The sequence below is a fragment of the Giraffa tippelskirchi genome, chromosome 11 (assembly GCF_054371585.1).
Source record: "Giraffa tippelskirchi isolate mGirTip1 chromosome 11, T2T-mGirTip1v1.2.pri, whole genome shotgun sequence".
NCBI lineage: Eukaryota > Metazoa > Chordata > Mammalia > Artiodactyla > Giraffidae > Giraffa > Giraffa tippelskirchi.
The window spans coordinates 122,334,448-122,469,076 of NC_137285.1; the positions used below are offsets into that span (position 1 = coordinate 122,334,448).

Sequence of the window (134,629 nt, forward strand, 5' to 3'; positions counted from 1 at the left end):
GGCCTTCAGTAAAACTTTTGTGCAGTGAATCCAAACTTCCCTGTTCCCAAAGAGGATTGTTTTCTACCTAGACCTACTCAATACTTGATACCAACACAAGACATGCAAATCCTGGGGAAGCCCCACATGCGGGCTTGGACTCCTCAGTGACAGAACAGAGTGTTATCAGGAAACTGAAGGTGCAGTTCCCCTGTCAAATGTCCTTTTGAGGGATGAATATTATCCCTGCTCTGACCTGGATGATCTGTCTGGCCTTATGGAAGCTAAGTGTAAGACTGCTTAACATCAAAGTTTAATCCATCTCAGGAGCCATCACATAACCATTAATAGAAAGCTCCCAGGTGATCTGAGTAGGTCTTCAGGTGGAAGAACTACCATTCACGGGCTCACAGATCTTGTGATCACCACTGAACCATTAACCTTTAGTTCCTATGAGACAAAACATGTTCAAGGCAATACTGTCAGCAAACAGGGACTAAAAATCTGTCCACTGGAATTTAATGTTATGTCTAGATACCAGCTGTTGAAGATACACATTAGGATGAGCAGTAACTCCCGCTCCCTCAGCACTGCTGTATTCCTGAAAGGGAGTCCTTGAGGCTGCAAGCAGCTGTGTCACCTTACTGTAAGGAACATTCTCCTGCACCTGGAACATCTCAAAGTGTCCCTGCTCTCCTCTTTCCTGGTGTAAATTCCTTCCTTATCCTTTGATCCAAGCTTTGACTGTCTCCCCCCACGCAATATGATGGCTGCCACTTTCACCACACTAACTGGGATTGTTAGTGGGTGGCTGGTCTGTCCTATGTCATCTTTAGGTTAAAAATTCTGTCATAGTTGATAGAAACGGGATCCTAAGATAAATTCTGCTCCGTGTTCTGACGGCTCCTGATAGGAAAAAACACTCTACACAGATGAAGACAAGCTCACTCAAGGAAGCCAGCCACAGGTGAGGCTATTTAATCTGTTGGGTTAACAGTCTTGTTAGTAAGTGATGAACATCTGTGATCTTTTGAATTATGATAGTTCAGCTCCCAATCAGAGTAACTACTCACACACTAAGGGAAAACCTTCAAATCTCAGTTAAACAATAGGAAAGTAAATCCTACAGAAAGAGCCCTTAGATTTCACCTTTTAACATAGACTTGAGGCATTTCTGTTTCCTGTCAGGATTCTTTTGTCCTCTGAGGACAGAAGTAGTGTGAGGGGAGGAGGAAAGCCTCTAGGATCAGTGTCACAGCCCCATGTAATGCTCCAAATCCACCTTCCAGCCCATACACTTTATAGGGATCTTGTTGCTCAAGTCAATTATGATGTTAATAAGACTCAACTGCAAGCTGAGGAACATCAGCAAACCCTGCCAGAAGATAGGTTTAGAAAATAGATTCTTGAATTCAAAGATCTGTGGCTTGGACATGAAGTATGAAAAGAACACTTTGGGTCTGGGGTCCCATAAGAAAGCTGCTTCCATAGTGGCTCAGATGATAAAGAATCCACCTGCAATGCAGATCTGAATTCAAGAAGATACCCCTGTAGAAGGGAATGGCTATCCACTCCAGTATTCTTGCCTGGAAAATTTCATGGACAGAGGAGCCAGGCTGGCTATAAGTCCCTAGGGGTCACAAAGAGTCGGACACGACTGAGCGAATAACAAAAAAAGCTGCAAATTATTATTTCAGCAGTGCAGTTAGATTAACTCTAGTCTATAATTGTAGTGCCACAAAAGATACTATTTCAGCGGAAATTAAAGAATTTTGAAGACTAATAGCTAGGGGCGAAAGAACCACTTACTTCTGTGAAGACAAAAACAAAGACAAGAGTTCAAAAGGTAAAATAAGAGAGCTAAACAGCAGGCATGTGAGGATGTTATGCTAATACAGTCTCTCACCCAGAGTCATTCCTAGCCTTATTCCTAGCCTTGGGTCTTACCTCCCAAATTCCAGCCAAACAGAATCAGAATCTAAATGAACACCAGAGTATCTTCCCAGATTTCAAGTTCCCTTAATAAGAAGGCTAAGAGGAACAGAGAGGATCAGATAAGTTAAACTAATAGCCCTTGCCATCCTTAAGTCTTTGTTAAAAAGTCGCTCTCAGGGCAGATGTCCTAGAGACAAAGTAGACCAGACACTGAATCCTTCCTGAAAGTTTTGGGAGGTTTTGTAGCAGAAGGGAGCTATAAAGCCTAGTGGAAGCACCAGGAAAACAGTGGACTATATTCAGTTTCCTTCTGGTGTCATAGACAGGAGAGAAAGAAGCCCACTAGCTGCCTTTGTCAGGGATAGTAAGGTTAGTTTTAAGAGATTAAGCTAGAGTTAGAACCAAAGCTTGAGGCAACCAGAGAATGTCCTTCATTGCAGCCTTCCATTGTCAGGGACGTCAAATGGAGAATTAACAATGCCCCTTCCTAATGAAAGTAGACCTAGTGCTCAGAGCCTGGCCCTTTAGGTAGCACATCGTTTTTTTTTTTTTAATAGGTAGCACATCATTTTTGAGAGTTATTTCCAGTCCCAGGTTTTCCAAGAGCCCACGAAAAGCCAAGTAAAGGAAGCAGAAGTAGGAGGAAATAACTCCACCTGAAGAGATAGTTTTCAGTATTTGATCAGCCCAAAGCTTTTCTTCAGTTCAGTACCAAGTTTCACTTTTGCTAGTGAAAGAAAAACCCGTCTCGACTTCTTACAAGTATTTTGTGATTACAAGTAGAAAGGGGAGTAAAATCTAGATACATTATTCGTTTTTATTTGTCCCCGCCCCCACCTCCCCAAGCAGCAGGAAATTCACTCTCAAATGAGGTAGAAACAGAAAATCAGAGAGAAACAGACTTTGACAGAAAAGAGAAATTCAGTTTGAGAACTCCCCCACTCCCCACCAAGGAGCACTCATCTTCCACCCTGCCTTTGCTTCAGTCTGCTGCGGAAAAACCAACTACAGAATCGCACTTAAGTAGGAGGGGAGAGAACCTAATTGGTCAGAGTTGGAGGCTAGACTTGATTGGTCAGGCTGGAGCCAATGAGCTTCTTGAACCTATTAAACCAGAAGTGAAGTGGCATTTGAGGACTGGTGCTTCCTTTTGATTTTTTCTTGTTTGTTTGTTTCAATTAGGAGACTTTTGAGTATGTCCACCTGTAAGTTCTGTATGATAATTCACTCTCCAACAAGGGGGGGAAAAAGGTTGCAACTGTCAGAAATGAGCTAGAATTTTACATTTTTTTTAGAAAAAAAACTCAATAAACTGATTATTACATCCTTCCACGTGAAAATTAGTTCATTCCTTAATTATTATAGATGAAGATGCAAGTCATATCACCTGTGTGAGCAGAAACCATTGCTAACTCCCTTCTTTTTAGAGTCTCTTCTTATAGTCCCATGGTTTCCCAGGTGGCACTAGTGGTTAAAGAACCCTCTCTGCCAGTGCAGGAGACATAAGAGAGGTGGGTTCGATTCCTAGTTTGGAAAGATCCCCTGAAGGAAGGCATGGCAACCCACTCCAGTATTCTTGCCTGGAGAATCCCATGGGCAGAGGAGGCTGGCGGGCTACAGTCCATAGGGTCGTATAGAGTCGGACACGACTAAAGAGACTTAACACAGGCACAGGCACTTACAGTCCCAACCCGCTCCCTCTAGAAACATGTTTGAGCAAAACAAGACTGTGTAGCTAGTGGCCATTCCATCACTTCATGGTCTCACACTGTTCCTCTGGATGGTTGATAGCAAAACTCACTTTTCATGTCTGAGAGTTTTTCTCATTAATACATCCTAATCCTCATCTTTGAGCTTAGGAAAATTGGTGAAATCTCTAATAATGACAGCTAGAGTGAAGTTATTATTTTTACTCTGGCACTTAGAAGAATGTTTATGCTGCCAGGAGAATATTCATATGTTTATAAATCTTTTCTCCAGTAGCTGCACCAACAGTATTACCTGAGACATATTAGAAATGCAAATTCTTAATCATCTGAATTAGAAACTCTTGGAGTCTGACTCTGAGACTCCATGGACAGTAGCCTGCCAGGCTTCTCTGTCCATAGGATTCTCCAGGCAAGAATACTGGAGTGGGTTGCCACGCCCTCCTCTAGGGGATCTTCCCAACCCTGGGATTGAACCCGTGTCTCTTACATCTCCTGCATTGGCAGGCGGGTTCTTTACCATTAGTGCCACCTGGGAAGCCCTAATCTTCTGAATTGGAAACTCTTGGGATAGTGGTCAGCAGTCTGAGGGTTAGCAGGTGGTTTCAGGTGTTTCCAACGCACGCTGAAGTTGGAGAACCACTGTTCTATACCAGTTCAGTCAGAATCTGTGGGGGCGCTATTGCTTTTGCAAACACCCAGTGTAGCTTTTCAGAGTTCTCTGGGTGATTTCCATGTGCAGCTAAGGTTGTTAACCACTGCCTTTATTATTCCTAAATTGTTACCATCTTGGTGCAAACTGAAAGTTATTACCAATCCTTACCTCTGGTCCAGACCTCCCTCATTGTGTTCAGGCCAATATATCCAGCTGATCTTATAGAGAACTTATTATGTGTAGGGCCAAGTATTAAGGGATTTATTAATACAATTTACCACTTTATTTAATCCCTGTGAGGTAGCTATATTCAGAGATCTTTTACACTTGAAGAACTGAGGCTTTTAAATATCAAATATCCTACTCAAAAATAAACAAGTGTCCAAGTCCAGATTCAAGAAAATGACTTGTTTGATGATAACTACACTCTGTTGTTCTTCATTTAATATTTTGTTGAGGATTTTTGCATCTTTTCATGAGAGATCCTGGCTTATAATTTTCTATTGTTTTACTCTCTTTGGTTTTGGTATCTGGGTAATGGTGGCTTTGTAGAATAAATTAGGGAGTGTTCTGTCCACTTCAATTTTTTGGAATAGTTTGAGAAGCATAGGTATTAGCTTATATGTTTTGTAGCTATGTGATGCTGCCCATTCAGGACTTCTGTTTGCCAGTTTTTTCATTACTAATTCAATTTCACTACTAATGATTGGTGTCTTGCCGCTCACACTGTTCACTGAACCCAGGGTAGAAAAGGTGCGACCAGGGAAGCTGGAAGAAGACTCAAGGAGTTGTGGGGACTGCAGACATGTGTATTCTCTCCGAGCAGCAGCAGGGAGTCTTCAAAAATTATTGATATTCGAAGACAGACAAAAGTGGCCCATGACCAAGTGGGTACGCAGGCCCAGTGCTACCAAGGTCAACAGTATCGTTGTTTACAGAACATAAGGTATGAGGCAGTGAGAGAGTGGGGCAAGAGAGCCTGACTGACACCGTGTTGTCGGTTAATTTCTCCACAATTGGCTTGTTCCTTTTGTCTATTTCTTCCTGATTCAGTGGAAGACTATATGTTCTTAGAAATGTATCTATTTCCTCTAGGTTGTCCAACTTGTTGGCATATAACTATTCATAAGAGTCTTATAATTTTTTGTATATCTGTGATTTTGGCTGTTATTTCTCTTCTTTCATTTCTTATTTTATTCGATCCCTCTCTCTTCTCTTCTTGGGATTCCCTGGTAGCTCAGCTGGTAAAGAATCCACCTGCAATGCAGAAGACCCCAATTTGATTTCTGGGTCAGTAATATCCCCTGGAGAAGGGATAGGCTACCCACTCCAGTATCCTTGGGCTTCTCTGGTGACTCAGCTGGTAAAGAATCTGGGTGCAATGCAGGAGACCTGGGTTTGATCCCTGGGTTAAGAAGATCCCCTGAAGGAGGAAATGGCTACCCACTCCAGTGTTCTGGCCTGGAGAATTCCATGGGCTGTACAGTCCCTGGGATTGCAGAGAGTCAGACACGACTGAGCAAATTTCACTTCACTTTCTTCTCTACTTGGTGAGCCTGGCTAAAAGTTTATCAGCTTTATCTTTTCAAAAACTCAGCTCTTCCTTTCACTGATCTTTTCTGGATTTTTTTCATCTGTTTTATTTCCTCTCTAATCTTTATTATTTCCTTCCTTCTTCTTATTTTGGACTTTACTTCTTTTTCTAACTTTTTTAGGTGATGGGTTAGGCTGTTTGACAATTTTCTTGTTTTTTGAGATATAGCCCAGTGTCACCATGAACTTCCCACTTAGAACTGCTTTTGCTGCATCCCATGGATTGTGGAACTCAAGGTATCTTCCTCTTTGACTTCTTGGTTGACTTGTTGGTTTTTTAGAGCATGTTTGTTAGGCTCCTTATGTTTGTGTTCCTCCCACTTTTCTTCCTGTAATTCATTTCGAGTTTCACACCACTGCAACCAGAAATGTATACATGCTTTATATAGTTTTATTTATGTCTTAGTGTGAGTCTCTTTGGATCATCTTGTTTGGGATTCCCTGTTTCCTATACCTGGAAATCTGTTTCCTTCTTCAGGTTTAGGAAGTTTTCAGCCAAAATGTCATCAATATATTTTCTTCTCCTTTCTGTCTCTCTTCTGTTTATTTGATGCCTATAATGTAATTGTTGGACATCCCTGGTGGCTCAGTAGTAAAGAATCAGCCTGCCAAACAAGAGACACAGGTTCAACCCCCAGACGGGGAAGATCCTCTATAGAAGGAAACGGCAACCCACTCCAGTATTCTTGCCTGGGAAATCCCATAGACAGAGGAGCCTGGTGGGCTATAGTCCATGGGGTCACACAGAGTCAGACACAACTTAGCCACTAAACAACAACAAATGTGAGTGTAAGTATGTTTCTTATACCAGATTTCCCTTAAACTATTCTCATTTTTTAAATTCACTTTTCTTTCTACTATTCTGATTGAATGTTTCCCACTACCCTGTCTCCAGATTGCCAGCCCATTCTCCTGCATTCTCTCACTCTGTTATTTATTCCCTTTGGTGTATTTTTTATTTTACTTATTATATTCTTCAGTTTTTTTTTTTCTGTTTGTTGAAGTTCTGAGTTCATCCATTTTTCTCCCAATAATAAACATATTTATGTCTATTATTTGGAACTCTTTATCTGCTAAGTTGCTTATCTCCATTTTATTTAGTTCTTTTTCCAGTGTTTTGTCTTTCTCTTTCATTTGGAGTTTATTCTTTTGTCTCCTCATTTTGCATGACTCTATGGGTTTTTTTAATATATATTTATTAGATATATCAGTTACATTTCCCAGTCTTTAACAAGTGGCATTATGTAAGTGTCCTATGGGTCCAGTGGTGCAACTCATCTTCCAATATCAGAGCCAGGAGCTCCAAGGATATCTCCAAGTGGACTGTGTACACCTACTTTTAGTAGCTGGGTCATGATTGCTACAGACACACTGGCAGGCAGGACTGGTCTCTGGCCCAGCTGGCCTCAAAGGATTGAGACTGCTGCAGACACCCTGATGAGTGGAGCAAGTCCCTGTCCCAGTTACCTATGAGGGTTGGTCCCCAGGCCCCCAGCCTGGCTGTGTGAGGTCTGGCCACAGCGACCTCAGCAGGTGCACTGGTGGGTGGGGCTGGGCCCCCAGGGTGGGGACTGTTTGTAAGGGCAGCCATGAACTCTGGGGTGACCCACCAGGTGAGGCAGAAGCTACACTGGAAGGGTGTGAGAGAAAAGAGATTCAAACACAAGGCTTCTGAGTAGCAGGAAAAAAGGAATCGTGGGATTGCTGAGTAGCACTAGGTCCTATACTCAAGCACTGTCCTGCTGCTTCATGGATGATAAACAGCTCTGCACACCCATTTGGGATGTTGGCAAGTCCTAATTATTAGGTGACTGGGACTTCCCTGGTGGCTCAGATGGTAAAGCGTCTGCCTACAATGTGGGAGACCCAGGTTCAATCCCTGGGTTGGGAAGATCCTCTGGGGAAGGAAATGGCAACCCACTCCAGTACTTTTGCCTGAAAATCCCATGGACAGAGGAGCATGGTAGGCTACAGTCCATGGGGTCGCAAAGAGTTGGACACAACTGAGCGACTTCACTTTCACTTTCACTTTCTTTCAGACCCAGACCACTGCACCAGGTCTCTTTTTCCTAATCTCCTATTCCTTGTATGATAGTAAAATTTTACATGCCTATAGGCTGCTCGTATTTCTTGTTCATGCTTTGTTTGTATGAAAAATGAGTGAATACATAAGGTAACTTTCCTTTTGCTGTTTGTGACTAATGATGGTTGCTCATGTTAGAGATATTACTTGGCTTTGGGAACCTTATAATATTGGACTTGTACTGGAACCGAGGCCATTACTTCTTCATTGGTGAGGTATATGACCTACAGGCTGGTGAGATTTCTTGTGTAAGGTTAAGGATAAGCAGACTTCTGTTTTGGAAACAGCTTCTTTTTAAGGCATGCTATACTCTATATTTCTTTATATATTGTTAGTATTTACTGTTAGTTTTAGGCTTTCCACCCATCGCAACCATGCTCTTAAGAAACAAGCAAGAAGTTATGAACTAAAAGTGTAACATCATTTGTATGTGTGTATGTGTGTGTGTGTGTGTGTGTAAATGTCAGAGGGAATTATAGGAGCAGAGATGGGAAATGAGTGTAGGTCACTGCTCTCCAGCTACACCCTTCCCTCTGTGACTCCTTCCAACCATCTAACAAGAGCTTAGAGGTTCTCTTTCAAAGCTAGTAGTATGAATAGACAGGTATATATAAATAGATATAGAACTAGAGACAGGTAGAGATACATATAATTTCTAAACAGTCTGGGGAAACAAAGGAGTCATAAGATAAATGTAGAAAATGCATATGTGAAAGACTGTAAATAAAGGCTTGTGTGACCACACAAATGCTAGTTGTCCAGATTGATATTTGAGAATTCTATAGTATGTAAATTTGTATTGGATAGAGGAAAAGAGAGGGAAAAAAGAAAGCATAGGTCAATATCCCCATTTTCTATGGAAACATGAGAAATGACCCCAGATTAAATGTGTTTAAAATGGTCTTTAGGGTTTTCTTTGTTCCACATAAGTCACCTTAATAAAACATTTTTATGAAACACTTTGAAAAAACATTTCCATTTCCCATCTACTTTGCTTACCTATTTATTACTGGATACTGGGCCTTGTAGTGGGGAGTTCATAGAACACAACCTATTGCACTTGATATTTCCTTCTTTGTCTCAGGACATAGACATAAGTCTAGCATCCCTACCATAACAATCCATGCACAGCCCCTAGCATAGATTTAGCACTCAATAATATTTTGTGAATGGACTAGTAAATAAAAGAGGAATTCACATTCTTTGTAAAAACATAAAATACATCTGTGTGCAAATAATGAGTTGCATGATACACAGACAAATGGCAGAAAGACTTGTCTTACTGAAAGTTTTTAATGGGAGGGATTGCTCATGGGGACGTACAGGCCAAAAGAAGTCAAACAATAAGCCAGCTTATTTGAAGAAATAAATCTTAACAAGTAAAGCCGTCTATATTGGAGCCTATAATCCTGGAAGATCATGAGCTCCCAAAACTAGTAATATTTAGGCAAAGATGGGGCACAAACTGTCAGACTAAAGGGAAATTCCTGCCTCGGATGAAATATTGGTCCTTACCCAGATCTTGGCTGGATAATTTACAAAATCCACTTCATAAATAAATGCAAAAGCATCTTTGTGTTCTTAGTGATGTTGCCAACAGAAGAGTGGGTCCAACCTTTGCCTCTGATAAAAGAGTGGGCTCTCTGAGGAGACAGCAAAGTTAGCAGTTTGAGTCCAGAGGTTACCAGCCTACACAGAACCTTGAGCCCAGATCAGACTGGTGACTCTGAGTTGCAGGATACCAGTTAGCTATTTCAGTGTACCAGGAAAGAACTAAGGGTTTCCCAGGTGGTGCTAGTGGTAAAGAAACCACCTGCCAATGCAGGAGACATAAGAGACAAGGAGTTTGATCCCTGGGTTGAGAAGATCACCTGAAGAAGGGAAGGGCAACCCACTCTAGTATTCTTACCTGGAGAATCCCATGGTCAGAGGAACCTGGTAGGCTACAGTCCATAGGGTCACGAAGAGTCGGACATGACTAAAGTGACTTAGCATGCACACAAGAAAGAACTGATCATGGAGACTCTGGCAGCCCCCTACTACCTATCATTCCCTCACCCCCACTTCAGCATTCCACCAGTCTCACTCTATCTCCACCTACCCCTCAACTTCTATGCCTGTCTGATCCAGGCATCATTTATACATCCTTTCTCAGGAACAGTCTTAAGACTCGTTCACGAATCTGCTTGGTCTTGACCCCATAGATGATGGGATTGACCATGGGTGGGAAGAGCCGATAGAAATTGGCAAGAAGGATGTGCACATGTGGAGCAGTCTGGCGAGCTACCCAGTGCATGACTGAGGAGATGATGGCAGGTGTATAAAAGGCTAAAATAGCACCTATGTGGGACACACAGGTCCCAAAGGCTTTATAGTGGACCTCCTGAGAGGCAAGCTGTAGAATTGCCTAGAGGATGAAGATGTAAGACAGAATAACAAAAAGCAGATTGAACATCACTATGAACATGGCCACAGCAATGCCATAGATATTGTTGAAGTGAGTGTCCCCATAGGCCAGTCTTACTACAGCCATGCATTCACAGTAGCAGTGGACAATCACTGGACCTTGGTAGTAGTGGAAGAATCTGAGCAGAAAGGGGAGTGGAGTCATTAGTGTCACAGCCTGAGTCACAGCAGCCAAGCCAATCTTGGTGATAAGTGGCCCAGTGAGGATGGTGCTGTAGTGCAGTGGCTTGCAGATGGCCACATAGCGGTCAAAGGCCATGGCCAGCAGCACTGCTGACTCCATGATGGAGAAGGAGTGGAGAAAGAACATCTGGACCAGACAGGCATAGAAGTTGATCTCTCAATCCCTGAACCAGAAGATGGCCAGCATTTTGGGTACTGTTGAAGAGGAAAGGCCTGAATCAATGGCTACCAACAAGGCCAGGAAGAGGTACATGGGCTCATGCAGGGCTACATCAGCCTGAATGATGAAGAAGAGGGTGCAGTTGACAAGCAGGGCCAGTGTATAGGCTGAGCAGAAAGGAATAGAGATCCAGACATGTAGATGGTCCAGGTCTGGGATCCCCACCAACAGAAAGACTGCTGGATGAGTTGAGGTGACACTGGAGGCTGACATGACCAACAGAAATTCTCTTTCTCTGGTCTCCTTCCACAGGGCCCTTCTGGAGAGTGCAAAGTGTCAGCAGGATTACAGTGTTCAGGTTCAAACTCTGATCATTTACATGGAAGGCTTAGCCCTTGATCATACTTCTAGACCTTAAAAGAAATTAGATAATAATCCTAATATGAATTGTGGAACATTATATTTCACCTCTTCCGTCAAGATGCTCATAAAACTATTGAGTGGTCAGGACATTAAATAGCAATAGAGCTAGTAAGGCATCCTTCATAAAGGAATTAAGTGGATGAAGAGCTTTTGTGGTCTTTGTGTAGTCAAGTACAGTGCTATGAAGGACACAAATACTTATTTGATTCAAAATTTACCCCAGAACATTCATTGTCTTCCTTTCCCTCCCAACTCAACCTATGCTCCTAATTACAAAGGGGCATTTCTCTTCTGAAATGTAAAGCTTGAATACATAACAAACAATTAAGCCTGATTATTCACTTCTTATGATAATTCACTCCCCTCCAAGTTCTAGAAATTTTCTCTAAGAAAGGCTCTTAGAGAACCTCAATATGCCAGCAAATCTGTAAAACTCAGCAGTGGTCATAGGACTGGAAAAGGTCAATTTCATTCCAATCCCAAATAAAGGCAATGTCAAAGAATGCTCCAACTACCGCACAATTGCACTCTTCTCACACACTAGTAAAGTAACGCTCAAAATTCTCCAAGCCAGGCTTCAACAGTACATTACTGTGAACTTCCAGATGTTCAAGCTGGATTTAGAAAAGGCACAAGAACCAGAGATCAAATTGCCAACATCTGCTGGATCACTGAAAAAGCAAGAGAGTTCCAGAAAAACATCTACTTCTGCTTTATTGCCTATGCCAGAGCCTTTGACTGTGTGGATCACAACAAACTATGGAAAATTCTTAAAGATATGGGAATACCAGACCACCTCACCCTCCTCCTGAAAAACCTGTATGCAGGTCAAGAAGCAACAGTGAGAACCAGACATGGAACAATGGACTGGTTCCAAATTGAGAAAGGAGTATGTCAAGGCTGTACATTGTCACCCTGCTTATTTAACTCAATGCAGAGTACATTATGTGAAATACAAGGCTGGATGAAGCACAAACTGGAATCAAGACTGCCAGGAGAAATATCAATAACCTCAGATATGCAGATGACACCACCATTATGGCAGAAAGCAAAGAGGAACTAAAGGTCCTCTTGATAATGGTGAAATAAGAGGGTAAAAAAGCTGACTTAAAAGTCAACATTCAGAAAACTAAGATCATGACATCTAGTCCCATCACTTCATGGCAAATAGATGGGGAAACAATGGAAACAGTGAGAGACTTTATTTTGGGAGGCTCCAAAATCTTTGTGGAGGGTGACTCTAGTGATCAAATTAAGATGCTTGCTCCTTGGAAGAAAAGCTATGGCAAACTTAGACAACTTATTAAAAATTAGAGACATTACTTTGCCAACAAAGGTCTGTATAGTCGAAGCTATGGTTTTTCCAGTAGTCATGTATGGATGTGAGTGTTGAATCATAAAAAAAGCTGAGCACCGAAGAATTGATGCTTTTGAACTGTGGTGTTGGAGAAGACTCTTGAGAGTCCCTTGGACTGCAAGGAGATCAAACCAATCAATCCTAAAGGAAATCAATCCTGAATATTCATTGGAGGGACTGATGCTGAATATTGATGCTGAAGCTCCAATACTTTGACCAGCTGATGTGAAGAGCTGACACATTGGAAAAGACCTGATGCTGGGAAAGATTGAAGGTGGGAGGAGAAGGGGATGACAGAGGATGAGATGGTTGGATGGCATCACTGACTCAATGGATATGAGTTTGAGCAAACTCTGGGAGATGGCGGAGGACTGGGAAGACTGGAGTGCTGCAGTCCATGGAGTTGCAAAGAGTTGGACACAACTGAGCAACTGAACAACAACAAGGTAACACAAAAAAGATTTAAAGTAGACAGTATCACACAAGCAGCATTTGATAAGATATTGTGTGGACACTCATTGTGACTCTGAGGATCAGAGATGATTCACAAAAATAGAAACTTTGATTTGGGCTTCAGTGGTTTCCAAGAAATGCTCATTATACCTTATCTGTCATGTTTTACACATGCTGTCTTCTCTCCCTCAATGCCCCTTTCTCCAAGCCCACCTTGTACTTCTAAACCCGAAATCCTTGACCCTAATTCCCTGATAAATGAGCCTCTGTATCTTTTTTATGTCTATACATATCTTATTGAATTAATTAACTTTTATATGTCTACCCATTCTCCAAACCAGGATAAGACCTCCTTGAGTACAGTGGCATACTCTTTCAACTCTGTGCCCTAACATCTTGCATAGTTCTTTGCATATAATAGATTCTCAACCAGTGATCACAGAATTGGATAAAATAATAAAAACTCTTAGTTTTTATTGAGAGTTTGGCATAAACCAAGCAAAATGTTCAATGCCCTGAATATGTCATCTCATTTAATATTCATTGCCTCCTCATTTTATAAAGAAATGACATTCAGAGAAGTAGCTTGCTCCACTCCCCCCCCAAAAAAAAACACTGATAAACAAATTGGATTTGGAACAGATGGAACGGACCAGAAGGGAAAACAATATATATATATATATATCCTAAAATGCATTCCTGTGCCAAAGACCTTTAGGATTACTTGTGTTCAGGGGTCTCTCCACCTACCCCCCACCTACCCACACTGAACTTGCAGGGTAGATCTTCTTTGGTGCCCTATCCTTCCCTCCTACTCCATCAAAGCCTAAATTTCCTAACTTCAATTTTCTGGCTCTTTGCAGCATCCCAAAGGTCTTTTTAGTGCCTTCATCCCCAGGGAATTTTTCACTCTCAACTAAGGCCCTAATAACAAGATAAATACTCCAGCTCTTTTGCTCCCCACGTCCAAGCCCTGCAGGACCTGAGGCTCCATTACCACTGCCTACCCCAGACCCGGTAAGCCTGTGTGTTCATTCGTACAACAGGCACAGTACTCAGCAGATCAAAGACCAGACAGCTACTAAGATAATTTTCTCCTGAGGTATTCTCCACTTCAGACAAAAAGGGCTTCGAAATGCATCACACCTTTTGATCATCGTTCTGTGCCATGTTGTCTTATTGGTCTTCAGATACGTGTCTCCCAAAATGATTCCTCGTAGTAGTCCCTGACAGAGGAATCATCCCCTCCAGGTCACAGATGAGAAAGCAGGTGGAGAGAGATTAGGTGATGACTGAGATCACACAGCTTGGCAGGGAACTTCCAGGTGCTTATGAGCACCTCTAGTGACAGAGAACTTGCTCTTTTCCTTGTAAGACAGCCTTGTTCCTGATACTTTAGCTTCTATTCTTATATATTTTAAAGTAAAGGCTTCTCATCCCAAATATGAAGATAATTAGTAATAAAGAGAGGTGAGGGGCATTTTGTTGTTGTTGAGTCCGCATTTGCACTGATGGGGAAAATGAAGTTGGAATATTTTTTTGTTAAGCACAATAAATGCTCAGATTCCAGGAAAGAGATCAAGGTGAAGGTGAGGGCTTTGGGATCCTCACTTTCTGGCCCTCTCACTAATATTTGAGTTAGATCCCATGAAATCCAGGAGGGGAATATTGCAGGACATTGGGAAATGGTGCAAGGAAGGAGGTGGGTTACCATCACCAGCATTTAGAGGAGCTCTTGCTGCTTTAGCAAACAGTAAAAGTGGCACACTTTTGAGTGGCAGCTTAGGGACAAAGGAAATTTGATTCAGTTATTAAAAGACTGAGTGAGGCAAGGAAAAGATGGAAAGGAAAGAAAGCAAGATTGCTCCACTTATATCTGGATTATTCAGCTCTCAATTGCCTCCACACCAGAGAAAGGGCACTGAAGCAAGCAGACTCCAAAAACAAAGTCTTACCTAGCTATATGGACCTGTGTCTTCTGAATACAGCTTTGCACACGTGCATTGCACAGCAACATATACAGACACACACAATCACACACTCAGCCAAACACACAGTATTCCCATTCATAGCACGGAACAGTTTTACGTGTACCATTTCACAAAATCCCCCCACCCAGATATTTCTCTGTCCCTGACCCTTCAGCCACTACCCAAACTAAAATCCCTTCTAGATCTGCTTGGGCCCAGGATGGATGGTAGAAACTTGGGGAAGAAGATTGCACAGAAGAGAAAGTAGGGAATACATGGAGGAGAGGAGGAGGAGACAGAAGGAGACAGGGTGATTCATTCAACATCACAGTAACAGCCACAGCTGGCACGGATAGGGAAAATCAGGCATCCTGGTCCAGGGTTCCTTCCCCAAGTTCACACTGGAAGACCTTGCCTTTTCTCTTCTTGCCACTTTAGACAGCTGATGCAAGGGATTACAAGGAACACTGCCATTTAAGGTTAGGGATACACATGGGCTATCTCCTGAGGATCCAATCAGTTTCCTACTCTCTGTCCCAACTAGCAACCAGACATAGTCACATCCTGTTATCCTAGAAACCAGGGTATGACAGGTAGCTTTGTCTCTCTCCACTCTTTTCTACTCTCTCCTCTGTCCATTTCTGATTCTTATTCTCAGTCTTCTCTCCTTTTCATCCTTATCTCCTCTCCAACTAGTGTCCCCTTCTTGAATTTTTAAATTTAATCTCCCCTCTTTCTCAGATTCTCAATTACTGGCTGGCTAGTGGCTAAGAGAGAAATGAGAAGGCACATGTGAGAGAAGATCAGGGGATACAGAGAGCATGAGTAGTGGACGGGGATGGGGAGATGTGTAGGAGGTCAGTACTATCATTAGACAAACCTTGGTCTCTCTATTTGCTTATGGTGAATGAGTCTATTATTCTACTGATTAAAATTCACTTCTCGTCCCCTCTTTTTTTCCCATGTAATTTTGATTTTTATGAGAGACTATGTCTGCAATTGTCTCTCAGTAACTATATCAGATCACCCATTATGGCCAAATCGCCTGACATCTACCACTGACAAATTCTGCATGATTTCTAGCAGCATCCATACAGGACACCTAAGGCAAGCACAGGATCCCAGTACTAACATTACTCAGGCAGTGTTGTGGCTGTAACAGTCTACAAGAGACTCAGCCCCTCAACATGTGCTTCACTGTGCCTGATCTGAACCCATATTTTTTTTAATTTTTTAAAAAAATTTTTGGTTGTGCCACACAGCACATGGGATCTTAGTTCCCTGATCAGAGATCAAACCTGTACCTCCTACATTGGAAGCATGGAGTCTTAACCACTGGACTGCCAGGGAAGTCCCCTCAACCCAGATTTTGAGCCTTATCTGTGAATAATCATAGGCTCAATGGATGGAAAAATCCATCCAAGATTTCCTTGCTTTCCCTTCTCTTCCCTTCAGTCCTGATCTTCCCATCCTGAAAAGTAACCATATCTGATTGATTTGACCATGACATTACCCTTATACTGTCACTCAGGCAGATGACTCAGAGTAAAGTAGATGGATATAGGCAGAGTATAGGCAGAAGATGATTCATAGGCAGGAAAAGAAATAAAGCTGTAAGAGTTTCTAGCTGCTCATCTTCACCATGAAGAGGGTTCTGCACTCATGCCACTCACCCTTCACCCTCTAAGATAGACATTATCAAATCAGGCATAAGAGGAAAGGGCTCCTCTGAATGAATCCTGATCATGATAACTTCACCTCTTGCTTTGCATCATTTCCCAGCACTCTATAATCTTCTCACACTGGATATTTTTCATGGTATCTAACTCAAATGTTTCCTGCTGCCATTTCTGTTTCAGCCACAGCATAAGGATGCATCCCAAAGGCTTCATCTCTCAGCACTTCCTAGAGTTCAGATCAAGACTATAATTTCTCTACCCACCCTACCTTGACTTAGCCATGAAATTCACAAACCACAGCCAGCAGAATCCAACCTCCTTCCTGCTCATGGGAATTCCTGGCCTGGAGGCCTCCCACTTTTGGGTTGCATTTCCATTCTGCTCCATGTACACCCTGGCAGTACTCGGCAACACGGCAGTGCTGCTGGTGGTATACGCGGAGCCTGAGCTGCACCAGCCCATGTACCTGTTCCTATGCATGCTGTCTATCATCGATCTGGTGCTCTGCACCTCCACTGTGCCCAAGCTCCTTGCACTCTTTTGGGCAAACGCTGCTGAGATCACCTTTGGGGCCTGTGCCACCCAGATGTTCTTCATCCATGGCTTCTCAGCTGTAGAATCTGGCATCCTGCTAGCGATGGCCTTTGACCGCTACTTGGCCATCTGCCAGCCCCTGTATTATGGATCATTGCTGCCCCCAGAGGCTGTGGGCAAGTTGGGGGCTGCTGCTGTGTTTCGTGGTTTGGGACTCATGACCCCACTCACCTGCTTACTGGCGAGACTGAGCTACTGTGGCCGAGTGGTGGCCCACTCCTACTGTGAACACATGGCTGTGGTGAAGCTGGCATGTGGGGGCACACAGCCAAACAACATCTATGGCATCACTGCTGCCACATTGGTGGTGGGTACTGACTCCATCTGCATTGCTATATCCTATGCACTCATCCTCCGGGCTGTGCTAGGCCTCTCCTCCAAGGAGGCAAGGGCTAAGACCTTTGGCACTTGTGGCTCCCACCTGGGCGTCATCCTTCTGTTCTATACACCGGGACTCTTCTCGTTCTACACTCAGCGCTTTGGCCAGCATGTGCCCCGGCACATCCACATCCTCTTGGCTGACCTCTACCTTGTCATGCCGCCCATGCTCAATCCCCTCATCTACGGCATGAAGACCAAGCAGATCCGGGATGTGGCCCTCCGACTGCTGAAGCAGGGTGTTGTCCAGTCATAAAGTCTTCAACCCCACCTGGAGACCCTATCCTATTCTTCCTTTAGCCTTTGGGCAATGTCTAAGAGATCAGTGGCTCCCAGCATGATGGAGAGACAGAAACCCACATTCAAAGGTATCCTTCCTTTGATAAGGAGGCACAGCACAGGTGGGATGGGAGAATAACCATCAGGTGTTTCCCACTTGTGATGTGGATGTGGTTACAATGCCCTGGGAGCCTCTGTGCAATGGGAAACATGGTTACCAAGCAGAAGACTGCCTCCCAAGGAATCCCACTCTGCTGTTCTGACATGGTTCCTGCCTTCCAGGAGACCTTGATAGAGTGAGAAAGATATGACTAGAGGTCTGACAAGGGGAAATAAACTTCATCCACAGTCAGGTGTTCCTACTCCGATGGGGATACATGGATACCTCCCTCAGTGAGCGCTAAATCTGATGGGAGAAACACACAGAATTTAGAGGGGCAGAAATACACAGGCAGAGCAGTCAGCAGTGGGTCAAAGGGACAACAACAACAACAAATAAGAATCAAGGGCAAACCACCCACTGAACAGAGGACTAAGCAACAATATTACTGCCAATCTAGGAAGGTTCTCTGGAAGATAAGAGCTTTTATTTTTTCACTGAGCATGCTATGAGCCAAATATTTTGCTAAAATCTAGGGGTACGGCCTTTATTAGGTCAAAAGTCCTCTCACGATGACTGCTGTCTATTAGAGGAAACATACCTATGAGGAGAGAACAGCTAAACCAAATAACACTAATGTGATTATGATTATTACCCAGAGGGACTGTGGATACTAAGTAAGGACACCTAACTCAGGATAGGAAATGAGTTCTCTGGGCCCATTTCATCTCCGCATGGATAGGAAAGGCCCTGCCAGATGTAAGGTGTGGGAACAAAGTCTTGGGTTGGATAATGTCAAGTCTGAACATCCTTAGTCTTTCTTTCTGTTCCCTGGGAGTAGCCCCATGGAGCTGTCACTAAATCGCAAAGGTTTAAGGAGGAGATCACGCATCTTGTTTGGAGAGGCAATCCATTGGGACCTCCTGAGCAGGTTTACAAAAATGATAGTGATGGCTGCAACTAGATAGTGATGGCTGCAACTTTGAACCACCCCTTAGGGTCCAAAGTTCTCAGGGGCTCTGGTTCTGCCTCCCTGCTCAGAATCAGCAGGCAGATTGATAATATGCCCTGGTAAAGCATATTAATAAGCTAGGAAAGAATTTACACAGGAAAGCTTCTCTAGCAGGCTCAGGGTGACCTATGTCCCCAGAACTATATCCAGAAGCAGCAACAGATTAGCTCAACACTGCAGTGCACCAAGAGGATGTACATCAACTTACTGTAGTCTCAGAACCATCTGATGGGAACATATGATTAACTACACCCACTTTATGGAGACGGAGGTGGGAGGTTAGGAAGGCAGTAACTTGTCCAAGAAGCAAGTAAATATTAGAGCCAGAAATCAAACTCAGATCTTTCAAATTCCAAATCCCTTGCTCTTTACTCTTCACCAGGTGAGTTCTTATAAATCTAGGTCCAATGACCAAGAATCTAATAAGGCTTAATCTAGGAGTGAAGGGATAATTCTTTCTCTAAATCACTGACATTTCTGAGAACATGCAACATGCCAAACACTATTCCAGAGGCTTTGAGATGTAATAGTGATTCAGGAAGATAAAATCTCTGGCAACTTGATTATGAGACCTCAGCAAAATCCCCCTCTATACTCCCAGTGACTCTCATGTTATCATAATTCTTCCTTCACTCCAGGCTCAACACACATGAAATTGATAGTTTTGATTTGCCCACAGACAAGCCAGGTTGTCAGACAATCAGAGACCTCAAATTGACCAGTAAATTCTAATCTCCAGGATTTTTCATTCAAACTATGAGAAGAAGTCAGGAGAATCAGCTCCAACCTATTTGGGACTACTCTGGTTATGGTTAGATTTATTTTTCCCAAACCATTTTTTTTTTTGATGAGGTATAATTTACCTAAATGAAGTACACATATTAAGTGAATAGTTTGATGATTTCTGACAAATGTATGTATCAGGATAACCATCACCTTAATCGAGATACAGAATATTTTCATAACCCCAGAAAGTTCCCTTGTGCTCCTTCCAGGCCATACCCCTGCTCCCCCATTGAGACAACAACTGTTTGATTTCGATTACCTTGGATTAAACCAACACAGTATGTTATCTTGGCTCAGCATTATGTTTTTGAGATTCATTTGTGTTATTGTGAATTCCGTTTTACTGTTAAGAAATATTCTATTGTCTGAATACACCAAAGTTTAGCTATTTGTTTCTAGATATCAGGTTATATCCTGTTTTTGGCTATGATGAATAAAGCTGCTATGAATATTTCTTAACCTAGGAGAGGAAATTCTAGGTTATATGGGAGGGGCAAAATAAGAGTTTGGAAATAAGAGATTCAAACTATGATGTACAAAATAAATAAGCAACAAGGATATATTATACAGCACAAGGAGATATAGTGATTATTTTGTAATAGCTTCAAATGGAATATAGTCTATACAAATACTTAATTACTATGTTGTACACCTGAAGTTAACATAACCTACTATACTTCAATAAAAAATAAAGGTAGGTGTATGGTTAATAAAACCCACCAAATGGTTTTCCAAAGTAATTATAGCAACACTCTCACTAGTGATGTGTGACAGTTCCTAGTTGTTCACATCCTAGTCAACTCTTGATACTGTCATTCTTGATTTAATTTTAGCCATTCTAATACATGTATCGGAGAAGGCAATGGCACCCCACTCCAGTACTCTTGCCTGGAAAATCCCATGGACGGAGGAGCCTGGTAGGCTACAGTCCATGGGGCCGCTAAGAGTCGGACACGACTGAGCGACTTCACTTTCACTTTTCCCTTTCATGCACTGGAGAAGGAAATGGCGACCCACTCCAGTGTTCTTGCCTGGAGAATCCCAGGGACGGCAGAGCCTGGTGGGCTGCCGTCTATGGGGTCGCACAGAGTCGGACACGACCGAAGCGACTTAGCAGCAGCAGCAGCAGCAATACATGTATGGTAGAAATTTGTGGTTTTAATTTGCATTTCTCTGATGCCTAATGATGTTGAGCAACTTTTTGTATGTTTACTTTTCATGCATACACCTTCTGTGAAATGTTTGTTAAAATCTTTTGTCCATTTTAATCAAATATTTTGCTTTGTTGTTGATTTGTACTAGCTATTTATGTATTCTGAATATAAGTTGTCTTACATACACAGTGAAAATATTTTTTCCAATTTCGTGTCTTGCCATTTGATTTTCTTACTGGTCTGTTTTTTTTAAAAAAATTTTTAGTTGTGATAAAGTCAAAATAATCCATTTTTATTCTCTGTTTTATAGATTTAGCTTTTAATTAAGTCTGTCTTCTAACACAAATAATAATTGTGTATGATGTGAAGTAGAAATCAAGATTTATTTTTTCACATATGGATATCCAGCTGTTCCAGCATTATTGGCCTAAAAGGCATTCTTTTGAAAATTGAATTTCCTAGGCAACTTTATAAAAAATCAGGCAGCTCCTTTATCTGTGGATGTATTTCCAGATTTTCTTTTCTTTAATTATTTTTTAAGGCCCTGAAAAGAGCATTTGGGTTAAGTAGAAAGATATTTACTTGGAGCCAGTGCACTTGTTGATGGCCTTGGTGCCCTTGAACATGGTGTTCTTGGCCAGCTCCCCAGGCAACAGCGGGTGCATGGCCACCTGGATTTCCCTAGAAGTAATAATTGAACCCTTGTAATGAGCCAAGCGGAATGCCTCCCTGCAATACTGTCAAAGATATCAGTGACAAAAGAGTTCATGATGCTCATGGCTTCCAATGAGATACTGTTGTACGGATGACTTGCTTCAGCACTTTGTAGATATAAATCAAATAGCCCTCTTTCAGCATCTCTAGTGCTTTTTCCCTTCCTTTTTTAGAGTTTTAGTTACAGGCTTCTTGAACCCTTTTTTTTTTTTAGTACTATTTTTTATTATTTTAATTAAAGGCTAATTACTTGACAATATTGTAGTGGTTTTTGCCATACATTGACATGAATCAGCCATGGGTGTACATGTGTTCCCCATCCTGAATCTCCCTCCCACCTCCTTCCCCATCCTATCCCTCAGGGTCATCCCAGTGCACCAGCCCTGAGCACCCTGTCTCATTCATCAAACTTGGACTGGCAATCTGCTTCACATATAATAATATACATGTTTCAATGCTATTCTCTCAAATCATCCCACCCTCACCTCTCCCACATAGTCCAAAAGACTGTTCTTTACACCTGTGTCTTTACATCTCCCAGCAGTGGGATTGCTGGGTCGTATGGCAGTCATATTTCCAGTTTTTTAAGGAATCTCCATACTGTTCTCCATAGTGGCTGTACTAGTTTGCATTCCCACCAACAGTGTAAGAGGGTGCCCTTTTCTCTGCACCCTCCTTAGCACTGTTTGTAGACTTTTTGATAGCAGCCATTCTGACTGGGGTGAGATGGTACCTCATTGTGGTGTTGATTTGCATTTCTCTGGTAATGAGTGATGTTGAGCATCTCTTCATGTGTTTGTTAGCCATCTGTATGTCTTCTTTGGAGAACTGTCTGTTTAGTTCTTTGGCTCATTTTTTGATTGGGTCGTTTATTTTTCTGGAATTGAGCTGCAGGAGCTGCTTGTATTGAACCCTTTCTTGAAAGATAGTTCCAGCATGGTTAGCATTTGCTCTATAAAATTGCAACTCTAGAGTTACAGCTCTGGTAGCTCCAATCCACACCAAGTAAGCAAAGACCTCTGTAATTTTTTTCACAGAATCAAGTATATCAAGTATATCAATACTATGCTTTATTAATGATAACTTTATAATGAGTCTCAAAATGAAGTAGTGTAAGTCATCCAACACTGTACTTCTGCATTGGTTCTTGTTATTCTATGTCCTTTGCATTCCTATATTTTAGAATCTATGTTTTAATTTCTTTAAAGATTATTGCTATAGTTTTGATTATATGAATCTTATTTCTTTCTCTGATCTTAATATACTGATTAGGACCTCCAAAACAATGTTCAATAGAATTAGTAAGGCAAGCATCCTCGCCTTGTCTCTAATCTCAGGAAGCATTCAATCTTCCATCATTAAGTATCATGTTAACTATAGGTTTTTTATAGTGTACCCTTTACCAATTAATGAAAGTTTTTATCCAAATGGTATTGAATTTAGTAAATTAACTTTCTTTATATAATTAGGTAATCATTTAATTTTTCCCCTTCATTCTGTTAATGAGGTATACTATATCGACCTCTTTTTAAATGTCAAACTACCTTGCATTCCTGGAATACACCCCATTTAGTCATGATGTATTATCATACTTGTATATTACTAGAGCTAATATTTTGATAAGAATATTGTATCAATATTCATAATAGATATTTATCTTATAATTTTATTTTTTATAATTTTCTTATCAGGTTTTTATATCAGGGTTTTGCTTGCCTAATAAACATATTAGAAAGTACTCCTTACTGCTCTATTTTTGGAAAATGTCTGTAATATTTATTTTATTTATTCCTAAAATATTTGATAGAATTCCACAGGAAACATCTGAATCTGACATTTCTTTTTTTGTTTTGTTATTTTACATTCAATTTTTCATAATTATAGGTATATTCAGATTTTCTATTTTCACAAGCTCTCCAATTTCCCTAAATTACCAAAATAATATACTAATATATTACAAAATTGTTTATAACTTTCTCTTATTCTTTCAGTTCTGTAGGACCTGTCACTTCTTTTATTTCTGATATAAGTTATTTGTGTGAGTTTGCCCTGTTCTATCATGCCAGTGGGGGGGTGAGGAGGGAGAGAAATGTATCAATTTTATTAATTTTTAGAACCAATTTGTTGATTTTTCTTTATTGTTTGCTTTTTCTTTCATTGATTTTTGCTCTTTTTTATTTCCATTCTTCTGTTTACTCTGAGTTTAGTCTGCTCTTCTCTTTTTAGTGGCCAGGATCATTGCACTCTCTCCTTTCTTCTCATCCGGCTGATCCCTCATCACATGCACTGCTCTATTGTCTCATCTTCTTCTCAGGCCCACCACTTTCCCTCATTAGAGGGTCAGCTTTCTGGCCCTTTTGGTCCCTTTGTCTTTTCTGACATCCACTCTTTAAGCATTCTCCCAGCAATATTAGGAATGCAAGACTTTCTCACTACACCACTTTTCTCTATTTTGTAAATCCAATAGGCCAGAAGCTAACATTGTATCTTATTTAAATGAGTGATTCGACTGGCTTAAACAAGTGACTGACACTAATATATGCTTTGAAGCAAGGAATGACTGTAAGATGACTGCCTCAGCCATCTCATGTCAGAAGACAGATACTAGATATTTGGTGGCTGGAACCAGAAGAATGTCCTTATAAACTAGGTTGGAACAACTTCCATTGAGTTTTTCCAAGAATGAAGATGGCTTGCAAAGTCATAAGATTGGTATACAGAGCCTGAGCCACCCAGGGTACAAAGTCAGAAGAGGAAAAGACAGTAAAGAAAAGAAGAAATTGATGAAATAAAAGTTTGTATAGGAGAGACAGATGAAGGAGATGAATACAAGAACATAGAGCTTACCTTTTCCCGTAGATACGTCAAAATACATCTACACATGGAACAATTCTCACAGAATACCTACTGAACACCAGCAGATCTCATACAACTGAAGCTGTAGGAAGGATCACCACATAACCAAGCAGGACAAAAGAAAGAAAAAAAAAATGGGGTAGGGACCTCCACTCCTGGGAGGGAGCTGTGAAAGAGGAATGTCTCCTAGGAACCCCCTTCACTGGCCAGATCAGCTGGGATAAAGGGACTGCTTTGGAGATTCAGAGGAGAGTGCAGCAACTGGTTTGAGGCAGGCAGAACAGAGAGAGACCAGCACAGATGGTCATGGCCAGCTCACTGCACTCCCAACGCTGAGACACACATCTGCTGATGCACAAAGGGGCTGGGTACTGAAACTAGGACTTCAGCAGAGAGACCCAGGGATGTCCACTTCTGAAGTTGTGTGTGTCCGCACAGCTGTGTTGTTTGGCAGGTTTATACCACAGGGGCCTTTGTGAGCTCAGTGCCTAGGGGACATCCAAGCAGATCACTGAGGCTCCTGAGACTGGGGTGGGTCTGGCGTGAGCAGTTGCAGGCTTTACAGGCACGCACATGCAGAGACAGGGCTGGGTCTGGGCTGATTCTGTAGCTCCAGGTGCATGAATACATCAGGTCCCAATGCCTGACTTCAGCAGATGTGCACTGGTGGATATACACCAGTGGTTTGTGAGCACAGCTCCTGAGGGATGTCCAGGGTAACTGATTGTGCTGCAAGGTTGAGGCAGGGATGAGAGCAGTTCCAACAACAGTGTACTTGTGAGCCCACAAAACAGGTAACAGGTGACACCAAAGAGAGCACCTCCAGGTGGACAGCTCCTGTGAAGGGGTACTTAGGTGCTCCTCTCCCAGCAAAAGTATTCCAGTCCAGCCAGCATTACACTGCAGCTCAGAAATGGATCTGGGGACTTCTCCTCCAACAATGGGAGCAGACCCTGCCCCCAACAGGGCTGTTACAACCACAGAGCAAAGAGGAGGCCCCACTCAACTTCCAGAGCAGTCTCTTGTCACCACAACACCAATTGGAACCCCTATCAAGGGGATAATGATGACCAGCACACACTGAGGAAAGATGTGGCAGACAGCTGTATTAAAAACAGCCCTCATTACAAAAGTATCAGGCTCACGCAGGATACAAAGGGACACTCTCATATAAAAACAGCCCTTCAAGACCACAGTAGATAATTATTTCTCCCAATTTCATAGAGTCAGAGAAATAAAACTAAAATGAAGAAGAAGAACCACTCCCAACTAAAAGAATAAGTGACATTCCCCAAAAGAACAATGAAACAGATCTCTCCAATCTACCAGATTTCTGAGTTCAAAAAAGACATAATTAAAATACTGAAGGAATTAAGAAAGACTTTTGATAGAAATGCGGATCACTGTAACAAGGAACTAGGAACTAGTAACTATAAAGAGGAGCCAATTAGAAGGTCCATTTGCCAAGACAAAAGTCAAGTTAAAAGCAATAAATAGCAAACTAAATAATGCAGAAGAATGAGTAAGTGATCCGAAAGACAGAATATGGAAATCATCCAATAAGAAGAGCAGACAGGAAAGCAAATGAAAGCAATATATGAGCTCTATGGCACAATATAAACTGAGACAATATATGCATAATAGGAATCCCAAGAGAAGAAAGAGAAAAGGAGGACTGAAAATGTATCTGAAAAAATTATAGCTGAAAAGTTCCCCAAACTAAGGAAGGAAACAGATATATAAGTACAGGAAGGACAGAGGGTCCCAAATAAGATGAACCCAAACAAACCTATGCCAAGACATATTATAATTAAAATGGAAAAAGTGAAAGATAAAGAGAAGATTCTAAAGGCAGCAAGAGAAAAAGACTTAGTTCAACTAATTTCTTTACAGAAACACTGCAGGCCAGAAGGGAGTGAAAATATATTCAAGTCCTGAAAGGAAATAACCTGCAATCTAGGGTACTCTCACCAGCAAGATCATGCAATGAAGTGTCACCTCATACGGGTCAGAGTGGCTACCATCAAAAAGTCTACAAATGATAAATGCTGGAGAAGGTATGGAGAAAAGGGAACCCTCCTACACTGCTGGTGGCAATGTAAATTGATGCAGAGACAATAGAGAATGTTATGAATGTTTCTTTAAAAACTACAGATGGAGTTGCCATATGATCCAACAATCCCATCCATGGGCATATATCCAGAAAAAAAGTCTCATTCAAAAAGATACACGCACCATAATGTTTACTGCAGCACTATTTAAAATAACCAAGATATGGAAGCAACCTAAGTGTTCATCATCATATGAATAGATAAAGATGTGGTATACACACACACACACACATGAATACTTTTCAGCCATTAAAAGTAATGAAATAATGCCATTTGCAGCAGTAACATGAATGAACCTAGAGATTATCATACTAATGAAGTAATTCAGATGAATAAAAATAGCATATGATATAACTTATATGTTGAATGTAAAAATGTGATACAAATGAATTTATTTACAAAATAGAAAGAGACTCAAAGACATAGTAAACAAACATGGTTACCAAAGGGGGATGGGGTGGAGGGATAAATTAGGAGGATAAAGTATGAGTTTCAAACTAGATAAACAACAAGGTCCTACTATACAGCATACAGAACTATATTCAATATCTTGTAATAAATTCCACTGGAAAAGAACATGAAATAAAATGTATGTGTGTACAACCAAACCCAAAGAAGGGCAATGCCAAAGAATGTTCAAACTACCGCACAGTTGCACTCATTTCACATACTAGCAAAGTAATGCTCAAAATCCTTCAAGCTAGGCTTCAATAGTATGTGAACTGAGAACTTCAGATGTACAAGCTGGATTTAGAATAGGCAGAAGAACCAGAGATCAAATTGTCAACATCAGTTGGATCATAGATAAAGCAAGAGAATTCCAGAAAAAACATCTACTTCTGCTTCACTGACTATGCTAAACCCTTTGACTAATGGATCACACCACCCTTTATGGCAGAAAGTGAAGAAGAACTAAAGAGCTTTTTGATGAAAGTAAAAGAGGAGAGTGAAAAAGTTGGCTTAAAAACTGGTCAACCACTTGTAAAAGAATGAAACTAGAACACTTCCTAACACCGTACACAAAAATAAACTCAAAATGGATTAAAGATCTAAACGTAAGACCAGAAACTATAAAACTCCTAGAGGAAAACATAGGCAAAACACTCTCCGACATAAATCACAGCAGGATCCTCCATGTCCCACCTCCCAGAATATTGGAAATAAAAGCAAAAATAAACAAATGGGACCTAATTAAAATTAAAAGCTTTTGCACAACAAAGGAAACTATAAACAAGGTGAAAAGACAGCCTTCAGAATGGGAGAAAATAATAGCAAATGAAGCAACAGACAAACAATTAATCTCAAAAATATACAAGCAACTTCTGCAGCTGAATTCCAGAAAAATAAACGACCCAATCAAAAAATGGGCCAAAGAACTAAACAGACATTTCTCCAAAGAAGACATACAGATGGCTAACAAACACATGAAAACATGCTCAACATCACTCATTATTAGAGAAATGCAAATCAAAACCACAATGAGGTATCATTTCACACCAGTCAGAATGGCTGCTATCCAAAAGTCTACAAGCAATAAATGCTGGAGAGGGTGTGGAGAAAAGGGAACCCTCTTACACTGTTGGTGGGAATGCAAACTAGTACAGCCACTATGGAGAACAGTATGGAGATTCCTTAAAAAACTGGGACTAGAACTGCCATATGACCCAGCAATCCCACTGCTGGGCATATACACCGAGGAAACCAGAATTGAAAGAGACGCGTGTACCCCAATGTTCATCGCAGCACTGTTTACAATAGCCAGGACATGGAAGCAACCTAGATGTCCATCAGCAGACGAATGGATAGGGAAGCTGTGGTACATATACACAATGGAATATTACTCAGCCATTAAAAAAATACATTTGAATCGGTTCTACTGAGATGGATGAAACTGGAGCCCATTATACAGAGTGAAGTAAGCCAGAAAGAAAAACAACAATACAGTATACTAATGCATATATATATGGAATTTGAAAGATGGTAACGATAACCCTATATGCGAGACAGAATAAGAGACACAGATGCATGGAACAATTTTATGGGCTCTGAGGGAGAAGGTGAGGGTGGGACATTCTGGGAGAATAGCATTGAAACATGTATATTATCATATGTGAAACAGAACACCATTCCATGTTCGATGCATGAGACAAGGGCTCAGGGCCGGGGCAATGGGATGGCCCAGAGGGATGGGATGGGGAGGGAGGTGGGTGGGGGGTCCAGGAAGGGGAACACATGTAAACCCATGGCTGATTCATGTCAATGTATGGCAAAAACTATTACAATATTGTAAAGTAATTAGCCCCCAACTAAAATAAATAAATTTATAAAAAAAATAAATAAATAAAAATAAAAAATAACTCAATAAGAAAAAAAAAACAAAAACCCTCAACATTCAGAAAACTAAGATCATGTCATCCGGTCCCATTACTTCTTGGCAGATAGATGGGGAAACAATGGAAACAGTGAGAGACTTTATTTTGGGGGGCTCCAAAGTCACTGCAGATGGTGACTGCAGCCATGAAATTAAAAGATGCTTGCTCCTTGGAAGAAAAGCTATGACAAACCTAGACAGCATATTAAAAAGCAGAGACTTTACTTTGCTAACAAAGGTCCATCTAGTCAAAGCTATGATTTTTCCAGTAGCCATGTATGGATGTGAGAGTTGGACTATAAAGAAAGCTCAGCACTGAAGAATTGATGCCTTTGAACTGTGGTGTTGGAGAAGACTCCTGAGAGTTCCTTGGACTGCAAGGAGATCCAACCAGTCCATCCTAAAGGAAATCAACCTTGAATATTCATTGGAAGGACTGATGCTGAAGCTGAAATGCTAATACTTTCGCCACCTGATGCAAAGAACCATTTCATTTGAAAAGACCCCAATGCTGGGAAAGACTGAAGGCAGGAGGAGAAGGGGACAACAGAGGATGAGATGGTTAGATGGCATCACCAACCCAATGGACATGAGTCTGAGTAAACTCTGGGAGTTGGTGATGGACAGGGAGGCCTGGCGTGCTGCAGTCCATGGGGTTGCAGAGTCGGACACGACTGAGCGACTGAACTGAATGGATCACAACCAACTGTGGAAAATTCTTAAAGAGATGGGCATACCAGACCACCACCTGTCTTTTGAGAAACCTGTATGCAGGTCAAGAAGCAACAGTTAGAACAGGACATGGAACAACAGACTGGCTCAAAATTGGGAAAGGAGTATGTCAAGTCTGTATATTGTCACCCTGCTTATTTACTTACATGCAGAGTAATCATGCGAAATGCTGGGCTGGATGAAGCACAAGCTGGAATCAAGATTGCCAGAAGAAATATCAATAATCTCAGATATGCAGATGACACCACTGTAATGGCAAAAAGCAAAGAAGAATTAAAGAGCCTCTTGATGAAAGTGACACCCACAGGTGGCTCAGCTGGTAAAGAATCCACCTGCAATGCGGGAGACCTGGGTTCGATCCCTGGGTTGGGAAGATCCTCTAGAGAAGGGAAGGGCTACCCACTCCAGTATTCTGGCCTGGAGAATTCCATGGACTGTATAGTCCATGAGGTCACAAAGAGTCAGACACCACTGAGCGACTTTCATGAAAATGAAAGAGGAGAGTGAAAAAGCTGACTTAAAACTCAAGGGATTCTGGAGGGGGAAAACATGTACACCCATGGTGGATTCATGTCAATGTATGGCAAAACAAATACAATATTGTAAAGTTAAAAAATAGAAAATAAACTAATCAAAAAAAAACCTCAACATACAAAAAAATAAGAAAAAACTCAACATACAAAAAATGAAGATCATGGCATCTGATCCTATCATTTCATGGAAAATAGATGGGGAAACATGGGAAACAGTGACAGACTATATTCTTGGGCTCCAAAATCACCACAAGTAGTGACTGCAGCCATGAAATTAAAAGCCGTTTGCTCCTTGGAGCAAAGTTATGACAAACCTAGACAGCATGTGAAAAAGAAGAGACATTACTTTGCCAACAAAGGTCCATATAGTCAAAACTATGGTTTTTCCAGTAGTCATGTACAGATGTGAGAGCTGGACAATAAAAAAGGCTGTGTCAAAGAATTGATGCCTTCAAACTTTGGTGCTGGAGAAGACTCTTGAGAGTCCCTTGGACAGCAAGGAGATCAAACCAGTCAATCCTAAAGGAAATCAACCCTGAGTAGTCATTAGAAGGACTGATGCTAAAGCTCCAATACTTTGGGCACCTAATGCGAAGAGCTGACTCATTGGAAAAGATCCTGATGCTGGGAAAGATTGAAGACAGGAGGAGAAGGGGATGACAGAGGATGAGATGGTTGAATGGCGTCACTGACTAAATGAACATGAGTTTGAGCAAGCTCCGGGAGTGGGTGATAGACAGGGAAGCCTGGCGTGCTGCAGTCCATGGAGTCGCAGAGAGTCAGACATGACTGAGTGACTGAACAACAGCAAATAACTGAATCACTTTGCTGTACATCAGAAATTAACATAACATTGTAAATCAACTATACTTCAATTTAATAAAAAAATAAATAAAGGCAAATGGCTAAAGTGGGCGTTGCCACAAACCTACCCATGATACAAGTGTTCAATCAGACTGATAGGATTCACACATAAAAATATCAAGTAGAAGACACCAATAAAATTAAGGGCTCTGTGAAACTATCACCACAATCTAAGTATATGCATATCCATCACCTCCAAAAGTTTCCTCTTGCCTTCTTTATTTATTATCATTTTTATTTGCTAAGAACACAAGATCTACTTTCTTAGAAAATTTTTAAAATACAATATTGTTAACTATAGGCACTATGCTGTACAGCAGATCAGATCTCTTATCTCCAAACTCAAGTTGTATACACTAAATATGCACAATTTTTTATATGTCAATCATACCTCAATAAAGTGGGTTTTTAAAAAGTGAATCAATAAAAGAACTACCCTCAGGAAGGAAGAAAAAAAATAATTAAGACTTAAAAGATAGGCACTGTTAATGCTACAGGAATTCCTTTCATTGTCTCATACATGGTAATGGCTCACCTATCATACAGTTACCAAAAGTGACAACAGAATAAATGTGGAAATTAATATTTACATCCTTACAAATCATATCCAATAGGGTTGGCAGTTTTAGCAATATAGAGATTTTATAAATCCTGGATGAAATGTTTTCTTAAAAGTTAAAACCGTGGAATCTAGCACCAAATCTGGACTCTTCCCTCATGTGGGCTCTAATGCAAGCTCAGAAAGTGGATCTAACTATTATTTCAAATACTTAATCATAAAATCTAAACAGACAGTGAGCAGCCTTCTAGGGCTTGACAGTGCCAAACTTTCTCTCTAGCTCAAAGCAGAGACATACATGAAGAGAACCAAGAGAAAACTACCACTCCCTAAGGTTAAGTAGGTATAGATGGACTTAGCATGTACAGTTTATCCTATGCATTTCCTACCAACTACTCCCCTTTTCTGTTTCTTGGTATATGAGTTGGTTAATATTAAATGTGGGAGAAGAAGATCAGTATTCAGATGAATATAGTTTAGGCTTCCCTGCTGGCTCAGATGGTAAAGAATATACTTACACATAATATTCTTACTATGAACAATACAATAGGAATATAGCTTTTCCAAAGGTTTGAAATGAAATGGGGGGAGGGGAGGGTGGAATCTGGTGCAGAAAAGGATAGAAGTGCCTACAGATACGCATACACATCCTCTCGGTGGGTGTGGTTAAGTCCCCCAGGCCAGGAGATGTTGCAGTATACATGAGTCTGAAATACTTCAACTCTGATCAGAGTAACAAGAAGATTATCAAGATGATACTTCTATATGCTTTCCAATGATCTCAGTCCCCCAAAACTATAATTATAGAAGCTGATGGTACCCCAAAAAAGGCTCAGTGGTAAGATCTGAACCATCCAGAAACCTCAAAAATTAACTCCACCACTAATCCTTCCCCAAGATCCAGGTTGACCCACAGGGGTTGCATCCCATGAGATCCTTCTGCTGCTCTAAGGGACATCAACCCTTTTCTGCTGGAAGCGCTTGAAGAGGCCCTGACGGATCTGCTTAGACTTGACGCAGTAGACAATGGGGTTCATGAAGGGTGGCACCAAGAAGTGCAGGTTGGCCGTGAGCACTGCCAGGGCAGGGTAGCTGTGCTTTTCTACTTGGTGCAAAACTGACAGCCCCAGTTTGGGCAAGTAAAAGATAAGAACAGTGCTGAGATGTGAGACACATGTGTTGAGTGCCTTTAATTGTTCCCCAGGGGAGGCGATGCTCAGCACAGTCTGTAGGATCAGGGCGTAGGAGAGCATGATGAGAGAGGAGTCAAAGCCCAAAGAGAGGAGGATGGAGACCAGGCCAACCAGGCTGTTGACCTGAGTGTCTGAGCAGGCCAGTCCCACAAGGTCACAGTGCAGGCAGTAGCAGTGAGAGAGTACACTGACCTGGGGAAACAGCAGATGCCGCAGGAGGATGGGTCCTGGGAGATTGAGCAGGATGGCCCTCACCAGAATGGCAGCCCCCACTTTGGCCATGGCTGAGTGGGTAAGAATGGAGGCATAGTGCAGAGGGTCCCGGATAGCAACAAAGCGATCAAAGGCCATGGCCAGCAGCTCCCCAGATTCCACATAGGTGAAGGCATGGATGAAAAACTTCTGTGCTGCACAGAGATCGAAGGGCACCTCGCGAACACCCAGCCAGAAGAGCCGCACCATGGTGGGGAAGGTGGAGGCACAGAGGCCCAGATCAGAGGCTGCCAGCATGGACAGGAAGCTGTACATGGGTTCGTGTAAGGCTGGATCTGTGCCGATCAGGAAGAGGATGATACTGTTCCCCGGGATGGAAACCACACAGATGAGGTTGATGGGGATGGAAACCCAATTGTGAGAAGCTTCCAGACCTGGGAAGCCAGTGAGGAGGAAGGTAAAATGACCAGAAGTGCTGGTGTTGCAGGAGAACATAGCGATTCCAGGAGGCAGTGGTCCACCCTACAAGGAAGAAGCATTCATTCCTGTGATCATCACTTACAAAGTCCTTACCAAGAACTAAGGGCTAGAAAGGAAGAGTGGCCCTATCACTGTTTCTCAGGCCATGAGAGAAACCTCATTCCTCTGAGGAGCTCCATTCCCCTCTGTTTCTGGATCATTTAATCTTCTCCTTGAATAAAGTCATATTAAATAAATTTTATGAGCTAATCTCTGTGTATTGCTTTAGCCACTGGATATCTACCATCTCTTTGGCCTAAACACTCTCCTTTTTCACTTAAGCTATACTCCAAAGCTATTTCGAGTGTCTTCTCAGACTAAATAATATAAAAAGGAGAATAATTTTTCATTTGAATTTAGTATGCTGTTAGAAACAAGCAGTTTAGATTCCATTTCTATTCCTTAGAGGCAGGTTTTCCATAGTGTGACCTATCTGTCAACAAATATATCAAAAGGGACACATTCAAACCCATGACATATTTTCAAAACCATCCTCTGAGAAAGCTGTTTGTTTTTTCCTCTGATTCTATTCTGGAACCAGAATTTTCTGTGTTTCTTTTTTGGAAAAGACTTTGAGGTCCAAAGGTTCTTTCCAGTGTGCTCAGTGGTGACAAATTTCCCTCCTGTGAAGATGGGTTGACCTAGAAGTCAAGTGTTCTTTAAAGCTAAATCTGGTAAACAAGACGGGAAATGGAATGGATTCACTTTCATTAAACTCCTTCCCCAATCCTACTTCCACCTCATGGACTGCTTAAACTTGCACATTTTCTTCTGACCCTTGGAGACAGTCCTGTGGCCATGGGCTTAATTAGAAGGCATTTTCTCTTAAATATCTTTTTTTTAATCCCCTCTTACCATAAAAGCTGTTATGACAGCACCAAGTGCTTTGTTCTCCAGAGTTGGGCACTGAAGGGTGAACCTGACAGGTCTTGAGGGGCACCACCTACAGAGCCAGGCAGAGAAAGTTAATAACATTAAGCAAGGAGCCCAGAGTGTAGTGTGTAAGCCCATCTTTTCCCATTACTTCACATAACACTTTTGGGCTACAAAGCCTCCCGTTTCTTTCCTCTGCCACAGGACTGCATCTCCATTTGCCTAGTAAATATTTTCACACTGATATGCACTGTGAATTGAATGTCCTGCAGAACCACAAACTACAATTCCCCTTTCCACCCAGAGCTCACCTTCAAAAACCTCCCGCTCCTGTTATCCTCGAAATCTCCAGGGAAAAAAAAAAAAAACACCTCAGTATCTCTTTTCACTCTATAATATACTTCCCAAATCAACTATCTTTGAACTATCTCCTCCTTTCAGATCCCAAAAATAATCTATCCAAAATCATCATCATTTCCCCAGATATTATTACAGCCTCCTAACTATTCCACTTTCTTCAGTATTTCTGTATTCTGATCCACCTTCCAAATTTCCATTCAAATCATGATCAGAATACTGAAGAAAAGGAAAGGAAAGCATGGACATTTAAATGAGCATACACTTGGGGAGGAAATACAGTGATCAGATCTGTTTCAGGAAGAGATCTCCTACCATCACCTTGTTTAATGATCCTCACTTGTCCCTTATGCTGCAAGATCATGTCTAAGCAATATCTTTATACTGGGTCCAGAAGAGGAAGGACCCTGTTCTTCTGACATCTGTAGCCTACTCAGTCACTTCTCCCCTAAGCATTATAAACATCACTTGTAAGGTATCTTTCTACTCAGCAAATTGACCATATGTGATAATACTTAAAATATCTTTATATGTATACACATAACTGATTCATTTTGCTTCACAGTAGAAACTAATACAAAATTGTAAAGCAATTATATTTCAAGAGAAATTAATTTAAAAAAATTTCTTTTTAGTTGAAATATAAAATACACATAGAAAAGTTGATATCTCCTAATTCCATATGTATGCATTAGTATACTGTATTGGTGTTTTTCTTTCTGGCTTACTTCACTCTGTATAATGGGCTCCAGTTTCATCCATCTCAGTAGAACCGATTCAAATGTATTTTTTTAATGGCTGAGTAATATTCCATTGTGTATATGTACCACAGCTTCCCTATCCATTCGTCTGCTGATGGACATCTAGGTTGCTTCCATGTCCTGGCTATTGTAAACAGTGCTGCGATGAACATTGGGGTACACGCGTCTCTTTCAATTCTGGTTTCTTCGGTGTGTATGCCCAGCAGTGGGATTGCTGGGTCATATGGCAGTTCTATTCCCAGTTTTTTAAGGAATCTCCACACTGTTCTCCATAGTGGCTGTACTAGTTTGCATTCCCACCAACAGTGTAAGAGGGTTCCCTTTTCTCCACACCGTCTCCAGCATTTATTGCTTGTAGACTTTTGGATAGCAGCCATTCTGACTGGTATGAAATGATACCTCATTGTGGTTTTGATTTGCATTTCTCTAATAATGTGGTACATATACACAATGGAATATTACTCAGCCATTAAAAAAAATACATTTGAATTGGTTCTACTGAGATGGATGAAACTGGAGCCCATTATATAGAGTGAAGTAAGCCAGAAAGAAAAACACCAATACAGTATACTAATGCATACATATGGAATTTGAAAGATGGTAACGATAACCCTATATGCGAGACAGAATAAGAGACACAGATGCATAGAACAATTTTATGGACTCTGAGGGAGAAGGTGAGGGTGGGACGTTCTGGGAGAATAGCATTGAAACATGTATATTATCATATGTGAAACAGAACACCATTCCATGTTCGATGCATGAGACAAGGGCTCAGGGCCGGGGCAATGGGATGGCCCAGAGGGATGGGATGGGGAGGGAGGTGGGTGGGGGGTCCAGGAAGGGGAACACATGTAGACCCATGGCTGATTCATGACAATGTATGGCAAAAACTATTACAATATTGTAAACTAATTAGCCCCCAACTAAAATAAATAAATTTATTTAAAAAAAAAAAAAAAACTTGATGAATTTCCTCCAAGTGAACACAGCCATGTAACAAGCACCCAGATCAAGAAACAATATTGTCAGCCGCCCAGGAACCCCTTGTGACTCCTTCCAGTCACTCCATCCTCTCAGTGATAACCACTCTCCCAGCTTCTAATACCACAGATTAATTTCACCTGTAAGAATCATGCAGCATATACTCTTTTCTACCTGCCTCTCTTCATTCAAGGAGTGAACAGATGGTTTCATTTGTTTTACTCACTGTCTTACTAAACTGACTTTCCATTATGTGTCAGTGCTGCACTAAGAAACAGCATATAGCAATGAAAGCTCATGTAAGACAGGAGTCCCCTAAAGCAGTGGTCCCCAACCTTGTGGCAACAGAGACTAGTTTCATGGGAGACCATTTTTCTATGGACCAGTGAAGAAGGCATGATTCAAGCACATTACATGTATCGTGCACTTTATTTCTCTTATTACATCAGCTCCACCTCAGGTCATCAGGCATTAGATCCTGTAGGCTGGGGACCCCTGCCCTAAAATAATGTGCTTATTTGTTCCAATATGGGCCTGTGAGCTTCCATCAATCAGTTTCTGATGGTGATTACAATAGTAAGAGTGATTGCTATGATTTATTGACTATGTGTCACACACTGAGTAAGGATGTTCCTACCATCTTCTCAGGTTGTATAACTTGCTGTAAGCCAAAGTGAGTGATCCTGATCTCAGCTCAGCCCTGATACTCAAGCAGAAAGCTTATGAAATATTTCCCAAACTGTCAGGCATGACATGCATTATCTGATAGGACAGAGCCCAAGTAGAAAGACTCTTCTCCAGATACAACTTAGCCTATACACAAAACAGCTTGAGGCCCACCTGTGTGCAACGTTTTCGTGGACTATCATTCCATATGGCATCACGTAGTTTTGCATAAAGCTTCTGTCCACAGAGTAGTCAAATGACAACCATGTATCCACAATCCCATCTGAAAAAGAGAACAGCCTTCTCAAATATTTGGACCTTCTCAAGCAACTTGGACATCCCCCTTCTCTTTGGTCCCTAGAGATCCCTGTATCATCACTGTGCTGGAGTTACATCCACCTTGCCTTACCCTAATTTTTCCCCTTTTTGTCAGGTCCCTTGCTTTCTGACACTTCTTCAGGGTCCTAAGTTTATTTATTTATTTATTTCACTAAATAATAATAAGGGTCAGAAAATTACATTATTTGTCCTTTATAAACGCTCTCTACACATATGCTGAGGCTTCACTTGTGGTTCAGATGGTAAAGAATCTGCCTACAGTGCAAGAGTCTCAGGTTCAATCCCTGGGTCAGGAAGATTTCCCTGGAGGAGGGCGTGGCAACCCACTCTAGTGTTCTTGCCTGGAGAATCCCAAGCACAGAGGAGCCTGGAGGGCTACAGTCCATGAGGTCACAAAGAGACACCACTGAGTGATTAACATGCTTTCACTACACACATGCTTACTTAATCCTCGACCATATGAAATATTTTTTGATTTTCTGATGAAGAAATTGGGGCTCAGGGAGGCTAAGTAACTTTCCCAAGTTCATGATGTTAGATGATAGATCCAGGATTTAAATCTCAGCTGGCCTAAAGAGAAAGGCTATTCACTTAAGTGCTTCATATAAGAAAAGGCAACTCTGATACTTTGTGATTATTAGATTTTTTTTGTCCTCGGTTTAATTTAAAGGTCAGTTTTTCTGTACCCACCCCCTCCTCATCTCCCTTTAAAGCAGATGAGGACGTCTGAGACCAGAGTGAAATTACCTAAGAGAAGTAGTCTTCAAACTAGTCCAGCCAGGCCTTTCTGCTTCCATTGCTCCCAGATTTTCCCAGCCTTTCCACACAGGTTGTGGCTTATCATCTGGATGCAATGGCCAAATTACCATGCACAGCCTGCCTGCATCAAAGACCCAAGAATTCAGCAGTGTGTGATATCAGGAAGGCTGCATCCTCTTCCTTCCATTCTAATGCTGCAGGCATTACAAGAAGCTCACCAAAAGGCTGTACCCTTATCATGTTTAAAAAATGAACAATAACTCTGACTTCATAGAGTGGCTGTGAACATGGAAAAGTCTATAAACTTCTTGAGCACACTGTTGTTGTTTAGTCACTAAGTCATATCAGACTCTTTTTCAACCCCATGGACCAAAGCCCACCAGGCTCTTCTGTCCATGGGATTTCTCAGGCAAGAACAGTGGAGTGGGTAGCCATCCCCTTCTCTAAGGGATCTTTCCAACCCAAGGGGTCAAAGCCACGTCTCCTGCATTGGCGGGCAGATTCTTTACCACTGAGCCACCAGGGAAGCCCTGTTGAGCACAGAGCAGGCATTTATTAAAATGTAAAAATAAGCAGAAACACCTACTGTTTTCACACCCATTATCTCAGTAAGTCTCCTTCCTTCCAAAACCTGTAAGTGGTGCCATTCCCCTTCTGTAAATGAGGAACTAGAGCCTGAGAAGTGAGGAAACCTGTCAGTGATCCCAATAAGAGGAAGGAGAAGAGACTGGCTTCAAGCACAGTCCATCTGACTCCAAACCTCATGCATCTATCCATTTCTCAGCACTCTCATCTCTAAAATCTTTGAAAATAATGTGTCTCTTGAGATCAATATAGAGACTGAAATACATGTAAAGCACTTCAGATAGTGCCTTGCACATACTAAGCACTTAAAAATAATAATGCTTGATATGTATCAAGCAAGTATTTACTGCCTTATGATAGGAATAATTTTCATTCCCATTTTGCATATAGGAAAACTGGGCACTAAGTGGTCAAATAACTTGCCTAAGCTCATAAATTAAGAAAGTGGATGAGCAAGGGTTTAAATGTAAGCAGTCGGACTCCAGAGCCCACATTGTTTTTTTCCTCTAATTTTATTTTAATTTTTACTTTACGTTGGAGTATAGCTGTGTTAGTTTCAGGTGTACAGCAGGGTGATTCAGTTATACATATACATACATCTATTCTCTTTCGAATTCTTTTCCCATTTAGGTTATTATAGAATACTGAGTAGAACTCCCGGTGCTATACTCCAGAGTCCACACTCTAAAGCACTGTGTTATGTGGCCTCCGTCTGCTAGCTATAAAGGTTATTAATATTATGAAAGCTGCAAATTCTCATCCCAAAAGAAGATGAAATAGGATTTCAAATTTATGAGATCTCATTTACCACCCCTGCCTCCTCCCTGACTGCTTATATGCACCAATCCCTCAAGTTTTAAGATTATAAAGGGCCCACATGCTTATTGACAATTTTTGTATTGCACACTACCTGAGTTTAGTTATAGGCTCATGGCTTAGGAAGAAGAACTTTCTCCTCAAATAAGAACTCTCCTGGGAGAGCAAAAGAAAAACATGGAAAAACTATATGTGGAAAGAAAAACAATGAGAAAGAGATGGTGAGAGTAACAGAGAATAAATGCAGAGCACACCCTTTCAAGGATAAGTTAAAAAAAAAAAATTGAATTATGCTCTCTGCCCCTCTACCGTCTTATTCATCCAGGTTCCAGAAGGCCATGAATAGTACAAAAACTATATTTCTCTAACCAGAGAAGTCTGCCCCCAGTTTCTTTCAAGGCCAAACTGTGAGCCACCAAAAAGAAATGACCCAGCTTGGAGAAGATTGGTGAGCTTCTTCCCATAAGATGATCTCATGGCAACCAATGCCCAAGGGGATACAGGGCTTTAAGCCTCTGGACTTTCCAGCTGAGCCCTGGGACTGAAGAAGCCCAAGGCATGGGGCTAAAAGGGAGGTTATAGAAAAATAGACCCTGGCACTGCAGCTCTGGCTTAGCAAGGACTGTGGGGAGCTGGGAAGCCAAGTTTTCCCCAAGACCATGAAGCTGTTGTGCTTTAGCCAAGAACAGCTCTAATACTGCTCTGCTCAGAAATAAGCTTAGCATTAACCTATCTAGGCTGGGCACCTGTGACTGGGCAGCCACTACCTATCTGCAGGGGCTCTAGCTCCCCAAAAGCAACTCAGACCCCTCTACCTTCTGCTGCTTTCTAGCAGCTTGAAGCCTTATGTTCTAGGGATGAATAAGAGATGTTCAGCCCACACTGCATATAAACTGAAAGGCCACTGCTTTCATACAAGACTTAAATCCTGAAAGCTATCAGTGAAATGGGGCTTCCCCGGTGGCTCCGATGGTAAAGAATCTGCCTGTACTGCAGGAGATGCAAGTTCAATCATTGGGTTAGGAAGATCCCCTGGAGAAGGGAATGGCTACCCACTTCAGTATTCTTGCCTGGAGAATCCCATTGACAGAGGAGCCTGACGGGCTACAGTCCATGGGGTTGCAGGGTTGGACATGACTGAGCAACTAGGCACACACACCAATGAAACTGCAGTGAAATCTGAGTATAGGAAGAAAACTGTAATTCCTCTAAAGGCTTTAGTTTGTTTATAGATATGGGATCCATATAGAAAAAATCATTATTAAATAAATCTGATCCTATCAGTCATCTAAAAATGTTTTATCTCTTTCGATATTTTTAAACAGTAGATCCCTGTCAAATCTGACTACTGTATATGTGTTGTCTCATTTCAAAAGCTAGCAAACAAAATCCTTGATTAGATTTAACCAGTGAGGCCTGGTTATTTAGGAAGAGATCCTATGGTCTGGAATGAAACAAGAATGTCTCTAGTGTTGAATATTTAAGTTAAAATGATAAGTAGGTAGGTAGAATCAACCAGGCTTGTTTGTGTAAATCACTGGTACCTGTGAATATATTGTAACCCAGCCTTCTGTGGTCTCAAATGGTTTTGCTACTGCTAAGTCACCTCAGTCGTGTCCGACTCTGTGCGACCCCATAGATGGCAGCCCAGCAGGCTCCGCCGTCCCTGGGATTCTCCAGGAAAGAACACTGGAGTGGGTTGCCATTTCCTTCTCCAATGCATGAAAGTGAAAAGTGAAAGTGAAGTCGCTCAGTCGTGTCCAACTCTTAGCGACCCCATGGACTGTAGCCTACCAGGCTCCTCCATCCATGGGATTTTCCAGGCAAGAGTACTGGAGTGGGGTGCCATTGCCTTCTCCGCAAATGGTTTTAGCAGGTCTCATATGTCTGTAAATGTGATATCTCTTTAATTTCCTTGAAGGCCTTAAATACCATGAATAATGGTTGTTCTATTAAAATCATGAGTCTCCTTACATTAACATTTCAGAGGTTGGGATGTTCAGAGTTGGCGTCTTCCACATATATTATCCAGGCTAGGCAGCACAGAGTAGAAGTATGTGTTCCAGACCCAGATTGCCTAAGTTTAAATCCTGGCTCCACTACTGATTAACTATATGATCATGGGCAGATTTCTTAACATTATCTCCTAATGCTTTCACCTGTAAAAGGGAAATTTCTCCCTTGAGTTATGGTGAGGTTATCAAGAAATCATAATCCCTTAGTGAACAAATGTTAACTCTGATCAGCTGTTACATAGCTGTCAGCCTTCTTGACTTGAGTTAGCTGCTGCTGCTGCTGCTGCTGCTAAGTCGCTTCAGTCGTGTCCAACTCTGTGCAACCCCATAGACGGCAGCTCACCAGGCTCCCCCGTCCCTGGGATTCTCCAGGCAAGAGTACTGGAGTGGGTTGCCATTTCCTTCTCCAGGGCATGAAAGGGAAAAGTGAAAGTGAAGTCGCTCAGTCGTATCCGACTCTTAGCGACCCCATGGACTGTAGCCTACCAGGCTCCTCCATCCATGGGATTTTCCAGGCAAGAGTACTGGAGTGGGGTGCCATTGCCTTCTCCATTGAGTTAGCTAAGGGTTAGTAACTCCTCTATGCCTGCTCAAACTAGTCAGAATATACAGTCTAAGGGGAGGTTTGCTCATTCACTTTGACCCCAGATTAAGGTAGAATCCATCCTCTATGACTGTCTTTGTCCCATAATCAGAAGCCCCACAGTAGGATGCAGGAAAGCTGTCAGTTTCAGCCTGTGCAAAGAGCAGACCCTGTGGGAGGTATCTGGGGCTTGCTCTGTTGGTTTGGCTAGTTGGCTGAGGACTGAGAAGGAGCAGTGTTTCCTTTTATCATGAGGTCACCATGTTTCTCAACAAGGAACCATCAAGCTCAGAAAAGACACTAATGTGGTAAGAACTCATTCCTGATGCCCACCCAAGCCCAGTATGTTATAATAAGGAGGATCAGCAAAGGCCTTGAGGTAACTCTCACCTCTCAGGTTATGGAGAGACCTGAAGGGTAGTTGTCTGCCGTAAGCAGAGACCATTCAGTGCTGCCCAGATGCAGCACGTGTAGGGCTGAAACGCTGCTGGTGTAGGGCGGTGGTGCAAGACCTCCAGGCTCAGTCTCCTGGCCCCAGGCCCCGGCTCCGACCCCCCAGTCCCAGAACTCACCATGGCTCCAGAGCTGCGTCTCCTCTCATCTGAACCAGTGTTTGTGAGAAGCATTTTCTGCTGTCAGTGAAGACCAGTACTTTATAATTCTCCTGATGAAGTTAGGGAAATAACAGGTCTGCTGGGATCTGCATGCAAATCCAAGAGATTTTTGAAGTTGAACTTTCTGAACCCCTTGAGTGCCGGGCCAGGCAGCAGGGGGACTTGGAAGAAAGTATCAAGCAGTACATCCTGGGACTTCCTTAGTGGTCCAGTGGCTAAGACTCCACACTCCCAGTGCAGGGGGCCTGGGTTCAATCCCTGGTCAGGAAACTAGATTCCACATGCCACAACTAGAGAGCCCGGGTGCCACAGGGAAGGTCCTGCATGAGGCAACAAAGATCCCTTGTACCACAACTAGGACAGGGTGCAGCCAAATAAACATTTAAAGGAAAAAAAAAAAGCAGTCCATCCTGATGACTTTCCATAGGGGGTGCCAGAAGGAGGTTAAAGTGTGCCTGCTCCTTCCCAATGGCACCCCACTCCAGTACTCTTGCCTGGAAAATCCCATGGACGGAGGAGCCTGGCGGGCTGCAGTCCATGGGGTCACTGAGTCAGACACGACTGAGCGACTCCACTTGCACTTTTCCCTTTCATGCCCTGGAGAAGGAAATGGCAACCCACTCCAGTACTCTTGCCTGGAGAATCCCAGGGACGGGGGAGCCTGGTGAGCTGCCGTCTATGGGGTTGCACAGAGTCGGACACGACTGATGCGACTTAGCAGCAGCAGCAGCAGCTCCTTCCCAAAGAGCCAACTCCCCAAAAAGTCTGGCTATAAATGGAGGTAGATGGGGACTAAGAGGATGGTTATGAGAAGGCTGGGACCTGGGACCCTTTGCTGCAGTGTTGCAAAGTTTGCACTTGGACACACCTCTCCTGGAGCAACAAAATACAAAGAAACTGTATGGGACTAAAAATAACTGCATGCAGGCGCAGTTGGGGCAAATTCTGGCCCCAAAAGATACAAAAGAGACTTAAAAAAAAAAAGCCACTTTTGAAGAGCCTGGAGGAAAAACAGGGTGTTGGGAACAAAAGCAGGGTATTGCGCAAGCCCCCTTGCAGACATCACCTCAGAGGTGGGCAAAGCACCTAAGTCACCCCTCTGGCCCAACTAATAGGCACACCTCTACTACCCTCAAGCTTGTGCCCCTCAGGGAGCAAGCAAGGAAGGGAACATGTTGCTGATTGTCACTTAACCCCTTCTGTAGTAGGGCCGTAGTAAAGCCTTGCCTGAAGTTCTTGTCTGCCCTCTAGTCAATTAGTCAATTTCTATTGATTGAGGAAGGCCAAGCACCCTGGTTGGTAACAAAGTCTGAACCATAGTCTGTTCCTCTGGGGCAACAGAGGCTGCCAGGAATTTCCATTTCTAGAGAGAATGAGAAATCAGGCATGTAACCAAAGACACGTGCAAGAGTGCTTTAATCATGGAGAGTCTGTTGGAGACGAGAAAAGTTTTCTATCTAAATTTATGCCTGTACCTAGGGAATGAAGGTGGTTGAAAATAAAGTAGTAATGATGAAGCAACAGCTCTCACCTGTTGATACACTCAGGGATCAAGCATGATGTGTCAGAAAAGCGGTGATTTATTTCTGGATCTGTCACTCATCAGCTGTGATAATGAGCAAATGACTTTAACGCCTTGAACCTTTCATGCTTCACTTGTAAACTGGGAACATTTGCTATTTCGTGGGCTGGTTGTTAGAATCATATTAGAATGGGAGGGCACTCGGAAAGGAACATCATATAAGCTCCGTACATACTCCCTTTCCTTTCCAATAAGATATTGAGAACAGGCTTCAGTGATCTGCCTGGACTCCTCTGCATTGTCCACATGCCACACGTCCTCCACCACTCAGAGTCAGAGTTTGGCATCTTTTAAAATAAATATTTTTATTTTGAGATACATTTAGATTTACAGAAAAGTTGCAAAGATGGTGTAGAGAATTTCCATATACCCTTCACCCAGTTTCCTTAATGTTAACATAATACATAAACACGGTACATTTGTCAAAGCTACAAGACCAATATTGCTACATTACTATTAACGAAAGCTCACAGATTTTATTTGGATCTCACTAGTTTTCTCACTAGTGTCTGTTTTCTGTTTCAGGACTCAATGTAGGTACCATATTGCAATTAGTCATCATATCTCCTTAGTCTTTTCTGATCTGTGACAGTTTCTCAATTTTTCCTTGGTTTTCATGACCATGAGTCTTGAGAATGTTGGATAGTTATTTTGTAGAACTAACTTCAGCCATTCCCTCTTCCTTTCTCTCCAGCATGGAGAGAAGACAACGTAGAGGTGACAGACTACACTGCAGGATGCTCTCACTCCTTCTTCATTTAAATATTTTTTATTTTTTATACAATTTTTAAAGGTTAGTTTCCATTTACAGTTACTACAAAATATTATCTCTATTCCCCGTGTTGTACAATACATTCTTGAGGCTATCTTTACCCAACAGTTGTACTCCCCCATTCTCTTACTGAGTCCAAGCTTGCTCTGCATGCCACACAACAGGCCAATAAATCCAAGAGATAAAGTGTTGAGGCAAGGAATATGACTGACCCAGAAGATGGCACACTAACGTCTCAAAACAATCATATTATCTGGTTCTGGATGCCAGCTTCTTTAGTAGAACAGAGATGGGGGAAGGTGAGGAAATTTTTTTTTAAAAAGGCTATTTATCTTGCAAAGTTTCCCTAGAATGGCAAGCCTTGGGGAGAGGATGTATTAATTTATTCCTTCCTGCCATCCACAGGTGGACAGGGTCCTGAACAAAGGCACTTTGGGTTAATATTAAGACAGAGTGTCAGGTTTCCCCAAGGCAGGCCATTATGTATAAACAGTATCCTTGTGTGAAAAATAATAATGAGAAGCAAAGGTTAAAGAAACAGCAGATCCAACATGGGATCGATTCTTCCCTGTAATAATTCCCCACCCCTATATTGCCCCCATAATCACTAATTCTCTACATCGGTGAGTCCTGACTCCTCCTTATTCCACTCCAGGTTCCAGTGTTTCCTGCAGATCAGAGAACAGGATATTTCCAGATTCTGCCTGCTTGAGGCTGTTAGCAGTTCCTGGGGTTTTCCGGGTGATTCTTTCAACCATGACACCAGTCTCTGTCCTCAATTGTTGCAGCCCAGTATAAGCTTTCCCATACCTATCATCGGAGAAGGCAATGGCACCCCACTCCAGTACTCTTGCCTGGAAAATCCCATGGACGGAGGAGCCTGGTAGGCTGTAGTCCATGGGGTCGCTAAGGGTCAGACATGACTGAGCGACTTCACTTCACTTTTCCTGTTCATGCACTGGAGAAGGAAATGGCAACCCACTCCAGTATTCTTGCCTGGAGAATCCCAGGGATGGCGGAGCCTGGTGGGCTGCCGTCTATGGGGTCGCACAGAGTCGGACGACTGAAGCGACTTAGCAGCAGCAGCAGCAGCAGCAGCAGCATACCTATCATACACCCTTTTCCCATTCATTGAGATTTTTTTAATTTTGGGAGGTTCTTATCATATTTCAGTTTCTAGGAGTAAAGAGATCACTTTTTAATGGATTCTTAACTGTTTGTTGAAATATTGACATTTCTCTGATGAAATGCTTTCTTTATCTTTCCTAGCACTTAATTCTAAAATGTTATCTTTGCCTTAAAAGTAATAAATATGGCTAATGCCAGATCATCTCTCATATTGGGGATGGGATAGAAAATAATAAATGGAAGTAAGCAAGTGAAACTTCATTCTATATGCTTAGGAGAGATTGTTCCCCATTCAACTCATTCTAAAATCTAAATTATCCAAGAGTCTTTGAGGAAGGAGGCAGATGCTCCCCACACCGCCCCCAGAGTAAAGCAATTGGAGATTCATTCTCTGTTGACCAAAACTCCAAGACAAGAATAGCAGGACAGTTACGGGAGAAGGCTGGACCCTGCTCAGACCACATATTTCTCAATCCAAAGTCAAGAGACTTCCCCAATGACACATGCACAGAAAAGGCTCCTTGAAGGCCAAAGGGGTAGCAATGTCAAGGGATGCTCTAACAAGACGCCTCTTTGGAAGGATCCATCTTGGCTAAGAGATCCATGTGCACATGTGGAAGGACCCTGAGATACACCAAACATAGACTGTGAACCAGGCAAATTATAATGATTTGCCAAAGGAAAACCAAAAGAAATATCCCATAAAAGTAATTCAAACCGCCACGAGTGTACAACTTGGGGACTCTCCCTCTGAGTCTGCCCCCATGTGTCTATACACACGTACTATACTCTTTTTCCTCTTAATAAATACTTTACTTGCTTCACTACTTTCCATCTTTGTGGAAATTCTTTTCTACAAAGCCAAAGGGCCAGGGCTCTTGTCACTGACCACTGGTCTAGTGGCTAGGATCTGATGCTTTCACTGCCTTAACCAGGCCCCAATCTCTGACTGGGAATCCAAGCCCCGCTCCAAACCTTTGCAGGCCAAGGCCACCCAAAATCCTACCAGCTCACAAAATTGGGGTTCATTTACTCACTGTGTTTTATCCAGGGATTAATTAGGCACCAATCCTATCCTCTAGTAGTTTATGCCTCTAAAAAAGAGTGTATGCTCAAGTCATGCCTGGCTCTTTGCCACCCCGTGGACTGTAGCCTGCCAGACTCCTCTGTCCATGGGATTATCCTGGGAAGAATACTGGAGTGGGTTGCCATTTCCTCCTCGAAGGGATCTTACCGGCCCAGGGATTGAAACTGCATATCATGAGGCTCTTCCATTGGCAAGTGTATTCTTTAGTAAAAGTGCCTAAAAACTAATATCATTCTCTACTTTAGCGGACAAGGAGAAAGAGGAAACATTTTATATAAAAGAGGATGGTGTTTGAGTGGAGACTGTAAGGATAAGTTGGCCTTAAATATATATATATTTTTAAAAACCTGCCTGGATTATAGTTAAGATCACTGTATATGGAATCAAGCAGAACTTAGTTAAACTCCTTACTTTTAAACTAGGTACCTTGTGGCAGGTACCTGGACTCTAAATGCATCAGCAGACACTCTATAAAGTTGAAATGACAAGACTATCTAGAGAGGTATAAATGAGATGACATGTATAAAACACTAAGCCAGGCATTTGCTCTCAAATAGATCCCTTCTTCCACTTCATTGCAAGAGGTTAATTCCTGAATGCTGGGTTTCCAAGGTTCCCTTGTGACCTGGTTTCTAACTGGGTTTAGGCATTGCAAATATTGAAGGAAGATTGACCAGATCCTCTAGATGAGCTGAGGTATGATTAAATTAGTGATCTTTATTCAGCAGGCAATGAGAGTAAGAAAAAAAGAAGCAAGACAATCAGCCTTGGAGAAAAGGGAAGTGAGGCAAGGAAAAACACAAAACAATGCAATACATCATCACACTGGATAACATTCATAACGAGTTTCAAAAATATATGACAGGTCCCTCAGTCAGTGGGTTTGCTCATCAGAACTACAAGGAGGGACCTCACCTTGAAATAGTCCATGGGAGAAAAATGAAGGCAATTTATCTTTCCCACTCTCTCCCATCAATGCCCACCTCATGAGGAACTAACTCCCTGCAATTTTTGCGCTTGTGCCACTTGCTTATAACAACTACTTAGAAATCTGCATCCCATGCCCTGTTTGTGATATTTCATCAAATCCAAAAGTGTGTGTACAGAGCAGTAACCAGCACTGGTAGGGTGCTGACTAAGAGAATAAGAGGGATTCATGAGAATCTGAGATGGTGCACAAGATTAGTATCCAATACACATCACCCTGAAAGACAATGGTGATGGAAACTCTTCCCAGTGTACAGAACTTGAAGCAAGAACTTGTCCATTTTGCTTGAAACCAAAGATGAATTGATATATATGATGTATATGCACCACCTGATTTTGTCTTACAGATTGACCTGTAGGTCCAGGGCTGAAAAATAGATTGAAAGATTGATGACAATGAGTTATGGGTAGAAGTATACACTGAACATCTAGGAAAGGGCCCAGAGTGAAACTGTTTTTGTCCTATGTGAATTCCCACCAGAGGACATATAATGCAGAGAAGGCACCCAATAATCAGGTGAATAAGATGACCCATCCTGTCTGAATATTCACTGGAAGGACTGATGCTAAAGCTGAAGCTCCAGTATTTTGGTCATCTGATGCAAGCAGATGACTCATTGGAAAGGTCCCTGATGCAGGGAAAAATTTGAGGGCGAAGGAGAAGAGGGCATCAGAGGATGAGATGGCTGGACGGCATCACCAATGCAATGACCACGAACTTGGGCAAACTTCGGGAGATGATGAGGGGCAGGAAGGCCTGTCATGCGCAGTCTAGGGGAGCTGCAAAGAGTCAGACACAACTGGGTGACTTAACAACAACAATCAGGTAAATAAGATGACCCATCCTGTGGATGTGGATCAGCCTCTTCTCAGTCACCTGGTGCTTATTCAATGGACTCTTGTACAAGTGCCCTTATTAGTAGTGGTAAATGGATAAACCCAAGGAATCCATACTCAGGCAGCGATTATACTCCTACTGCTATAGACACCTGCACATAAAAGACCAACTCTGAACCTGATTTTTCCCTATTTCTAAGAGAATCTAGACAGTCTTTTAGTGAAATGTTAATGACATTGAACCAACAGCAATTTATCCTCACAAAATAGGTACTATTCCAGAGACAGATTCATTTGCCATCTTATATTGCTTCTGCCAGCACCACTGTTTTTCGATTTACAACACCAGGGTCTCCAGCAACATCACTTACAACCAAGAAACTGATTTTACAGTCCAAAAATTCTGATAATGGGATTGCACTATGGAATGCAGCGGTCTTACAATGTACATCATCAACCAGAAAAAGATGGCCAAATAAAAATATGAGACGCACTGCTGAAGGCTCAGGTATGGCAGCAGTTTGGAAACCCCACTCTATAAGAACGTTGTACCATAAATTCTGGTGCACACCTAAGATCAACAACTAATAGGTGATGGCATTTTTTGTAGCCATTATAAACACACTCTTCAGAGAATAAAGAAGGGAGGTGGTTGCAGCTCCTATTTCCCTCAAACTAGCCTGGTGGGCTGCCGTCTATGGGGTCGCACAGAGTCGGACACGACTGAAGCGACTTAGCAGCAGTAGCAGCAGTAACTCATTTACAGATCACTTTCTTTCCATCCCCCAACATAGGGCTCAGCCTTGTTCTAAGGATCTAGTAAAGAAAGTTCTTCCACCACAGTAAAAACTCTGATTCTCATAAATAGGAATTTGCCACTACTCCCTGGCTCTTTGAGGTTTCTTGTGCTTAGTCGCTCAGTTGTGTCCGACTCTTTGAGACTCCATGGACTGTGGTGAAGTACACAACTGTGAATGTATTTAATGCCACTGAACTACACACTTAAAAACGGTTAAGATGGTAAATACTATACGTACTTCACCGCAATTTAAAATAATAATAAAACAACCTGAGAAAGTCCCTAGCTCAGGGATAAGTGCACACTTGGTGCCTCAATAAATGTCAAGTCGCTTCTATACCACTCACTGGTGTGATAATGCCCTGAGGTACTGCGGAATACATCCGCAAGTACTCCTCCTGATGTTAAAAGAATATCAAGTCTCCTGAAAAGGAATTGTTTTTGGAAGTAGGAAACAGAAGGTGGCCTTTAGAGGAGAGCTCCAGGTACCCGTGTCCATCCAAACCTCCTTAAAAGCAGTTCCCACACGAGGGTACAGCACGTAGGCCTGGGGTGATGACCAGCATCAAAGAAAGCAGTATGGCTCCTCCACGTAGCAGACACGATGCTTCACTCTATTACTAGACAATGAGGACACGGGAGGGAAAGCAAAACAAGGACTAAACGCTGCGGAGCTTTTACTCGCCCCAGCCTCCAAGAAGCTCCAGACTCTAGCTGCACCTCAACTCCTCCTCCTTCCTGCTCCCTTGGCTCCGCCCACTCTCCTCCCCCTCTGCCCGCCTCCCTTTCAGATTTGCCTCTGACGGGAAATCGAAAGTGAAATAAGGAACCAGCAGCTATCTACTGCGTCTCTTGAAAAGGTGAGTGAACTTGGCTAGACCGAGGTACCCCAGCTCTCTCTGGGGGACCTCTCTCCCCTGCCCCGGGTCTGAAGAGCCTCATCCAAGCCGTCCCCACCCCTACAGCCTTCGATCTCAGGTTTTCTTTCGCAAGAGGTCTCCCTCAACCCTAACCCAGCGGTTCTTCCCCTGCAGCCTGGGAGGAGGCTGGGCTGTAAACCTGTCTGGGATGTCCCCTGGAAGGAGCTCGGGTTGCCCTGCTTCCGCCGGCACCTAAGCTGGGAAGAAAGACCCAGGGAAACAGGGAGAACTAGGATGGCAACCTAGCTCGGGGGTGGTCCAGGGGAGCCCAGTGTGGGGGTAGGTCTGCGATCCTGAAACTCCTGTCCCCAAAAGGCCCCTCTGGAGGTGAGACAGGGTTGCTTAGGATATTAGAAAACTATGGTTCTATGCCCTAGAAGAAACAAAGGCGGTGCCAGGTTCAGAGTAGCTGAGAGAAGAGCCCAGGAAGTTCTTAATAAACCACACACTTCTGTGTGTATGCACATACATATATACACACACATATACATATGCGTATGTGTGTGTGCTCAGTCAGGTCTGACTCTTTGCGACCCAATGGACTGTATGTAGCCCGCCAGGTTCCTCTGTCCATAGGATTTCCCAGGTAAGATACTGAAGTGGGTTGCCATTTCTTTCTCCAGGGAATCTTCCCAACTCAGAGATCAAACCTGCTGTCTCCTGTGTCTCCTGCATTAGCAGGTGGATTCTTTACCACTTGCGCCACCTAGGAAGCCCATGTACATAATACGGATATACATGTATCTTTATGAGAATATGTAAGAATAAATATAAATATTCTTATATTACAGATAATTAGATAGATACCAATAACTTCTGCCATTATTGCAAAAATTAATGAGAATGTATGTGAAGTATGTAGCACCTGGCACGTGGAGGAGTACAGTAAATGGTCACTACTGTTAAGATTAGCTTCTCAACAGAGTGGAAGACCAGGGGCCTGAGGCGGAAGATCAATAGGTAAAGCCTGGACTCTGAGGGGTTAAGCAGAGATGAACATGATGAAAGTCGAATTGTAAGCAGCTGTCTCTCAGGTTCTCAAAAATTTTTGCTATCTCTTGGGGACTCAGTGTCCCCTTCTGTCTGACTGGATCAGTGACCCAGACTATGGAAGAGGAGCGCTTGCTATTCAGGTTGAGGTCCTTGTCTTTTCTTGTTTTCACTTCCTCCAGTTCACCCTCCCTCGTGGTTTCCTTTTCTCACCTGGCTCTTCTCTTCCCTTCCTTTCCTCTTCTCCTCCACTCACCACAAGATCTCCCCAGCATTGCTGAAGAGGAGCATCACCCCCATGGCCTCAGCCGTACCCTTGACAATGATGTGGGAGGAGGTCACGTGCTCTATCTGCCTGGATCCTATGGTGGAGCCCATGAGCATTGAATGTGGTCATAGCTTCTGCCAGGAGTGCATCTCTGAGGTCGGGAAAGACGGGGGCAGCGTCTGTCCTGTGTGCCGGCGCCACTTCCTGCTCCAGAACCTCCGGCCCAATCGACAAGTAGCCAACATGGTGGACAACCTTAAAAAAATCAGCCAGGGTGCCAAGGAGGGCCCACACAGGGAGCTGTGTGTGGTACACAGAGAGAAACTTCACCTCTTCTGTGAGGAAGATGGGAAGGCCCTTTGCTGGGTGTGTTCCCAGTCCCGGAAACACCGTGATCATCCCATGGTCCCTATTGAGGAGGCTGCTCAGGAGTACCAGGTGAGGCCTCAGCACAGAAGCAGGAACAGGTAAAAAGGAGATGGGCCCCTGTTGATGGCTTTGTTCCCCAGAGCTGGGAATGGGAGAGAGATACCTGTGGGGCTGGGGAAAGGATAGGGGTCTGCTGCCTTCTACATCTTATTTAAGGGGAAAATGGCGAGCTCAGCACAATTTTCTTATTCTCCAGGAGCAGGGATGTGCTATGGGAAAATGCTTCAAGAATCATCTTCCCTTGTGGCCTCCTGCTTAATTAGGAACAAACAGTCCCCCCACCGTCTGTACCCCAACGGTGTGGCCCTATTTTGTAGGAAATATCAGGCTTTTTCCAAAACCTTCCCATCCATAGAGTTCCTACCCCAAACAGACTCTAGTCCTTCCTTGTCCTCTGCCCACAGGCTCTTCTAAGAACCAGTATGATCTTCCCCTCACTTCACACCACTGCACCCTACTTCTTGATCTGATTTGGTATCATCTTTCTGTCATTCTCTGCAGGAGAAGCTTCAGGTGGCACTAAAGAAACTAAGAAATAAGCAGGAGTTGGCTGAGAAGCTGGAATTAGACGTTGCAATGAAGAAAGCATCCTGGAAGGCAAGAGTCATATCCTGAAGGGAATCTTAGATCAGAAGCCTGGGGAGGGTCCAGCTATGCCAGTCCCTATATCTCACTCCCCAAGAACCAACTGCCCCCTAGGTCTCTTGATGGAGGGGATTAAAAGAGGGTGGAGATCAGAAAGAGCTCCCAATCATATGGAGAGGCTTAGGAGAAGGTGCGGGGGACAAGATACACCCTAATGCTCCTGCTTCTTGAGCCCAGTCTCTGGGGATGACAGCACAGGGCCTCAGGGTCTGGGACAGAGGAATGCCAGGAGAGACGCCCAATGGCTTGGCCCGTCAAGAAATGACAACGACTGTGAGGACCAGACTTAAGGGAACCATAAAGGCCTAAGATGGGCTTCCCTGGTGGCTCAGATGGTAAAGAATCTGCCTGCAGTATAGGAGACCCAGGTTTGATCCCTGGGTTGGGAAGATCCCCTAAAGAAGGGAATGGCTACCCACTCCAGGATTCTTGCCTGGAGAATCCCACGGACAAAGGAGCCTGCTGGGCTACAGCCCATAGAGTCGCAAAGAACTGGACATGACTAAGCAACTAACACTTTTCACTTTCAAAGGCCTAAGCTAGGAAAACCAGTCTGACCAGGTGGTTACTTGCCCATGTCCAGGTCACTGGTCCAAAGTGTAATGGAGAGCTACAGCTTGTTCCACCCCAGGGATTAGGAGGTGGGGTCGGTCAGGGACTAGAAAGAGCGGAAGGAGCTCATGGCCAAGAGATCCCAGAAGAGGAAGACTTGGGACCCAGGAAGGGTGAGGCAGGCTGTGGTGGTATTGAGTGGCCCTCCAGTTACAAGCAGGAGAGGGCAAGCATAGAATATCTCAAAGACTCCTTTTTCCCCGACTTAGGAACCAGGTTATGAGCCTGGCTTTGCAGGTTTGTTGGAGTAGGGCCAGGTGTTACTCGCTCAGTTACTAAGATATGAAGACAAAGGGGCACATTGTGGGGGCGGGGGTGACTTGAAGGAGGTTGAGGAAATTTCTGATACCACAGGCTGATGCAGCTGTGATAGGAGAGCAACTACGGTGCACCTCCCCCACCGCACCCCACCAGTCCCATTCCCCTCAGGCCCAGAAGCCTCACCCACCTTCCTCCCCAGCAAAATTGTATATGTGTGTATTCCCAGACAGAGCCAGAGTGGAGCAGGAGTAGACATGGATACTTCCATTCCCAAATCTTAGGGGATTATGATTAAAAACCACCTCTTTCTTTCCATTGACACCAAAGGGGAAGGTTGAGACACACAAATTGAGAATTCATGAAGAGTTTGTAAGACAGAAAAACTTCCTGGCCGAAGAGGAGCAGAGGCAATTGCAGAAGCTGGAGGAGGAGGAGAGGCAGCAGCTGAGAACCCTGGGGGACACAGAGGCCAGGCTGGCCCAGCAGATCCAGGCCCTGCAGGAGCTGATCGCAGAGCTGGAGAGGAGGAGGCGGGGCTCGGCGCTGGAGCTACTGCAGGTGAGGCCTGAGGACAGCTCCCCTCTGAGATTCAGGGAGTAACTGAAAAAACCAGAGCGCCTCAGGGCTACCTTCAGGGCATACAGAAACTTGGTCCCTGGCATTTTCTTAAATAAACTGGAATTCAGACCTGTGAGTGGTTTGCATTCAAGGCCTGGAAAGGTACAAATTAGGAAGCAATATTCCATGCAGCAATGAAAAGAAATGGACATCTCTAGTAAGTGCCTGTTCTAACACACATCAGATTCATGATCTTGCGAATGTACCTTAATCTTTCCGAGGATCAGGTTTCTCCTAAGTTAAATGGATATTATAATATTACATATCTCAGGGCCCCAACCTTGCCACCAATTCCTTCCATAACTCTAAATTAAGTGATTTTCTTTTCCTAGACCTAATTTCTCCATTTGTGAAACAAGGGCAGTGGGGAATAGGCTAAATGACAAGGAGTTCCCCAGGCTTTAGTTATAAATGTAACATGTTTACACTTCTATGAGCTATATATGTATAACTGTATCGCTCTGCCATATACCTGAAACATTGGCAATCAACTGTATTTCAATTTAAAAAAGAAAAAAAAAGAGGCAGAGAACACAAGGGATCTGTTCTTGGGAGAACCCCATGGTGTCTGCTCGGATTCAGTACATAAATATAAAATGCTTAGAACAGTGCCTGGCACACAGTATGTGGTTGCATAAATATCATTTAATTTTATTATCATTTATGTTATAAAATACCTACGGAATACCTATCTCTGAGGAGGCCTTACAAATAGCTGAGAAAAGAAGAGAAGCAAAAGGCAAAGGAGAAAAGGAAAGATATACCCATTTGAATGCAGAGTTCCAAAGAATAGCAAGGAAAGAGAGATAAGAAATAAGAGATAAGAAAGCCTTCCTCAATGATCAATGCAAAGAAATAGAGGGAAACAATAAAATGGGAAAGACTAGAGATCTCTTCAAGAAAATTAGACATACCAAGGGAACATTTCATGCAAAGTGAAAGTAAGTGAAAGTGAAAGTTGTTCAGTCGTGCCCAACTCTTTGTGACCCCATGGACTGTACAGTCCATGGAATTCTCCAGGCCAGAATACTGGAGTGGGTTGCCTTTCCCTTCTCCAGGGGATCTTCGCAACCCAGGGATTGAACCCAGGTCTCTCACATTGCAGGTGGATTCTTTACCAGCTGAGCCACAAGGGAAGCCCAAGATGGGCACAGTAAAGGACAGAAACAGTATGGACCTAACAGAAGCAGAAGATATTAAAAAGAGGTGGCAACAATACACAGAAGAACTATGCAAAAAAGATCTTAATGACCCAGATAATCACAATGGTGTGATCACTCACCTAGAGCCAGACACCCTGGAATTCAAAGTCAAGTGGGCCTTACGAGGCATCACTACAAACAAAGCTAGTGGAGGTGATGGAATTCCAGTTGAGCTATTTCAAATCTTAAAAGATGATGCTGTGAAAATGGTTTACTCAATATGCCAGCAAATTTGGAAAACTCAGCAATGGCCACAGGACTGGAAAAGGTCAGTTTTCATTCCAGTCCCTAAGAAAGGCAATGCCAAAGAATGCTCAAACTACCACACAATTGCACTCATCTCACACAGTAGCAAAGTAATGCTTAAAATTCTCCAAGCCAGGCCTCAACAGTACGTGAACCGTGAACTTCCAGATGTTCAAGCTGGATTTAGAAAAGGCACAGGAACCAGAAATCAAATTGCCATCATCCGTTGGATCATCAAAAAAGCAAGAGAGTTCTAGAAAAACTCTACCTCTGCTTTACTGACTACGACAAAGCCTTTGACTGTGTGGATCACAACAAACTGGGAAATTCTTAAAGAGATGGGAATGCCAGACCATTTGACGTGTCTCCTGAGAATTCTGTATGCAGGTCAGGAAGCAACAGTTAGAACTGGACATGGAACAACAGACTGGTTCCAAGTAGGAAAAGGAGTATGTCAAAGCTGTATATTGTCACCCTGCTTATTTAACTTATATGCAGAGTACATTATGAGAAACGCTGGGCTGGATGGATGAAGCACAAGCTGGAATCAAGATTGCCGGGAGAAATATCAATAACCTCAGATATGCAGATGATACCACCTTTATAGCAGAAAGTGAAGAAGAACTAAAGAGCCTCTTGATGAAAGTGAAAGAGGAGAGTGAAAATGTTGGCTTAAAACTCAACATTCAGAAAACTAAGATCATGGCATCCAGTCCCATCACTTCATGGCAAATAGATGGAGAAACAGTGGAAACAATGAATGACTTTATTTTCTTGGGCTCTAAAATAACTGCAGATGGTGACTGCAGCCATGAAATTAAAAGACTCTTGCTCCTTGGAAGAAAAGCTATGACCAACCCAGACAGCGTATTTAAAAGCAGAGACATTACTTTGCCGACAAAGGTCCGTCTGGTCAAAGCTATGGTTTTTCCAGTCGTCATGTATGGATATGATAGTTGGACTATAAAGAAAGCTGAACACCAAAGAATTGATGCTTTTGAACTGTGGTGTTGGAGAAGACTCTTGAGAGTCCCTTGGACTGCAAGGAGATCCAACCAGTCCATCCTAAAGGAGATCAGTCCTGAATATTCATTGGAAGGACTGATGTTGAAGCTGAAACTCCAATACTTTGGCCACCTGATGCGAAGAACTGACTCATTTGGAAAGACCCTGATGCTGGGAAAGATTGAAGGCAGGAGGAGAAGGGGATGACAGAGGATGAGATGGTTGGATGGCATCACTGACTCAATGGACATGAGTTTGAGCAAGCTCCAGGAGTTGGCAATGGACAGGAAAGCCTGGCGTGCTTGCAGTCCATGGAGTCTTAAAAAGTTGGACATGACTGAGTGACTGAACTGACTGACTGAATATAAATATAATATATTTAGTATAAAATGATATAAATATAAACTGACCTACTGAATATAAAAACAGTAGGTTGGAAATGACAAAATAAAGCTAAAAGTAAAATAACTGAGAAAATAAAATTAAACCTTGTGCACGTTATTTTGTCCTCCTAGGAAAATAAGGACAAAGAAATGAGAATTTTAGAGAAATATTAAAATGTGACCTTGTTTCTCCCTTATTTGGCCTAAGCCAGGGTTCTCATTTGGTAATACAGCTTTGATGTATATACTCATTGCACAGATATTGAGTTATATGCCCATCCTTGTCACTTTGCTTTTTCTATGCCTGTTTACTAATCTTTAAATGGAATATAAATAACAGTACTTACCTAATAGGAGTTTAGATATAATTAAACAAGTTATATCCCCCCAAAAAAATTTGTTCTAAGCAATAGTAGCCATGTGTTTTTACTGCTACTTTTCCTAATTTTTGGTTTTGTTGTTCAGTCACTAAGTTGTGTCTGACTCTTAGCGACGCCATGGACTGCAGCATGCCAGGCTTCCCAAAGTTTGCTCAAATTCATATCCATTGAGTCGGCAATACTATCTAACCATCTCGTCCTCTGCATTCCTCTTCTCCTTTTGCCTTCAATCTTTCCCAGCATCAGGGTCTTTTCCAATGAGTCAGCTCTTCGCATCAGGTGGCCAAAGTATTGGAGCTTTTCAGCATCAGTCCTTCCGATGAATATTCAAGATTGATTTCCTTTCGGATTGACTGATTTGATCTCCTTGCAGTCCAAGGGACTCTCAAGAGTCTTCTTCAGCAACACAATTCTAATTTATTTCATAATACTATGAATAACTGAAAATTCTTAAATAGCACATAAAATTGTCAGGCATTCAGTCCCTCATGACAATGCAATGAGGTGGATGCTACTATTATTACCCCTATTTCATAGATGAGAAAACTTAAGGTGCAGAGAAGTGAAGAGATTTAGTGATAGACTGAAGCTAAGAAACTTAACCAAGTTCACCTGAATAAGAGGTATTATCACTTGAGTAAGAGGTGATAATTTATTTAAATAAATTCACTGATGTGTGTTCTACTTAAAAATCATCTCACACCCAGCAATGATGAGCTTGCCTCACTTTGGGAAACTCTGGACTACATGGTCTCAGAAGTCCCTCTGCTGTAACATTCTGTGGTTCCTCTTTTCCCCATACTTTTTCATTGTCTCTTGGTCAGATACGGCCATGAAAGAATTTGTTTGTGGATAAAAGCCAATAAGATTGATTTGACTTGGCAGCTCTCTTCTTCCCATGATCTAAATCTTCTGCCCTTCTCTGAGTGGAGCTCTCTGAGGCACTTTGGACTGGGCCTAGGAGCCTGCCAGTTCCAGGGTAAGGACCCTAGTCCCTGCCACAGAATATTCTCAGATGTGTTGGTTTCACATACATGCCAGGGGCAACATTAACCGTAGTGTAGGACAGCACTTTTAAGCCCTTCCTCCCCAGTGGTGCAAGTCCACAAATGAGAGCAGTTTCTGTGCATTCTGTGTGTCCTGACTGGGCCATTCTTTCTCTGCGATTGGGTCTGGACCTCAGCCAGGCAGACCTATTTGCCCCTTTCTTCTCCCCCCCCCTCCACCACCAAGAATCTGGTCTTTTTAATTTGCTTTCTGAATCAGATTTTGTAAGCTACTCTTCCTTCCCCTGATTACAGGTCACACCCATGCAGGGTTTCTGCTTCCTCATCCATTTCAAGGTGGTCAGAGGCGTTTTTCAGGCCTTGGTCCAGAGGGTTGGGGCAGAGCAGTGTTCTGTAGACCTCAGGGTGACATCGCTTCACCCACACGACTGAAGTCTCAGTTGTAAACTAATGACTCCAGAACTTACTGTCTGTTTCTTGTCTCCTCAGGAGGTGAAAAGTGTGCTGGAAAGGTAAGGAAAGGTTTTCTTCATTAGAGGAGGGGGCAGTACATACCTTAAAAAAGAGTTTTGAGTTAGAAAACATGCATTGAAGTCATCCCCATCCTCCTTCCTGTTCTCAAAGACCCAGTCCTCCTTAAAATATGTTCTGGTCTCAGAAGGCTAATTAATGGACATCTCCGTAGGTGAATGTCAACCCACTCCAGTATTCTTGCCTAGAGAATCCCATGGGCAGAGGAGGCTGGTGGGCTACAGTGCCTGGGGTCACAAAGAGTTGGACACGACTGAGCAACTGAACACACACAGTTGGTGAGGTGCCCAAAGTAACTGGCGGGTAACATCTTCACAAAGTGAACTTATAACAGACAGGGAAGTTGAGTTTACAGCCTGCTGGGACTCTTTTAAAAAGTATCTAACCGGTTTCAAACCTCCCCAAAAGAGCCATGGGTAAGACCCACAGCATGGGCGAGACTCCTTGAGGTTCCTCATGGAGGTGATTCAGCCTGTATCAGACACCTTGAGTTATGAAGTGAAACAGGAGGTACCTGTGTAATGACCTAAGACCCGGAGAGACATACAGGCTGGCCAGATGATGCAGATGCTCATGTAGCCATCAAGGCTTAGATAGAAACAAAATCCTGCCTACTTTTGTCCTCCGTCCCCAGGTATCCTAACACAGATTGTTGTTGTTTAGTTGCTGAGTTGTGTCCAGGCTTCCCTGGTGGCTCAGACGGTAAAGAATCCACCTGTAATGTGGGAGACCTGGGTTCGCTCCCTGGGTTGGGATGATCCCCTGGAGAAGGGAACAGCTACCTAACTCCAGTAATCTTGCCTGGAGAATTCCAAGGACAGAGGAGCCTGGCGGGCTACAGTCCATGGGGTCGCAAAGAGTTGGACACGACTGGGCAACTTTCACTTCACTGTGTCCAACTCTTTGCAACCCTATGGACTGTAGTCTGCCAGGTTCCTCTGCCCATGGGATTTCCCATACAAGAATACTGGAATGGGTTACCATTTCCTTCTCCAGGGGATCTTTCTGACCCAAAGGATTGAACCCATGTCTCCTGCATTGGGAGGTGGATTCTTTACCACTGCACCACCTGGGAAGCCCCCTTAACACAGGAGCTGTTTGCAAATTTGCATCGAATTAAATTATCACTCATCCACAAGGGTGGTATAGCCATCAGATTTGGGCAGGATGAGGTAGGATTTGGAGACAGGGTCTCTAACTCTTTTTCCCCCAGGAGTGAATTCTGGAACCTGAAGGAGCTGGATGTCGCTTCCACAGACCTGAGGAATGTATTCTATGTGCCCGGGGTTAAGAAGATGCTGAGGACGTGTGGAGGTGAGGCCAGCACCAGGGGTGTGGGACTGGCTTGCCAAGGGAGTGAAGGGGATAAGGAGGGTGCCCAGTGCATCCCTGGGTTGGAGAGAGATGGCAGGTTAGAGTAGGTGGGGCAGGTGCAGAAATAGGGAAGGTGGTTCCCTCAAAGGTCAGGGCAGGGGCCAGAGTTGGCTAGGGGTCATCTCCTCACACAGTGAGGCTCAGGGTCACCCCTTCATCCTCATCCCCCCACCGCCAGCACAAGGTTGCTGACTCTGCACACTCTCCCAGCCTTACTGTGGCCCTCTCTCTGCAGTACACATCACCCTGGATCCACAGACAGCCAATCCGTGGCTCATCCTTTCACAGAATCGGAGACAAGTGAGGCTTGCAAACACCCGGCAGGAAGTGCCTGAAAATGAGGAGAGATTTGATTCTTACCCCATGGTACTGGGTGCCCAGCGCTTTGACTCCGGGAAAGTTTACTGGGAGGTAGATGTAACGGGAAAGGAAGCCTGGGACCTGGGGGTGTGTAGAGACAATGTGCGGAGGAAGGGGCAGTTTTTGCTCAACCCCGACAGTGGCTTCTGGATAATTTGGCTGTGGAACAAACAAAAATATGAGGCTGGCACCTGCCCCCAGACTCCCCTCCAACTTCAGGTGCCTCCAAGCCGAGTTGGGATCTTCCTAGACTATGAGGCCAGCACTGTCTCTTTCTACAACATCACTGACCACGGCTCCCTCATCTACACCTTCTCCGAATGTGCCTTCGCTGGACCTCTGCGGCCCTTCTTCAATCCTGGTTTCAATGACAGAGGAACAAACTCAGCCCCTCTGATCCTCTGTCCACTTAAGACAGGCTGGTAGGGATCCAGATGATTCTCTCTGGACACTAGCAACCCCTCTGTTGGTTCCACTCCTCAGCCAGTGGCCCTGTCTCATGTGCCCATGAACTCCAAACCACCTTTGTCTCTGCAGATGTGTCAGGATGCTGCAGGCAAACTGGCACGAAGGTCACTTGTGGTCTATGTCAAATGACCTACAGCACCAGTATTCCTGCCCTATGTTGCTTTATGATTCCCTCCATGAAACAAACTACTTGCATTTGGCCCCCAAACTCATCTGGATCAACTAAAACATGTTTGTGCCTTCTTCATGTGACTCAAGTTTTGCTTTTTCCTCTCCATCTCTAGGCTTTCGGTCCAATCTCTACTATGTATCTTGCAAAGTGAAAGTGAAGTCACTCAGTCGTGTCCGACTCTTTGCAACCCCATGGACTGTAGCCTACCAGGCTCCTCTGTCCATGGGATTTTCCAGCCAACAGTACTGGAGTGGGTTGCCATTTCTTTCTCCAGAGGATCTTCCCAACCCAGGGATCCCAACCCTGGGTCTCCCATATTATAGACAGACGCTTTACCATCTGAGCCATAAGGGAAGTCCCATGTATCTTGCAAAGGACTTCCTAAATAAATTGGTCTCAATCTATCCCATCATTCCTGTCTTGTACACCTCAAGGATTATCTTCCCAACATACATCTGATCAAGAGTGGCTTCACAGTGCCTATAGGAAAACAGGCATTAACTTTTAAAATAAAGGCTGAATTATGCATACCTTAGGTTGCCGTGTTAAATATCTAACCAGATGTGATCCCTCATTTCCACTGTTATCTCCCAACTACATCTTGTTGATAGTGGAGTTGGTTAAAGAACATATCAACATAAATGGCCAGTGTGATGGTTTTTTGATAGACCAACTTGCCTAGGCTATAAGTGAAAGTGAAAGTGAAGTCTCTCAGTCGTGTCCGACTCTTTGCAGCCCCATGGACTGTAGCCTACCAGGATCCATGGGGTTTTCCAGGCAAGAATACTGGAGTGGGTTGCTATTTCCTTCTTCAGGGGATCTTCCCGACCCAGGGATCGAACCCAGGTCTCCCTCACTGTAGGTAGACGCTTTACCATCTGAGCTACCAGGGAAGCCCCACCTAGGCTATAAGCCCCCAGGTTTTCAGTCAAACACTAATCCAGATTGTTGCTATGAAGGTATTTTTGTAGATGTCATCAAAGTCCATAATGATTTGACTTTAAATAAGGGAGGTTGTCCTAGATAAGCTGTGTGGGCCTAATGTTCAATCAGGTGGAAGTCTAAGGGCGGATCTGAGGCTCCTGTGAAGAAGATAGTCCACTTGTGAATAGCAGCTTCAACTTATGCCCAAGAGTCTGAACTTCACCTTCCTGGATAATATGCCCTGTGGATTTTATGACTTGTCTTGCCAGCCCTCCCAGATGTATAAGCGAATTTCTTACCATAAGCAAATCTCATAATATTTATTTCCTGCTTGTTCTCCTCCAGTTGAACCCTGACTGGTGTGAAGGCCAGGAAGGAGGTAACAGCATCACCTGATTTCAGCACACACTTTTCTTGAATTTAAACTTTTTAAGTTGGCACAATGAAGCTCTACATGTGAACATCAGTAGGCTGCCTGAGAGCCACTGTCCTTCCAAGAAATGTGATTCCTTATCTAAAATAGAATCTCAGATTGCCTTTAGCACATATGCTAAATATTTCATGAAGAACTTAGTTACTACACAAAGATGTCAGTGACCTTAAAAAAAGCTGCTGTTTTTAGGTCTGTCTTAACACTGGACAGAAAGAAGGTACTCTGATGGAAAGATAGCAACAACAGAATCCTCAGGCAAGAGACAACATCACAGAGCTAACTCAGTGTAAGTTGCCAAAGGTGACCAGTGCTTTGGTTGATACACTAGAGAGAATATGGAGAATTCAGTTCATCATGAATGGGATGTGCTGGGGGAGGGTTAGATTCTGTATATCCAGCATGGGTCAAAGAGAAATATTTTTTATTAGAAAGGTAGATTATGAAATCAGCTTTTCTACTTCTCTGCTTTGGGGGTAGCCAATGTAATTGATGGTGGGTTGTTTTTTTTTTCCCCTTCAGTTGATATGCTGATGTGTGGACACTGCCATAATGATATAAACTTAAATGAATTTTTATTTCTCAAAATCTGAATACCTTGGCATATTGAGTTACCCTGGTGTTTGCAGATATATTACATAGATGACATACTGCCATCCCCTGCATCTCCACCAAAAAGAATTATATAGTAGAGGTTTCTTAGTATCTCAACCTTTATCCCCACCAATAATTACTAACAAGTGACCCAGGTACACTCCAGCATGTCACACATAAGATTATCATACTAAGTGAAGTAAGCCAGAAAAAGACAAGTATCATGATAATACTTATATGTGAAATCTTAAAAAAATGATATAAATGACCTCATATATGAAACAGAAATAGACCCACAGATATAGAAAACAAACATGGTTATTAAAGGGGAAAAGGGGGTTGGAAGAGATAAATTAGGAGTTTGGGATTAACATATATACACTACTTTATATAAAATATATAACCGAGAACCTACTGTATAGCACAGAAAACTATACTCAATATTTTGTATTAATTTATAAGGGAAAAGAATTTGAAAAAGTAGATACATGTACATGTGTAACTGAATCACTTTGCCATTCACCTGAAACTAACGCAGCAGTGTAAATCAACTATGCTTCAAAAAAATTTTTTTTAATTCTTTTTTTTTCTTTTTTTTAAATTTATTTCAGTTGGAGGCTAATTACTTTACAATATTGTAGTGGTTTTTGCCATATATTAATACGAATCAGCAATGGGTTTACATGAGAATTTACCAGCACCAATTCTAATTTTGATTAATATTATCCTTTAAAATTCAAATAAAGTCTCTTGACTTTTTTATCTCCTTTGATACCACAACTTCCTTTTAAAATATTGATAGAAGAAGCAGAAATTATTATAGCAAAGTTTTAAAGATAAGCAAGCTAAGACAGGAAGATGTTAAAAATCTAACCAGAGCTTACTCTTTGTCAATGTTCAAGATCCTACTTATACTTTAAATTTTTGGCTCTATCACAGCCATATGATAAAAGCATGATCAAGAAATTTAAAGATTATGGTGCCCCTCACTTTTTTATTTATGAAAATATTTTATATTAAAGCATTTCTTAATATCAAGTCAGCAAATTTCAAGTATATAATACCATATTTTAAACTATAGTCACCATACTGTACATTAGATCCCCAGACTGAACCCTTCAAGCAACATCTCCGTTTCCCCTACCCCTGTGCCCCTTGAAACAACCATTCTACTCTCTATTTCTGTGAGTTCAATTTTTTTTGGATTCTCCTTATAAGAGAAATCATACTGTTTTTGTCTTTCTGTTTCTGGCTTATTTCATTTAGCATCTCATGCAGATCCTTTGCCATCTGAGCCACAAGGGAAGCCCTGGTATAAGATGCTCCAGGTTTACTCATGTTGTCAAAAGTAGCAAGATTTCCTTACTTTTATGATTGAATAATATTCCACTGTGTGTATGTACCACATTTTTCTCTTTTTTCTCCCAGCTTTATTGAGATATAACATTTTGTAAGTTTAAGGTGCACAATGTAATGATTTAATACACATATATATGGCAAAATTATTACAATAAACTTTGTTAACACATCTATCACTTCACATAGTTGTATTTGTATTAATATATGTTTGTGGTAGAACTTTTAAGATCTACTCTCTTAGCAACTTTGAAATATACAGTGAAGTATTAATAACTATAGTCATCATACTATATGTTACATCCTCATAAAATATTCATCTTAATACTGCAAGTTTGTACCCTTGACCACTTTTACCCATTTACCCTACCCCCAGACCCTCACCTCAGGCAACTACAAATCTTTTCCCTGTTTATATGAGTTTCTTTTTAATTCCACTTATAAATGAGATCATACAGTATTTATTTTTAGCTTCTTTTTATGGCTGGATAACATAAATTGTGTGTGTGTGTGTATAATATTTTATCTATTGATTCATTTTTCAATGGACATTTACGTTGTTTCTATGCCTTGGCTATTGTAAATAATGCTTCAGTGAACATGGGGATGTGTATATCTCTTTGAGATACCAATTTTGTTTTCAAATACACAGAAGTGCAATTTCTGAGCCATATGATAGTTCTACTTTTAATTTTTTGAAGAACATCCATACTGTTTCCATATTGGCTCCACAAATTTACATTCCCACCGACACCACACAACGGTTCCCCTTTCTCCATATCCTTGCCAGCATTTGTCATCTCTTATCTTTTTGATAATATCCATTCTAACAGGTTTGGGGTGATACCTCATTGTGGTTCTAACTCACATTTCCCTGGTGATGTTGAGAATCTCTACATGTTCCTATTGACCGTTTGTATGTCTTCTTCAAAAAATGTCTAATCAGGTCTTTGCCTATTTTTTAGTCAGGTTATTTCTTTTTGATTTTGTGTGTGTGTGTGTGTGTGTGTTATTTTGCTATTGAGTTTTGCTAACTGAGTTTCATTGGTTCCTTATATATTTGGATATTAACCCCTTAGCAGATATATGGTTTGCAAATATTTTCCCCTATTCCGTAGTTACCTTTTCATTTTACTGATTGTTTGCTTTGCTGTGCAGGAGCTTATGGGATCTTCCCAGGTGGCTCAGTAGTCAAGAATTTGCCTGTCAATGCAGGAGACACAGGAGACATGGGTTTGATCCCTGGGTTGGGACTATCCCCTGGAGGAGGAAATGGCAACCCATTCCAGTTTTTTTGCCTGAAAAATCCCATTGACAGAGGAACCCGGTGGGCTATAGTCCATGAGGTCACAAAGAGTCAGACACGACTGAGCACGCACGCAGAATCTTTTCAGTTTGATGTAGTCCCACTTCTTATTTTGCTTTTGTGTGATATCAGAAAATCATTGCCAAGACCGATGCCAAGAAGTTTTTCTCCATATTTTCTTCTAAGATTTTTACAGTTTTTGGACTTAGAGTTAAGTGTTTAATCCACTTCAGGTTAACTTTTGTTTATGGTGTAAGATAAGGGCCTAATTTCAATCTTTTGCATATGAATATCCAATTTTCCTAACACCATTCATTAAGAGATTGTCCTTTCCTCTTTCAGAATTCTTGACATCCTTGTCAAAGATTAACTGACCAATATACAAGGGTTTATTTCTGGGCTCTTTTTTCTGTTCCACTGGTCCCATTTCTAATTCAGAATAAAAGTTTACTATACCTCAAATTATATATTATTAAATGAATATTCTGTCTAGATGTTTTAGTAGATAAGTTTATTATAGGAAATAATTCTCATTGTTTAATATGACTTAGTTTGGTTTTGATATTTCCGTTTTTCTGGGGCCTTATGCATACACTGAGAAGTCTCTAAGAGAATAAGCTAACCTCCCCAAGGTCAAACATATCACTTTTGGAAAATCCAGGACTCAAATCCAATTTTGATCCAACAGCTCATGCTCTTTCCTAAATACTACCCTTCTCAAGGTAACATAGCATTCTCTCTTTCAAAATCACAACAAATCATTTTGTTCACAGTCAACACAACCCTTACTTCATAAATCTCTACAAAGTAAGCAAAGGAATTGCAAGATCCTATGTTGATAATCATATCACCTGTCATACAAACTCAGCAGAGTTTCCACTGTGAAGACAAAGTACTAACCACACATTCTCGAATCTGCCTGGTCTTAACACCATAAATGATGGGGTTTAGCATAGGAGGGACTAACATGCAGACATTTGCCAGCAGAATGTGGATATAAGGAGGAACATGATGCCCAAACCTCTGGGCAATTATGGTAAAAATGCCAGGCAAGTAGAACATGGAAATGACACCAAGGTGGGAGCCACATGTGCCTAGGGCCTTTTGCCGAGCTCCTCGGGAGGGAAGACGGAAGACTGCATTGAGGATGAAGATGTAGGAAACTAAGATGAGCAAGGCATCTACCACCACAGTAGAGAGAAGGACAGACAAGCCATACCAGACATTGACACGAATATCAGCACAAGCAAATTTGGCAACAGCCATGTGCTCACAGTAGGTATGTGGTAGCACGTTGCTATGGCAGAAAGGCAGTCTTTTCACCAGGAACACATCTGGAAGGATCACAGAGAAACTCCTCAGGACCACAGCCAGACCAACCCTTATGATTACTGCATGACTGAGCACTGTGGTATAGCGCAATGGGTCACAGATGGCTACATAGCGGTCAAATGCCATGGCCAACAGAATTCCTGATTCAGCAATGAAGGTGGCATGGATGAAGAAGATTTGGGTGACACAACCATCAAGGGAAATCTCTCCAGCATGGAACCAGAATATGGCCAGGGCTTTGGGCACAGTGGTAGTGGACAGGATGAGGTCCGCCACACCCAGCATGCAGAGGAAGAAGTACATGGGCTCATGGAGGCTGCGTTCAGTCATGATGATGAAGACAAGGAGGCTGTTCCCTAGGACAGCAACAAGGTAGGAAAGAAGAAATGGGAGGGAGATCCATGTGTGCTGGTCTTCCAGGCCAGGGATCCCCAGCAGAATAAAGAGTGAATGGCTGGGACTAGTGTGGTTGGGGGTTGCCATGCCCAGGATGAGTCATCTGGATGTTGGTGTATGGGATTTGGCAATCATCTCTTTTCTCTTTCCAAAAAGGTGACTGGAGCTGGAGTGGTGGAAATGGAAACAGATCACTTTTCTCTGGATGAGAAATGGAAATGGTCCTGGTTAAAAACCAGGAAACATGGGTTAAAAGTCCTTGCCATTCTATTCAACAGCTATGTTATCTTGGTAACATTACTTCCCTGCTCTGGGTCTCTCTTTTATTTGTTACTTTAAATCTGAAGTCAGGGAGAATCTGGATTAGATATCTGTAAGTGAGTTCTCCCAGCTCTAGAATGCCATAGACCTTAGCATCAGGTTGTTATAAACAGTTGAGAGCTGTGAATAACCCTGCATTTTCCTCCTTATCAGAATGTGATATACATCTCAAAAGGAAAATGGTAACTGAGTTCATTATCAATTTAACAAACCTTACTGAACACATACCATGGCTCCTGGAGGACCTCCCTGAGAAGAGTCAGACAATTAAACAAAATATCTATACAATACAGATAGTGTAGAGGAAAAGTTAAACACAAGAGCTGTGGAAACATGGAAAGCTTCCTAGAAGTTCAGAAAAGGATTTCTAAAGGTGCCACTCTGAGTTGAACCTTGAAAAATAAACAAGAGTTTGCCAAGTGAAGTCATGTGAGGAGGGAAGAACATGAACAAAATCACAAAGATCTGAAAGGACAAGGAGTTTGTAGGGAAATTGTAATGATTCAGGGTTACTATAGCCTAGAGAACATGGCACCAAATGAGAGGAAATAATGTCAGGCAGTAAAGTAGGGGTCACCTCACCGAGGGCTCTGGGTACTGATGTAAGGAGTTTAGGATTTATGTTGAAGCAGGAAGAGCCACTGAAGGGTTTGCCGTGAGAGAGGGGCATGGTGAAGTTTGCATTTGAGGTCACCCTCTCTCTGACCCTGCTGTGTAGGAAGGATGTGGAAGGGAGGAGGCAGGTTGGAGAATAGGGACCAGGGACGAGATCAGCTGAGAGTATCTCTGCTCTAAGGGCTGCCCGTGCATTCTCTCAATCAACATAGCAGGAAATGACTGTACTCATTTTCCCATTTTACTGATGGAGAGCAAACAGAGCTTAGAGAGTTTTTCATCCCCCCCACCCAAGGTCACCTGGCTAGTAAATGGTGAAGCTTGGATTTGGCTACCCACGAGACGCTTTGAAAATCACACCATGTCCACCTCACTCCACCTGGGTCCCCTTCATCTGGCGATTTTGATTTCCCGATTCCTGGTTCAAGGAAAAAAAAAAAAAACCTGTTGCTAATTCCCTTAACCACCCTCATTCTGCCCGCTACAAATTTATATTTGAATTGTCTTCTCCCTCTTTCTCCCACTCAAGGCTCAGCTCTCCATCTGTGCACTGGACCCTAACCTTCTCTCCATTAATCTGTCACTCTGGCCATTTCAAACTCTCCCTCTCTGCTGACTCCTTCCCCTTACTGTGTCTCTTCCCCCATTCATCTCGGTTTCACAATAGCAGGGGTGCACTCTCTCTTCATTTATCCCCTTACCACCCTCCCAATCTTTACCCAATGCCATTTTACTTATAACACCTAAAACTTCCTTTTCCTTTTTCAGTGCTTCTCATTGTGGTAAGTCACATAATACAAAGCATATTATTTTAGCCATATCCGACCGCACCTTTCAGTGGCACTGAGTGCATTCACATTGTTGTTCGACTCTCATCATCATCCATCTCCAAAAATTTTATCTTTCTAAACTGAAACTCTGTCCCTATTAAACACTAACTCCCCATTCCCTCCCCCACCACCCTTAGCCCCAGCCCCTGGCATCTGCCAATGTACTTTCTGATTCGAAGAATTTGATTATCTAGGTACCTTGTATAAGTAGAATCAAAGAGTATTTGTCTGCACCTGATGGCATCCCACTCCAGTACTCTTGCCTGGAAAATCCCATGGACGGAGGAGCCTGGTAGGCTACAGTCCATGGGGTCGCTAGGAGTCGGATACGACTGAGCGACTTCACTTTCACTTTTCCCTTTCATGCACTGGAGAAGGAAATGGCAACCCACTCCAGTATTCTTGCCTGGAGAATCCCAGGGACGGGGGAGCCTGGTGGGCTGCCGTCTATGGGGTCACACAGAGTCGGCCACGACTGAAGCGACTTAGCAGCAGCAGCAGCAGCAATGTATACTGGAATGCATTTTTAAGGTTAACTCAATATTCCCTGTTAGCTCAGTTGGTAAAGAATCTGCCTGCAATGCAGGAGACTCTAGTTCTATTCCTGGGTCAGAAAGATCTCCTGGAGAAGTGATAGTCTACCCACTCCAGTATTCTTAGGCTTCCTTTGTGACTCAGCTGGTAAAGAATCCGCCTGCAATGCGGGAGACCTGGGTTCAATCCCTGTGTTGGGAAGATCCCCTGGAGAAGGGAAAGGCTACCCAGTCCAGTATTCTGGCCTGGAGAATTCCATGGACTGTATAGTCCACGGGGTTGCAAAGTGTCGGACACGACCGAGCGATTTGCACTTTAATATATGTCCTACAAACAGGTTGCATCTTCTTTTTTTTTCCCCTCTGCTATACAGTAAGTTCTCATTAATTGTCTGTTTTGTGCATAATGGTGTGTATATGTCAATTCCAATCTCATACAGAATGAAGTAAGTTAGAAAGAGAAAAACAATATTGTATGTTAATGCATATATGTGGAATCTAGAAAAACGGTACAGATGAACCTATCTGCAAATCAGAAATAGAGACACAGATGTAGAGAAAAAGCATATGAGGAAAGGATGGGTGGGATAAATTGGGAGATTGGGATTGACATATATACACTACAATGTATAAATCTTCCTTTTCTAAAATAATCTATCATATCATGGTTGCCAAATCTAATATTACTTTTCATTTCTTATTGATAGTAATATCCAATTTCTATCATTAATACTTCTTTGATGATAGCAACCATTAACTAACGACTGTTAGATATATTTGTTATTTCTAATTATTGTACAAAACCTATGGAATTGAAAGTATCACTAGTTCATGCAAGAAGAAACTAATCTCAGATAAGCAACAGCCCAAAGTCAAACAACCTGTTAGAGGCTAACCTGATATTTGAGTCCCAGATTATTATAGTCAAACCTTCCATTAGTTTTAGAAACAGACATTTTTGTTTGTTGATTACCTACTACTTTTCTTTGGCGTCCTCTCCACTCCCTTCTCATTCTCTTATTTCACCAGAATGTCTAAGACATGTAAACAATGTAATATAGGAAAAATTATATGGACTTTAGACCTACCTGAGTTCAATTCCAGGTCTGCTTGCTATAAATCCATATACACACAAACACACAATCTCCCATTCGTATTACCATATTATCAGGCACATTCATTTATACAATCACAACACACATTATTTACTCGTACAAATTTTGATGGTTTACCTACTAACACACATTTTTCCTGTTCACACAAAACAGCCCTTCACCGTAAGCACACACACACACTTTTAAATTTTCCTTCGTATATATGCTATGCTATGCTATGCTATGCTAAGTCGCTTCAGTCGTGTCCGACTCTGTGCGACCCCATAGACGGCAGCTCACCAGGCTCTGCCGTCCCTAGGATTCTCCAGGCAAGAATACCGGAGTAGGCTGCCATTTCTTTCTCCAGTGCATGAAAGGGAAAAGTGAAAGTGAAGTCGCTCAGTCGTGTCCGCTCTTAGCGATCCCATGGACTGTAGCCTACCAGGCTCCTCCGTCCATGGGATTTTCCAGGCAAGAGTACTGGAGTGGGGTGCCATACCCACCCAAATTTACAGTCATTACCCCTTCAAACTCACTCTCACTTATCTAAATCATAACTTTGCCTATCTCCATTCGGTATACTGGTTCTCATCTCATTAAATCAGTTTCCTCAAGGAGGTGGATATTCCAAAATTTATTCAGCTCTTGCCCCTGCTTCCAGCCTGACAGTCCTCTAACCCACACCAGAAGGAAGAACTCGCTCTGGGAATGTGACTCACAAGATAACCTCCTGCTTCACCAGTTCCCTCTGGAATTGCCCAAACATGAGTCAGAGATGTAAAACTTCAACACTGGTTGGCACTCTATATCAGCAATAGTCAAACTGCAGCCAGTGAGCCAAATCCTGCCCACCACCTTCTTTTATAAATAAAATGTTATTGAAACACAGCCATACCCAGTTATTTACATATTGTCTATAACTGCTTTCATGGGACAGATTGAGTAGTTGCAACAGAGACCATGTTCAAAACTTAAAATATTTGCTGTTACTCGACAAAAACTTTTTGGTGATCCCTGTTTTAAAATAATCTCATATGATTTATTACTTATGAAGGAAAGGCAATTTTCCCAAGGTCACAGAGGAACTGAGTTAAGATTTCTTGCCTCTCATTCCACTATTTCCACCATGCCACAAAGCTTCTGCAGACACATTTTGGTCTGCCCTCTCTAACTCTGCTCTCAAGGGATGGAGAAATCCAAAGAGAACCTCTACTGGGTGACCAAATGGTGAAGGCAATCCATTATTGTTTCCCATGTCATTAATAAACTCAGCGTGTCCCACCTCCTTTATCCCCACCATTCCTGCCCATAGGCAGAAGGACCCAAAGAGGCACCAGGCTACCCTGGTCAGTACCAACCTATATCCCTCCTCACCACAAACTGTCATCACAGCCATCTGGAACCACAGACTGGAGCCATGTCCCTGCCTAGATGGCAGGGTATTCCCATAACCAGCAGACTGTGTGCAGTGGCCAGGGGATCAAGCTGGAGGAGAAACTGCAGGGCAAGTTATTTGTTCTCTGAGCATCTTTGGGGACCATGATCTTACTCATGATGTCTTTCTTTTCCCCCAGGATCTCCTCTATTGCTGATCTCCTCAGTGACATAACCGGAAAGTCCTTAACCCTTCTTGTCTGAGTGCTGGAAGCCTCATGTGGAAAGTGTGCCTGATAGGTTATATGAGCTTAGGAGAGAAAGGAGTTGTGAGAGAAGATTTGGAGTGAGTGTCTGACTCTTTGAAACCTCATGGACTGGAGGCCGCCAGGCTCCTCTGTCCATGGGATTCTCCAGGCAAGAATACTAGAGAGGGTTGCCATTTCCTTCTCCAATCCCAAACAAGGGATTGAACCTATGTCTTCTGTGTCTCCTGCTTGGCAGACGGATTCTTTACCACTGAGTCACCTGGGAAGCCCTAATGAACCAATACAGATACATTATTATTAATGAAAGTCTGTAGCTTATATCAGCGTACACTCTGTGTTGTATAGTTTATGGGTTTTAAAAAATGTATAGTGACATGTGTACACCATTATAGTGCCTTTCAGAATATTTTCAAAAGCTTAAAAATACTTGCAGGCCTCCTATTTATCCCTCTTCTGTTCCCTCAGTCAGTCAGTCAGTTTAGTCGCTCAGTCGTGCCCGACTCTTTGCGACCCCATGAATTGCAGCACGCCAGGCCTCCCTATCCATCACCAACTCCCAGAGTCTACCCAAACTCATGTCCATCGAGTCGGTGTTGCCATCCAGCCATCTCATCCTCTGTCGTCCCCTTCTCCTCCTGCCCCCAAATCCTTCCCAGAATAGGGTCTTTTCCAATGAGTCAAATCTTCACATGAGGTGGCCAAAATATTGGAGTTTCAGCTTCAACATCCGTCCTTCCAATGAACACCCAGGACTGATCTCCTTTAGGATGGACTGGTTGGATCTCCCTGCAGTCCAAGGGACTCTCAAGAGTCTTCTCCAACACCACAGTTCAAAAGCATCAATTCTTTAGCGTTCAGCTTTCTTTATAGTCCAACTATCATATCCATACACGACTACTGGAAAAACCATAGCCTTCACTAGACAGACGTTTGTTGACAAAGTAATGTCTCTGCTTTTTAATATGCTATCTAGGTTGGTCATAACTTTCTTTCCAAGAAGTAAGCGTCTTCTAATTTCATGGCTGCAATCACCATCTGCAGTGGTTCTCGAGCCCCCAAAAATAAAGTCTGATACTGTTTCCACTTTTTCCCCATCCATTTCCCATGAAGTGATGGGACTGGATGCCATGATCTTAGTTTTCTGAATGTTGAGCTTTAAGCCAACTTTTTCACTCTCCTCTTTCACTTTCATCAAGAGGCTTTTTAGTTCCTCTTCACTTTCTGCCATAAGGGTGGTGTCATCTGCATATCTGAGGTTATTGATATTTCTCCTGGCAATCTTGATTCCAGCTTGTGCTTCTTCCAGCCCAGCTTTCTCATGATGTACTCTGCATATAAGTTAAATAAGCAGGGTGACAATATACAGCCTTGACATCCTCCTTTTCCTGTTTGGAACCAGTCTGTTGTTCCATGTCCAGTTCTAACTGTTGCTTCCTGACCTGCATACAGGTTTCTCAAGAGACAGGTCAGGTGGTCTGGTATTCCCATCTGTTTCAGAATTTTCCACAATATATTGTGATCCACACAGTCAAAGGCTTTGGCATAGTCAATAAAGCAGAAATTGATGTTTTTCTGGAACTCTCTTTCTTGGTGTCACTGATCAGAACCAAAAATGTTTTCCTTCCCAAGAGTGAGGGTCCCCTTTCCAAGAAGAACAATACTCAAAACAATGAACGTTTTAAGCATGAAGAAAATTTTCTTCAGGAAAGAATGCTTTTCTCCACGGAATTCATGTGACTTGAACAATAAGAAACTGAAGGGCTCACTTTGTAAGATCCATTTTCTATCACAAATGATAAGACTTTTTTTTAAATCAGAGATTTTATTTCATTTTATTTAATTTAATGAGCTATTTCATTGAACAGATCAAGTCAGGATTTTAGTAATAAATGCTGCCCATTATCTAGTCTGAGTTTCTATGAGAGTTAGCATTAGTAAAAGACATACAATCTGTAAATAACAATATTTCTATGTTCAAACATTCAATATAAACCCATCTACCTCACTAAAAAAAAAAAAAAAAATGCATATTTATATAGCACACCGAAAAGGCAAAAGGAAATTGTTGTCAAGAAAAATAGATGGACTTGACAATTTTTGTTTGTTTTTCTGGCTGGAAAATCCAACACTTTACTCCTCCAGAACTCCATAATTACCTTTGGTTTGTTCATAGGGAAAATGGAGTCCTTGTAGTTAATTTTCTTGAAGAATCGTGTGTCACTGAATTTTTCCTCCCAAGTCAAGTACCCACACCATTGTCCCTCAAATTGGAAGGGTTTGGTGTCATGATGGTAGTCCATGTTCCCTTTACATGCAGATTTTTTTCTCCAATTCCTTCCCTGGGAGGGATGTACCTGAAAAATATCATACAGATGGCTTTTAGAAAAAAGGACTTTGAAGGCTCTTCTCAAAGAAAATACCCACTAGCCCAAAAGTCCAGGCACAAATTCTTACCAACAAAGAAGCTGAAACCAGCCAAGATCTTCAGTAGAAGCAGACTGTGTGCAGAAAGCTCCTTCCTGTTTTCTGCTTTGCTGCCTGGAGCAGCTCAGCCAGACTGCTTTGCATGTTATCAGCCTGCTGGAGACCCTGGCAGAGCTCACAGATGATCGAAGCACCAAGGCTGGCTGCCTTCAGTGTGTCCTTTATATCCACGTTGATCACATGCACAGGCTGCCAGGTCTTCTGTTCTCTAGCACACAGATCTTTCACCACCATTTTATACACTCTCTCAGCACAGGTAAAGATGACATCGAAGGGATCTCTGCACTCTTGAAATCTTTCTGGACGAGGCTTGATTCTCTCATTTCTTCCCAACATGTGTAACACCCCATTGCTGCTATAGTGTACCTGGTCTTTGAGGAGAAGTTCCTTGTGCATCTGCTCATATGTGGTGGAGAAATCATAGACCACGGGGAGGTTGGGTGCCAGTCCTGGAAGTGTCACACAGGATCCCACTCCAAAAGACCTGACATCGAATCCTTTCTTCTTGAGGATGCTGTGGGCTTCCATGCTTCTGTTCATGTTGCTCATGCAGACCACAGCCATGCTGAGTGGGAAGGAGTGCATGATGGTGGCCACCTGGGACTCCAGTCAGACAGATGGACTTCAGGGTCTGAGGGGACTCTGAAGCCTGGGAGATGAGGGTGTGGGTCCAGCTCTTCCAACTAGAGTTAGTGTCAAAGAACAAACCCTGCTTATATAGAGTCACCTTCCCAGGTTGGGTGGAGAATTTTTGACTGGTGATTGGGTTAAATCTTGAGTGATTGGGCTTTTGTTTTGTTTTCTCAGCATAAACTATATTGAATTATGCATATATGTGTGCACTTATCTTAAGTGTAAAGCTCAATACTATTCACAAAGGGAACATATCCACAGAAACTCAGGGGCCCCCTCAGGCCATCTTTTAGTCTTGAGTGATTGGGTTTGGATATTGGGTGCTGAAGAGAGAGCCCAATCCAATCACCAAAACAACCAGTGATTAAATCACCCAGCCTCTACCTCAAGCTGTGCCTATCCCCACACCCATCACAGAGCATTTTGTAATCTCAAATAGACTTCTGTAGATGTCTTGTAATTTTTCACAAGTTACAAGAACACTGCATTTTGTCCATTGACTTTTTTTCAATTCATAATGATTCTAGAGAGAGTAGGTCAGACTCAGTGCCCTTTACCACTTTCATGCACTATTCTGAGCACTCCATACTAAGAATAAAACTTTTAATTACTTTTCTTATATCTATTTGCATAACTGATTAGTCAAATAATGTTTGCTGTTGTTCAGTCTCAAAGTCACGCCCAACTCTTTGGGACTTCATCGGCTGCAGCACACTAGGCTCCCCTGTCATTCATTGTCTCCTGGAGTTTCCTCAGATTCAAGTCCACTGAGTCTGTGATGCTATCTAACACTTCATCCTCTGTCACCCCCTTCTCCTCTTGCCCTTAATCTTTCCCAACATCAGGGTCTTTTCCAATGAGTCAGCTGTTCGTATCGGGTGGCCAAAGTATTAGAGCTTCAGCTTCAGCATCAGTCCTTCCAATGAATATTCAGGACTGATTCCTTTTAGGATTGACTGGTTTGATCTCCTGGCTGTCCAAGGGAATCTCAAGAGTCTTCTCCAACACCACAATTCGGAAACATCAATTCTTCAGCACTCAGCCGTCTTTATAGTCCAACTCTCACATCCTTACATGACTACTGGAAAAATCATAGCTTTGACTGTACAGATGTTTGTTGGCCAAGTAATGTCTCTGCTTTTTAATATGCTATCTAGGTTTGTCATAGCTTTCCTTCCAAGGAACAAGTGTCTTCTAATTTCATGGCTGAGATCACCATCTGCAGTGATTTTGGAGCCCAAAAAAGTAACATCTGTCACAGCTTCCACTTTTTCCCTTTCTATTTGCCATGAAGTGATGGAGCCAGAAAAGGACAGAAATGGTATGGACCTAACAGAAGCAGAAGATATTAAAAAGAGGTGGCAAGAATACCAGAAGAACTGTACAAAAAAGATCTTCACGACACAGATAATCACGATGGTGTGATCACTCACCTAGAGCCACACATCCTGGAATGTGAAGTCAAGTGGGCCTTAGAAAGCATCACTACAAACAAAGCTAGTGGAGGTGATGGAATTCCAACTGAGCTATTTCAAATCCTAAAAGATGATGCTGTGAAATGCTGCACTCGATATGCCAGCAAATCTGGAAAACTCAGCAGTGGCCACAGGACTGGAAAGGGTCAGTTTTCATTCCAATCCCAAAGCAAAGCAATGCCAAAGAATGCTCAAACTACCACACAATTGCACTCATCTCACATGCTAGTAAAGTAATGCTCAAAATTCTCCAAGCCAGGCTTCAGCAATACGTGAACCGTGAACTTCCAGATGTTCAAGCTGGTTTTAGAAAAGGCAGAGGAACCAGAGATCAAATTGCCAACATCTGCTGGATCATCAAAAAAGAAAGAGAGTTCCAGAAAAACACTTATTTCTGCTTTATTGACTATGCCAAAGCCTTTTTGTGGATCACAATATATTGTGGAAAATTCTGAAACAGATGGGAATACCAGACCACCCAACTTGTCTCTTGAGAAACCTGTATGCAGGTCAGGAAGCAACAGTTAGAACTGGACATGGAACAATAGACTGGTTCCAAATAGGAAAAGGAGGATGTCAAGGCTGTGTATTGTCACCCTGCTTATTTAACTTATATGCAGAATACATCATGAGAAAGCTGGGCTGGAAGAAGCACAAGCTGGAATCAAGACTGCTGGGAGAAATATCAATAACCTCAAATATGCAGATGACACCACCCTTATGACAGAAAGTGAAGAGGAACTAAAAAGCCTCTTGATGAAAGTGAAAGAGGAGAGTGAAAAGGCTGGCTTAAAGCTCAACATTCAGAAAACGAAGATCATGGCATCCGGTCCCATCACTTCATGGGAAATGGATGGGGAAAAAGTGGAAACAGTATCAGACTTTATTTTTGGGGGCTCGAGAACCACTGCAGATGGTGATTGCAGCCATGAAATTAGAAGACGCTTACTTCTTGGAAAGAAAGTTATGACCAACCTAGATAGCATATTAAAAAGCAGAGACATTACTTTGTCAACAAACATCCGTCTAGTCAAGGCTATGGTTTTTCCAGTAGTCATGTATGGATGTGAGAGTTGGACGGTGAAGAAAGCTGAGCGCCGCAGAATTGATGCTTTTGAACTGTGGTGTTGGAGAAGACTCTTGAGAGTCCCTTGGACTGCAAGGAGATCCAACCAGTCCATCCTAAAGGAGATCAGTCCTGGGTGTTCACTGGAAGGACTCATGTTGAAGCTGAAACTCCAATACTTTGGCCACCTCATGCGAAGGGTTGACTCATTGGAAAAGACCCTGATGCTGGGAAGGATTGGGGGTAGGAGGAGAAGGGGATGACAGAGGATGAGATGGCTGGATGGCATCACCGACTCGATGGACATGAGTTTGGGTAAACTCCGGGAGATGGTGATGGACAGGGAGGCCTGGTGTGCTGCGATTCATGGGGCTGCAAAGAGTCAGACACAACTGAGCGACTGAACTGAACTGAATGCCAATCTCATACTGTTCTGATCAATACAGCTTGGTAATAGTGTTTAAAATAACTATAGAATTATAGGTAGTTGTAAAAAACAATATAAAGAGTAGCCCCTCATACATTCACCTAATTTTACCCAAGAGTAACATCTTGCATAACTATAATAGAATATCTAAACAAAAAAATGACATCAATAAAATTCACATATTTTATTTAGATGTTAAAAATTTTACATGCACTCATTTCAAGGGAGTGGTTCTAGGCAATTTTATCGTATGTGTAGGTTTGTATAAGCATCAGCACAATCAACAGAGTGTTCCTGTTGGGCTATACTCCACAGGCGTTTGAGACCTGTGTTTGCCCAGCTTTAAGATGAAAGAAAAGAGGGCTTCCCTGATAGCTGAGTTGGTAAGGAATCCACCTGCAATGCAGGAGAGCTGGTTTGATTCCTGGGTTGGGAAGATCTGCTGGAGAAGGGTTAGGCTACCCACTCCGGTATTCTTGGACTTCCCTTGTGACTCAGCTAGTAAATAATCTGCCTGCAATGTGGGAGACCTGGGTTTGATCCCTGAGTTGGGAAGATCCCCTGAAGAAGAGAAAGGCTACCCACTCCAGTATTCTGGTCTGGAGAATTCCATGGACTATATAGTCCATGGGATCACAAAGAGTCAGACATGACTGAGTGACTTTCACACACACAAAAAAAAAGATGGAAGAAAGAGTCCAGAGTCAGCAACAGAGATGTCAACGGTATAATGGATGGGGGACTTGAATGTCTGAAGCAAGTTCCTTGCGTGACTCCACACGGTAACCGGGGATGACAGGAAGAACATGGTGGCAAACTTGCTCCTTGGAGAAGGGGAGATTACTAGTTAGAAGGGAACTGATATTAGGTGGGCTCATTAGTACCAGGAACCCAGTAAAGGGGCACGTCCCCTCACTGTCCCTTTGATAAGAACAACAACTAGCTGGGGCCTGGGGAAAGTACGTAGGAAGGTCCGTTATGTGAGTAGGGTGTAGGTGAAGAGGCACTGGTCGGGCAGGGGATGTACAGAGAATCAAGGAGGCTGACATGGCATCTTGCTGGAGACCCAGAAATTAGACTCATTTCCCAATGAGGCCAGTGTTGTGGCTCAGTCCTCGAAAAAATTTCCGTTTACTCAGACTGGGGAGGAAATGTAAGGCATCTAACAGTCACAATACAGGAGACATCATGACAAGCAAAATACAAGCAGTAATCACATCTGAGATAATATCACACCCACCTGCGGGTTTTTGTCCTGGTCTGCAATAATAGTCAGAAAATTCAAGTTTTCAGTAAAACAGGAACATTTGCAAAATCATGTTTATAAGAGCCACCTCTGAACCACAGCTACTCCATTTTGAATTTCAAATGTATTCCCTTCCTCAATGACCAAAGCAGCTGTACAATGCATGTCAGAAAGGCCACAAAACAGGATGCTCTGGTCAGCAAAATTTAAGTTAGACTATGCAGAAGCTAGGATGACTTTCCCAGACCTCAGTAGGGCAGAGGTTTCTACCATTTCCCCTTTTGACTAAAAACCTTCCAATAGAAAACACTTCTGATCAAAATATTAGTTCAGAGTTGCTGGGGTGCTGACTGCTACACCAGGTTCAGATCATGTTCATCGGTGCTAAGCCTCCTTTATATTCACCCAGTCATTCATGTTGGGGGAAAACTAATCAGAATGCATGAGGCTGAGATGTATGTTAATGAGGAAACACTTTAGAGGCCATACATTTGTTTTAACTTCTTATTTGTGTTGAGGCATAGCCTATTAACAATGCTGTGATAGTTTCAAGTGAACTGTGAAGGGACTCAGTCATACATATACATGTATCCATTCTCCCCCAAACTCCCCTCCCATCCAGGCTGCCACATAACATTGAACAGAGTTCCATGTGCTATACAGTAGGTCCTTGTTAGTTATCCACAGTAAATATAAAAGTGTCTACAAGTTGATCCCAAACTCCCTAACTATCCCTTCTCCCCATCCATCCCCCCAGCAACCATAAATTTGTTCTCTAAGTCTGTGAATCTCTTTCTGTTTTGTATATAAGTTCATTTGTGTCATTTCTTTTTAGATTCCACATATAAAGAATGTCAGACAATATTTCTCCTTCTCTGTCTGACTTACCTCACTCATTATAACAATCTCTAGGTCCATCCATGTTGCTGCAAATGGCATTCTTTCAGTCCTTTTAATGGCTGAGTAATATATACATATCACATTTTCTTTATCCATTCCTCTCTTGATGGACATTTAGGTTTCTTCCATGTCTTGGCTATTGTAAACAGTGCTGCAATGAACACTGGGGTACATGCATTCCTTTGGATGTTTTTCTCTATATATATGCCCAGGAGTGGGATTGAAGGGTCATATGGTCACTGTATTTTTAGTTTTTTAAGGAACCTCCATACTATTCTTTATAGCGACTATATCTATTTACATTCCCACTAACAGTTTAAAAGGATTCCTTTCTCTCCACACCCTCTCTAGCATTTATTATTTGTAGAGTTTTTTATGATAGCCATTCTGACTGGTGTGAGGTAATATCTCACCACATATTGTAGTTTTGATTTGCATTTCTCTAGTAATTAGCAATGTTGAACATCTTTTCATGTGTTATACATTTTATGCTATACACAGCAGCAGCAGCAAGTCTCATGCTCCTGTGAGGTGGAATAGTTTTTTTGAGTGTGCTCAGTATCAGGGTGACCTTAAGCTTTGTGAGGGTTTCACAAGGTGCTAGAATCTTGTGAAACATTGGTGAACAGATTAGCTTAATCAAGAAGTTCCGATCGAAGATGTGAAAAATCATCTCTCATGCACACATTGGTTTAGCGTTACAAATATAATTGATAGTGAAGATTTAAAGTGTGAAACCACCAGGTACACCTCTCCTCAATCATTAATAACTTTTGTGCTTCCTCAGGATTGCTAAGGAGGAGGGTTTTCTCATTCATGGAAGTTTATTGAGATGATATTGAGTTTGGGGCTACGCAGATGTTTGTGGTCTCTTAAACATGCTTTTCTGATGTTATTGGTGTGAATTCATTAGAATAAAATGTTTTTCTTTCCAAAAAAATTTTGTCAAATATTTGACAAATGTAAATCGTATATTTATAAAGTATACAATCAGATGATTTGATGTATATATATACATACATATACATATGTAGAAAAACAATACAATCAAGTTAATGAACATATTCATCACACTTTTCATAGGTGCAGTTTGTGTATGTATATGTATATGAGTGCGTGTGGTGAGAAAACATAATATCAACTCTCAAGTTAACAAATTTCAAATATAGAATATAAGATTGTTAAATATAGAAACAATGCTATCCATTAGGCTCCAGAAGTTATCCACCCTGCCCAACTGACAAATTGTACCCTTTTTATGTGATTGTCCAAGGATGTCACAAGATGTCTCAAAGAGTGAGAAACTCAGTCAGGAATGGATGAAGAAATTCAAAACCAGAAATCAGTACTCATTTCATCTTTACCAAATCAAACTAATGAATGAAGGATACATGATATAGAAGTTCACAGGCTCTATGTAGGACACACCATGCTCAGTCAAACATGGTACTACTCTCGCTGTTGCTTTGACAACAGAAGATGTAAACTCTGAAACCTACCTTGTGACCTTCCTTGAAAACAGAATTCACCAAAACATTTATGTTTCAGTTTATCAATAGTGTTTCCACTCACCACATGTGTAGTCCATATAATGAATAGCTAGAGATGATGAAAAGTCTATTCCTCCTTTGGAGTTATTTCTGCTTTGGAAAAAATATGTGAGCCACCTGCTCCCGGATTTGCTTGGTCTTGATCCCATAAATGATGGGGTTCAGCATAGGTGGAGCCAGAACACAGACATTAGCCAACAAGATGTGAATATGAGGTGGAATGTGACGACCAAACCTCTGAGTCAGAATCGTGAAGATGGCAGGTCCATAAAAGAGAATGATGATGCAGACATGAGAGCCACACGTGTTGAGAGCCCTGTGGCGAGCATCTTGGGAAGACATGTGGAAGACAGTATGGAGAACCACCACATAGGAAACAAAAATTAGCAGGGCGTCTAAAACCACTGTTGACATTAGGACAAAGAGTCCATACCAGATGTTTACTCTAATGTCATTACAAGCATATTTGGCCAAGCCAATGTGTTCACAAAAGGTGTGGGGTATGATATTATTTTGGCAGAAAGTCAATCTTTTCAAAAGGAATACTATGGGAAAAATTGTACTATAACTTCTCAGAAAGATGGCAACTCCTATTTTCCCAATCAGTGTGTTTGTAAGAATAGTGCTATATCTCAGCGGAAAGCAAATGGCAATGTAGCGGTCAAATGCCATCACCAGCAAGATCCCTGACTCGGACATGAAAGTGCTGTGTGTGATAAAGTACTGAGTGATGCAGCGATCCAGGGAGATCTCCCCAGCATGGAACCAGAAGATGGCCAAGGCCTGAGGGACTGTGCTCGTAGAGAGGACAATGTCTGCTCCAGCCAGCATGCAGAGGAAGAGGTACATGGGTTCATGAAGGCTGCGCTTTGTGAGGATAATGCAGATGACCAGGCTGTTTCCAAAGAGGGCAATAGCATAGGAAATGAAGAAGGGGATGGAGATCCATATGTGCTGGTCCTCAAGCCCAGGGATGCCCAGCAAGCGGAAGACTGTGTGGCTAACACCGGTATGGTTTAAAGTCATCACGTCTAGAAATACCACTAAATACATCACTTCTTATTCACATACAGAGACAAAAACACAGATTTTCCTAATCTTGGTGAAAGCAGCAGGAGATTTTGGCATATTCCTTACTTCTGCCTTCTTTGAGCATGCAAATAATAAGACATATACAAAGGTGAATAGGATATGTTCTGTAGCCTCGAATGCTACTCTAATTAAAGGATAACAGGTTTCCAACTAGTCAAATAAAAAGATATTGCTGTATGTCTTTTCCTACCAACAGATGGGTATCAATATATAGCAGGGACCATGGTACATCTCTGGGAAGGCAGTAGCAAGATTGTAATTGAACTTGACATTGAGGAATTTATCATATAGCAAAGAAGGAAAAGAAAAAGATGTATTCTTGAAACATTTTCAGACAGGGTGGCTTAGGCATAGAGAATACTGGAGAAGGTATGGGAGGATTTGTACAGGCAGATTTTTCCTGATTGTGAAGGACATTGATCACAACTTTACATTTGGTCTCAACCATTTACATGGGCAGCAGCCATTAGATGTCATGAAGTTATCAGTTTAGAACAGTTGATCTAGTTTTTAAAATTATCTATGGAGGTTTACTGGAACAGTAGTTGATGAGACATGATTCTAAATGGCCAATGGTGTTCCTGGAGTAAAACGGATCTGAACATAACGCTCAAGGAGGAATTAAACTAATATCTATTATGCATCTGCTTTATGCCAGAGCTGCAGTCATCACTTGGAATATGGTACTTTATATATTGCACTGACATGTTGACTATCCATTCAAGGAATTGGATATTATCTCCATTTCACTCTTAAGGAATATGAGACTCAGCAAATGTGAATTATTTGCCAAATATCCCAAGGAAATAATTAATAGATATGAGATTTGAAAATTGTGCATTTACCAAATACAGGAACCTCACTTGTGAAGAGGGTCAAGAGACCTTAAGAGGTGCCATTGACAAGGCCTGTGTGCCTGAGGTGAGGCACTCCTCCAGCTTGCATCTTAGAAAACTAAGTGTAGAAATGACTGAAATTGAAAAAAAAAAAAAAGGTGTCACTTCTCAGAATGAGAAGAGAGGGCTGAATGATATTTAAAGTCTTTTTGCATGCAGAAATTGAACATTTGTTTCTTAGTACACTTTGATTCATTAATTAACTCAGTTATTCAGGTAACATATATTGAGCAAAAACTATTTTCAGGCACCATATCACTAACCAGGGATAGAGGGGGGAAATGGGAATTTTTAGAGTCTTATTATATATACTTAAGGTTTAAAGAGGGGCAAATTGTAAATAGACAGGTTTTAAGAATTGGAGACAAATGTGAATTCCTTCTATTGAATGAGTATCTTAAAATATTTATCTCATAAGATTGATCTTATTCTCACTATAAACATTATATTTTCTACTCCAGTTACCCTCGATGCTTCTAATTTTCCTATTTGGAGAGGAAAATCAGCTCCTAAAATCATGGCTGGGTGCTGGGAGAAAATGTGTCATTAGAGTCACTAGTCATCAGTTGGCCTTGGGTCTGAAACTGTTGGGCTTCCCAGGTGGCTCTAGTGGTAAAGAATCTGCTTGCTAATGAGGGAAATGTAAGATATGTGGGGTTCGATCTCTGAGTCAGGAAGATATCCTGGAGGAGGGCATGGCTACTTCAGTATTCTTGCCTGGAGAATCCCCATGGACAGAGAAACCTGGCGGGCTAGAGTTCATAGGGTCGCAAAGAGTCAGACATGACTGAAGCAACTTAGCATGTACACTGAACTGTCTCCCATTGAGCACAAGCTGCCCTCTGAGAGTTCTCTCCAATGAGGGCAGCCTGTCTCTCGCAGGAAGTGGAAAATCAGAAGGCAAGGGAAGAGCACCAAATAGAAACGACGGTACTTGTGAGTCCCAAAGCCTGATAAAAAAAAAAAAAAAAAAAGGAAAATAGATAAAGGCAAGAAGGAAGGAGCCAGGAAAGACAAATTAACAAGGTAGGGCTTCAGCAGAAACTGAAAGTCGCTCAGTTGTGTCCAACTCTTTGTGACCCCATGGACTATAAAGTCCGTGGAATTCTCCAGGCCAGAAGATTGGAGTGGGTAGCCTTTCCCTTCTCCAGCAGATCTACCTGACCCAGGAATTGAACCGGGCTCTCCTGCATTGCAGGCAGATTCTTTACCACCTGAGCTATCAGGGAAGCCCTAGAGCATTGCAAAAGTTCACCACAGCTAGGAAGTGGAGACAGGGACTAAAAGGGAAATATTTAAAATCAGAGCCATAGAAAGAGGCCAGAAAGTCAGGGTTAGGGAATTTCCCTGTAGGACTGGTGTCCCAATAGAGTGACTTCAGTCTGAAACAAGTTAATTCTTAACACACTACTCAAATGCCTCCTCCTATTTCTCACACACAGGCAAGTCTCCCTAGTAGCTCCCCAAAGCCCCTTCCCACACCCTGCCTGGGGAAATCCCACACAGATCCCTGTAATTTTCAGCATCTTCCTCATATTTTGCCAAGAGCGATCTACCGTAAGACCATTTGTTTTCTATTTCTCATGTCAAGCCTAATTCTATGGCACCTGTTATTTAAAGAAAGGTGTCTCCTTTTCTAAGGCAGAGAAAAGGCAGAGGAACCAGAGATCAAATTGCCAACATCCGTTGGGTCATCGAAAAAGCAGGAGAGTTCCAGAAAAACATCTACTTCTGCTTTATTGACTACGCCAAAACCTTTGACTGTGTGCATCACAACAAACTGTGGAAAATTCTTTAAGAGGTGAGAATACCAGATCACTTCACCTGCCTCCTGAGAAACCTGTGTGCAGGTCAAGAAGCAACAGCTAGAACTGGACATGGAACAACAGACTGGTTCCAAATAGGGAAAGGAGTACATCAAGTCTGTATATTGTCACCCTGCTTATTTAACTTATATGCAGAGTACATCATGAGAAATGCTGGGCTGGATGAAGCACAAGCTGGAATAAAGGTTGACAGGAGAAATATCAATAACCTCAGATACGCAGATGACACCACACATGGCAGAAAGCGAAGAACTGAAGAGCCTCTTGATGAAAGTGAAAGAGGAGAGTCAAAAAGCTGACTTAAAACTCAACATTCAAAAAACTAAGACCATGGCATCCAGTCCCACCACTTCATGGCAAATAGAAGGGGAAACAATGGGAACAGTAATAGACTTTATTTTCTTGGGCTCCAAAATCACTGCACATGGTGACTGCAGCCATGAAATTAAAAGACACTTGCTCCATAGAAGAAAAGCTATGACCAACCTAGACAGCATATTAAAAAGCAGAGACATTACTTTGCCAACAAAGGTCTGTCTAGTCAAAGCTATGGTTTTTCCAGTAGTCATGTTTGGATATGAGACTTGGACTATAAAGAAAGTTGAGCACTGAAGAACTGATGTTTTTGAACTGCAGTATTGGAGAAGACTCTTGAGAGTCACTTGGACTGCAAGGAGATCAAACCAGTCAATCCTAAAGGAAATCAATCCTGAATATTCATTAGAAGGACTGATGCTGAAGCTGAAGCTCCAGTACTTTGGCCACCTGATGTGAAGAACCGACTCATTTGGAAAAGACCCTGATGCTGGGAAAGACTGAGGGCAAGAGGAGAAGGGGGCGACAGAGGAGGAGGTGGTAAGATGCCATTACCAACTCAATGGACATGACTTTGATGAAGCTCCAGGAGTTAGTGATCGACACGGAAGCCTGGTGTGCTGCAGTCCATGGGATCACAAAGAGTCAGACATGACTGAGCAACTGAACTGAACTGATCTGCTAATTTGCTACCTTTCAGTAACTTCAGCTGGTTCATATACTCTCAACCTCCCTTTCCAGATCTCACCCTTCACTTCTGCTAGAAGTATCTCTGTTTAGTATCATTCCACACATATTAACATCCTCTAAGGGTCCTGCCCCTCTGGCCTGTTTAGGACATAACACTTGCCCTGTCCTTACCTTGATCCTTGAACCATTTCTACCTGCAGATGTCTAATCACTCCCTGGCCTTAGAATGAGTATTCAGGAACAGACATTCTACTGGAGATATAAGTCAGCTAGTTGCATGGCAGGATTTGGGCTATTTATTCTCCTTGATGTGAGCCCTTGAGGGAAGCACTTATCCCAGGGCTCCAGGGACAGAAATGTCTCCACCAGCCTCACCCTCTTCCCAAATGTTCTTTGTCTCTAAGACACCTTCACATCTTCTTCACTTCCTCCTGCTCTTTTTCTCTCTCTTACTTCTCTCAGATGCTCTGATAAAAAAAAAAAAAAAAACAGTTTATCACCTAAGCTAGTCTTTAAAAAAAAAAAATCAAGAGCATATAAATTCAGTGTGATAAATGCTGTCTTGCTGAACTGAAATGAGGCTGTCAATGTGAGTCTAGTGCTAAACCCTGTAGCTCAGATTCTCTTGAGTTTAGCAAGCCTCATCAACTCTGTCCCCTATGGTAACTCATCACCACTTTTCTCTATTCTAATTACTGTAAAAGTAGGATGGCATTTTGTCCTTTATCTTGCACTGGACATCATTTACGTGTGACTTCTGCCTGCGTTCTCTTCTCCTTTGAAAATTTCAAGTAAAATAATAACTGCTACTTGACTCCATTGTGTTCATAAACACAAATGATAACCCTGAGTTTGGCTACTAATGAAAATCACTCTTAAGCTAATCTTTATTTGGTGCATTTTTAAAAAACAATATAAACTTGTTATTTTGCATTGGGGTATAGTGGATTAACAGTTTTGTGATAGTTTCTGGTGAACAGTGAAGGGACTCTGTTAAATCTATTTTCAGTAGAAATATGAAACTTACAATTAATATGTACCAACAATTTTTGACATTTCTTCTTCATGAAATAACTTGAAAGTGAAAGTGTTATTTGCTCAGTCATGTCTGGCTCTTTTCAACTCCACCAACTAGAGCTCACTAGGCTCCTCTGTCCATGCAATTCTCCAGGCAAGAATACTGGAGAAGCTAGACCTTCCTTCTCCAGGGGATCTTCCCAACCCAGGAATTGAACCCAGATCTCATCCACTGCAGGCAGACTTGGTATTTATCACCTGAGCCACCAGGGAAGCCCATGAAATAGCTTACAATGAAGTTATACCCATCCTCAGATTTTCCAAGAGTTTCAAATTTCAGAGACATGAATAATGATGTTGTTGCCTAAGGGTATATGATATACGTACTTAGTGCTTAATGCTGCTAAGTTGCTTCAGCCGTGTCCGACTCTCTGCGACCCCATAGACGGAAGCCCACCAGGCTCCCCCATCCCTGGGATTCTCCAGGCAAGAACACTGGAGTGGGTTGCCAGTTCCTTCTCCAATGCATGAAAGTGAAAAGTGAAAGTGAAGTCGCTCAGCGGTGTCTGACTCTTAGCGACCCCAAGGACTGCAGCCTACCAGGCTCCTCCGTCCATGGAATTTGCCAGGCAAGAGTACTGGAGTGGGGTGCCGTTGCCTTCTCCGTAGTGCTTAATAGACCACATGTAAATCAAAATAATTTTGACACGCTTATATTTGCCTGCCTCCTTTGGCAACACTCAAGATTTTCCCCTTGATCTTGCTTTTCAGATCGATATACATGCGCCTAGGCATAGCTTCTTGTTTTTATGCTCCTTGAAGTTGGCTGATTCTTCAGATCTGTAAATATTTTTTAACGAGTTTGGAAATGTTCCACAATTCTTTCTCCAAAAAATATTTTCAGTCCCTTTCTTTCTCTTATTTCATTTGAAACCCCAACTCCACATTAGATATTTTGACATTTTCCCCTCAGTACAAAGAGAAGAGGGTGACAGAGGATGAGATGGTTGGATGGCATCACCGACTCAATGAACTTGAGCTTGGGCAAACTGGGAGATGGTGAGAGACAAGGAGGCCTGCAGTCACTGGAGTCACAAAGGGTTGGACATGACTTAGTGACTGAACAACAACAACAGCAAAGTCACCCAGGACTTGGTGCCATTGATAATCAGAACCAAGAATATTTCACTACCCAGTAGCAAGGAACCACTTTCACAGAAGCACAGTACTCAACAAATTAATGTTTTTAGCATGAAAGAGTTCTCATTAGGAAAAAATGCTTTTCTCCATGGAAGTCATTTGTCTTCAACAATAAGAAACCAAGGCACTCACTTTGTAATAGGCTTCCCTGGTGGCTCAGACAATAAAGAACCTACCTGCAATGTAGGAAACCCATGTTCGATTCCTGGGTCTGTAAGATCCCCTGGAGGAGGAAGCGGCAGCCCACTCCAGTATTCTGGCCTGGGGAATTCCAGGGACAGAGGAGCCTGGCAGGCTAACTTCCATGGGGTCACAAAGAGCTAGACACCACCTAGCAACTTTCACTTTCACTTTGTAATATGCATTCCTTATCACGAATGAGATGACACTTTTCTTTAAATTTGAAGGTTTATTTCATTTTATTACATTTAATGAGTTATTTGATTAAACAAATCATGCTAGAATTTTAGTAATAAATACAATTCATTATCCACCCTGAGTTTCTATTAAAGTTGGCATTAGAAAAGGACTAAGTTTTTTTTTATCTAAAAATAAAAATATTTTGAATTTCAAACATTCAATACAAACCTAGCACACTAAAAAAAAATTCACATTTACACACATGCCAGAAAAACAAAAGGATTGTTATCACTATAAATGGATAAAACAGACACTGTTTTTTGTTTTCTGAAATATCCTTCTGCTAGCACTTCACTTGTCCAGCAACCCATTATGAGCCTTGGTTTGTTGATCATTTAAACGGAGTCCTTGAGGTTGACTTCTTTGCAGAGATGTGTGAACACTGAATTATTCCTTTGAAGGCAAGTATCCACACTATTCAAACTCAAATTGAAAGGACTTTGATGCCTACTTACAGTTCATGTTCTATTTGCCATGAAACCTTTTTATCTTCCACTTCCTGCCTGAGTGGGATGCACCTGAAAAAATAATAATAATAATATAGACAGCTTTTAATAAAAAAGAACTCTGAAGACCCTTCTCAGAGAAAATATCCACTAGCCCAAAAGTCTATACTGAAGTTCTTGCTGAAAAGGTAGCTGAAAACCACTTAAGATCTTCATTAGAAGCAGACTGTGTACAGAAAGTTCCTTTCTGTTTTCTGCTTTGCTGCCTGGAGCAGCTTGGCCAGACTGCATGTTATCAACCTGCTGGAGACCCTGACAGAGCTCACAGATGATCGAAGCACCAAGGCTGGCTGCCTTCAGCGTGTCCTTTATATCCACGTTGATCACATGCACAGGCTGCCAGGTCTTCTGTTCTCTAGCACACAGATCTTTCACCACCATTTTATACACTCTCTCAGCACAGATGAAGATGACATCAAAGGGAATCTCTGCACTCTTGAAATCGTTCTGGACGAGCCTTGATTCTCTCATTTCTTCCCAACATGTGTAACACCCCATTGCTGCTATAGTGTACCTGGTCTTTGAAGAGAAGTTCCTTGTGCATCTGCTCATATGTGGTGGAGAAATCATAGACCACAGGGAGGTTGGTTCCCCCTCCTGGGATTGTCACACAGGATCCCACTCCAAAAGACCTGACATTGAATCCTTTCTTCTTGAGGATGCTGTGGGCTTCCATGCTCCTGTTCATGTTGCTCATACAGACCATAGCCATGCTGAATGGGGAGGAGGGCATGATGGTGGCCATTTGAGACTCCAGCTGTGTGGGTGGGCTTCAGGGTCCAAGGGAACTCTGAAGCCAGGGAGATGAGCACCTGGGTCCAGCTCATGCAACTAGTATAGTGTCAAAGAACAGAGACCAGGTTTATATGCAGTCACTACCCTGAGGTGGGTGGAGAACTCTTGATTGATGAGTGCGTTAACGCTTGAAAGATTGGGTTTGGATACTGGATTTGGACTAGAGAACTAGATTCAGTCATAAGAACAATCTGGTGTTAAACCATCTTAACATCTAGTTCTGGGCAAGGGTGTGGCTACACTGTGACTGTGTTTTGAAATCTCTACTTATGATAGAAATGCAAAAAGAAATGCAAAATGGTTGTCTGAGGAGGCCTTACAAACAGCTGTGAAAAGAAGAGAAGTGAAAGGCAAAGCAGAAAAGGAAAGATATACCCATTTGAATGCAGAGTTCCAAAGAATAGCAAGGAGAGATAAGAAAGCCTTCCTCAGAGATCAATGCAAAGAAATAGAGAAAAACAACACAATGGGAAAGACTAGAGATCTCTTCAAGAAAATTAGAGATACCAAGGGAACATTTCATGCAAAAATGAGCACAATAAAGGACAAAAATGTTATGGACCTAACAGAAGCAGAAAATATTAAGAAGAGGTGGCAAGAATACACAGAAGAACTATACAAAAAAGATCTTCATGACCCAGATAATCACAATGATGTGATTACTCAACTAGAGTCTGGCATTCTGGAATTCAAAGTCAAGTCAAGTAAGGCATTAGGAAGCATCACTACAAACAAAGCTAGTGGAGGTGATGAAATTCCAACTGAGCTATTTCAAATCCTAAAAGATGATGCTGTGAACGTGCTGCACTCAATATGTCAGGAAATTTGGAAAACTCAGCAACGGCCACAGGATTGGAAAAGGTCAGTTTTCATTCCATTCGCAAAAAAAGACAATGCCAAAGAATGCTCAAACTACAGCACAATTGCACTCATCTCACATGCTAGAAGGCAATGGCACCCCACTCCAGTACTCCTGCCTGGAAAATCCCATGGACGGAGGAGCCTGGTAGGCTGCAGTCCATGGGGTCGCAAAGAGTCGGACACGACTGAGCGACTTCACTTTCACTTTTCACTTTCATGCACTGGAGAAGGAACTGGCAACCCACTCCAGTGTTCTTGCCTGGAGAATCCCAGGGACGGGGGAGCCTGGTGGGCTGCCGTCTATGGGGTCGCACAGAGTCGGACACGACTGAAGCGACTTAGCAGCAGCAGCAGCACATACTAGCAAAGTAATGCTCAAAATTCTCCAAGCCGGGCTTCAACAATACGTGAACCATGAACTTCCAGATGTTCAAGCTGGATTTAGAAAAGGCAGAGGAACCAGAGATCAGATTGCCAACATCTGTTGTATCATCGAAATAGAAGGAGAGTTCCAGAAAAACATCTACTTCTGCTTTATTGACTGTGCCAAAGCCTTTGTATGGATCACAACAAATGGTCGAAAATTCTGAAAGAGATGGGAATACCAGACCACCTTACCTGCCTCCTGAAAAATCTGTATGCAGGTCAAGAAGCAACAGTTAGAATTGGACACGGAACAACAGACTGGTTCCAAATCGGGAAAGGTAGTACATCAAGGCTATATATTGTTACCCTGCTTATTTAACTTATATGCAGAGTACATCGTGAGAAATGCTGGACTGGATGAAGCACAAGCTGGAATCAAGATTGCCTGGAGAAACATCAATAAACTCAGATATGCAAATAACACCACGCTTATGGCAGAAAGCAATAAACTAAACAGCTTCTTGGTGAAAGTGAAAGAGGAGAGTGAAAAAGTTGGCTTAAAACTCAACATTCAAAAAACTAAGATCAGAGAATATGGTCCCATCACTTCATGGCATATAGATGGGGAAACAACGGAAACAGTGAAGACTTTATTTTGGGGGCTCCAAAATCACTGCACATAGTGACTGCAGCCATGAAATTAAAAGTCACTTGCTCCTTGGAAGACAAGTTATGACCAACCTAGACAGCATATTAAAAAGCAGAGACATTACTTTGCCAACAAAGGTCTGTCTAGTCAAAGCTATGGTTTTTTCCAGTAGTCATGTATGGATGTGAAAGTTGGACTATAAAGAAATCTGAGCACCGAAGAATTGATGCTTTTGAACTGTGATGTTGAAGAAGATTCTTGAGAGTCCCTTGGACTGCAAGGAGATCCAACCAGTCCATCCTAAAGGAAATCGGTCCTAAATATTCACTGGAAGGAATGACGCTGAAGCTGAAACTCCAATACTTTGGCCACCTGATGTGAAGAGCTGACTCATTGGAAAAGACCCTGATGCTGGGAAAGATTGAGGGCAGGAGGAGAAGGGGATGAGAGAGGATGAGATGGTTGGATGGCATCACCGACTCAATGGACATGAGTTTGGGTAAACTCCGGGAGTTGGTGATGGACAGGGAAGCCTGGGGTGCTGCAGTCCATGGGGTCGCAAAGAGTTAGACACGACTGAGTGACTGAACTGAACTTATGATATTAGGCAAAATGCTCAGACTACTCCCAAGCTTGTCACCAGCCCTTCCAGTGACTTGAGAACATGCATATGAAAAACGTGGTTGAAATTTCCAAGCTTATACTTCATTCAATTACAAGAATTGTTCCATATTTCTTTCCTACAACTGATGCTCTAGAATTGTAATTGTGTTAAATCACAGGGGGCTACACATAGTTTTGCCCATAAAGTAATAAAATGATTCACCTGTGTAAAAAGGGGACTCCTGGAAAACATCCCTGCAGATAATATTTCAGGAGTTCCAAGAACACTGCCTATCCTCCATTTGATTTTCTTGAATTCATGATGATTCTCCAGGGACTGGAGCAGCCACCACTAACTTTCTCATGTCTTCAAGTAGAGAGCTGTCTGACCATTCTATACTGAAATATAGTAATTTTTAGTTCCATTCCTTTGTTAGTTTGCAGAATTGACAGAGCAAAGGATATTGATCTAAAAATTATTAACAAGACACCAAACAATAAGGAGAGACAGTCCTGTCCCTTCAAAATGGTGCAAGAGAAACATTCATTTAATACATCACAGAGTTTATGTCCCTGTGCCTCCAATAGTTGGAGTGATTGTCATATTCACATTCCTACCTTAGAAAACACACTCGATCTTCTCAAAGTGTGAATCCCAGAGCCAGGGCATTAACATCAACCTGGGATGTGTGAGAAAGGCAACTTTGGACCCCAGACCATCAAGTCAGAAACTCTGGGAGTGGAGCCCAGAGGTCTGTCATGTACAAAGCCCTTCAGATGATTGCGATGTACACTATGACTTGAGAGCAACTGACTCAAAGCAGAAGTTTCTGAGCCTTGACTGGAACTTGGAAGCTCCTGGGAATTTGTACAAAGAATGGCTTCAAGAATACAAGGGAAGCAGAACTTTTGTAAAAGGCTTACATACACCAGGCATAAATGGAAAAGTAATCACAACTTAAATATAGCATGAAATTTTATTACAGTCAGTGACCCAGACTTGAAGGGATCCTATAAGTCATGAAGAACTAGATCTTGGGCATGAACTGAATAGAGCAAATGGAAATGGATCAGGGCCTTATGGGCCTTCCCGGCCGGGTCCTCAGTCAGCCTTTGTCTGTGAAAAAACTTTAGTCAAAAAATAACCTTAGGAACTTCCCTGGTAGTTCAGTGGTTAAGAGTCTTTCTGCCTGTGCAGGGAGCACAGGTTTGATCCCTGGTCCAGGAAGATTCAACATGCCACGGGACAATATAACTCATTGTCCACAACTACTAAGCTAGCCTGCTACAACTACTGAAGCCTGCCCATCTAGAGCTGGTGCTTCAAACCACGAGAAACCTGTACACTGCAATGAAGGAAATCCACACAGAGCATGGAAGACCCAGCACAGCCAAAAATAAAGAAAAAGAATAAGCTTAATCACAGAAGTGAGAAAAAGCAGAAACAAAGGAAAACAGTCTAACAAAACTAAAAAATAGTTTAGTCATTAAACATAATTAAGTATCTTTAGTTCTCCCTTAAGTGCTTTAGATAATATTCTGAGACATATCCTGTGAGCTATCTTGTAGATACTGAAACACCTGCCCTGTGGGTTAACTACAAGATGACTAGGCATTTGCCATGACATTTGCTGTTTTTGTTGTTTAGTCGCTAAGTCGCTAGAACTCTTTTGCAACCTTGTGGACAGCAGCTGCCAGGCTTCTCTGTCCATGGGATTTTTCAGGCAAGAGTACTGGAGTGGGTTGCCATTTCCTTCTCCAGGGAATCTTCCCGACCCAAGGAATGAACCTGTTTCTCTTGCAGGCAGATTCTTTACCACTGAGCCGCCAGACTGGGCCCATCCATGATATAAGCTTCCACAATTTTGAAATTGCTTGTAAGGAAAGAGGAACAAACCAACCATTGAACTGAAGATTAACTGGACTTAAAAAAATCAAGATGACACTGATCAAACTAGCTCATGACCAATGTCAAGATGACTGTCATAGCTGTTTCTGCACGTAGTCCCCTCCCTCCGTCTATAAAAATTCTTGCCCACTGATTGTCAGAGGGGCAGAGTCCGTTTTTTTTTTTTAATTTTTTAAATTAGTTTATTTATCTATTTTTTAACTTTACAATATTGTATTGGTTTTGCTATACATTGACATGAATCCGCCATGGGTGTACATGTGTTCCCCTTCCAGAACCTCCCACCTTCCTTCCCATCCCATCCCTCCAAGTCATCCCGGTGCACTAGCCCTGAGCACCCTGTATCATGCATCGAACCTGGACTGGCGATTCGTTTCACATATGATAATTTACATGCTTCAATGGCATTCTCCCATATCATCCCACCCTCTCCCTCTCCCATAAAGTCCATAATAAAGTTCTATATATGTGTCTCTTTTGCTGTCTCACATACAGGGTTATCTTTACTGATTAACTAAATTCCATATATATGTGTGTTAGTATCCTGTATTGGTGTTTTTCTTTCTGGCTTACTTCACTCTGTACCATAGGCTCCAGTTTCATCCACCTCATTAGAACTGATTCGAATGTATTTTTAATGGCTGAGTAATATTCTATTGTGTATATGTACCACAGCTTCCTTATCCATTCATCTGCTGATGGGCATCTAGGCTGCTTCCATATCCTGGCTATTATAAACAGTGCTGCAATGAACATTGGGGTACACATGTCTCTTTCAATTCTGGTTTCCTCAGTGTGTATGCCCAGCAGTGGGATTGCTGGGTCATATGGTAGTTCTATTTCCAGGTTTTTAAGGAATCTCCACACTGTGCTCCATAGTGGCTGTACTAGTTTTCATTCCCACCAACAGTGTAAGAGGGTTCCCTTTTCTCCACACCCTCTCCAGCATTTATTGCTTGTAGACTTTTGGATAGCAGCCATTTTGACTGCGTGAAATGGTACCTCATTGTGGTTTTGATTTGCATTTCTCTGATAATGAGTGATGTTGAGCATCTTTTCATGTGTTTGTTAGCCATCTGTATGTCGTCTTTGCAGAAATGTCTGTTTAGTTCTTTGGCCCATTTTTTGATTGGGTCGTTTATTTTTCTGGAATTGAGCTGCAGTAGTTGCTTGTATATTTTTGAGATTAATTATTTGTCCGTTGCTTTGTTTGCTATTATTTTCTCCCATTCTGAAGGTTGTCTTTTCACCTTGCTTATAGTTTCCTTTGTTGTGCAAAAGCTTTTAATTTTAATTAGATCCCATTTCTTTATTTTTGCTTTTATTTCCAATATTCTGGGAGGTGGGTCATAGAGAATCCTGCTGTGGTTTATGTCAGAGAATGTTTTGCCTATGTTTTCCTCTAGGAGTTTTATAGTTTCTGGTCTTACGTTTAGATCTTTAATCCATTTTGAGTTTATTTTTGTGTATGCTGTTAGAAAGTGTTCTAATTTCATTGTTTTACAAGTGGTTGACCAGTTTTCCCAGCACCACCTGTTAAAGAGATTTTTTTTTTTCTCCATTGTATATTCTTGCCCCCTTTGTCGAGGATAAGTTGTCCATAAGTGTGTGGATTTATCTCTGGGCTTTCTATTTTGTTCCATTGATCTATATTTCTTTGTGCCAGTACCATACTGTCTTGATGACTGTGGCTTTGTAGTAGAGCCTGAGATCAGGCAGGTTGATTCCTCCAGTTCCATTCTTCTTTCTCAAGATTGCTTTGGCTATTCGAGGTTTTTTGTATTTCCATACAAATTGTGAAATTATTTGTTCTAGTTCTCTGAAAAATACCATTGGTAGCTTGATAGGGATTGCATTGAATCTATAGATTGTTTTGGGTAGTATACTCATTTTCACTATATTGATTCTTCCAATCCATGAACACAGTATATTTCTCCATCTATTTGTGTCCTCTTTGATTTCTTTCACCAGTGTTTTATAGTTTTCTATATATAGGTCTTTTATTTCTTTAGGTAGATATATTCCTAAGTATTTCATTCTTTTCGTTGCAATGGTGAATGGAATTGTTTCCTTAATTTCTCTTTCTGTTTTCTCATTGTTAGTGTATAGGAATGCAAGGGATTTCTGTGTGTTAATTTTATATCCTGAAACTTTACTATATTCATTGATTAGCTCTAGTAATTTTCTGGTGGAGTCTTTAGGGTTTTCTATGTAGAGGATCATGTCATCTGCAAACAGTGAGAGTTTTACTTCTTCTTTTCCAATCTGGATCCCTAGAGGTAAAGAGTCAGTCTTTGGAGAGGAGTCTGTCCTCCTCCCTGAACCACCACTCCCCTGCCCCCTCCACCTGGTTGCCAGGATGCAATATAAAATTTCCTTTCCACCAAACTTGCCTCTTTATTGGCTTTTGAGCAGTGAGCAGCCAGAACCCACTTTCAGTTACAAGTTCAGTTCAGTTCAGTCGCTCAGTTGTGTCCGACTCTTTGCGACCCCATGAACTGCAGCATGCCAAGCCTCCCTGTCCATCACCAACTCCTGGAGTCCACCCAAACCCATGGCCATCGAGTCGATGATGCCATCCAGCCATCTCATCCTCTAATCAAAATCAGAGGGGAGGACTATGTTTCGAAACGATAGAGGAAACACTTTAAGCCAACCTTGAAGACCAGCACACAAATTGGTGCCATATAATTGACCAAGGTAAAGGGAGGAGCCTGAGAGTCAGCCATGGTTTGCTCTCTTCTTCAGTAGAAGCAGACCGTGTGCAGAAAGCTCCTTCCTGTTTTCCTCTCTGCGGCCAGGAGCAGCTCAGCCAGACTGCCTTCCATGTCCTCTGACTGCTGGAGGCGTTCGCAGAGCTCACAGATGATCAGAGACCCAAGGGTGGCGTCCTCCAGGTCGTCGTCCATGTCCACATTAATCACGTACACAGGCTGACAGGTCTCCTGCTCTTGCGCCCACAACTCCTCTACCACCCGGTCATAGACGCTCTCCTCGCAGGTGAAGATGACATCAAAGCGATCTCTGCACTCTTGAAATCTTTCTGGGCGAGGCTTGATTCTCTCGTTTCTTCCCAAGATGTGTAAGATGCCATTGCTGGTATAGCGTTCTCGGTCTTTGCACACAAGGTCCTTGCGCATCTGTTCATACGTGGTGGAGAAATCGTAAACCACAGGGACGTTGCGTGCAGTTCCTGGGAGTCTGACTCGGGATCCGGCTCCAAAAGACCTGACACTGAAACCTTTCTTCCTGAGGATGCTGTGGGCCTCCATGCTCCTGTTCATGTTGCTCATGCAGACCACAGCCACCTTGAGGGGGGAGAAGGACATGGCGGGGACCACTTGGGACTCCAAGCAGATAAGTGGGATTCAGAGGCTGAGGGGACTCTGAAACTTGGGAGAGGATAGCCTAGGCCTAGCTCTTCCAGGGTATTAGTGTCAAAAAACAGAGAACGTTTTTATACGGAGGCACCAGCCCTTGGTGGGTGGAGATCGCTTGATTGGTGATTGGGTTAAATCTTGAGTGGATTTTTGTTTTGTTTTTCCAGTATAAAGTTTATTGAATTATACTTATGTATGTACATATATCTATAGGGAACATATCCACAGAAATTCAAGAGCCCCCTCAGGCCACCTTTTAGCTTGAGTGATTGGGTTTGGATAGTGGGTGCTGAACAGAGAAAGCAATCCAATCACCAGAACAATCCAGTGATTAAATCATCCAACTTCTACCTCAAACTTGTGCCTACCCCAACAGCCATCACAGAGCATTTTGTAATCTCCAGTTAACCCCTTCATTGCTTGTGCATATGGTGCTACTCTTGTTTTTAGACAAAGCCAGTAGGCTACTCACAGACTTGAAATTTTCAAGCCTATACCTAATTTAATGACATAAAACATCACTGTGGTTATTCTATAGCTTTTCTCATATTGTTGATACTTCAGAAGTGTAGCTGTGTTAAATTGTAGGAAGATATCCATATTTCTGCTCCTAAATTTATAAGATTATTCACCAGAGTCAAATCAACCTCTGGAAACATTTCTGCTGATAGTTTTTCACAAGTTACAAGAACACTTTTGTTTTTTCCCATTGACATTTTTTCAATTCATAATTATTCTAGAGAGAGTTGATCAAACTCAATGTCCTTTAGCACATCTCAAGTACTGCTCTGAGCATTCCCTACTGAGGATATAAAACATTTAAGTACTTCTCTTATAACCATATGCATAATTGATTAATCAAATAATAGAGACAAAAATTGTGAATAAGACACTGACCAGGAAGATAATCCTTGTACTGCAAAAGGGTGCAAGAGAAATAGCTAATTGTTAATTGATTCAATCTGATTGTAAATGTATCTCATCATGAGAAAAGCAGAAGTGATTAGATCAAATAAACCACTAAATCTCAGCAGCACTGTGGCCACCCAATGAGAGTTATTTTTTTTTGTCTTATACACTATTATTTAATTCCCTACATTTTTTATTTAATTTTTTAACACCAAAAACATTTTTTATTGGGATATAGCTGATTAAAATGTTGTGATAGTTTCAGGTGAACAATGAAGGGACTCAGCCATATATATACATATATCCATTCTCCCTCTCCCATCCAGTCCAGCACATAACACTGAACAGAGTTCCAAGTGCTATATAACAGATTTTTGTTGGTTATCCATTTTAAATACAGCAGTGTGTACACGACCCTCCCAAAGTCCTTAACTATCCCTTCCCTGCTGGCAACCAAGAATTCATTTTCTAAGTCTGTGAGTTTCTGTCTGCTTTGTAAGTAAGTTCATTTGTATCATTTCTTTTTAGATTCCATATATAAGGGGTGTCTTATGATATTTCTCCTTCTCTGACTTACTTCACTCACTCAGTATGACAATCTCTGTCCATCTATATTGCTGCAAATAGAATTATTTCATTATCTATAACATTTCGTTATATATATGTATATATATATATATACACACACCACATCTTCTTTATCCATTCCTCTGTTGATGGACTTTTAGATTGTTTCCATGTCTTGGCTATTGTAAACAGTGCTGCAATGAATACTGGGGTGCGTATATCTTTTGGGGCCATGTTTTTCTCTGGATATATGTCCAGGAGTGGCATTGCAGAGTCATATGTTAGCTCTGGGCTTCCCTTGTGGCTCAGCGGATAAAGAATCCGCCTGCAATGTGGGAGACCTGGGTTCAGTCCCTGGGTTGGGAAGATCCCCTGGAGAAGGGAAGGGCAACCCACTTCAGTATTCTTGCCTGAAGGATTCCATGGACAGAGGAGCCTGGCAGGCTATAGTCCATGGGGTCTCAAAGAGTCGGGACTGAGCAACTAACACTATGCTAGCTCTATTTTTAATTTTTAAAGGAACCTCCATACTATTCTCCATAGTGGCTGTACCAATTTACATTCCCATGAACAGTGCAGCAAGAGGGTTCCCTTCTCTCCATACTCTCTCCAGCATTTGTTTGTGGATTTTTTTTTTTTTTGATGATAGCCATTCTGACTGGTGTGAGGGGATATCTCACTGTAGTTTTGATTTGCATTTCTCTAATAATTAGCAGTGTTGAACATCTTTTCATGCACCTTTTGGCCATCTGTATGTCCTCTTTAGAGAAATGTCTATTTCAGTCTTCTGCCCATTTTTTGTGTGAGTTGGGTTTTTTTGATGCTATTAAGTGTCATAAGCTGTTTGTAAATTCTGGAGACTAATCTCTTATCAATTACATCATTTGCAAATATTTTTCCCAATCTTAGGGTTGTCTTTTTGTTTTGTTTACTGTTTCTTTTGCTGTGCAAAAGACTTTAAGTAGGTCCCATTTATTTTTGCTTTTATTTCCATTATTCTGGGAGATGGATTGAAAAAGATGTTGGTGTGATTTATGTTGGAGAGTGTTCTACCTATGTTTTGCTCTAAAAATTTTATAGTGTCTGGTCTAACATTTAGGTCTTTAATCCATTTTGAGCTTATTTTTGTGTATGGAATTAAGGAATGATCTATTTCATTTTTTTAGCTGTCCAGTTTTCCCTGCATCATTTGTTGAAGCAACTATCTTTCCAATGTTACATAGTCTTGCCTTCTTTGTCATAGATTAATTGACTATAGGTGCATGGGCTCATTTCTGGGTTTTCTATCCTGTGCCATTGATCTACATTTCTATTTTTTGTGCCAGTATCATACTGTTTTGATTCCTGTAGCTTTATAGTACAATGGGCACCCAATGGAGGTTTTTAATACCTAGATCTGGCCCTGTGGTTTTGCAAAGTGAATGAGAGATGAGACTGACCAGAATTTTACAGTTATCTCAGGGATCAGCTCAACTAGGTGAACTATAAAATGTTACAACACTGATGTGAACTGTTCACAATTTGCCCAAAAATCTATTTTAAAAATTTTAACTGACATTCAATGCAACTTTACCTATAACTGTAATATTGTTGCACTAAGATGCAGTTGGATATACTTGAAATAAAACTGTAAATCATAAGATTGTGCAAATTTGGCCCCATAATTCATGAAACTTTTCACCAGTACAAAAGTCACATTCTGGTCTACATCCCTACTGATCATTTATTACTGTTTCAGCAACACAGAATTTTCTGTATTTCATGTTTGGAAGGAGAACCAAAATCTTCTTGGTATTGGTAAGAAAGTGCTCCAAAATGGAACCAAGAGGCCATTGCAGGAGCAGGACTTCTCCATGTCTCAGTCTGGACTGTCTGATGAACTCATGCAGAACATCTGCCAGATACTCAAGATACTTATTGGATCTTTGCCCTAAAAAGAGCTTGTGAAAGCAAATCTACCTCTTGGTAATGACCGTGAAATATCTCATGATATGTTAAGGACAAATATCGATAATTTCTTCTTATCGAAAGAACATCTTTTTTAAATTTTTTTTATTGAAGTATAGCTGAGAGAAGGAAATGGCAACCCTCTATTCTTGCCTGGTGAATCCCATGGACAGAGGAGCCTGTTGGGGAGTCCATGGGGTTGCAAAGAACTGGACAGAACTTCGCAACTAAACAATATAATTGATTTACAATGTTGTGCCAATCTGCTGTATAAAGTGAGTCAGTAATACACATACACACATTTTTATATTCTTTTTCATTATGGTTTATCACAGGATATTCAGTAGAGTTTCCTGTGCTAATTGTTAGGACTTTGTTGTTTATCCATTCTAAATGCAATAGTTTTTTCATCACCAGCTCCAAACTCCCAGTCCATCCCTCTCCCTTCCCCCATCCCCCTTCCCCTACGCACACACAAATCTGTTCTCTATGACTAGGAGTCTGTTTCTGTTTTGCAGATATGTTCTTTTATGTCATACTTTAGATTCCACCTGTAAGTGATACCATATATTTATCTTTCACTTTGACTTACTTCACTTAGTATGAAAATCTCTAGTTGCATCCATGTTGCTGTAAATGGCATTTTTCCTTATTTTTAATGGCTGAGTAGTATTCAATTGTATATATGTCCACATCTTCTTTATCCATGCACCTGTCAGTGGACATTTAGTTTGTTTCCATGTTTTGGCTGTTGTGGACAGTGCAGCTATGAATATAGAGATGCACATATTGATGTATTGTTATATTGTTAATTATAGTTTTGTCTGGGTATATTCCCAGGAGTGGGATTGCAAGAAAATCAGAAATTGGTGAAAGTGTCTGCCTACTTTCATGCTTTCAAATAAAGCTTTATGTGAGCATTTGCACCTCCTGTGCTGTGCTTAGTCACTCAGTTGTGTCCGACTCTTTGTGACCCCATGATCTGTAGCCTGCCAGGCTCCTCTGCCTATGGGGATTCTCCAGGCAAGAATATTGGAGTGGGTTGCCATGCCCTCCTCCAGGGATCTTCCCAACCCAGCGATCAAATCCAGGTCTCCCACATTGCAGACTGATTCTTTACCATCTGAGCCACCAGGGAAGCCCGAGAGTACTGGAATGGGTAGCCTATCCCTTCTCCAGGGGATCTTCCTGACCCAGGAATTGAACCAGCTGAGCTACCTTGGAAGCCCGAGCATTTGCATACAGAAATGCAATACATTTAAAATTATTTTCATTTTCATATGTCTTAATTTTTAAGTGAATGTTATATACTTAGAAATTATAAAAATACCAAACAAAAAGGACAGATAAACATATGACTTTATACCTGTGCAGGGACAAAATCTATGAAGCAACACACTATCTTTTAATGCTTCTCTTATGGGAGGTGGTTGTGAATTGCTAATTTTCTTAAATCATTATACCCTCTAAAAAGCACTGCTTCTCCAAGTGTATTCCCCAGACCACTAGCTTTTGCATCAAGTAGAAACTTGAAGAAAATGTAAATATGGACCCCAGACCCACTGAGTCAGATACTTTGGGGGTGGAGCCCAAATCTTTGTTATGAAAATCCCTCCAGGTGATTCTATGCCTACCAATGCTTGCGGACAACTGCCTGAGGCAGACATTTCTGAAAATACAAAGTCCCATCTTTATTTCTTAGGTACACGACTATACATTAGAAGTTTCTGGGGAGTTTTAACAATCATTAGATTCAGGAAAAATTTAAACCCTGGTGTCTGGTGGTGGGAACTAGATAGCAATAGTTCCTCAAACTAGCCAGGTGGATCTAACATACAACCAAATTTGAGAATCTTTTACCTTAAGCAATGTTACTCAAATCACCGATATTCAAATAACCTAACAGGTTATTTTAGGATCATCCTAACATACAATTTCTGATTTATTACTCCAAAGTGAGATCCAAGAGTATACACTTCCAACAAACTCCTAGAGGATGCCAAAGCAGCTAGACTGAGAACCTAATTTGAACCCTAAAGCCCTAAAAGCTGTACAAAGGAAAGTCAATACCAAGACGCTTCAGGTCTGAGGGTTAATGGGCTTTCAAATTCGATATCTTAAAGGAAATGTCTTCCATTCCCAAACTATGCATACCTGATGTGCCCTCAAGTCTCTGCTGCTGCTCTGCCCCATTCCGCTCGAGAGTCTAAACAGATAGGGAAAGGAAGACTACCTGCAAAACACACGTCTGATCAAGAGTAACTTGTGTTTAAATACTTCAATGGTTTCCTTGTTTAACGAAAAATGAAAATGGTTCTAATCCTACCTGTTAGAAAGACATGCTGGGGATCTTTTTGTCCTTTCAGTTCCTTGAAGGTAACAGGCTCTATCTAGCCTCAGTATCTTTGCACAAGCTGTGTTCTCTCCCTTCAAAGTTCTCTGTCTCGACCTCCATCTACAAACACCTTCTAAGTAATCTATTCAGCTGTTGCTGCTGCTAAGTCGCTTCAGTCGTGTCTGACTCTGTGTGACCTCATAGACGGCAGCCCACCAGGCTCCCCTGTCCCTGAGATTCTCCAGGAAAGAACACTGGAGTGGGTTGCCATTTCCTTCTCCAATGCATGAAAGTGAAAAGTGAAAGTGAAGTCACTCAGTCGTGTCCGACTCTTCTCAACCCCATGGACTGCAGCCCACCCGGCTCCTCCGTCCATGGGATTTTCCAGGCAACAGTACTGGAGTGGGATGCCATTGCCTTCTCCATCCAGCTGTTAGATCAAGCCTAAATTCATTTCCATCAAAGAACTCTATGTTCCCTCCCAGTCTCACACAGCTTTTCCTTTGAGATCCCAAAGCACTCAAAACTGCCTACACTTGTATGAAAGCTGATTGTTATTTTAATTCCTCAATGGATTGAAATATCTGGAAGATAGGGATTGTAAGTGCTTAGGCTTACTTCCTTCCCTGGTGGCTCATTGGTAAAGAATCCACCTGCCAATGCAGGAGACCCGGGTGTGATCCTTGGGTTGGGAATATCTCCTGGAGGAGGAAATGGCAACCCCCTCAGGTATTCTTGCATGGGAAATCCCGTGAACAGAGGAGCCTGGAGGGCTACAGTCGATGGGGTTGAAAAAAGTCAAACATAACTGAGTATGCATGCATCTTACCTAGCACCCAACATAATGTCAAACTCATAAAGTCATCCAATAAATATGTGTTGAATTGATTGATTAAAAGCAAGTTTTTTCTAATTCTAATAAGCTGAAATAGCACATATATTCTTCTTAGCAAAAATTTGAAATAGATTTTGTACTAAAACCTATTTACTTAAGTATCTCTTTTTGTAATGGGAAATGTAGCAGCAAGAATTGATCAAATGCCTATAATAACTTGACACATTGCTGACACTGCCAGTGTCCAAGATTTGAGTCTACTTAATTTGAATCTAAGTATACACACCAAACTAAGGGTCAAATCATAATTTACTTTCTTTATTCCAAGTCAGATCATGACTTATTAACATTCTCAAACACCCACTATGAATATCAGTTAATGTCTAAATCTCTAGTGTGAATAGTGCTGTTGTTGTTTAGTCACTAAATCGTGTCTCTTTTCGACCCCATGGACTGTAGTCCACCAGGCTCCTCTGCCCATGGGATTTCCCAGGCAAGAATACTGGAGTGGGTTGCTATTTCCTTCTCCAGGGGATTTTCCCAACCCAAGGATCAAACCCACATCTCCTGCATTACAGGTAGATTCTTTACCACTCAGCCACCCTCCTCTACCTGCTTAAGGTCTCTGCCTGAGCCTAAACATTAAACTGAAAGGAGACAGATGAAGCAGACAGGAAAGGATACAAGATTTATTCAATATTTACCTGTATATGAGGACCTTCACAACAGAATGAAGCCCTAAATAAGTGACCAGACCCAAAAGCTCTTATATTTCTAAGACAAAGAAATAATAATAAGTTTGTGATGAAGTGTCAAGACACAGGGCTTTGAGTGAGGCACAGTAAGTTGTGGGGAAGTGACTAGAGAATATATGGTGCAGGAGGCAGGAACAAGGGGAGATAAGAACTATTTTATCAAACTTGTTTTTTCAGACCCATTTCAGCATGGCTTCCCAGTCTCTGCAAACAAGGACAGTCTTCTGCTGCTGCTACAGGGAGATCACCTTTCTCCTGGGAAATAGTATGACCTGTTTTTAAGTAGAAAAAGTGGTCAGAGAGGCTCCCTGTCATTCACTGTTTTTCAAGCACCCCTGGAGAAGAGAAAGGCTACCCACTCCAGTATTCTGTTCTGGAGAATTCCATGGACTGTATAGTCCATGGGGTTGCAAAGAGTCAGACATGACTGAGCGACTTTCACTTTCACTTCATTATTCCAAAGTGACCTATTTGGGAATGGCAAGTCCTGAGCTCCTTCATATTCAAGGCCTTTTCTGGGTGACCTTCCCTGTCTTTTAAGGACCCTCTCTTGCCCCTCATATTCTACTTCTCAGACTGCCTACTTGCTATTCCCAAGTCCTTTGACCTGAGAAACTCTTGCTACTGGTCAACATTCAGCACAGGAATCAGCTCCTATAGAACAACTCCTCTCACTCTCAGCTGGGCAAAGTGACTGTCCTTTGTCTCACAATGTTCCACAGTGCTGTCTACATAATTTATCACAAGGCATTTTAATTGCTAGCTTTTTTGTCTGCTCTAATGCATGGCCTTCCTAAGAGAGGGGGAATATGATACTTATTTCTATATCTCCAGATTTTAGCTTAGATCTGGTAAGTTATAAAGCGGGCATCCATTAATGTTTGTTGAGTCACTCCTTTTATTTACAACTTTTGGTTTATTTGTTTAGGGTGTGGCTATTGAGAAATATGGGCTTTCCTGGTGGCTCAGACAGTAAAGAATTTGCCTGCAATGCAGGAGACCCAGGTTCGATCCCTGGGTCAGGAAGATCCGCTGGAGAAAGGAATGACTACCCTCTCCAGTTTTCTTGCCTGGGGGATCCCATGGACAGAGGAGCCTGGCAGGCTAGAGTCCATGAGGTCACAAAGAATTGGACATGACTGAGCGACTAACACTACCATGACTACACTATTGAGACATATATGTCTAAATATGTGGTAATCCTGAGAGTGTTTTATATAAAAGGCTTGAATCCATTTGTACAGTTAACCCTTTCCATACCTGTGGTAGTTGGGGTGGCTCGTGTTGTTTCTAAGCAAGTAGCAGGGGCAGGGAGGTGGGATGACATTTGGGTTTGTGGGCGCTATTCAGGCTGAAATACAGATTTGAAGGCCCAGAGTAGGTGAAGGGAAAACTCACATGTGAGACAACTTCTTAAAGCACTTTTCTTGGGTGTTACTCTGGATGGGCACTTTACCCTGAACTCATGGCCATTTCTGTCCTTGCACTGCCTCTGTGTGACATGCAAAGAGACTTTGTGGGAGTTGTGTAAGATCCATCTCTATGGGATGTCTTTCCTGGGCACAAGTATATCAGTTCTTTCCAAGGGAATGGTGTAGCCTTGGGTTCATGCAATGGTTCTGGTCATATTCCCTGTGTATCTAGAGTCTGTGTATTCCCAGACTCTATTCCATCTTCTAATATAACATGCTGCTAAAGAAGGAACTAGGAATAGTGCCTGTTGTAGTTCCTACATTCAGGGGTTGTTTACAATCAGGCAGCTCAATAAACTGTCATGGATTTGCCCTGCCCAAGAGTCAGTGTCATACCAGTGTACTCTTCTTGGTTAAAAATAGGAACCACATTTCCTGTGTTCACAACCAGTGCTCTACAGGCATTCCTCCTTTTCTTTTCAGGTATTAAGGCTTACTCTTATGATTCACAACTTACTGATGTAAGTCATGGACAAGTTAGATAATGGCCCACACAAAAATGCTTTCACTAATATAATTCCACTTTTTCTAAATGTACAACTACATAAGTGTCTGCCTATGTTTATGAGCAGGCTTCCCAGGTGGCTCAGTGGTAAAGAATCCATCTGCCAAAGCAGGTAATGCAGAAGATGCAGGTTCAACCCCTGGGTCAGGAAAATCTCATGGAGAAGGAAATGGCAACCCACTCCAGTATTCTTGCCTGGAGAATCTCATGGATAGAGGAGTCTGGCAGGCTACAGTCCATAGGGTTGCAAATGCCAGACACAACTAACTATGTATGCACATATTTATAGACATGTTCATTTTAATCAGTTTTTCACAGATACAAAAAAATATATAGAAAAAATGCAGAATACATGCCAAATTATTTACCTATCTAGTGGCTGTGTTTAGGGGAACTCTTTTTGTTTCTTCTTCATTTAGCTATAACTTACCAATATAAAGTTTATACTTCTAAGGCATACAATGTATTATTTTGATACATTTATTTTGAAATGATTAAATCAAGCCAATTAACATATTCTATACACTTAACTACAATTTATGTCTGTATGTGGTGAGGAAACTTAAGATCAAACCTCTTAAAATTTCAAATATATAATATAGTTGACTATAGTTACAATGCTATCCATTACATCTCTAGAAGTTATTCATCTTGCATAACTGACAAGTGTACCCTTTGTATGTGATTGTCCAGGGATGTCACAAGATGTCTCAAAGGGTGAGAAACTCAGTGAGGAATAGTTGAACAAATTTAAAACCAGAACGCTGTATTTATTTCATCTATTACCAAATCAAGCCAGAGACATGAAAGATGAGTGGCTTTGGAAATTCACAGGCTCTGCATAGAACATAGTATGTTCAGTCAAACATGGTATTACTTTCTCTGTTGATTTGACTGCACAAGATGTAAGTCCCGGAACCTTCTTGGAGAACTTCCACTGTAATAGAATTCACTGTTTCCTACTATCCAGTTCACCACTAGGGTTTCCACCCACCAATTCTACAGCTCACATCATGGATACCTACAAAAGCTGAAAATTCTGTTCATCCTCCAAAGTTATCTTTGCCTTGGAAAAAATACGTGAGCCACCTGCTCCAGATTTGCTTAGTCTTGATCCCATAAATGATGGGCTTCAGCATAGGTGGAGCCAGAACACAAACATTAGCCAACAAGATGTGGATATGAGGTGGAATGTGCCGACCAAACCTCTGAGTCAGGGTTGTGAAGATTCCAGGCCCATAAAAGAGAATGATGATGCAGACATGGGATCCACACATCTTGAGAGCCTTGTGATGAACATCTTGGGAAGGGATGTGGAAGACAGCATGGAGAATCAGAATGTAGGAAACAAAAAATTAATAGGACATCTAAGACCACTGTTGACATTATGACAGAGAGTCCATACCAGATGTTCACTCTAATGTCATTACAAGCATATTTGGCCAAGCCAATGTTTTCACAACAAGTGTGTGGGATGACATTATTTTGACAGGAAGTCAATCTTTTCAAAAGAAATATCATGCAGAAAAATCATACAATAACTTCTCAGAAAGATGATAACACCAATTTTCCCAATCAATGTATGTGTAAGAATAGCGGTGTATCTCAGAGGGTAGTATATGGCAATGTAGCAGTCAAATGGCTTCACCAGAAAAATCCCTGACTCAGAATGTAGGTGAAACAGATGAAGAAGAGCTGGGTGATGCAGCAATCCAGGGAGATCTCCCCAACACCGAACCAGAAGATAGCCAAGGCCTGAGGGACTGTGCATGTGGAGAGGACAATGTCTGCTCCAGACAGCATGCAGAGGAAGAGGTATATGGATTCATGGAGGCACCATTCTATGAAGATAATGAAGATCAGTAGGCTGTTACCAAGCAGAGCGATGACATAGGAAATGAAGAAGGGGTTGGAGATCCACATGTGCTGGTCATCAAGGCCAGGGTTGCCCAGTAAGCAAAAGACTGTGTGGCTAACACTAGTGTGGTTTAAAGAAAGCATATATGTAGAGACTACCAGAGACATGACCTCAAACTCTCAGACAGAGATGAAAATTCAGACTTTTGACATATCTCACACACTTCATCTGTGAACATGCAAAAAAGAAACATGAAAAGCCAGTAGGGTATATTCTCTGCCTCAGTGAGTGATAGTCTAACTAAAAGTTATGCACATCTCCAGAGTATGGAGAGATGGGAACTCTTCTACACTGCTGGTGAGAATGTAAATTTGTGCAACTGCTATGGAGAACAGTACGGATATTTCTTCAAAAAGCTAAAAACAAAGCTACCATATAACCTTGCAATCCCATTCCTGGGCATATATCTGGAGAAAAAACACCATCCGAAAGGATACATGCACCCCAATATTCATTGCAGCACTGTTTACAACAGCCAAGACATGGAAGCACCCTAAATGTCCATCAACAGAGGAGTGGATAAAGAAGATGTTGTACATATATGCAATGGAATATTACTCAGCAATTAAAAAAGAATGAAATAATGCCGCTTACAGCACATGGATGGACCTACAGATTGTCATACTAAGTGAAGTAAGTCGGACAGAGAAGGAAAAATAAAACATGGTATCCCTTATATGCATAATCTTAAAGAAATGATACAAATGAACTTATTTACAGAACAGAAACAGATTCACAGATTACAGAATGAATTTATGGTTGCCAGGGAGAAAGGGAACTACCACATTGTTAATCAGCTGTGAAAGGAAAGTGAAAGTGAAAGTCGCTCTGTCATGTCTTACTCTTTGTGACCCCACGAATTATACTGTCCATGGAATTCTCCAGGCCAGAATACCAGAGTGGGTAGCCTTTCCTTTCGCCAGGGTATCTTCCCAACCCAGGGATCAAACCCAGGTCTCCGGCAAAACCAACTTTGTACTTAAAATGCCATTAAATATTGAGTTAAATTAATGAAAATTAAAGTTATTTTCGTCTTGGGTGGCCCCACACGGCATGGCTTAGTTTCATTGAGATAGACAAGGCTGTGGTCCGTGTGATCAGTTTAGCTAGTTTTCCGTAATTTTAGTTTCAGTGTGTGTGCCCTCTCATGCCCTCTCGCAACACTTACCGTCTTACTTGGGTTTCTCTTACCTTGGACGTGGGGTATTTCTTCACGGCTGCTCCAGCAAAGTGCAGCGTTGCTCCTTACCTTGGACAACAGGTTTCTACTCACGACTGCCCCTCCTGACCTTGAATGTGGAGTAACTCCTCTCTGCCCTCCTGTGCCCACGCAGCCCCTGCTCCTTGGGCCTTCGGTAATTCCTCTCGCCGCCGCCGACGGCCCCCAGCCCCCGGCCCGCCCTAGCCCCTGTCAGCCACCGCCCCCGGCCCCCGGCCCACGGCCCCGCCTAGCCCCTGTCGGCCGCCGCCCCCAGCCCCCGGCCCCCGGCCCCCGGCCCGGCCTAGCCCCTGTCGGCCGCCGCCCCCGGCCCCCAGGCCCCAGCCCGGCCTAGTCCCTGTTGGCCGCCGCCCCCGGCCCCGGCCCCCGGCCCCCGGCCCCCGGCCCCGCCTAGCCCCTGCCGGCCGCCGCCCCCAGCCCCCGGCAGGCCTAGTCCCTGTCGGCCACCAACCCCCGCCCCCGGCCCCGGCCCCGGCCCCGCCTAGCCCCTGCCGGCCGCCGCCCCCGCCCCCGGCCAGGCCTAGCCCCTGTCGGCCACCGCCCCCGGCCCTAGGCCCCCGGCCCCGCCTAGCCCCTGTCGGCCACCGCCCCCGGCCCCCGGCCGCCGGCCCCGCGTAGCCCCCGTCGGCCGTCGCTCCCGGCCCCCGGCCCGGCCTAGCCCCTGTCGGCCGCCGCCCCCGGCCCCAGGGCCCCAGCCCGGCCTAGTCCCTGTCGGCCGCCGCCCCCGGCCCCGGCCCGGCCTAGCCCCTGTCGGCCGCCGCCTCCGACCCCGTCTATCCCCTGTCGGCCGCCGCCCCCGGCCCCCGTCCCGGCCTATCCCCTGTCGGCCGCCGGCCCCGGCCCCCGGCCCGGCCTAGCACCTCTCGGCCGCCGCCCCCGGCTTCCGTCCCCGGCCCGGCCGAGCCGTCGCAGCCGCCTCGCTTCTGCGCCGAGCCGTCGCAGCAGAAGATATTAAGAAGTGGCAAGAATACACAGAAGAACTGTACAAAAAAGATCTTCACGACCCAGATAATCACGGTGGTGTGATCACTCACCTAGCGCCAGACATCCTGGAATGTGAAGTCAAGTGGGCCTTAGAAAGCATCACTACGAACAAAGCTAGTGGAGGTGATGGAATTCCAGTTGAGCTATTTCAAATCCTCAAAGGTGATGCTGTGAAAGTGCTGCACTAGATATGCCAGCAAATTTGGAAAACTCAGCAGTGGCCACAGGACTGAAAAAGGTCAGTTTTCGTTCCAATCCCAAAGAAAGGCAATGCCAAAGAATGCTCAAACTACCGCACAATTGCACTCATCTCACATGCTAGTAAAGTAATGCTCAAAATTCTCCAAGCCAGGCTTCAGCAATACGTGAACCGTGAACTTCCAGATGTTCAAGCTGGTTTTAGAAAAGGCAGAGGAACCAGAGATCAAATTGCCAATATCCACTGGAACATCGAAAAAGCAAGAGAGTTCCAAAAAACCATCTATTTTTGCTTTATTGACTATGCCAAAGCCTTTGACTGTGTGGATCACAATAAACTGTGGAAAATTCTTCAAGAGATGGGAATACCAGACCATCTGACCTGTCTCTTGAGAAACCTGTATTCAGGTTAGGAAGCAACAGTTAGAACTGGACATGGAACAACAGACTGGTTCCAAATAGGAAAAGGAGTACATCAAGGCTGTATATTGTCACCCTGCTAATTTAACTTATATGCAGAGTACATCATGAGAAACGCTGGGCTGGAAGAAACACAAGCTGGAATCAAGATTGCCGGGAGAAATATCAATAACCTCAGATATGCAGATGACACCACCTTTATGGCAGAAAGTGAAGAAAAACTAAAGAGCCTCTTGATGAAGGTGAAAGAGGAGAGTGGAAAAGTTGGCTTAAAGCTCAACGTTCAGAAAACTAAGATCATGGCATCTGGTCCCATCACTTCATGGGAAATAGATGGGGAAACAGTGGAAACAGTGTCAGACTTTATTTTTGGGGGCTCCAGAATCACTGCTGATGGTGATTGCAGCCATGAAATTAAAAGACACTTATTCCTTGGAAGGAAGGTTAAGGCCAACCTAGATAGCATATTCAAAAGCAGAGACATTACTTTGCCAACAAAAGTCCATCTAGTCAAGGCTATGGTTTTTCCAGTGGTCATGTATGGATGTGAGAGTTGGATGGTGAAGAAAGCTGAGCACCAAAGAATTGATGCTTTTGAAGTGTGGTGTTGGAGAAGACTCTTGAGAGTCCCTTGGACTGCAAGGAGATCCAATCAATCCATCCTAAAAGAGATCAATCCTGGGTGGGTGTTCATTGGAAGGTCTGATGTTGAAGCTGAAACTCCAATACTTTGGCCACCTCATGTGAAGGGTTGACTCATTGGAAAAGACCCTAATGCTGGGTAGGATTGGGGGCGGGAGGAGAAGGGGACGACAGAGGATAGATGGTTGGATGGCATCACTGACTTGATGGACATGGGTTTGGGTAAACTCTGGGAGTTGGTGATGGACAGAGAGGCCTGGTGTGCTACAATTCATGGGGTCGCAAAGAGTCGGACACGACTGAGCGACTGAACTGAACTGAAAGTTATTTTCAATCTGCTCTATCAATGCCTACAATTACTATGTAAGGATGATTTTCAAATTTCTGTCCTTCATATAAGGATGATTTGAATTATATTTATCCCTAGAGTCATCATAAGATTCATATTTTGGAGTTATATATCATGAGTCTTCATTTTTTTCCTGAGGATATGAAAATGTGCATGCACAATTTGTAGAAACCTTGTGATTCTTGACATTTGTAGTATATTTCATTTCATTTGCCAGCATAGATTATCATTCCATTTACTGCTTATTCACCAAAAATCCACATTTATGAGTGTTGAGGGGAAAAAATGCTAATGCTTTTTGTGTATTCTTTTAAAGTAGTTTTACCTGCTCACTGTGAATGCATATGTAAATTTTTAACTTAAAAACAACTTTATATTCAATAAATTACACAAGTACTCTTATACATTATTGTTTCTCAAGACAGAGGATGAAATTAATATCACCTTCAAAAAAATCTGTGTTTTGTTATAAATACACACAACTTTTTCATAACCAATTCGAAATCCCATAACTGTACCTTTTTTATTTGTTTGGTCAGACACCCCTATACTGTTCAGTGTCCCTTACTTAAATGTGTAAAATAAAACTTGACTTTGCTGAACTGCAGGTTTATTTCTGGGGCTCTTACTGATTGGGTAAGGACAATGTCATTAATCTCCAACTTCTCAACCCAGTATTTTACCCAAGTTTAATTGTTTTTGACAGCCAGACATTGCCCTGAGCACTGTGGTCATGTACTTCCAGCCATACGAGAAATAAAAATCATTAATTTTGCTGAAATAAACTTTATAGAAATAGCTCTGCTAGATAAAAACTTGAGCAAAATTTTAATTCATACTAATGTCTTAATTTAACAAACTTTCATTTAATTGTTTTCAGTGTAATAAAACACAATAATGACTCCAATATCTATGATGTGTATTTTCTTAACCTTCATACATATATGACGTGGTCAGGAACAAGTTGAATATATACTTTCTATTCTAAAGAATCTCTCCTCTATGAAAAATACTCCCTTAGGAATTTTTTTAACCCACGTGTTATTTGGAAGTATTAATATTTCATTTAATCTCTTAAGTATTAAGATGTTTTCAAGCTTTCTGTTATTGATTTCTGGTCTAAGAATATACTTTATAAGATTGACATTTTTAAAATAAGTTAAGGTGTGCTTTATGGCCCAGAACGATGTCTAGCCTGGCAAATATTCTATATGAGCTTGAAAATAATCTTTGTTCTGCTATGATTGAAAAGACTGTTCCACAAATGTCTACTAGATCAAGTTAGTTCATAGTTTTGTCCTGACAACTAAATTTTCATGGATTTTCAGACTGCCTGGTCTATCAACTAGTCAAAGAAAGGTGATAATGCCTCCAACTATAATAGTGGATTTGTCTCTTTCTTCATGCAGTTTTATCTGGTTTGGGCTCACATATTTTGACCTTCTGTTGTCAAGGACATATACATTTCAATTGTTATGTCTTCTTGAAGAATCGACCATTCTGTCATTATATACTACACTTCTTTATTCCAGATAATCTTCATTGTTCTGAAATGTGCTTTATCGCAAGTAAACAGAGCTACCTCAGCTTTCTTTTGTTTAGTGTTTGCAAGGTATATCTTACTCTATCACATTATTTTTAACTCATGTGATTCTTTACAGTTAAGATAGGTTTCTTGTAGACAACACACAGATGGGTTTTTCTTCATTTTGATAAAAAATAGCAATTATACATATAATGAATTAAACTGTAAGTTTGAAAACTTCAAACACACTTTCGACATGCATGTTCTCAGGTCAGTAGAGAGAATGATGACAAGCTTGGAAGTAGCCTGGAAACAATGTCTAGTATGCATAGTAGCCTTTTGCAAATGTGGACCAGAGGATGAAGTGGAGACTACAAAACATTCCCACCCAGGAGCCAGACCAGGGTGGAGAGCAGATGTTCAGGTGATTGAATTACCAAACTTAGCCTCATATACACAGGCATGTACAGGGTTAACTGTACCTGGCAAAGGACTCCGGGGTGGCAAGGGAGCCAGAGAGGCACTTCCTGGCAGCCGAATTGGGTGATTGGATCACCGGATTGTTCTGGTCACCTCACTGGGTCCGCTATCTAAATCCAATCACTCAAGAGTTAAGCCAATCACCAATCAAGAGGTCTCCTCCCACCTTGGGCCCATGCCTCTATATAAAGGCCTTCTCTCTTCTCTGATTCAAATGCTCATTACAAAACTGGCCCCAGCTGGTCATCTCCCTCGCCTTCAGAGTCCCGCTCAGACCCTGAAGTCCTCCTGTCCAGCTGGAGTCCCAAGAGGCTGCCGCCATGCCCTCCTCCCCGCTCAGGGTGGCTGTGGTCTGCATGAGCAATGTCAACAGGAGCATGGAAGCCCACCGCATCCTCAGGAAGAACGGGTTCCATGTCAGGTCTTTCGGAGCCGGATCCCACGTGAGGCTCCCAGGAGGGGCACGCAACCCACCCGTGCTCTATGACTTCTCCATGTCATATAAGAAGATGCACAGCGACCTCTCCTCTAAAGACCAAAAGCACTACAAAAGGAATGGAGTCTTACACATCCTGAAAAGAAATGAGAGAATCAAGCCTGGCCCAGAAAGGTTTCAAGAGTGCCCAGATCCCTTTGACGTCATCTTCACCTGTGGGGAGAGAGCCTATAACCGGGTGGTGGCCCACCTGTGCGCCAGAGATCAGGAGACCTGGCAGCCTGTGCTGGTTGTCAACGTGGACATAGAAGACACCCTGGAGGCAGCCAGCCTTGGAGCCTCGATCATCTGTGAGCTCTGCCAGGGTCTCCAGCAGGCAGACGACATGCAAAGTTGTCTGGCCGAGCTGCTCCAGGCAGCAAAGGAGAAAACAGGAAGGAGCTTTCTGCATACGATCTGCTTCTACTGAGGAAGCTTCTTGGCTGCTTTCAGCTGCTTTGTCGGTAGGAACTCGTGCCTGGACTCTTGGGCTACTGGGTATTTTCTGGAAGAGGCTTCTTCAAAGCCATTTCTGCTAAAGACCATATATGTATGATTTGTTGTCAGGTACACCCCACCCAGTGAAGGAGGAGGAGAGCATTGCATGGCACAGGGGACATGGAACACCGGTAGACATGCCGGCCCTTCCAATGTGGGGAACGATGGTGTGGAACTGGACCTGGAAGGAAGAACTCAGCGCTCACAGGGTTCTGCAAGGAGGTTAATCTCGAGGACTCTCTTTACTGGATAGACAATCAAGGCTGAACACGGAGCCCAGGACAAGTGATGCATTGAAGGATATTCTGGAAAAAAGGAACAGTGTCTATTTTATTGATCTATATGGATACTAGTTTCCTTTTGTCCTTTTGACCTGGTGTATCAATATGACGGGTTGTTTTTTCTTAAGTGGGATGGGAATACATTGGATGGAAATTATATTGAATTGGAAATATTTTTGCTTTTATATTGAATCTCTTTGACAATTATCTACTTGATTATAATTTCTGGGTAGATGATTGGTGGCTTTTTGGGGGGCAAAATCCAAGCATGATTTGTTTAATCCAATAGCTTATTTATGAAATAAAATTATAAATCAGTGTAGTCTGTGGTCGCATTTATTACTAAAATCCAAGTCCTATCTGTTGAATTATATAGCTTATTTAAATAAAACAAAATGAAATAAATCAAAATAAAACTCTTTAATTTAAGAAAAGGTGTCTTCTCATTTGTGGTAGGGGATGGATCTTACCAACTGGCTGTCTTCATTTCCTTTTTTTCAAAGCCTATAAATGCCATGTAGAAAACCATTCTTTTTTCTTGAGAATTTACTTCTCGCTTCAAACATTTGTAATTTTCTGTTTTGTGCTCCTCCGAAAATGGATCCTTACTGTTGGGAAGTGAAACATTCTCGGTTATGACCAGCTGTGTCACCAAGTCCTGTGTGACTTACAAGAGAAAAGAAAGGCCAGGTAGTTGGGATGGTGAAGTTAGTTTACTCACTATCAGAAAGTAAGTGTGGACTTTGTTATCCATGTAGGTGGGATGGAGTGCCATGGATCTGAAGGGATCAGTGAGTAAAGGAACTCCTGAGGAGAGGAGTGCTCTGAGGAATGGGGAGCTGGCTCTGCAGAGGGGGAGAAGCTGTGGGAGCAGAGGGAGGTGTTGGAGTTGAAAAGGCAAGACTTGATGAAGAGAAGAGAGAGGGCTGGATATAGAAGCACTCTCAATTTTCTGTCTTTCCCCACATGTGAGCAGATGCATCTATATCTGAAGGGGGCAGTGGTAGGGAGGTGACGGTTTTCTTTCCTGGTATAGTCAGCGGTATTCAAGATCAATCGCTCATCTGATGGTGGACAGTCACAGTCAGGAGTGGAGAGGGAGTAGGAGAGTCGGTTGAGATGATCTTTTCCAATGATGGGACCACAAAATTGAAGTAGGGAGATTTAGGAGCCCTTTGAAAGAAAGAGAAATGAATTGTCCAGGTGAATTTATTTTGCCAGAAAATCCACATGCAGAAAAAGCTGTTGGTTGAATTCCTGTCTGTAGGGATATGGAGGAGGCAAATATGATAGAGTGAAACTAGCTCGAAGTGCTGTAGATGTTACACAGGAGCGACTACAGCAAAGTCACTTAACGTAGTAGGTATCCATGGAAAAATAAAGGGAATGGAACTGGATGAAGTGGATGCTGAAGCATAGTTTGTCTAAGAGCTATTAGAGTTAAAAAAAATAAAAGATTGGAAGGTGTGTGGTTGAAGGTTCGTGAATATTCTGCTTCGGATTTTGGGGTAATGGCAGAGATCTGGGTGGAACTATGGAAGCTGCTGTCACAGGGGAGTGTGCAGACAAAGGCAGTTGGGGAAGAAGTGACAATACCAAAGTTTCTTGGTATTGAATGAGTGATGTCAGCACTTGTAGGGTTTGTTAAGTATCTGACCTGTATCTATTGATTTTACATCCAGAATTGACAGAATATGGGCTTCCTCAGAGTGGTAAGTCCAGAAATACAGAAGATAACTTTGAGGAGAAGGCATTTTGTCTACAGGATTGATTTTTTTAAAAAAAGAAAGAAAAGAGGTAATAATCATAAAAAAGATGTTGACATCATTCAAAAGAGGACTGAATCTAAAGGAAATCCATCTGCATATAAATGAAAACATATTCAAGTTTATCACAAGGTGAAAAAACAGGGACAGTGTCCAGTTAAATAGTGCTCAGAATTGGCAGAAAGTGAAGGAAACCCTGCCATGCAAGGTCTCCTCTACCAGCACGGCACACGTCAGAAGGGCTTAAGGAGCGACGCCGGAGCGCTGCTCTGGCACTAAGAGTCAACTCCTGGCTGCCATCATGCTGGCATGCTGAGCAAGAACCACCCCCCCACCACGAGCCTCAGAGATAAATTCAGGAGCACCCAAAGCAGATCAGAAGTGGACATTTTCGCCACTGGGTGACACTAGAGCCGTCCTGTGAAGACAAAGGACCATGATGAAACAACTTCCTCCTGGAGTATCGTGATTGTGGTTCGGGCTCTGAGAGCTTTCTTCTCTCTCTGTCTCTCTCGTTTTTCCTGGCAGGATGAGTTAGGTCTCAGGCAGTGACTGTTAAAAAACATTTTCACGTCATATTTGAGAGCTGACTACCTTTTCAGGTATGCCTGACCTTTTCTCTAATCTGGCTTTTCTCTTCAGAATATTCAACCTCCCATCTAGAGGCAATGCTTCTCGGGGACTTCCGAGGTCCAGTCAAGCTTCTGAAATCTCTGCTATTAGTCAACTTGCTCTCAATCTTTAGTGCCCTTCCCTGGGATCCAATTCAGTGCTCTGGGAGTCCAATTCCCAGGTTAAACAAGCCCCCCTTCGGTTGATGCTGATGCTCTGGGGGTCACACTTTGAGTAGACTTGGGCTGTTTACTGACATAGGACTCTTTGCACTGGGAGAATCACGGCAATGGACAGAACATTCAGTCTGTGGCTCTATGGAGAGACCTTTGTCCCTCGCCATTTTGAAGTGACAGCATTAAGTTTCGTTAGTGGTCAGTGTCCCGATCCCAAGTTTAAAATCTGTACAGTTGCTTCATCAGCTATGCAAATGGAGAAAAGCAATGAAAGGCTTCTATTCTGAGTATGGAGTGCTCAGACTGAGTTGCTTTTGGAGACAAGATAAGGGAGGAAGATCTGCTCTGCACCCTCCTGAATTCTGATGAATTGAAGAAAGGCGAATGGAGAAAATGCAGTGTTCTTGCAACTTGTAAAACCCTATCCAATGGCAGTCATATTTTCCAGAGGTTGCTTTTGACATGGGTGCATGCATTTCTTGACTGATAGGAAGGCCCATGAATGACTTACTAGGATTTAGTACAACTACTCTACTGGAGTAGCAACTCTACCATGAAAATCTGGGGAACGACCACTGTGATTCTTTGCGTCATTGGATTAGGAGGCTCAGGAATTTCAAAGACCTTTTCCACATGCATGACTTCAGCTCTTTGGAAGGCTGGTGAGAAGCCAATGAGTAGTCTAGTTGTTTTGCCTGATACCAATTCTAGCCCCATACACACAGGCACAGATAGGGTTAACTGGAGATGGCAAAATGCTCAGGAGGTGGGTGAGGGTGGGGTGGGCACATGGTGGCATTGAGGTTGGGTGACTACATCACAGGATTGCTGTGAAAACAGCACTGGGTTCTTTGCTCCCAGCCCACCATTCAAATCCAATCACTCAAGAGTTAAGCCAATCACCAATCAAGAGGTCTCCTCCCACCTTGGGCCCATGCCTCTATATAAAGGCCTTCTCTCTTCTCTGATTCAAATGCTCATTACAAAACTGGACCCAGCCAGTCATCCCCTAGCCTTCAGTGTCCCCTCAGCCTCTGAAGTTCACGTGTCTGGCTGGAGTCTCTAGTCACCACCATCATGCCCTCGTATCCGCTCAGTGTGGCTGTGGTCTGCATGAGCAACATGAACAGGAGCATGGAGGCCCACCGCATCCTCAGGAGGAAAGGATTCCAAGTCAGGTCCTTCGGAGCTGGATCTCGAGTCAGACTCCCAGGAACAGCACGCAAGCTCCCCGTGGTTTACGATTTCTCCACCACCTATGAGGAGATGCACAAGGACCTTGTACGCAAAGACCGAGAACGCTACACCAGCAACGGCATCTTACACATCTTGGGAAGAAACGAGAGAATCAAGCCTCGCCCAGAAAGATTTCAAGAGTGCAGAGATCGCTTTGATATCATCTTCACCTGCGAGGAGAGCGTCTACGACAAGGTGGTGGAGGAGCTGTGGGTCCGAGAGCAGGAGACCTGCCAGCCCGTGCACGTGATCAACGTGGACATGGACGACGACCTGGAGGACGCCACCCTGGGGTCTTTTATCATCTGTGAGCTCTGCGAACGCCTCCAGCAGGCAGACAACCTGGAGGACTCTCTGGTCGAGGTGCTCCTGGCAGCCGAGCGGAAAACTGGCAAGAGCTTTCTGCACACGGTCTGCTTCTACTGAGGAGCTTGTCTGGTTTCAGCTCCTCTTGGTAAGAACTTGTGCCTGGACATTGGGCTAGGTGGTATTTTCTGTCAGAAGCCGCTTCCAAGGCCTTTCTGCTAAAAGCCATCTACATGACTTTTTTCAGGTACACTCCACCCACAGAAGGAAGTGGAGAAGGAAATCTTTTCCTGCCAAAGTAACATGAACGCCCTGGAGGCATTCAAACCCTTCCATGGTGGGGGACGATGGTATGGATTCCTGACATGGAAGGAACACTTCAGTGCTCACACGGCTCTGCGAGGAAGTTAACCTCGAGGACTCCATTATCCACATCAAGAGACCAAGGTTTACAATGGACAAGTGATGCGATGAAGGATATTCAGGGAAGAAGAACAGACAAACCCCACAGCATTTCCATTCCATCATTTTTTTTTTACTTCATCATTTTAATGTAATTTCCTTTTGTCACTTTTGTATTGTGCATCAGTATAAATGAATTTTTCTTTTTAGTGAGATAGGATTATATTTAATGTTTGAACTTTAGAAATCTATTTTTAGATTGTATATATTTTGGTAACTGCAACTTTCATAGAAACTCAGGTTCGATAATAATAGGCATTGACTGCTAAAATTTGGGCATGATCTGTTCAATTCAATATTCATGAAATGAAATAAAAACTTTCAGTTTGTAGAAAATGTTATCGCCTAATTTTTGTTAGGGGTTGGATCTTACAAAAGAACACCTTTGTTTCTTACTGTTCAAGCTGAATGAATTCCACAGGGTAAAGTGCTCTTTCCTCAGGCGTATTTTCTTCATGCATAAAGGGTTCAGTGAGTATCGAACTCCTCTAAAAGTGGATCCTATCTATAGAGAAGTGAATCATCCTGGGTCTGACCAGCAATGGCACCTAGGCTTGTGTAACTTACAGGAGAAAATAAAGGAAGCGCGAATTGGCCTTGTTGAATGAGGTATCTTGCTATGTCAGAAGGTTGATGTGGACTTTATTTACAGAGCAAAGCCAAGATGGAGCAAGGGTGGACCAAGGGGCATGGGATGAGCTAGTAGAGGATTTCCCGAGGAGAAATGTGGATTGAGCAGTAAGGTGGAAGCTCTGGACAGGAGAGAAGCTGTGGGATCATAGGAAGATGGTGGAATTGAAAGGACAGGACATGCTGAAGAGGAGAGAGAGGGAAGAATTTAGAAGCAATGTCAATTTTCTGTCTTTCCACACTGGTGACGGGGTGTACCTATCCACGTGGGGCAGCGCTGGTGGTAGGGAGGTGAGGGTTTCCCTCCAGGTAGATTCAATGAGCTTCAAGGTCAGTCTTTCATCTGATGTTGAGGCAGTCAGGGCAGGATTAGGAAAGGGATCAGTGTGTTGAGATAATCATCTCCAATGATGGGAACACAAAATGGAAATAGGGAATGTTGGAGACTTTTATAAGAGAGAGAAATGATCTGTCCAGGAGATCTTACTTTTGTCAGAATATTCACTGGAAGGAATTGAGAAAATATTTTTGGTTGATTTCCTGTCTGTAGAGGTATGGGGGAGGCAAATACAAAGCATGTAAAAGTGTGGCTGGTGTTCCAAAGGAGTGACTCCAGTGATGATACTCTACATAGAAAGTGTCCATGGAAAAGTTAAAGGGAATGGGACTGGATGAAATGGATGGTGGGACATGGTTTGTCTAAGAGTCCTTAGAGCTAAAAAAATAACAAAAGATTGGAGGGTTGAAAGTTGAAGGTTGATGAGTGTCCTTCAGATTTAGATGTAGTGCAGAGATCTGGCTGGAACTTGGGAAGTTGCTATCTTGGGGGAGGGTGTAGACAAAAGCAGTTGGGCAAATGTAACAACACTGAATATCTTTGGTATGGAATGGGTGATCTTTGTGCTGGTTGGGTTTGCTAAGAATGGGACCTGTGTCTAGTGACTTCACATCAAGAATTGTCAAGAGACGAGGAACCCTCTCATTGACATATGGACGACGGTAGCATATGGCAATGTAGCAGTCAAATGCCATCACCAGCAAGATCCCAGACTCGTAAATGAAAGCGGAAGAGAGGAAGAATACTTGAAAAATGCAGCGATCCAGGGAGATCTCCCTCGCATGGAACCAGAAGATCGCCAAGGCCTGAGGAACTATGCACGTGGAAAGGACAAGGTCTGCTCTGGACAGCATGCAGAGGAAGAGGCACATGGGTTCATGCAGGCTGCGCTTGGTGAGGATAATGAAGATGAGCAGGCTGTTCCCAAGCAAGGCAGCAGCATAGGAAATAACAAAGGGGATAGAAATCCACATGTAGTGGTCTTCAAGGCCAGGGATGCCCAGCAAGCAGAAGACTGTGTGGCTAACAGCAGTGTGGTTTAAGGTCCTCATACTTGGGAAGTTCTTCCAGAATCTCATGCCTATTCATGGAGACAGAGGAAAATCCAGATTATATGCAAACATTTCTTTCATATTATTGCTTGATTTTGGTTCCTACTTCACCCCATTCCATTCTGATGGTGTCAGGAATTTTGGATATATATATAAATAAAGATAAGGTATGACTTTCTTTCTGAATGAAGCCTAATTTCACGAGCAAGATAGACCCATAGAGCAGTAGAGAAAATTAAATGAGTATGGTAATGACTAACATCTTGTTGTCCAAAATTAAGCTAATACACAAACAGAATGGAAAGAATAATTTACTCTGTATTTGTGTTGGTTTTAAGAACGAGTTATTTTTGAACTTACTTTTTTTTTTTTTTATGGTTTTCCTCTTTTTCTTTTTTTTTTTTTTATTTTATAAATTTATTTATTTTAGTTGGGGGCTAATTACTTTACAATATTGTAACGAAGGTCTCTGGCCTACACACAGCAAGGAACTGAGGCTTCCTGCTAACAGCCACATGAGTGAGGTTGGAAGCGGATCCTCTAGTCCAGGTCTAGCCCTCAGATGATTGCAGTCCTGGCCAACACCTCGACTGTTACCTCCAGAGACACCCTGAGCCAGAGCCACCTAGCTAAGCTGCTTCCAAATTCTTGATCCATAGAAACTATGAGATAATACATGTTTGCTGTTGTGAGCCACTAAGTTCTGAAGGAATTAGTTATGCAGCAATAGATGACTAGCACATGTGCCAACATTTGTGGTCAGGGAAGCCAGGTAAAATAATTGAAATTCCCATCTGAACCAGAGCCAAACCAAATGGGACAAGTGGAAGCTTCCCAAAGGAAAGCTGGCATGTCAATACCAGAAAAATGAAGATCTTGCTGATTCTTGAAAGGACAAACTTACTTTTGAAAATAGTTTTGTGACTATGGGTAGGGAATCAGGGGAGGAGCAGAACAAAGGCTTTCCCTGAGCAGGTAGCTATGTCCTATTGTTTTGACTACAGAATGAAGAGTAGGGGTAGTATAACATGAGTTTTGAAATTGTTTTTGAAACCTCATCAACACTTAATGTGTCCCTTGTCAATTTCTTTCTAGGCAACAGTGGTAAAATTCTGGTAAAGACCTAAAACAATTGTGCACCATGTATCCAGGCCAGCTGAAGGCTGAGAAGTTCATAATATAGTCTTGTTATCTATTGTACTATGTAAAAAAGAGGAGTTGGGAGGTCACATGGAAGGAGGAGCAGTGGGCCCAAATTCTAAGAGCTAATGGAGAAGAAGGAAGAAAGGTTCAATTGTTTCAGTTTCTAGAAGAAATACAGGTGGTTTAGTGGACAGAGGTCTCTTTTCCCCCTGAATCAACATCCAAAATTGCTCTTTGTAAAAGGAGTGATTTTATACTATGAAGGCCAAACTCAAGGGCTTACCCTTTCCATGCTCTCTCTGACTATGACTGAAATTGACTCCCATGTCCATCTGCATTCTCAAGAGAGGAACTTGGTGCAAAACTCAGGTAGTTGCAAATTCAGGAACCCATGAAATAATGAAGTATACTGATCAACAACTTTCAAGGTCTGCATTTTTAACAGGGCATAACTGAAGATCCAGCACAAAGTAAATCACAATGATTGTTCTCTGCCCTTCCAGGATTGATACTCCTCACCTCTGAATTTATTTAACAGATTGGGAAAATCCTCTCCTATTTTTATTCCTGTTACCTTCTAAGTATTCCTGCTGTGGGTAGCTACTAAAGCCAGGTCAGTCTATAACCAAACAGCCATTTTGAGAATAGATCGTGCCCTGAGGAAGGCCATCCTCCTGAAGGAGATGGAAGACATCACAATAGACATGAAAATGCCATTGGGAGGGGGAATAATGTGTGTGCCATATGCTGAGAAGGTTGTAGCAAGAAAAGGTTATAAAAATGAAGCAACATAAATGTTAAGTGATTATAAAGAGGAGCCCGATGAGGACCAGCTTAGAGATGATGATGGACACTGGATATTTGGGAGTAAAGAGGAATTTTTCTTCTAGGAGCCCGAGGAGAGATGCTGAGGAGCTCAATGTTTGTGGTGTGGTCTATGGGTACATTGTGAGTACTTGATAGCTATTTGTTTACTGAATCAAATCTAAAGCAACTTCTCAAATGCCTCATGCCGGTTCCCCCAGGCTGGATCCAGAGAGCTTCAGTATCATGGAGAACTTACTTGCTTCTCCCTGCTGTGTTCCTGAGAGAGCTAACCCTATTCAGGATACTGTTCACCATCTGCCCACTATGTCAGCAACGTGCTTGTGAAAGTCTTCTCCCCATATGTCATTTATTTCCTCTGATTTCACAAGGGATCTAATCATCAAAACACGTATCTCAAGAATAGGAGAAAATTTGATTACCTGACCATGTTTTTCCTATTGATTTTAAACTTTCTGTGGTCTGGGAATTGTCTTTTTCCTTTATTCAGTTCTAGACCTCAGCATATCAAGGCAAAGTGTAACTTCTCAAAATGTTTAACAAAACAAACAAATGACAAATATCAGGTAGGTGTGCTGAAGGGTCAGTTCAGGGTAGCCATGAATAACGCTCTTTAATGTCTCAGATATTTACACCAGTGAGGATCTGGGGCCAACATAGAACCTCCTCTGGAAGGTCTTAGGGATCCTTGACACAGTGTGAGCTGATGACGGTTCCCACTTATTTACACTCTCCTTTCCCAAACAGCAGTTTCCACTCTACTGGGACAGCTCATATGTATGAGAGTGGTTCAGTGGTGTGCTGGTAACCCAGCTCAAATGCACATATATATATATACATAGTATGTAGATAAACAAGTACATACATAAATAGTCCTGATTTGGAATGCTTGCCAAATTCTGTGTATGTACTCCGCCATGGTGTATTTCATAGTACAAGGTGATATCACTGAGTGTGGAGTTTGCATGGAATGGGCAAAGGGGAAGGTACAAGTGGATCCAGCACACAATTGCTTTTGTCTCTCTAAATCTATTTCCTTTACTCTAGACATTGGTCCTAATATTTTCAACCACTTTCTTTAGGCTGCATAACATTTAGTCTTGTGATGATCTTATTGCCTGAAATATCACTCTACAGTAATAATAAATGTCACCTGCTTCAAATGGAATTCACACAGGTTAGAATGGGTTAAGTCACAGTAGGGTTCTCAGAGTGATGGGTGCCAGGAACTGAGCTTTTATGTATTTGCCTGAAAGCCTCAGGGGCAGCTATCACCCTAGGGAGACCAGATTTCGAGTTACCTTTTCAACAACATCTCTTTATCCCACATATGTGGATCATGTCTTTAGGTCTCTTTAAGCCTTCCTTTTCCACTATTTTTCTCTATACATCCCTTGATCAGATGTGCTCACATACTTATTTCTAATAAGTCAATTGTTAGTATTACTACTCCAAATATTCCTGTTTCTGTTTTTATGGCAATTAATAAATATCAATCCTGTTTTTAGTCGGCACAATTTAAAGATTTACATGTTAATTATTTTAAAAACACATTACACAAAAGCATTTCTTTGTAATTTAAACAGACTTGAATTAAATTTGTACTGTGTTTGGTGGCCAAGATGATGGGATAGGAAGACCCTGAGCTCACCACCTCCTCCATGACCACATCAAAATTATAACTATTTACTGAGAAAATATCGATGGGAAAGACCTGAAGACTAGTAGAAAAGATTTTTCCACAAATAAATGTAAAAATACCAATAGGAGTGGCAGAAATGCATAGTCAAGATCACATCACCAGGTAGGTGCCCTGAAAATGAGAGGGTAATAACAACTGCAGAAGTTCTCCCCAAGGAGAAAGTAGTTTGAATCCTGCATTGGGCTTCCTAGCCTGGGGGTCCTGCATTGGGAAGATAAGTCCTTAGAATGTCTGGCCTGAAGGCCAGCAGGGCTCACATACAGGAAAGCCAGAGGGCTGGAAAAAACAGAAACTGCTCTTAAAGGTTGTGTGTAAAATCTCAAGCACAGAGGCAGTAATGTGAAAGCAGCCTTAACCAGTCCCATTTGCTGATTTTGGAGAACCTCCTGGAGAAGTGGGAGGCAACCGGGAATTTCCCTGGGTACATAGATGCTGATGGCAGTAATTTTGGGGAGCTCATTCTACCATGAGGACACTGCTTCTGGCAAATACCATTTTAGAGTCCTCACTCTAGTCTATTATCATTGAGAGCTTACCTGCCCACCAGTGAGCTGGCACAAGCTTTGGGCCTCCCTGGTCCCCAAACCAGCAACCCTGGGACCCAGCCCCATGCACCAATAGGATGGCACCCCTTTCAGCTCTCCACAGCCAGCCCATACAGCCAACGGCCATGAAATATGACCCTGCCCACCAGTGAGCCAGCTCCAGCCCCAGGAGCCCTCAGGCTCTGCAGCCAGCAGCAACAGAACTCTGTTCCACATACCAATGGGCTGGCAGCCATCACATGAAGCAGGGCCTGGAAGACAATCATGCTGGGGGCCAGACCTGCCTATGAACACACCCACAATATTTAACCCTGCCACAATAAGAGGGCCCAAGCAGTTCACATGCGAGACACCCACAGAACACATATTAATAGCTCTGGTGACTGGAGGGCAGTATGCTGCTAGGTCCATTAGGACATCTTCATAATGCTACTTCTCCAATATCAGGAAACATAGCTGACCTACCTACTATATGCTGCTGCTGCTGCTGCTGCTAAGTCGCTTCATTCATGTCCGACTCTGTGCGACCTCATAGATGGCAGCCCACCAGGCTCCACCGTCCTTGGAATTCTCCAGGCAAGAATGCTGGAGTGGGTTTCCATTTCCTTCTCCAGTGTATGAAAGGGAAAAGTGAAAGCAAAGTTGCTCAGTCGTGTCCGACTCTTAGCAACCCCATGGACTGTAGCCTATCAGGCTCCTCCGTCCATGGGATTTTCCAGGCAAGAGTACTGGAGTGGGGTGCCATTGCCTTCTCCGACCTACTATATAGAAATAAACAAAACAAATTAGGCAAAATGAGAAGAGAGAAGAATGTTTCTGACAAAGGAACAAGTAAAGCTCCAGAAGAAGAACTAAACCAAGTGGCGATAAGAAATTTACACAATCAAGAGTTCAAAGTAATGATCTAAAGATGCTCAAAGGAAGAAGAATGGATGAACACAGTGAGAAGTTTAACAAAGAGAACCTATAAAGAAGAAGCAAAGAGAGCTGAAGAATATAATAACTGAAATTAAAAATACAGTAGAAGAATAAACAGTAGATTAGATAGTACATAAGGAGAAGGCAATGGCACCCCACTCCAGTACTCTTGCCTGGAGGATCCCATGGACGAGAAGCCTGGTAGGCTGCAGTCCATGGGGTCGCTAAGAGTTGGACATGACTGAGCAGCTTCACTTTCACTTTTCACTTTAATGCCTTGGAGAAGGAAATGGCAACCCACTCCACTGTTCTTGCCTGGAGAATCCCAGGGACAGGGGAGCCTGGTGGGCTGCCATCTATAGGGTCGCACAGAGTCGGACACGACTGAAGTGACTTACCAGCAGCAGCAGCAGATGATACATAGGAAGTAATCAGTGAACTGGAAGACAGGAGTGGAAAGCACTTCAGATGAAGGAAAAAAAGGCATTAAATAAAATGAAAAAAGTTTTAAGTGACCTCTAGGACTATCTCAAGTACACTAACATTTGAATTATAGGAGTCTCAGGAGCAGAAGAGGGATAATGAGGGGAAAGAACTTATCTGAAGATACAATAGCTGAAAACTTTCCTAACCTGGGGAAGGAAACAAACATCCAGGTCCCTGAAGCACAGAGTCCCAAACAAGATGTACCCAAAGACATCCACATCCAGGTACATTTTAATTAAAATGGAAAAAATTAAAGATAAAGAGAGAGTCTTAAAAGCAGCAAGATAAAGGCAACTATTCATAACTACATACAAAGGAACTCCCATGAAACCATCAGGTTTCAGCAGAACCTTTGCAGATCAGAAGAGAGTGTGGCATAATAATATTCAAAGTAATGAATGGAAAAAAAACCAAAATACTGCATCTGGCAAGGCTATTTTCAGATTTGAAGATAAGATAAAGAGTTTTACAAGCAAGCAAAAACTAAAGGAGTTCAGCACCGTCAAACCAGCTTTATAATAAAAGTTAAAAGGACTTCTTTAAGTAGAAAAGAAAATATTGCAATTAGAAATGTGAAAATTACAAAGGAAAAATCTCAATAGTACATCAAACACAGAGGTAAGGTAGTTTATCAACAATTTATAAAGCTAACAGGAAGGTTAAAAACAGAAAAGGAGAGACTTCCCTGGTGGTCCAGCGGTTGTGAATCTGCCCACCAATGCGGGGTCATAGAGTGGATCCCTGGTCTGGGAAGATATCACACGTTGCAGGGCAACTAAGCCTATGAGCCACTACTGAAGCCCCCACGCCCTAGAGCACATGCTCTAAAAGAGAAGCCGCGGCAACCAGAAGCCCTAATACTAAAATGAAGAGTAGCCCCCGCTCTCCACAATTAGGGAAAGTCCATGAGCAGCAACAAAGACCCAGTGCAACCAAAGGGGGGAAAAAAGGCAAAAGGAGTAAAATTATGTATATCCAAATAAGTTGTTAGGGAATAAATAAAACAAAAAGACGTAAGATATGATGTCAAATAGTAAATGAATGTGTGTGTGGTAGGGGGTGGGGGATGCAGAGTTATTAAAATGGACTTGAATTTAAGATTGTTGTTGTCGTTCAGTCGCTAAGTCATGTCCAACTCTTTGTGGCCTCATGGACCGCACCATTGCAGGCTTTCCTGCTGCTGCTGCTGCTGCTAAGTCGCTTCAGTCGTGTCCGACTCTGTGCGACCCTATAGACGGCAGCCCACCAGGCTCCCCCGTCCCTGAGATTCTCCAGGCAAGAATACTGGAGTGGGTTGCTATTTCCTTCTCCAAAGCATGAAAGCGAAAAGTGAAAGTGAAGTCGCTCAGTGGTGTCCGACTCTCAGCGACCCCATGGACTGCAGCCTACCAGGCTCCTCCGTCCATGGGATTTTCCAGGCAAGAGTATTGGAGTGGGGTGCCATTGCCTTCTCCCACAGGCTTCCCTATCCTTTACTATTTCCCGGAGTTTGCTCAAACTCGTGTCCATTGTGTCAGTGATGCCTTCCAAACATTTCATCCTCTGTCGCTCCCTTCTCCTCCTGCCCTCAATCCTTCCCAGCATCAGTCTTTGCCAATGAGTCGGCTCTTTTCAGATCAAGTGGCCAAAGTATTGGAGCTTCAGCTTCAACATCAGTCCTTCCACGAATATTCAGGGTTGATTTCTTTTAGGATTGACTGATGTCCTTGCTGTCCAAGGGACACTCAAGAGTCTTCTCCTGCACCACAGTTCAAAAGCATCAATTCTTTGGTACTCAGCCTTCTTTATGGTCCGACTCTCCCATCCGTACATGACTACCGGAAAAACCATAGAACCCAGTAGGTTTTGTAAATATTCTGTTAGCAATCCCTGAGACTCATTGACAGGCTGCAGAAGTACCCCGCATCTATTAACACTTCCCAGTGCTCTTCAGGGTCATTAGACTTTTTGCTCTTTCAAACCTGCTTTCTGCTCAATTGACGACCCTTCCAACTGGACCATGTCCCTTTTCTCGACCACATACAGCTATTAAATTGTATACGTTTTTGGGTAATTTATCATGTCTACCTATTAAAATGACTTTATTACAATTTATTTATTTTTAAAATTTTTTATTTTTTTTTAATTATGAAAGTATGATAACACATTTACAGGAGACTTGGGAAATACATGTAGTTCCTCTATATATTGCAATTATTTTTTTAAGTAGGTAAATTAAGATTTTAGTTGGAATTTCAATATCAAATTCTCAAAAATTAATAGAATGAATACACAGAGAAGGAGAAGGATACAGTAGACCTGAAAGTCATTGTGAACCAATTCAACATAATTGAAATTTACACAATTTTCATACATCAGTAGCATACAAATTCTATTCAAGTCCCTACAGACTGTAAACTAGGAGACCCTGGAATATATCTAGGGACATAAAGCAAGGTGAAAAATTTCATGGTCTAAAGGTATTGAAATCATACAGGGTCTGTTCTCTTATCACTGTGAAATTATGTTAGAAATAGGTTTTAAGGCACGGATTTTAAATGTTTTAAGAATGGTACAAATAGATTTTAGTGAGAGGAGAGAGAATTTCTAACGGAGTAAAGGTAGGAAGAGTAAGTGCAGGGTATGTTTTCCTGGAGGCAGCGGCATTTAAGCTGAATTTTGATAGATGAGGGAAGACTTTTTACTTAATGAAAATGCAGAGAACAGAAACATGAAGAAAAATGAGAGTGATGTGAATCTTGGAAGGTATCCACCTTGGATGTGGTGAGAGGATATATATATATATAAAAGAGAAGAAAGGTAAATTACTGTCAAATCATGGAGGTTAATTCCCATCTGAGGGCAGGGGGAGCCTCTGAGTATCGGAGATAGACTGGTAGTATGTAACTTAAGCTGACAAAAGACAGGGGTATTAATGCTGCTATTTCCGACTCCTATGTGCTTGGGCAAATCATTTATCATTTTTAAGCCTAGGTTTCATAATATAATAAAATAATAAGTATATCAGCCAAAAAAAAAAAGATATTTGAAAATAACCCACATATTTTCAAGTGTAATGTGACATTTACCAAGAGAGATCTTTAACTTAGCCATCAAAAGCCTCAATAAGTTAGACTGAAAAAAGCACCCAGTAGGTGATTGCAACAAAGAAAGCATTTAAATGAGAAATTAGAATCTAAATGAGAAATTAATATTAAAGATACTTTAAATAAAATCTCTTCTATTTAGAAATGAAATGTCTGCTTTTAAATGATGGGTGTATCAAAGAGGACCATAACAAGGAAAATTAGAAATTATTTGTTATAGAATAAAAATGAAAAGAGAATTTGCCAGAATTTGTTCCATGCAGCTGAAGCCGCTCAAAGCAATTAAATACAATATGGGGTCTTGAATAAGGTATGAAAACAAATAATGGACAGTATCATAAAATTTTGTGAATTTTGAACAAAATCTGTACTTCAGTTAATAATACTGTATCATTTGTTAATTTCCTGTTTTTTTAACACCAAAGTATCTCTTTATATTCTCAAAATTGGATTAGAATTTTCAAGCCTCATTCAAGTTTTTTTTTAAATCACTAAGATAATAAATTTTCTAGAAAAAATATAAATAAATAAATAAATTTTGTAGAATGTTAACAGCAATACTAGATGTCAAAATACATGGAACTATAAAGCTTTGAAAGAATATAAATTAGAAATCTAACTCTATTCATACTAAGCCGAACAACTGAAATCAAAATGTTATAAATTTTTTTAGCTAGGCAAAAATTCATAAATTTTCTAAAATATATATATTATACATGCTATATATATGGCTATATGTATGTATATAAAAGCTCTCCTACTATGCTTGATAAAGGCTTGAGAAAGAACAACAATATCAAAAAGAGACAGAGAAATTGGAAAACCAACTAAATGAAACGGGAGCACTGAATATGAAATAGAAAAAGTGAAACAAACTAGATAAAAGTAAAAGATCATCATATAGTCCACTTGTTTTTAAACATGCTTGCTTATTAGAAACACATCTGGTGTTTTGTAGAAGAGTAGCAGTACCTGGACATTGGTATTTTTCAAAAAATTTCAAGATAATACTGATATGCATCTGGACTTTAAAAAGTGATTACAAGTTTTCTATTAAATGGTAGTTTTAGTGAAATAGAATTGTATTATTTTCTGTTGACCAATCATGATACAATGATATTAAGTGAATAATAGTTGCATAATCACAATAGTAAAAGATGTTTATCAGTTTTCACAATCAATAGCCAGACCAAAATAAAAAAATAAAAGATAATTACAATTGCAAGCCATAATGGAAACATGATTAATCTAACAATATAAAATAATTACATACAGTTTGGGGGGTGAAATAGAGTGATGTGGTATGTGGAAGTGCATACATGCACATG

General features: G+C 42.2%; 5 protein-coding genes and 7 pseudogenes across 16 annotated transcripts; 4 read left to right on the plus strand and 8 right to left on the minus strand.

Moving 5' to 3' along the window:
- Positions 1-10,088: 10,088 nt before the first annotated feature.
- Positions 10,089-11,033, minus strand: LOC145525726 (olfactory receptor 52K1-like; annotated as a pseudogene).
- Positions 11,034-16,188: 5,155 nt separating this feature from the next.
- LOC145525727 (olfactory receptor 52P1-like) lies at positions 16,189-20,484 on the plus strand. Its single transcript, XM_081539247.1, has one exon. The coding sequence runs from the start codon at positions 16,923-16,925 to the stop codon at positions 17,868-17,870; it is 948 nt and encodes a 315-aa protein (XP_081395373.1). The 5' UTR covers positions 16,189-16,922; the 3' UTR covers positions 17,871-20,484.
- A 10,844-nt stretch (positions 20,485-31,328) lies between these two features.
- On the minus strand, positions 31,329-105,602 carry LOC145525729 (olfactory receptor 51G2-like). Of its 10 annotated transcripts, XM_081539253.1 has the most exons (8): positions 105,455-105,602; positions 91,092-91,154; positions 88,375-88,466; positions 69,600-69,717; positions 42,921-43,048; positions 37,426-37,534; positions 34,466-34,553; positions 31,329-33,613 (listed from the first exon to the last, which is right to left on the minus strand). In XM_081539253.1, the coding sequence occupies exons 6-8, from the start codon at positions 37,479-37,481 to the stop codon at positions 32,633-32,635; spliced, it is 1,125 nt and encodes a 374-aa protein (XP_081395379.1). In that variant the 5' UTR covers positions 37,482-37,534; positions 42,921-43,048; positions 69,600-69,717; positions 88,375-88,466; positions 91,092-91,154; positions 105,455-105,602; the 3' UTR covers positions 31,329-32,632. The 10 variants fall into 10 exon arrangements, 7 of the variants coding, with proteins under 7 accessions (XP_081395379.1, XP_081395377.1, XP_081395378.1 ...); XM_081539251.1 differs by lacking the exon at positions 69,600-69,717; XM_081539252.1 differs by lacking the exons at positions 42,921-43,048; positions 69,600-69,717.
- On the plus strand, positions 50,970-62,555 carry TRIM21 (tripartite motif containing 21). Of its 2 annotated transcripts, XM_081539249.1 has the most exons (7): positions 50,970-51,014; positions 52,327-52,770; positions 53,263-53,358; positions 54,607-54,837; positions 59,610-59,632; positions 60,865-60,965; positions 61,261-62,555. In XM_081539249.1, the coding sequence occupies exons 2-7, from the start codon at positions 52,363-52,365 to the stop codon at positions 61,809-61,811; spliced, it is 1,410 nt and encodes a 469-aa protein (XP_081395375.1). In that variant the 5' UTR covers positions 50,970-51,014; positions 52,327-52,362; the 3' UTR covers positions 61,812-62,555. The 2 variants fall into 2 exon arrangements, with proteins under 2 accessions (XP_081395375.1, XP_081395376.1); XM_081539250.1 differs by lacking the exons at positions 59,610-59,632; positions 60,865-60,965; positions 61,261-62,555 and adding an exon at positions 56,003-56,958.
- LOC145525730 (olfactory receptor 52B4-like) lies at positions 64,546-68,450 on the minus strand. The gene has a single exon (XM_081539259.1). It carries the CDS (start codon positions 68,448-68,450, stop codon positions 67,500-67,502), a length of 951 nt encoding a protein of 316 aa, XP_081395385.1. The 3' UTR covers positions 64,546-67,499.
- On the minus strand, positions 75,884-76,468 carry LOC145525734 (RNA polymerase II subunit A C-terminal domain phosphatase SSU72 like protein 6 pseudogene; annotated as a pseudogene).
- Positions 79,656-84,206, minus strand: LOC145525731 (olfactory receptor 52B4-like). The gene has a single exon (XM_081539260.1). The coding sequence runs from the start codon at positions 84,204-84,206 to the stop codon at positions 83,265-83,267; it is 942 nt and encodes a 313-aa protein (XP_081395386.1). The 3' UTR covers positions 79,656-83,264.
- LOC145525735 (RNA polymerase II subunit A C-terminal domain phosphatase SSU72 like protein 3 pseudogene) lies at positions 91,298-91,875 on the minus strand (annotated as a pseudogene).
- LOC145525733 (RNA polymerase II subunit A C-terminal domain phosphatase SSU72 like protein 3 pseudogene) lies at positions 97,636-100,311 on the minus strand (annotated as a pseudogene). The gene has a single exon (XR_014068378.1). The product of XR_014068378.1 is annotated as an RNA polymerase II subunit A C-terminal domain phosphatase SSU72 like protein 3 pseudogene (transcript).
- A 4,484-nt stretch (positions 105,603-110,086) lies between the features above and the next one.
- Positions 110,087-111,031, minus strand: LOC145525278 (olfactory receptor 52B4-like; annotated as a pseudogene).
- Positions 111,032-117,085: 6,054 nt separating this feature from the next.
- LOC145525167 (RNA polymerase II subunit A C-terminal domain phosphatase SSU72 like protein 3 pseudogene) lies at positions 117,086-117,670 on the plus strand (annotated as a pseudogene).
- Positions 117,671-121,650: 3,980 nt separating this feature from the next.
- LOC145525173 (RNA polymerase II subunit A C-terminal domain phosphatase SSU72 like protein 3 pseudogene) lies at positions 121,651-122,235 on the plus strand (annotated as a pseudogene).
- Positions 122,236-134,629: the final 12,394 nt, after the last annotated feature.

Excerpts from the sequence above, each read along its gene's own strand:
- LOC145525727 (XM_081539247.1), top strand. The coding sequence starts at position 16,923 with ATGAAATTCACAAACCACAGCCAGCAGAATCCAACCTCCTTCCTGCTC.
- LOC145525729 (XM_081539252.1), bottom strand. The coding sequence starts at position 37,481 with ATGCAAAACTACGTGATGCCATATGGAATGATAGTCCACGAAAACGTT. Across the intron at positions 34,554-37,425 it reads CACGAAAACGTTGCACACAG|GTGGTGCCCCTCAAGACCTG; the intron begins GTGGGCCTCAAG and ends CTGGCTCTGTAG. Across the intron at positions 33,614-34,465 it reads CTGTCATAACAGCTTTTATG|GGTGGACCACTGCCTCCTGG; the intron begins GTAAGAGGGGAT and ends TCTTCCTTGTAG.
- TRIM21 (XM_081539249.1), top strand. The coding sequence starts at position 52,363 with ATGGCCTCAGCCGTACCCTTGACAATGATGTGGGAGGAGGTCACGTGC. Across the intron at positions 52,771-53,262 it reads AGGCTGCTCAGGAGTACCAG|GAGAAGCTTCAGGTGGCACT; the intron begins GTGAGGCCTCAG and ends CATTCTCTGCAG. Across the intron at positions 59,633-60,864 it reads GTGAAAAGTGTGCTGGAAAG|GAGTGAATTCTGGAACCTGA; the intron begins GTAAGGAAAGGT and ends TTTTTCCCCCAG.
- LOC145525730 (XM_081539259.1), bottom strand. The coding sequence starts at position 68,450 with ATGGCAACCCCCAACCACACTAGTCCCAGCCATTCACTCTTTATTCTG.
- LOC145525731 (XM_081539260.1), bottom strand. The coding sequence starts at position 84,206 with ATGACTTTAAACCATACCGGTGTTAGCCACACAGTCTTCCGCTTGCTG.